Raw genomic sequence first — 144,179 nt, forward strand, 5'->3', positions numbered from 1 at the left:
AAATCTTGTTCTTTTATTTATAGAAAACCTCATCCAAAGTCATGTGAAATTTAGCAGAAGTGGGTCATATTTGTCTAGAGTCAAGTTAAGGCTGCAGGATGAGTGTCACTTCAGACACCCCTATCTTAAATTCTATAGTACATAGGAACATGCTTTTAGTGTCATATTAAAGCTAAAAATTTATTTTCTAAATTGCATTGTGGTTCTGTGACATACAGAGCCCGGAGATACAGGCATGAAAGTATTGGATTACCATCTATTATTTTAACTTCCTGTATCTCTGGTTCTGTATAGCACAGAACCACAAGCATTCTGCATCTCCATGGGGTGTCTGAAGTTACATTCCACTTAAAGCCTCTAAACGTAACTCATTTCAGGCAAATATGACAAAATTGCACATAAGAGGGTATTCTAGAAAGGATGTTTCATACCCTAAAGGAGGGCAGTGGGTAGCAGCTTAACACCTCATGTTCTGAAATGAAATCACATAAACACTCTTATAATCCCATATAAAAGGCTGCAAACACAGCCTAAAACTAAAGTTAGAAACCTGTTTAATAATAAATCTGCCCCATAGTGTCATTCTCAGGACAGAACATGTCTCATCTTGTATATCTAATTTAAAAAGAAAGCTTTACATAGTACTTTAAAGAATGATACAATATTTCAAAGAATCTTAACCTTTCCATGTATGTAACATTAAGGATTTACTAATTTTATTAAAAACAGCACTACAGAGTGGAAGATAATGGTCCATTTAACATCTGCATGTTGTCCTAATGCTTGTAGAATGGCTTTTAGGAATCATACAGTGAATGGTAGAAATGAGTAAACTATACAGGATGATTCCATGCTTCGCTGGGCACTGCTGAGCACAAGGTTGTTTCTTTGATTGCTGGGACCTGACCACCATACTGAATATGTTTTGTTGCCTGTGTGCATTAAACTCTGCCTTGCTGACCTTCATGCATCGCCTTTGAGTCATTATCCCTTTCTAATAGCAGGACACCGCAATGCACATTGTTATAAATAGGATTGTGTATAGCAAAATAAGGCATTTATGGTAATGGATGTGGACAAACCAGAAATATCGAATGTGCATGTTTATATATAGACAATAAAAAAAATAAAATAAAGACATTCTTATCATAACTATCATATGCTTATACTGTTGATTCCAGACTTTACATTACAGATCATGACAATTATTTTCAAATGCGGACAAATGTTTTATTTATTAAAGTTAGCCTACAGCCCCCTGACCCCTGAGGTGACAAAGGACTCCAAGCTTGTTATCATCTGTGAAGTGTTCAATAATCTGTCACCAGGTTAAATCATGTCATATTGACTGTATTAAAAGAAACCTACCATTAAGAATCTATCTATTAAGGTGGATGTGAGTGCACTTAATCCCTAAACAATCTTTCCCTGACCCTAGAACACTTCCTCGCCTGATCTAAACTTTATATAACTAATATGCTCATTTTCAGAAGGTTTTTGTACATGTTATGCACTGAACGGGCTATTGCGCATGCACAGAGCTTGGAGAAGCCGGCAATAAGAAGCTTGTAGTAAAAGGTGAGGACAATGTAGGTTACTGGCTCATGGAGTATTTTTTGTTCTCAAATGCTGAAGAGGCTAGCCATGACCCAATAGCCTCTGATGGAAATTTGCATATTAGTAAAATAAGGTTAGGAGGTGTTATAGGATTAGGGTTTTAGTAAGGACTTTTAATGGGATCTACCTTAATAAGTAGATTGATGGTAGGTTTCCTTTAAGGGGAGATACTGCAGAATATGTTTTTTAGGTTTATATGGAAGCCTCAATAAGAAGATAATGTACATGGTAATAGGGAAGAGTGGCATTAGCGTACCTGATCTCTGACTTTATCACAGAGCAATACTTTCAGAAATGGTTAAAGGCTTTTGGGATGAGGGTCCTCGTAATATATGGGCGTCAATAGAAAATTCACTCCTTCGACCTACATCAATGGAAGGCGTTCTAACCAGTAGCCTTTTCTCTCCGTTTCAAGAGATTAATGCTAAATATTTAAATACTCAAAAGGACCACTTTTAATCAGATATTCAGATATGAAAAGTTTTACTTTCCTGGTCCCCGGTGCCCAGAGTTTATTTTAGGGCTTTAACAGGTAACTATGGATTTATTATTGCTGTTGTATTAATTGTTACCAAACTATTGGATGTGATATTTGTACTTTAAATACATTCTAATTATATATGTATTACATTTCACCTGGTTGCCGTCATTCAGGCTTATATTGGGTACTGAGTCCACTGTTGTATGTACCTGTGTGTGCTTTTTAACTTTTTTAACATAAATATTTCGATTATTAAACAAAATTTTGTATGAATTTTGATGAATTATGTACTTCCCTCTATATTTTTACTGTATGAATTACCAATTTGGGTGTCATTGAGCTTTTTATTCAGACCCTAATCTTTATTTATGCAGATTTGAAAATTAGAGATATACAAGGTTTGGTACAAAATAAAGCTGGAGTAAAATTTGCGACTCATTTGATGTGCTTTTTGGTATATTCCCGCAGTTTAGAAATCAATTCTTACAATATGGAGATCTTTAAGCTTGGAAACTAAAAAATACAAAAATTTAAAAGGTAGAAAACATGTCAGGTGCATCTTCTAGAACAAATAACTTTTAAATACCCAGGAGGTATAACTGCATTTTACAGTCCCCGGCTCTCTCATTCTACCTCACAAACTGACCTCAGTAAGTGAGAGCCCAGACACTGTGATTTGTAGTACAGGTGCACCTCAGGGTATAGTCCTGGCTCCCTTCCTCTTCACATTAACACAGCAGACTTCAGGTACAATTCAACTAGCGGCTACCTTCAGAAGTTTTCTGATGACTCTACAGTGCCATGCTAAGTAGGCCTCAATTTCAGCGAGAACGACGGCGAGTACAGAAAATTAACCAACTTGGATTAATTGCTGAACTGGACTTTCATAAATGCAGTCCTCCTTCTCAACTAGTGGTCATCCAGGGGATGGAAATTTATATGAGGTAATCTTAGTACATGAGGTGATCTTAGTCTGGTGTCCTCATTAACAATAAAGTGTATTGGGCAGAGAACATAAAGGGCATTTGTGGGGGGGGGGGCACTTTTTAAGACCTTCTTCAACTCTGTAGTGGCATCAGCCATCTTCTTTGGTGTAGTCTGTTGGGGAAGCAGCATCTCAGCTAGGGAAAGGAGCAGACTGGACCAACTGATTAGGAAAGCCAGCTCTGTCCTGGGGAATCCTCCTGAAACAGTGCAGGTGATAGCTGAGAGGAGGACACTGTGTAAGCTGAAATCTCTTCTGGAGAATAGCTCCCACCCGTGCATGAGACTGTGGTGGCATTGGGCAGCAACTTCAGTGACCGACTGCTTCACCCCAAGTGTGAGAGGGAGCGTTATCGGAAGATACGGCGGTACAATCAGCAAGACCCAAACGGAGGTAAGCTATGCCCAACACCTAACCAGTCCCTCCAAGTCCCATCCACGGACTGAATATTAAATCGATGATCATTGCTTTCATTTTTCATTTTTTGTCTTTTTTTATAATGTATCTCTAACATTATTGTTCCGTCATTGTTTGCATTGCACTCTCTGCTGCTGTAACGCTGTGAATTCTCCACCATGAAACTAATAGAGGATTATCTTACATAACTTTTAAAAGAAGTAGGCCAATTGTGTTTGATTCATTGGTATAAATAAATAGACTCATTTATATGCTTTTCTATTCTTATTCCCCCTTTTTTTCTCTTTTCTTTCTTTTTATTTTCATTAAAGACTCCAAACTGAGACCTATAAGGCTTTTTATGTCAAAAATCGGTGAATGTTAAAGGGGGGGGGGGATACTAAACCTGGTCACACGGTTGTGCCACATTTCATGATTCCAAAACAACAAGCATTTATTAAACAAATATCACATAAAGAAGTTAACCAAGATTGGGGCAGATCTGCAACTACAGTTTCAGGTGTAAACTTAGATAAATTCTATAAAAACGAGGAAAATAGACTCCAACCTAATATTATGAATACAACATTTATTACATCTATATTATGAAATCCATTATCCATAATCAAAAAATGACAGATGCAATACTCCAGAAAAATATAGTGCTCTTTTCTAGCACATATGATGGAAAAAACATTTATGATATTATATATTGGTTACATTTCAACTCATACTCTCAACCAGAGGGGTTCATCACTCTCCAATGTGTGTTTCATCAGGGCTACCCACCAGTGCTGTCATTTTAATAATGGATTATATATTTTATAAAGGTTCTAATGATCATTCCAGAGTTGGGCCCACCACAGTTCTAGAGAAGCCAAAATAAAGGGTTCCAAAAGTCCAGAAGGAGATAGCCAAATATTGGGGCAGATTTTCTTTGCGGGTCCATTCACGATTTTTTTTTAAATGCGGTGTTTTTTCCGAATCTATCAGGTTTTTGTTCGGCCACGCCCCCGATTTCCGTCACATGCATGCCGGCGCCGATGTGCCACAATCTGATCACATGTGCCAAAATCCCGGGGCAATTCAGGGAAAATCGTTGCAAATCGAAAAAATTTGTGTAACCCGCCCTAAAAACACGATTCGGGCCATTAGTAAATGACCCCCAATGAGTCTACTATGATTTATTATGTAGATGAAAAGTGGGCACTAAGAATGCATGCTATCTAATGGACCTTTTTTAGGATGTTGGATGTCTAAATATCATAATTTTTGCGTTTTTATGGCATTCACTGTATGGGTTAAGTTACAATTTTATGTTTTTTAAAATTTTTATTAGACTAACAGGCACACTGTTAGATCGTGTTGAAAGCATTTACTGACAATAGTTCTCCTTTCACAGAACCCCAGGGCTGCCATGGAAGCCGTCGGCACCTCAGTGCCTGGCACGGGGGTGCAGATCGGCTAGGTAAGTACCCGGTAGTGTCCCAAAGATGCCACGGTCGCCATGACCACAGCGTATTTAGGGTTAAACAACTGGGATTGCAAGTACCGAGATCCAGGCTGTTATTGTGGGAGCCCAGCTGTCACACAAAGCCCAGCTCATGTAGTGATAAAACAAGCCCTGTACGTTGGGATGCGGCTTTTCCCAAAGTACATGTAAGTCTTAAGGAACTATGGGGTTAATAGGGAAAACTTTTAAATATATGACCTACTAATAGAACTTCTCTCCCTTATATTGAAATTCTGGAAATATTACCAGCTGCACATCTTGCACAGTACTTCAACCCCTACAATGCAGTTCGACAAATAGATGGGAAGTCCTTGCATCATATTTATGTATGAGTGAAGGATCCTGTGCTGTGCAACATGTGCAATCAATGGTATCAGACCAACATACAGCTCTTTAGTATGCACCAGCCTTAGGCTGATGTAGAACTCCAATGACTTTCAATCTTTGCAATGCAAGTAAAACCAACAGTAATTGCATATATGCTGTGTGTGGGGGGTTTGTAAAAAATGTGATCTGTAAAAAATCTCCCCTTATATCTTGCTACAACTGTAACTTACTGCAAGTTAGCCACAGGAAATAATACTATGTAATGCAGTGATCCCCATCCATCTGTACCCATGTTTAACAGTGAATAATTGAAAACAGAAATAAAAGTCTCAACTCATGTCAGTCATCTCAGTTTTAGGCTACATTCACACGAGCGTATGGGTGACATATATAGAGAAGACGTATATATGCGGCGTATATACGTCCCCCATACACTTCTATGGGCTCATGGCCCTGTACGGGAGTGGTGCGGTGCAGCACATGTGCGGTACGGTACCGCTCTGTAGCCCGTAGACAGATAGGACATGAACATGTATATGCACTGTATATTCCTATGGAGAGGGGCGGGGGTGAACAGCACTCATTCCCTGCTCCTTACGGTACGGCGGGCAAACATTGTGTGAATGAAGCCTTATTGTACCTTCTTCACCAGTTTTCTGGCAGAGAGGGCAAATAAGACGCTCCATCTCTGCCACCTTATAAGCTTTTCCGCCATGGTCTGTCATATTTAATAAAGTCTCTGCTGCAAAACTGGCAGAGACTATAGCTACACCCACTTAGTAGATCCAGGCTGTTTTGCACCAATGGGAATGGGGGGTAGCTTAAGGCCGCTGTGATGCAAAACTCCACGTTCAATTTATTAATCTCAAGCCATTTTAAAATACAGAGGTCCATTTACTTAGAGCTTTTATTTGGGCCAAAACTCTTTTTTGCATATCACTATGATCAAATGTCAGCTAGGTCTGCTTTTATATGTCTACTAATGCGCCACTTCATCAGATGCATTCCAGCTAAAGAAATAATTGACAGTGCTGTCATTAATAAGAGCTCTTCACTATATAATTGGAATATTTCATGTAAGAAGGAAACTATTCATCCTAGCTGTACTTAGTTCTGATTAGTACAGCCAGTCACTGGGTTTTAGCTCTATGACTTCTGCCATCTTACTATTTACTGACGACCACAATTCAAGTAAAATAGTACTCAGGTAATCATGACTGCTGTTCCATTAATTCATCACCTTGGTTACATTTTCTAAATATCTCTTGTATGTTTATATCATGTTGAAATATGTTGTGCACTGTTTGACTATTACATTATTATTTGAATATGTGTTAAAGTTCTTGGGAGGGCATTTAAATAAACAATGTTGTTAATTTCCCTCAAAAACCATTACAAATCTACAGGATCTGCAGTATTGCTAGGGTGGTACTGCCAGAGCTCTTCAACAACCATGCAAACTCAATTCCATTATATTGGGCTAAAAAAAAGCAGTGGGCTAACTTTATCAGTTACATAAACAGCTTGCATGACATTACTCTGTACAACCGGGAATATAGAGGCCCAGTTCTTATGATGTCTGGAGTTCCTGTGTTCCCTGTGTCAGTTATAAGTTGCAACTTTCTAGTTCTGTTGTAAATTAATGGCCATCAATGTAAAATGATTAGAGAATATCAGAACATATTATCCATTTGTTCACAAATCCCTATAATTTCATATACAGATGAGGTTTTCCTTACCACTTTTCTTTGTTGACATGTCACAAGTCATGTAATCATACCTTTGTGTGTAGTGTTAGTAGCAGCATCAATTGTGGAGCAGGGTCCATTTTTTTGGCGCACAAATTGTGTGGTAATTTAGATTGGGATTTAGATTTTGATTGGGACTGTGGCGCAAAGGTTTAATGAATTGGTGCGTGGCTGAAAAGGTTCTGAACTTTCTCCACATTCATGAAGGCGAAATAGAACCAGATTTTAGCTCATTGATTTGTGCCCCTCAAATTGTGTAAAAAAATTGTCGAGGAAACAAGAAGCACAAGAAAAGTATTAAAATTCCCAACCTGCACCCAAATTGAGTGACCAAAAAAAAAAAATTGCATAAATTTCGCAAAAGGACAAAACTTGTAGCACTGCAAAAAATCCAACAGAACGTTTGTGGAAAGCCAATAATGAATGCCCCCCTCGTGTCACAAAGTGGTATATGGTATGTGTCTTACTTCTTTTGTTGTGAATTTCAGCCTTTACATGGTTGTGATATTGTATTGAATTGGTTTTATGAGTAACTGGAGTTATTTTCGTGTTGTTTTAAACCACAATCTTACATTGTGTCAGTCTACCATAATTACCACTATGAACAGATGCATTTTAACAGTAGTCTCAAGAAGTCCAAAACAAATCTTCAAACTTCAGACAGTTGAGGGCAGTATTCAAAACCCTAAAGATTTGCTCAGATCAGCTTCAAGGCCAGAATCTCAAGATACCACTGTGTCCTACCTTAGACGCCAGAGAGGCACCTGCTCCACAGACATTCTCCATCTGCCAAAAAGAGTGTTATCCCTGATGGCAATTCATCTCCAGGGCACCGAGAGCAAGGTAGAGGACTTCCTGATCCGACAGAGGATAGACCCACATGAATGGTGTCTAAATTAAGAGGTATTCTCACAGTTGACTCAAACATGGGGAGTCCCACTGATAGATCTGTTTGCCACCAGGTAAAATAAGAAGGCGGATTACTTCTTTTCTATATAGAAGGACAGTCCCGATAATCTCCTAGATGCTTTCAATCACAGTTGGAATATCAGACAGGAGAACCTGAGGATCATTTTGCTTGTTCCTCCCTGGCCAAACAAAAGCTGGTTTCCAGCACAATGAAGTATGGCCTTAGAAGATACAATTCTCCGCCCTCAGAGGAGATATCTATTTTATCAGGGTCACGTAAAGCCCCCAAATCCAGAAATGTTCCATTCATGCATCCTGAGACAAAGTCATTGCTACCCAACAGGCAAGTAGGAAACCTGTGACTTCTGCTATTTAATTAAAAATCTGGAAAATATTTACCTCATTTTGCCATCATTTCTGCAGGTAGGCCTATCTAAAAGAATGAAGACTAACACACTGAAAGTCCAGTTTTAGCCCTCAGCATCTTTTTTGATACTTTGCTCGCTGAACATAAGTGGGTAAGAAGATTCCTGAAAGCATCTAATGGCTTAGACCTAATATTCCAATTAAAACCCACCTTGGAAATTATGTGTAGTTTTTTGTTATCCCTTTGAACCTTATGAAACTTTAAGTCTGAAAAATGTTACATTAAAAACCACCTTTCTTATAGCCATAACTAGAGATGAGTGAACATACTCGTCCGAGCTTGATGCTCGATCGAGCATTAGTGTACTCGTAACTGCTCGTTGCTCGGACGAGTATTTTGCCCGCTCGAGAAAATGGCAGCTCCCGCCGTTTTGCTTTTTGGCGGCCAGAAACAGAGCCAATCACAAGCCAGGAGACTCTGCACTCCACCCAGCATGACGTGGTACCCTTACACGTAGATAGCAGTGGTTGGCTGGCCAGATCAGGTGACCCTGGGATAGACTAGCCGCTGCCCGCGCTGCTCGGATCATTCTCTGTCTGGATGCCGCTAGGGAGAGAGCTGCTGCTGGTCAGGGAAAGCGTTAGGGTGTTCTATTAGCTTACTGTTAGGCAGGAGTGATTCTAAAAGAACCCAACAGCCCTTCTTAGGGCTACAATAACGTTATAATTTTTTTTTTTTTTTATTTGCAGCTAGTACCATATTGTGAGGAATTAGCAGGGGGACTTGCTACCGTTGTGTTTAGCTCTTAGTGACACACATATCCACCTCAAACACCAAAGTGGGAAAATTTATTAGGGGTTTGAGTAGAATTAGGCACAGTCTGCCAGTTTCTTTTTATTTTACGTTTATTGTTTTAATAACTCAGTGTCATCTCATCTTGCATAGTAGTGTGCTGTAATACTTGGCTAGAAAATAGCCATAGGAGAATACAAAAGGCTTAATTACGCCTACAGTAGCGTTATATATATATGTTTTCTGGTTGATCTGCTGGTGGCTGTAGTTGTTGCAGTGCATCTACTAGTAAATTGTGAGCAATTTGGAGTCAGACTTGCGACCACTGTGTTTTAGTGATGCACATATCCATCGCAAAGACCGAAGTGGGAAAATTTATTAGGGCCCGGGGTTGTATTTCAATTAGGCACAGTCTGCCATTTCCTTTTTTATTTTACGTTTATTTTTTTCATAACTCAGCGTCATCTCATCTGGCATAGTAGTGTGCTTTAATACTTGGCTAGAAAATAGCCATAGGAGAATACAAACGGCTTAATTACGCCTACAGTAGCGTTATATATATTTGATTTCTGGTTGATCTGCTGGTGGCTGTAGTTGTTGCAGTGCATCTACTAGTAAATTGTGAGCAATTTGGAGTCAGACTTGCGACCACTGTGTTTTAGTGACGCACATATCCATCACAAAGACCGAAGTGGGAAAATTTATTAGGGCCCGGGGTTGTATTTCAATTAGGCACAGTCTGCCATTTCCTTTTTTATTTTATGTTTATTTTTTTCATAACTCAGCGTCATCTCATCTGGCATAGTAGTGTGCTGTAATACTTGGCTAGAAAATAGCCATAGGAGAATACAAACGGCTTAATTACGCCTACAGTAGCGTTATATATATTTGATTTCTGGTTGATCTGCTGGTGGCTGTAGTTGTTGCAGTGCATCTACTAGTAAATTGTGAGCAATTTGGAGTCAGACTTGCGACCACTGTGGTTTAGTGACGCACATATCCATCGCAAAGACCGAAGTGGGAAAATTTATTAGGGCCCGGGGTTGTATTTCAATTAGGCACAGTCTGCCATTTCCTTTTTTATTTTACGTTTATTTTTTTCATAACTCAGCGTCATCTCATCTGGCATAGTAGTGTGCTGTAATACTTGGCTAGAAAATAGCCATAGGAGAATCCAAACATCTTACTTACGCCTACAGTAGCGTTATATATATTTGATTTCTGGTTGATCTGCTGGTGGCTGTAGTTGTTGCAGTGCATCTACTAGCAAATTGTGAGCAATTTGGAGTCAGACTTGCGACCACTGTGTTTTGCGCTTAGTGACGCACATATCCATCGCAAAGACCGAAGTGGGAAAATTTATTAGGGCCCGGGGTTGTATTTCAATTAGGCACAGTCTGCCATTTCCTTTTTTATTTTACGTTTATTTTTTTCATAACTCAGCGTCATCTCATCTGGCATAGCAGTGTGCTTTCATACTTGGCTAAAAAATAGCCATAGCAATAGGATAGCATCGTTTGGTTTTAAAAACTAAAAAACACAAAAAAAAAACAAAACAAAAAAAAAAAGTTAAAAAAAAAATTCAAGTTATAACTCTCATTTTCAAAATGTTTAACCCGAGGGCTAGGGGTAGAGGACGAGGGCGGGGACGTGGGCGTCCAACTACTGCAGGGGTCAGAGGCCGTGGTCCTGGGCGGGGTGAGACACCACCTGCTTATGAGGGAGCAGGGGAACGCCGCAGAGCTACACTCCCTAGGTTCATGTCTGAAGTTACTGGGAATCGTGGTAGAGCACTGTTGAGGCCAGAACAGTGCGAACAGGTGATGTCGTGGATTGCCGACAATGCTTCGAGCAATTTGTCCACCAGTCAGTCTTCCACGCAGTCCACCCATGTCACCGAAATCGGCACTCCTCCAGCTCCTGCACCTCAGCCTCCTCGCCCCCAGTCTGCCCCCTCCCAGCAAAATTTGCCATTTGAACCGGCATACTCTGAGGAACTGTTTTCTGGACCATTCCCACAGTCACAAACCACTTGTCCGGTTGCTGATGAGCAATTTTCCGATGCCCAGGTTTTCCACCAGTCGCAGTCTGTGGGTGATGATGACCTTGTTGACGTACTGGAAGAAGTGTGTAAAGAGGTGTCCGACGATGAGGAGACACGGTTGTCAGACAGTGGGGAAGTTGTTGTCAGGGCAGGAAGTCCGAGGGGGTAGCAGACTGAGGGATCGGAGGATGATGAGGTGACAGACCCAAGCTGGGTTGAGAGGCCGGGTGAACACAGTGCTTCTGAGACGGAGGAGAGTCCTCGACCAGAACAGGTTGGAAGAGGCAGTGGTGGGGCCAGACGGAGAGGCAGGGCCAGAGCTGGTGCATCAGCGCCAAATGTGTCAACTAGTGAAGCTCCCGTGGCAAGGGCTCCTGCGGCGAGGGCTAGATTTTCAGAAGTCTGGAGGTTCTTTAAGGAAACACCGGATGACCGTCGGACTGTGGTGTGCCACATTTGCCAAACCAGGATCAGCAGGGGTTCCACCACTACTAGCTTAACTACCACCAGTATGCGCAGGCATATGAATGCTAAACACCCCACTCAGTGGCAACAAGCGCGTTCACCTCCGGCCGTGCACACCACTGCTCCTTCCTCTGTGTCAGCTGATAGTCAGCCCCCTGCCCAGGACCCTGCCACAAAAACCCCATCGTCGCCTCCACGATCCTCCACAGCATCCACCAGCGTTCAGCTCTCCATACCCCAGACGCTGGAGCGGAAACGCAAATATAGTGCAACCCACCCGCACGCCCAAGCCCTTAATGTGCACATCTCCAGATTGCTAAGCCTGGAGATGCTGCCCTATAGGCTAGTAGAGACCGAGGCCTTTCGCAGCCTCATGGCGGCGGCCGCCCCTCGGTATTCGGTCCCCAGCCGCCACTACTTTTCCCGATGTGCCGTCCCAGCCCTGAACCAGCACGTGTCAGACAACATAATCCATGCCCTGACCAACGCCGTTTCTGACAAGGTCCACCTGACCACGGACACGTGGACGAGTGCTGCCGGGCAGGGCCACTATATATCTCTGACGGCACATTGGGTTAACTTGGTGGAGGCTGGGACCGAGTGTGACCCTGCGGCTGGTCATATACTGCCGACGCCGAGGATTGCGGGGCCTACCTCGGTCCAGGTGTTTGAGGCCTACTATGCCTCCTCCTCCTCCCACCCCTCCTCCACCTCCTCCTCCGAACGACCATCCGTGGGCATGGCGCCATCAGTCGGTAGCTCTAGGCACAGCAGCAGTGCCGTCGCTAAGCGACAGCAGGCGGTGCTCAAACTGCTGAGCCTAGGCGATAAAAGGCTCACCGCCCAAGAACTATTACAGGGCATCACGGCGCAGACTGATCTGTGGCTGGCACCGCTGAACCTGAAGCCAGGCATGGTTGTGTGTGACAACGGCCGTAACCTGGTGGCGGCTCTGCAACTCGGCAGACTGACACATGTGCCATGCCTGGCCCATGTGTTAAATCTGATAGTTCAGCGTTTCCTCAAGACATACCCCAATCTGTCTGATTTGCTCACGAAGGTGCGCCGCATCTGTGCGCATTTCAGGAAGTCCAGCACAGATGCTGCCACTCTCAGGGCAGCGCAGCGCCGCCTCCAACTGCCCGCTCACCGACTGTTGTGCGACGTGCCCACGAGGTGGAATTCAACACTGACCATGTTATCCAGAGTTTACCAGCAGCGCCGAGCGATTGTAGACTGCCAGATGTCAACTTCCACCAGAACTGGTAGTCAGGTCAGTCAGCTTCCTCAAGTCTACAATGAGGAGTGGACGTGGATGTCTGATATCTGTCAGGTGCTGAGTAACTTTGAGGAGTCAACACAGATGGTCAGTGGCGATGCCGCCATCATCAGCCTCACCATCCCGCTGCTTGGCCTGTTGAAAAACTCTCTGGTCAGCATGAAGTCGGAAGCTTTGCGCTCCTCACAAGAGACGGGGGAAGAAGATTCCCTTGTTGATAGCCAAAGCACCCTTAGGTCTGTTTCTCAGCGCATATCGGAGGAGGTGGAGGTGGAGGAGGATGAGGAGGAAGAGGAGGAGAATGTTGGCGAGACACAAGAGGGGACCATTGTTGAGTCCTTCACTGTTGAGCGTGTATGGGCAGAAGAAGAGGAATTGGAGGAGTTGGAGGAGGAGGAAATGGACAGTCAGGCCAGTGAGGGGAGCGAATTCTTACGCGTGGGTACTCTGGCGCATATGGCAGATTTCATGCTAGGCTGCCTATCCCGTGACCCTCGCGTTCAAAGAATTTATTCCAGCACCGATTACTGGGTGTTCACTCTCCTGGACCCACGGTACAAACAAAATCTTTCCACTCTCATCCCTGGAGAGGAAAAAAGGGTGAGAATGCATGAATACCAGCAGGCCCTGGTGCACAAGCTGAAACAGTATTTCCCTTCTGACAGCGCTAGCGGCAGAGTGCGTAGTTCTGCGGGACAAGTAGCGAGGGAGAGTAGGCGAGCAGGCACCTACCTGCTCCTCTGGTTTAAAAACTTTTTTGGACTGCCACATACAGGCACTCAATCTATTCAATTTTTCTGGAGGGCCACCTACCTGCTCCTCTGGTTTAAAAACTTTTTTGGACTGCCACATACAGGCACTCAATCTATTCCATTTTTCTGGAGGGCCACCTACCTGCTCCTCTGGTTTAAAAACTTTTTTGGACTGCCACATACAGGCACTCAATCTATTCAATTTTTCTGGAGGGCCACCTACCTGCTCCTCTGGTTTGAAAACTTTTTTGGACTGCCACATACAGGCACTCAATCTATTCCATTTTTCTGGAGGGCCACCTACCTGCTCCTCTGGTTTGAAAACTTTTTTGGACTGCCACATACAGGCACTCAATCTATTCCATTTTTCTGGAGGGCCACCTACCTGCTCCTCTGGTTTAAAAACTTTTTTGGACTGCCACATACAGGCACTCAATCTATTCCATTTTTCTGGAGGGCGACCTACCTGCTCCTCTGGTTTGAAAAATTTTTTGGACTGCCACATACAGGCACTATCCAAATTGAATTGTCTCCATAGCAGCCTCCACACGTTGTCTCCATTGCTACCTCCAAAAGTCGTCCATATAGCTGCCTCCATACATCGTCCCTTTATCAAACGAGGTTTGTCAGGCCGAAATTTGGGTTGTTTTCATGGATTCCACATCAAAGTTGTTAACTTTGTCGCCACCCTGCTGCTTTATCCACAAAATACACTGGCAAACTTTTACCATTTACGGATATTATTTCAGTGCTTCTTGCGCATCTGTTTACATTCCCCTCACCCGCCATATCCCAAACTTATAAGAACGCTACTACACTTGATCTTATACAAAAGGTTCTTAGAAGTGCTGTTTGGGGAGTAGCCTAGAGACAGGGGCTTGGATTGGCGAAAGCTCGCCTGGCAGCGGAGCGGCAGCTCCATGCCAAGAACCAACTAACATAGTTTTAACTGCAGCACCTTTAATCTACTACTAGTTCACTGCCTCCATACATGCCCGCCTTATCAAACGTGCTGTGTCAGGCAGAATTTTGGGTTGTTTTCATGGCTTCCACAACAAACTTGTTAACTTTGTCGCCACCCTGCTGTGTAATCCACAAAATATACTGGCAAACTTTTACCATTTACGGATATTATTTCAGCGCTTCTTGCGCATCTGTTTACATTCCCCTCACCCGCCATATCCTAAACTTATAAGAACGCTACTACACTTGATCTTATACAAAAGGTTCTTAGAAGTGCTGTTTGGGGAGTAGCCTAGAGACAGGGGCTTGGATTGGCGAAAGCTCGCCTGGCAGCGGAGCGGCAGCTCCATGCCAAGAACCAACTAACATAGTTTTAACTGCAGCACCTTTAATCTACTACTAGTTCACTGCCTCCATACATGCCCGCCTTATCAAACGTGCTGTGTCAGGCAGAATTTTGGGTTGTTTTCATGGCTTCCACAACAAACTTGTTAACTTTGTCGCCACCCTGCTGTGTAATCCACAAAATATACTGGCAAACTTTTACCATTTACGGATATTATTTCAGCGCTTCTTGCGCATCTGTTTACATTCCCCTCACCCGCCATATCCTAAACTTATAAGAACGCTACTACACTTGATCTTATACAAAAGGTTCTTAGAAGTGCTGTTTGGGGAGTAGCCTAGAGACAGGGGCTTGGATTGGCGAAAGCTCGCCTGGCAGCGGAGCGGCAGCTCCATGCCAAGAACCAACTAACATAGCTTTAACTGCAGCACCTTTAATCTACTACTAGTTCACTGCCTCCATACATGCCCGCCTTATCAAACGTGCTGTGTCAGGCAGAATTTTGGGTTGTTTTCATGGCTTCCACAACAAACTTGTTAACTTTGTCGCCACCCTGCTGTGTAATCCACAAAATATACTGGCAAACTTTTACCATTTACGGATATTATTTCAGCGCTTCTTGCGCATCTGTTTACATTCCCCTCACCCGCCATATCCTAAACTTATAAGAACGCTACTACACTTGATCTTATACAAAAGGTTCTTAGAAGTGCTGTTTGGGGAGTAGCCTAGAGACAGGGGCTTGGATTGGCGAAAGCTCGCCTGGCAGCGGAGCGGCAGCTCCATGCCAAGAACCAACTAACATAGTTTTAACTGCAGCACCTTTAATCTACTACTAGTTCACTGCCTCCATACATGCCCGCCTTATCAAACGTGCTGTGTCAGGCAGAATTTTGGGTTGTTTTCATGGCTTCCACAACAAACTTGTTAACTTTGTCGCCACCCTGCTGTGTAATCCACAAAATATACTGGCAAACTTTTACCATTTACGGATATTATTTCAGCGCTTCTTGCACATCTGTTTACATCCCCCTCACCCGCCATATCCCAAACTTATAAGAACGCTACTACACTTGATCTTATCCGAAAGGTTCTTAGAAGTGCTGTTTGGGGAGTAGCCTAGAGACAGGGGCTTGGATTGGCGAAAGCTCGCCTGGCAGCGGAGCGCCAGCTCCATGCCAAGAAACAACTAACATAGTTTTAACTGCAGCACCTTTAATCTACTACTAGTTCACTGCCTCCATACATCGTCCCCTTATCAAACGAGCTGTGTCAGGCAGAATTTTGGATTGTTTTCATGGCTTCCATGGTAACTTTGTCGCCACCCTGCTGTGTAATCCACAAAATATACTGGCAAACTTTTATCATGTACCGATATTATTTGAGCGCTTCTTGCTCACCTCCTTTGGTTCCTCTCTGCCACCCATTGGTTTGAAGCCTGAGTCCATTTAGGGTATGTCGCCATGCCACTCTCTAGCCTTCCGCTGCTGCCGCTGCCTCTGCATGCCGTCCCCTATAGTGTCAGGGTCAATTATTGGATGTTTTAGATGCTATCTAGCTTCATTCTGTCACTCTGTCATGGCCATGCTGTTGCCCATAATTTTGGCATAATGGTGCATTTAAGCAGCCTCAGAGGCATCCATGCATGCTGCCCCTGCTGTTTCCTGTCCATTTCCGTGGTGTTTCCATCCTTTTCTGAGGTTCCCAGGTGTTTGGCCAAGCTTCCCTGTGCAGAGCCTTGGTCCCCTTGAAAAATGCTCGAGTCTCCCATTGACTTCAATGGGGCTCGTTACTCGAAACGAGCACTCGAGCATCGGGAAAAGTTCGTCTCGAATAACGAGTACCCGAGCATTTTAGTGCTCGCTCATCTCTAGCCATAACATCAGCCAGAAGATTAGGAGAAATACAAGCTATTTTATAAATGAACCTTATCTAAAAATCTTAGATAACTGTGTCTCACTAATGCTTGATACCAATTTCCTTCCCAAAGTGACAATGGACTTTCACCAAAGCCAGGAGATCATATTACCCCCAGTTTGCCAAAATCTGAAGTCAGTGGGCTAAATGGCACCCTCTGGATGTGAGGAGCATGGTTCTCCATTATCTAGAAATTCATACAATCTAGTAATATATGACAAAAAGCAAAAACGTAAGGACAAATTTATTTCTTCATTTCCAGAGCAAGAACAAAGGTACGAAAGCTTCAAAAATCACCATTGCCCGATGGATCAAACAGAACATTCAGGACTGCTAAATCCTCCAGAGCTTCATACCTTAAAGTACATTCCACCAAAACAATGGCGACTTCACTGCATTTCGATACCAGCTCAGACACAGGCACTTCCTGCCAACAAGGAGCATTGTGCAGAGACTTACTCTACAAACTACAGACAAGATAGGGTCTTTATTCAGGGGAGATGTAGCAGAGCTGTGACTGTGTTACAGGTGAGATAGCAGAGCTGAGAATGTTATATTAATCTCATGACTTTGATCTCTCATCTCCTATTTTCTGTGTCAGATACTAGAAGACTGTTTAGAAGCTAAAAAAAATAAGAAACCCTGTACCCTGATAATCTAAGCACATTAACAGCACACAGCATCTAAAAGCTCAGAGGAATTATGAAGTGTCTTAGAGAGTCCTCGCCCAAAGTCTGGAATCTTACAATGACCATCACTAAGTAATAGGAGCTAAAACAGCAATAAAACTGAGTAAAATTGTATGTGGCTTAAAAGTTATCTTTATTGTATAAACATCACTAGAGGATCAAAAGTTGAGAACTTTCTTACATGTAACGCCAAAACTGGTGGTAGATGTAAGGGGTTAAACAGCATAGCACTAGAAATGTTTTTTTTTTTGTGTGTAAGCCACTATTTTTAATTGCAATGCAAAAGTGCAATTTTGTTAGCACTAAAAAGTGGCAAAAAACCTCAATGTGAGGTTTTTGGCCATTTTCCCAAACTTATTACACTTGCTTCTTAAGGGACTGCACATTTGACAAACTTAAAGGGGTATTTCCATTTCAGCAAATAAATGTTATTGTTTGAATAATGAAAAGTTATACAATTTTCAAATATACTTTCTGTAACAATTCCTCACAGTTTTTTTTAGATCTCTGCTACTGTAATTCTCTTGGAACCTTCTATGTTAACTTCCAGTGGGAAATAATCTGACCATTGTCACACAGGTGCACGGCTCATTATTACACATCGAGTTGTGCTCCTGTGTGACCATGGTGGAAGTAAACATGGAAGCTTCCTATAAAATGACAGCAAGAAGAGATCTATAAAACTGTGAGGAATTGATACGTATATTGGAAAAATGTAAATTTTTCCATCATGTGAACAATAATATTAATTTGCCAAAACGAGAATTCCCCTTTAATACCCTTGACAGCTGTTCCACTATTACTTAGAGCATGTCATTTAGTGAAACTCTAAAAATTTGTTTCACAACTATGAAAAGTTCTTCTTTACAATTCCTAATCTTTGAACGTTTAACGAACAGAAGTAAAAAGGAATGTGTTTCTATTTTTTTATATTGAAACAATGAAATAGCCGGGACCTAGAGCACTTCTCATTCTAATGGATGCTGCTTAATAATGCAATTCCTCCAGCACTTTCAAAATGTGTTTTATGGTGTATTAAAAGTTGACTCTGTTAATTTTAAGAAATGATGTTCTTTATCAGGATTAGTCTTTTACTCTTTTAATCAAAGTCATTTTAATAAATTAACAACCCAATATATATGCAGTGTCTAAGTTTAATATGAATGAATGTCTGTGCATGTGTATTATGATAGACGTTATCTCTTTATGTTGTATTGTATCATAAAAGCATTTTTTTGACATTCTAGGCACTTTGCCCTTCAGCTGTCATTTGGCCGGCTTCCACAGCAGCACAGTATGACACTGACAGCAACAATGTCCTGCATTTCATCCGATTCCATCCTTGACAACTTTAAGAAATAACCTTTCGTAAGCATGCCATCTGCTGCTTTGCTTTTAGGCTTTGCTTATAGGCTACTAATTCTCCAGAGCTGGCAACCAACAAATGCGGAACTGACATAGAAGCAAGCAACTTGCAAGCACTGTAATTTTAACTGGTTTTCTGGGCAAAATGTGATTTTTCAGCCTTTTCTGCTTAATAATGATAAAGTACAGAAAGTGCTAAATGGAGTTACAGAAGTAATTACCATTTAGGATTGCCTTTTATCATTTAATTATACAGATAATATAACTGAGATTTATGTGAGTGGGCATAACTTGGCCTCAAGAATTACCCATAATTCAAGTCTTAGCCACAGACCCAAAATCTTGGTTGGATTCAGTCAGGAAGCTTGGTCACTGGTGTGAAGAACATGAGTTGGCATCTATCACAAAACTTTAACAGGGTAAGAAAAAGTATGGCAAACCCCTTTGACCTATCAAAGATGCACGCCAAACAAGTATTGTGCATTGCTTTTGACCCTTTATGGAAAGGGTTCATGGACTCTCAATACAGGGTTGGTACACTAATTTTTTTTACAGAAGTCCCTCCTACTTGTGTTATATCACACAGCAAGAACCAGTATGAATTGTTGGTGATAACCTTTGAAACAGTGCAGTTGGACAGTGTCCAAAATGGCTACTCCATGCTCCAGTAGCCTCTGTAGTTACATCTTACTATAAATAAAGTTTTTAACAAGTAAGGTTAGGTTCCTGGATTATTAACTGGTTCACGACCGCTCACTGTGTATTCACGGCGGCGGTCGGGTCCCGGTGCATGGAGAGGGCTCACAGGCTGAGCCCTCTCTATAGCCGGTAAGTCTTTGCTGCATATTGCAGCATAGACTTACCGGCAACACCCGCGATCAGTGCCAGTACCGATTGCGGCTGTTATCACCAACATCACTGCAGGCAAAGCTGCTGTCAGCTTCAAAAAGATCCGTCCCCATGACAGCCTTGGGTCTTCCGAAGACCCAAGGCTACTTCGTTTTAACCCCTTCATTACAATGTGCTGATAGCACATTGTAATGAATGAGGAGGAAAATCCCCATATACTGCCATACTGTAGTACGGCAGTATATGATAGGATCGATCAGACAACCTAGGGTTAAAGTACCCTAAGGAGTCTGAAAAATAGTAAAACTGAAAAAAAGTTTAAAAAAAAATTATAATAAAAATACCTAAAAATTCAAATCACCTCCCTTTCCCTAGAACTGATATAAATATAAATAAACATTAAAAATCATAAACACATTAGGTATCGACGCGTCCGAAAATGCCCGATTTATCAAAATATACTAAAGGTTTTTAACTGCGTTTAACCCCGTAACGGAAAATAGCGCCCAAAGTCGAAAAATCTATAAAAAGTGATCAAAAGGTCGCACAGTCCTAAAAATGATATAATTGAAAATATTATCAAATGTCGCAAAAAATTACACCACCCACACAACAAAGTCTAAAAGTTATTAGCGCCAGTAGATGGCAAAAAAAAAAAAATTGTACAGGAGGTTTTAATTTTTGTAAATGTATGAAAACATTATAAAACCTATACAAATTTGGTATCCCCGTGACCATACCGACCCAAAGAATAAAGTAGACATGTCATTTGGGGTGCACAGTGAAACCGTAATATCCAAGCCCACAAGAAAACGGCGCAAATGCGTTTTTTCACCATTTTCACTGAATTTGGAATTTTTTTTCCCGCTTTCCAGTACATGGCATGGAATATTCAATACCATCACTATGAAGAGCAATTCGTTACGCAGAAAACAAGCTGTCACACAGCTCTTTACGTGTAAAAATAAAAAAGTTATACATTTTTGAAGGTGGGGAGTGAAAAATGGAAATGAAAAAAACAGGAAAGGGACCACTCCTTAACAGGTTAAATTACAGATTAGGGCAGATGCAGGCAAGAGGAATCTACCCTCGGATCAACTTCTGCTGGTAGATTCCTCATGGTAGGTTTCCTTTAATGGAAATCTACCATCAGTTATGCACTGACTGAGGTATTTTTATTGGTAGATCCCTTTCTCTTTTCTAAGCTCTACACCAGTGGTTCTCAACCTCTCTAATGCTGTGACCCCGCAATACAGTTCCTCATGCTGTGGTGACCCCAAACCATGCAACTCGCAGTAAAAACACAGTAAAATTTCGGTTCCGATGGCTTTAGGCGACCCCCGGTTTTGGTCGTTCGACCCCCGCTGGGGTCCCGACCCACAGGTTGAGAACCACTGCTCTACACTGTCTTTATCTAATATTTTCACCCTATATAACTAAACAAAACCTTTTTCTTTTATGTGAATTAAATTCCTATGTGAGAGGAGATGAGAGTGGGCACCAGCTGGAAAGCCGGAAAGAGCGCTGCAGTGAGGTGAGACTTCAGTTACAGGAAAGTGGAGTAACTTTAGCTCCTTGGCCTAACTACTCTACGTCCCAGTAGCCACTGAAGGTAATAGTGTGGATAAGGTTGTATTATCATTGAAGCCCCTGCTTCAGACTCCATGACTACAAAGGCCACATACCAGGGAAATCAATATACTAACCACTTGCCATCATGCAGAATCATCCGAATGTCACACAGCCCAGCACCCCAACTCACATTTCACACCCAGCTTCGTCAGGGGGTCCTGAGCAGTTAAAGATTGAGAACATATATTGTAGTCTAAGCTGGCCTTTGTAGTCGAGAGTTGGACGTTACTGATATAATTGATTTTTCTTTTGTACTTGCACTTTATATAAATGTCTATTCACACTAACCGTTGCATTTGACCACTGACTGTTCTCGATATTGAGGCAATTCTATGAGGCTACATGGTGTATACATATTGATTTTACTCTTTTTTTATGCAGAATCATGTCACACTGCCTACATTTTTTGTATGTTTTTAGATTGTATTTTTAATGTGTATGTTTTATGCCGTTTGGAGTCGACGCTAAATAAAATTCTTGATTTATTATAGTAAAGCTGTTTATTGATTTTTTGTTTTTGACACTTTTTAAGGCTTAAATTTTTTGAAAAGCATTCTTTCTTTTGAGTATTTTTTTACACACCTGCTTAAACCATTACCTGTTTATCTATATATTTAAAAGCGTATAAACTCACCTTCGTTTTTTGATTTTTTTTTACTTTTGTCATAATTACATTTTGGAAAATAATAGAGGTGCCAGAATGTTAGTATGGATGAATGAGGGAGTTGGCAGAAAACTCTATTAATTTACATTATGGCTCATTTGTGCAGCTCGCTCCATTAGGAAAATTAAGAAAAAATCTCTTCATAATTTTATAAAGGTGATAAAGACTGCAAACCCCATGTTTGAATTATGCCTGGTTTTGTCTATTTTATCATGTACTTTTTCATGCAGACTCTTTACAATATGTACTCCTTTTGCATTTAATTGAATTTGTAGATTGCTTATTAACTTAATAATAACTTATTAACTAATTAAATGACAGATTTAGACATAAACATTATTTTTTATAAATTTACAAACTCTTTGTATAATTGACATATAGGGAAATATGCAAATAAGTTTTCTAGAATGGATTAAAGAAAACAATGCCTCTTAGCTATCTTGTAATGCAGCCCCCTTAAGATCAAGCATGACTTTTGGGAAGCAGAATGGCATGATGCAGTATATCTATTCCAGAAGTTTGGCTTTTATCTGAAAAAAAAAAGCAGAAGATATCTAGCTCACAATACGACCATAAAAACATGGCGATTTTCTTTATTTCAATCATTTAAAAATCCATAATATGCAACCACAGGTCACAGCAGTGGCGTCGCTAGGTCAAAAGACCTAGGCTTGTGCCCCGGATCTTTTGACTTGAGCCCCAGATCTGAAAAATCTGAATTGTTCAGTATCCAGTACCTGTACTTTCTGACAGTAGACGCCTCTTTCTCTCCTTTGTCCGAGTTAAGACGAGTGGGTTGGGGGGCAGTTCAGGAACACACAACACTACCGCAGTCCTCCTAGTTACCTGATGGCAGAAGTAAAGAGTGATATGTGCAGACCGGCTGTGATATGCTCCACAGCGCGTGTACTCCCACTACCACCACACATCTCTCTGTGCCCGGCACTTGCCCAGTTATGCACCGGCTATGGTCTACACTGCTTATAAACTCCCTTTATAGATCGAGTTCATTAAACCCATTTGACAATGTCATCAAGGTTTTTATTTTCTCTTCAGTCCTTTTTCATTCCATCCTGCTAGGATACCATTTTTTAACAGGAAGACATGAAACAACAACAAAAACATTAGGAATGGAAATCGGGAATACAACACCCCATCATAAAAATGGGAGAAAAAAAATATGTTGTGAGCGCACCCTAATATAGCTCAAAACGAAATATTTACATTATCATGGAAAATCTTGGGTAAGGTATCTTTGTATTAAACTTCGGAGTGGTACCACAGACATTTCACTCAATGTTACATTGTAACTTTGGTGAATACATTACAATGTAATAACTGATTATCAGATCAACATTGTGTTGCAGGGTATTACAAAAATGCTGAGTCTGTGTACTTTTTCTGAGTGCACTTGACTTTGCATTCATTATAATGACTTTCCATTGTTTGAGCACATTGAACTTTGCCTCTGTGCTTTACTTTAGAGATTCAAAACAATTGACTTAATTGTAAGCAATAGTAAACACATAAAATCAAAGCAAAAGAAAGTTGCAGTTGCAAGATGAAATGCAGTCTTATTGATATATTGTTTCCTTATAGCTGACAGAGAAATGTAAAAATCACTTATTCAATTCTACATTTATTTGACATTTGAAGAGTAAAGATAAAATATGGCGCAGTAAGTAACAAATCTAATAGCTGAAAATGACTGGAAAGTACATACGATGAGTGTCTCTGAGTCGTCCATGATACCTTACAAGTATGCTCTGTGATTTGATGTAGGAAGCTTCTTTTAGGATTGCATCTACTACAGTAATAACATTATACAACTCTCTGTGAAGCGATGCAGACATTTCTTTAAGGAGCAGGTGGTACACAGCAGGTGGGTGCCATAAAATGTGTACATATTTCAATGTAAGAATCTTGTTGAGCTCTTAGAACCACACACATACAGACGCTGTAAAGATATTGAAAGACAAACTTTAGTATGAATTAGGTTCCACTTCTTTCTTCTAATTCTCTTGTCATTTTTCTTTCCAATCACAATTTTTTAGGACAAAAATCTGCACTTTCAGCACCATGGACAGTTATGCTGCATACAATACGTATGTAAGTGAACTGGGCTGAATAAAGAATGTTTTTCTTGTATTTTATAGTAAAATATGGTTTTATAACCATGCATCCCTCTCATATTAACCCTTTAAAGTTTGGCCATATTAATGCATAAATGAAAGACGCTCCCTAGAGCTGCGGCTTTATTAGCTATCTGGCTGACAGCTTGTAAGTTGTGGAATGAGTTGTATTTTTCATTGAAATTGTGGAGTACCCACAAGCTATTGATTAACTTTTTTTATTTTAATTCTTTATTGAAAAGATTGTGTTTTGCGTTACAAATGTTGAGGACCATGAAGCTAACATACAGTTCTAAATTTATATTGTAGGTCAGTACTATTCTAACATTAGCATTTTCATTGTTTTATTTATTTTTCCCCGAAAATGTTTTTATGCAAATAAAATCTGTATTGTACGTGTGTTTTTTTTTTTAAATGAATGAATAATTTTGTAAGAATGACTTTAAGGTATTCATGACTTTTTTAATTATAGTTTTTAGATAATAGTATGAGCAGGAAATCTCTTTTATTTTTTTTTTGTTTAATGCACAGAGTTAGATGTGTCGTCAACTGATGACATGACAGTGTGTGCATGGGCAGAGCCCAAGGACCTGCGCTGTTACACAGTATACCAAGAGGGAAGAGGAGCTGTGGGACAAGAGGTAAGTACTAAGTTTGAATTCAAAGTAGATACAGAAATTTGTGTTCAGGTGAATGAGTATAGTAGCTGCCTGAAAGAGAACACTTAAAAAATTACACTTTATTATATATTATTAAAATATGGCCACTCTTCAGCCATTAAGTAGTCAACTCAGGCTTCCAGTGTATATGGGGGAAATGAGACCCAAAGGATCCCACTCTATCACGGTATTGCCCCCTCACTGGACTAAAGTGCTGATGTGAAAGATATTCTGTTCAGAGCAAGTGCAACAATCGGCGAGACTTGGATATAGACAGTTTAACAGGTTCTCTCCCTCATAAATTGATAGGCACTGCACTCGAACACTAGAAAAGGAACATGGCCAGGTTATGGTTTAAGTCCTGTTGTGGACCATACTGGCCTGCCTATTCTGCCTAATATACCCTATGCCTGACGCGTTTCTACAGCCCCTCTATTAGGGAGCTGTGTCATCAGAGGCATATGGATGCATAGAAGGTGTATTATTGAGCGCGGATGCACATCACATATTTTTGTGTGCACCCGAGTGCACGCGCGAGGTATAAGAGAGACGCCCCGCCCACCCAGAGGCAAGGCAGCCAATCACCGCCTGCCATAGTCCTCCAATAGGGAGCAAGTGGGCGTTCCAAGGAAAGAGGGCTCGTGCCTGGTCAGCCAATAGCGCTGTCCCCAGGCTCACCACATGCGACATATGGTGAGTGAATTATCATCACCAGTATGTCAGAGAGAGGACCAATGTCGTCAGAGACAGTATCGCTTAGGTTGCAGCCTTGTTAGCTATGTTAGATATACATCAATCTATAAAAAAACTGTCCTGAATTCCTCATTTGGATTAATATTAGTAATAACCAAGGGATCGTATAGCGGCTAAAACTGACCTATAGAACCCGATTAGGTTTAGCACAAGGCCAAGTTAAGAGCAGTATTCAGCCGTGAATAATGACAGAATAACAATATAACAGGATTGAAAATTAAAATGTAGTAGTAATAATGATGGTCTTAAGTAGAGATGAGCGAACATGCTCGTCCGAGCTTGATGCTCGGTCGAGCATTAGGGTACTCGAAACTGCTCGTTGCTCGGACGAATACTTCGCCCGCTCGAGAAAATGGCAGCTCCCGCCGTTTTGCTTTTTGGCGGCCAGAAACAGAGCCAATCACAAGCCAGGAGACTCTGCACTCCACCCAGCATGACGTGGTACCCTTACACGTCGATAGCAGTGGTTGGCTGGCCAGATCAGGTGACCCTGGGATAGACTAGCCGCTGCCCGCGCTGCTCGGATCATTCTGTGTCTGGATGCCGCTAGGGAGAGAGCTGCTGCTGGTCAGGGAAAGCGTTAGGGTGTTCTATTAGCTTACTGTTAGGCAGGAGTGATTCTCAAAGAACCCAACAGCCCTTCTTAGGGCTACAATAACGTTCTACTTTTTTTATTTTAATTTGCATCTAGTACCATTTTGTGAGGAATTAGCAGGGGGACTTGCTACCGTTGTGTTTAGCTCTTAGTGGCACACATATCCATAGCAAAGACCGAAGTGGGAAAATTTAGTAGGGGTTGGATTTCAATTAGGCACTAACTCAGTGTCATCTCATCTGGCATAGTAGTGTGCTTTGATACTTGGCTAGAAAATAGCCATAGGAGAATACAAAGAGCTTACTTACGCCTACAGTAGCGTTCTATATATTTGATTTCTGGTTGATCTGCTGGTGGCTGTACTTTCTGCAGTGCATGTACTAGCCAATTCTGAGCAATTTGTAGTGAGACTTGCGACCGCTGTGTTCTGCGCTTAGTGACGCACATATCCATAGCAAAGACCGAAGTGGGAAAATTTAGTAGGGGTTGGATTTCAATTAGGCACTAACTCAGTGTCATCTCATCTGGCATAGTAGTGTGCTTTGATACTTGGCTAGAAAATAGCCATAGGAGAATACAAAGAGCTTACTTACGCCTACAGTAGCGTTCTATATATTTGATTTCTGGTTGATCTGCTGGTGGCTGTACTTTCTGCAGTGCATGTACTAGCCAATTCTGAGCAATTTGTAGTGAGACTTGCGACCGCTGTGTTCTGCGCTTAGTGACGCACATATCCATAGCAAAGACCGAAGTGGGAAAATTTAGTAGGGGTTGGATTTCAATTAGGCACTAACTCAGTGTCATCTCATCTGGCATAGTAGTGTGCTTTGATACTTGGCTAGAAAATAGCCATAGGAGAATACAAAGAGCTTACTTACGCCTACAGTAGCGTTCTATATATTTGATTTCTGGTTGATCTGCTGGTGGCTGTACTTTCTGCAGTGCATGTACTAGCCAATTCTGAGCAATTTGTAGTGAGACTTGCGACCGCTGTGTTCTGCGCTTAGTGACGCACATATCCATAGCAAAGACCGAAGTGGGAAAATTTAGTAGGGGTTGGATTTCAATTAGGCACTAACTCAGTGTCATCTCATCTGGCATAGTAGTGTGCTTTGATACTTGGCTAGAAAATAGCCATAGGAGAATACAAAGAGCTTACTTACGCCTACAGTAGCGTTCTATATATTTGATTTCTGGTTGATCTGCTGGTGGCTGTACTTTCTGCAGTGCATGTACTAGCCAATTCTGAGCAATTTGTAGTGAGACTTGCGACCGCTGTGTTCTGCGCTTAGTGACGCACATATCCATAGCAAAGACCGAAGTGGGAAAATTTAGTAGGGGTTGGATTTCAATTAGGCACTAACTCAGTGTCATCTCATCTGGCATAGTAGTGTGCTTTGATACTTGGCTAGAAAATAGCCATAGGAGAATACAAAGAGCTTACTTACGCCTACAGTAGCGTTCTATATATTTGATTTCTGGTTGATCTGCTGGTGGCTGTACTTTCTGCAGTGCATGTACTAGCCAATTCTGAGCAATTTGTAGTGAGACTTGCGACCGCTGTGTTCTGCGCTTAGTGACGCACATATCCATAGCAAAGACCGAAGTGGGAAAATTTAGTAGGGGTTGGATTTCAATTAGGCACTAACTCAGTGTCATCTCATCTGGCATAGTAGTGTGCTTTGATACTTGGCTAGAAAATAGCCATAGGAGAATACAAAGAGCTTACTTACGCCTACAGTAGCGTTCTATATATTTGATTTCTGGTTGATCTGCTGGTGGCTGTACTTTCTGCAGTGCATGTACTAGCCAATTCTGAGCAATTTGTAGTGAGACTTGCGACCGCTGTGTTCTGCGCTTAGTGACGCACATATCCATAGCAAAGACCGAAGTGGGAAAATTTAGTAGGGGTTGGATTTCAATTAGGCACTAACTCAGTGTCATCTCATCTGGCATAGTAGTGTGCTTTGATACTTGGCTAGAAAATAGCCATAGGAGAATACAAAGAGCTTACTTACGCCTACAGTAGCGTTCTATATATTTGATTTCTGGTTGATCTGCTGGTGGCTGTACTTTCTGCAGTGCATGTACTAGCCAATTCTGAGCAATTTGTAGTGAGACTTGCGACCGCTGTGTTCTGCGCTTAGTGACGCACATATCCATAGCAAAGACCGAAGTGGGAAAATTTAGTAGGGGTTGGATTTCAATTAGGCACTAACTCAGTGTCATCTCATCTGGCATAGTAGTGTGCTTTGATACTTGGCTAGAAAATAGCCATAGGAGAATACAAAGAGCTTACTTACGCCTACAGTAGCGTTCTATATATTTGATTTCTGGTTGATCTGCTGGTGGCTGTACTTTCTGCAGTGCATGTACTAGCCAATTCTGAGCAATTTGTAGTGAGACTTGCGACCGCTGTGTTCTGCGCTTAGTGACGCACATATCCATAGCAAAGACCGAAGTGGGAAAATTTAGTAGGGGTTGGATTTCAATTAGGCACTAACTCAGTGTCATCTCATCTGGCATAGTAGTGTGCTTTGATACTTGGCTAGAAAATAGCCATAGGAGAATACAAAGAGCTTACTTACGCCTACAGTAGCGTTCTATATATTTGATTTCTGGTTGATCTGCTGGTGGCTGTACTTTCTGCAGTGCATGTACTAGCCAATTCTGAGCAATTTGTAGTGAGACTTGCGACCGCTGTGTTCTGCGCTTAGTGACGCACATATCCATAGCAAAGACCGAAGTGGGAAAATTTAGTAGGGGTTGGATTTCAATTAGGCACTAACTCAGTGTCATCTCATCTGGCATAGTAGTGTGCTTTGATACTTGGCTAGAAAATAGCCATAGGAGAATACAAAGAGCTTACTTACGCCTACAGTAGCGTTCTATATATTTGATTTCTGGTTGATCTGCTGGTGGCTGTACTTTCTGCAGTGCATGTACTAGCCAATTCTGAGCAATTTGTAGTGAGACTTGCGACCGCTGTGTTCTGCGCTTAGTGACGCACATATCCATAGCAAAGACCGAAGTGGGAAAATTTAGTAGGGGTTGGATTTCAATTAGGCACTAACTCAGTGTCATCTCATCTGGCATAGTAGTGTGCTTTGATACTTGGCTAGAAAATAGCCATAGGAGAATACAAAGAGCTTACTTACGCCTACAGTAGCGTTCTATATATTTGATTTCTGGTTGATCTGCTGGTGGCTGTACTTTCTGCAGTGCATGTACTAGCCAATTCTGAGCAATTTGTAGTGAGACTTGCGACCGCTGTGTTCTGCGCTTAGTGACGCACATATCCATAGCAAAGACCGAAGTGGGAAAATTTAGTAGGGGTTGGATTTCAATTAGGCACTAACTCAGTGTCATCTCATCTGGCATAGTAGTGTGCTTTGATACTTGGCTAGAAAATAGCCATAGGAGAATACAAAGAGCTTACTTACGCCTACAGTAGCGTTCTATATATTTGATTTCTGGTTGATCTGCTGGTGGCTGTACTTTCTGCAGTGCATGTACTAGCCAATTCTGAGCAATTTGTAGTGAGACTTGCGACCGCTGTGTTCTGCGCTTAGTGACGCACATATCCATAGCAAAGACCGAAGTGGGAAAATTTAGTAGGGGTTGGATTTCAATTAGGCACTAACTCAGTGTCATCTCATCTGGCATAGTAGTGTGCTTTGATACTTGGCTAGAAAATAGCCATAGGAGAATACAAAGAGCTTACTTACGCCTACAGTAGCGTTCTATATATTTGATTTCTGGTTGATCTGCTGGTGGCTGTACTTTCTGCAGTGCATGTACTAGCCAATTCTGAGCAATTTGTAGTGAGACTTGCGACCGCTGTGTTCTGCGCTTAGTGACGCACATATCCATAGCAAAGACCGAAGTGGGAAAATTTAGTAGGGGTTGGATTTCAATTAGGCACTAACTCAGTGTCATCTCATCTGGCATAGTAGTGTGCTTTGATACTTGGCTAGAAAATAGCCATAGCAATAGGATAGCATTGTTTGGTTTTAAAAACTCAAAAAAAAACAAAAAACACAAAAAAAAACAAAAAACACAAAAAAAAACAAAAAAAAGTTAAAAAAAAAATAAAGTTATAACTCTCATTTTAAAAATGTTTAACCCGAGGGCTAGGGGTAGAGGACGAGGGCGGGGACGTGGGCGTCCAACTACTGCAGGGGTCAGAGGCCGTGGTCCTGGGCGGGGTGAGACACCACCTGCTGATGAGGGAGCAGGGGAACGCCGCAGAGCTACACTCCCTAGGTTCATGTCTGAAGTTACTGGAACTCGTGGTAGAGCACTGTTGAGGCCAGAACAGTGCGAACAGGTGATGTCGTGGATTGCTGACAATGCTTCGAGCAATTTGTCCACCACCAGTCAGTCTTCCACGCAGTCCACCCATGTCACCGAAATCGCCACTCCTCCAGCTCCTGCACCTCAGCCTCCTCCCCCCCAGTCTGCCCCCTCCCAGGAAAATTTGGCATTTGAACCGGCATACTCTGAGGAACTGTTTTCTGGACCCTTCCCACAGTCACAAACCACTTGTCCGGTTGCTGCTGAGCAATTTTCCGATGCCCAGGTTTTCCACCAGTCACAGTCTGTGGGTGATGATGACCTTCTTGACGTAGTGGAAGTGTGTAAAGAGGTGTCCGACGATGAGGAGACACGGTTGTCAGACAGTGGGGAAGTTGTTGTCAGGGCAGGAAGTCCGAGGGGGGAGCAGACTGAGGGATCGGAGGATGATGAGGTGACAGACCCAAGCTGGGTTGAGAGGCCGGGTGAACACAGTGCTTCTGAGACGGAGGAGAGTCCTCGACCAGAACAGGTTGGAAGAGGCAGTGGTGGGGCCAGACGGAGAGGCAGGGCCAGAGCTGGTGCATCAGCGCCAAATGTGTCAACTAGTGAAGCTCCCGTGGCGAGGGCTCTTGCGGCGAGGGCTAGATCTTCAGAAGTCTGGAGGTTCTTTAAGGAAACACCGGATGACCGACGGACTGTGGTGTGCAACATTTGCCAAACCAGGCTCAGCAGGGGTTCCACCACTACTAGCTTAACTACCACCAGTATGCGCAGGCATATGAATGCTAAACACCCCACTCAGTGGCAACAAGCCCGTTCACCTCCGGCCGTGCACACCACTGCTCCTTCCCCTGTGTCAGCTGCTAGTCAGCCCCCTGCCCAGGACCCTGCCACAAAAACTCCATCGTCGCCTCCACGATCCTCCACAGCATCCACCAGCGTTCAGCTCTCCATACCCCAGACGCTGGAGCGGAAACGCAAATATAGTGCAACCCACCCGCACGCCCAAGCCCTTAATGTGCACATCTCCAGATTGCTTAGCCTGGAGATGCTGCCCTATAGGCTAGTAGAGACCGAGGCCTTTCGCAACCTCATGGCGGCGGCCGCCCCTCGGTATTCGGTCCCCAGCCGCCACTACTTTTCCCGATGTGCCGTCCCAGCCCTGCACCAGCACGTGTCAGACAACATCATCCGTGCCCTGACCAACGCCGTTTCTGACAAGGTCCACCTGACCACGGACACGTGGACGAGTGCTGCCGGGCAGGGCCACTATATATCGCTGACGGCACATTGGGTTAACTTGGTGGAGGCTGGGACCGAGTCTGACCCTGGGGCTGCTCATATACTGCCGACGCCGAGGATTGCGGGGCCTACCTCGGTCCAGGTGTTTCAGGCCTACTATGCCTCCTCCTCCTCCCACCCCTCCTCCACCTCCTCCTCCGAACTACCATCCGTGGGCACGGCGCCATCAGTCGGTAGCTCTAGGCACAGCAGCAGTGCCGTCGCTAAGCGACAGCAGGCGGTGCTCAAACTGCTGAGCCTAGGCGACAAAAGGCACACCGCCCAAGAGCTATTACAGGGCATCACGGCGCAGACTGATCTGTGGCTGGCACCGCTGAACCTCAAGCCGGGAATGGTTGTGTGTGACAACGGCCGTAACCTGGTGGCGGCTCTGCAACTCGGCAGACTGACACATGTGCCATGCCTGGCCCATGTGTTAAATCTGATAGTTCAGCGTTTCCTCAAGACATACCCCAATCTGTCTGATTTGCTCACGAAGGTGCGCCGCATCTGTGCGCATTTCAGGAAGTCCAGCCCAGATGCTGCCACTCTCAGGGCAGCGCAGCGCCGCCTCCAACTGCCCGCTCACCGACTGTTGTGCGACGTGCCCACGAGGTGGAATTCAACACTGACCATGTTATCCAGAGTTTACCAGCAGCGCAGAGCGATTGTAGACTGCCAGATGTCAACTTCCACCAGAACTGGTAGTCAGGTCAGTCAGCTTCCTCAAGTCTACAATGAGGAGTGGACGTGGATGTCTGATATCTGTCAGGTGCTGAGTAACTTTGAGGAGTCAACACAGATGGTCAGTGGCGATGCCGCCATCATCAGCCTCACCATCCCGCTGCTTGGCCTGTTGAAAAACTCTCTGGTCAGCATGAAGTCGGAAGCTTTGCGCTCGTCACAAGAGACAGGGGAAGAATATTCCCTTGTTGATAGCCAAAGCACCCTCAGGTCTGTTTCTCAGCGCATATCGGAGGAGGTGGAGGTGGAGGAGGATGAGGAGGAAGAGGAGGAGAATGTTGGCGAGACACAAGAGGGGACCATTGTTGAGTCCTTTACTGTTCAGCGTGTATGGGCAGAAGAAGAGGAGTTGGAGGAGTTGGAGGAGGAGGAAATGGACAGTCAGGCCAGTGAGGGGAGTGAATTCTTACGCGTTGGTACTCTGGCGCATATGGCAGATTTCATGCTAGGCTGCCTATCCCGTGACCCTCGCGTTCAAAGAATTTATTCCAGCACCGATTACTGGGTGTTCACTCTCCTGGACCCACGGTACAAGCAAAATCTTTCCACTCTCATCCCTGCAGAGGAAAGGAGTGTGAGAATGCATGAATACCAGCAGGCCCTGGTGCACAAGCTGAAACAGTATTTCCCTTCTGACAGCGCTAGCGGCAGAGTGCGTAGTTCTGCGGGACAAGTAGCGAGGGAGAGTAGGCGAGCAGGCAGCTTGTCCAGCACTGGCAAGGGTACGCTTTACAAGGCTTTTGCCAGCTTTATGTCACCCCAGCAAGACACTGTCACCTGTCCCCAGTCTCGGCAGAGTAGGGCTGATCTTTACAGAAAGATGGTGAGGGAGTACGTAGCTGACCATACCATCGTCCTAAATGATCACACAGCTCCCTACAACTACTGGGTTTCAAAGCTGGACATGTGGCACGAACTGGCGCTGTACGCCTTGGAGGTTCTTGCCTGCCCTGCCGCTAGCGTCTTGTCCGAGCGGGTTTTCAGTGCAGCTGGTGGCATCATCACCGATAAGCGTACACGCCTGTCGACTGACAGCGCTGACAGGCTGACGCTTATTAAAATGAATAAAGGCTGGATTTCTCAGAATTTCCAATCTCCACCAGGTGAAGGAAGCTCAACCTGAATAATTGATCCACTCCTCCTCCTCCTCATTTTCCTCCTTCTCCTCCTCTTTGTACAGTAAAGCAGAGGAAAATGGCTATTTTTTGACAGGGCCCACTGGCTCTTGCTATAGTACTTCATGCATTTAATTTTTCTGGAGGGCCACCTACCCGGTCCTCTGTTTGAAACAATTTTTGTGAGTGCCACATACAGGCACTCAATCTATTCCATTTTACTGGAGGGCCACCTACCTGCTCCTCTGGTTTGAAAAATTTTTGGGACTGCCACATACAGGCACTCAATCTATTCCATTTTACTGCAGGGCCACCTACCTGCTCCTCTGGTTTGAAACATTTTTGGGACTGCCACATACAGGCACTCAATCTATTCCATTTTACTGGAGGGCCACCTACCTGCTCCTCTGGTTTGAAAAATTTTTGGGACTGCCACATACAGGCACTCAATCTATTCCATTTTACTGCAGGGCCACCTACCTGCTCCTCTGGTTTGAAACATTTTTGGGACTGCCACATACAGGCACTCAATCTATTCCATTTTACTGCAGGGCCACCTACCTGCTCCTCTGGTTTGAAAAATGTTTGGGACTGCCACATACAGGCACTATCCAAATTAAATTGTCTCCATAGCAGCCTCCACACGTTGTCTCCATTGCTACCTCCAAAAGTCGTCCATATAGCTGCCTCCATACATCGTCCCTTTATCAAACGAGGTGTGTCAGGCAGAAATTTGGGTTGTTTTCATGGATTCCACATCAAAGTTGTTAACTTTGTCGCCACCCTGCTGTGTTATCCACAAAATATACTGGCAAACTTTTACCATTTAGGGATATTATTTCAGCGCTTCTTGCGCATCTGTTTACATTCCCCTCACCCGCCATATCCTAAACTTATAAGAACGCTACTACACTTGATCTTATACAAAAGGTTCTTAGAAGTGCTGTTTGGGGAGTAGCCTAGAGACAGGGGCTTGGATTGGCAAAAGCTCGCCTGGCTGCAGAGCGCCAGCTCCATCCCAAGATCCAACTAACATAGTTGCAGCACCTTTAATCTACTACTAGTTCACTGCCTCCATAATAATAATAATAATAATCTTTATTTATATAGCGTCATCATATTCTGTAGCGCTTTACAAATCATAGGAAACAAATACAAATGTAATGTAACAGAGCACAACATTTGTATGGAACAACAGGAGTGAGGTCCCTGCTCGCCAGAGCTTACGGTTTATGAAGATGATGGGGTAACACGAGGTAAAAGAATATTTAATGGTCAAGCCATTCTTCTTAGGGAATAGAAAAAAATATAATAAATGGAATTGCTGTCGCTTGAACCACTCAGCCGTCATCTTATATACCAGGTCCAGGGTGAATGGGACTGCAGAGAAGTCTGGTGCCTGTTGGTTGCTGGATAACAGATGGGAGGACGACACAGGACGGGTTAGTAGAACAGTTAAAACTTCATGCAGTTAATGAGTGTTATAGGCTTGCCTAAAGAAATGGGTTTTAAGAGCACGTTTGAAACTTTGGAGGTTAGGTATTAGTCTGATAGTCCGGGGCAGAGCATTCCATAGAATTGGTGCAGCTCTAGAGAAGTCTTGGAGACGCGAGTGGCAGCCAGTGCAGCGACTGGCATGAACTGTAAGCATACATGGTCCCCTTATCAAACGAGCTGTGTCAGGCAGAATTTTGGGTTGTTTTCATGGCTTCCATGTTAACTTTGTCGCCACCCTGCTGTGTAATCCACAAAATATACTGGCAAACTTTTATCATGTACCGATATTATTTGAGCGCTTCTTGCTCACCTCCTTTGGTTCCTCTCTGACACCCATTGGTTTGAAGCCTGAGTCCAATTAGGGTATGTCGCCATGCCACTCTCTAGCCTGCTGCCGCTGCCTCTGCCTCTGCATGCCGTCCCCTATAGTGTCAGGGTCAATTATTGGATGTTTTACATGCTATCTAGCTTCATTCTGTCACTCTGTCATGGCCATGCTGTTGCCCATAATTTTGGCATAATGGTGCGATTAAGCAGCCTCAGAGGCATCCATGCATGCTGCCCCTGCTGTTTCCTGTCCATTTCCGTGGTGTTTCCATCCTTTTCTGAGGTTCCCAGGTGTTTGGCCAAGCTTCCCTGTGCAGAGCCTTGGTCCCCTTGAAAAATGCTCGAGTCTCCCATTGACTTCAATGGGGTTCGTTATTCGAGACGAGCACTCGAGCATCGGGAAAAGTTCGTCTCGAATAACGAGTACCCGAGCATTTTAGTGTTCGCTCATCTCTAGTCTTAAGCAACGGAGTGTGCTGGCTAGAATGGAATGATGCAAAATATAGTATAATTAATTTGAAGGAAGCATGCATAGCTAATGGCGTCGTTCAGACCCTGTGGTTTTTCCATAGACAGAGTGCAAATCCATCTCGCCTCACGTTGAAGCAGCAGGCGATCAAAATCCCCTCCACGTATGGGGGGTGTCACCCGTTCCACTCCTTTAAATTTAATACTCAGGGAGTTTCCGTCATGATGTTCACAGACATGCCGGGCGATAGTAGTGTCATTTCCTTTCAGAACATCCCTGACATGTTCTCGGATGCGCACACGGAACTCCCTATATGTCTTACCCACATATTGGGTTCCACACATCCATGTCATAAGGTACACAACTCCGGTACTTCTGCAATTAATAAATTGGCGATTTGGAAAGGTCCGCTGAGTTACCGAGCTGGTCACAGAATTACCCGGTGAAATGAAATTGCATGCCTTACAAGAGCCGCATCTGTATGTACCTAGAGGGGGCTGCGGGAGCCACATTTGTTCTATAACTGGTGTGAGGTGACTATGAACCAGTTTATCCCGTATGTTTTTGCCCCTCCTGTATGTGATCTGTGGAAAATCACCAATTTCGTCACCAACATCCGGATCCAGTTTTAGAATTTTAGAATTTTAGCTGCCAGCACCTCCCTCACTTGCTTGTGATGGGAATCATAGGTCCCTATGATTCGTGTTGGAGCATCAGACTCCCTTCTAGTTTTTGGTGTTAGGAGGGTATCCCTGTTGCTTTTAATTGCACAGTGATGAGCTTCTTTCAAAACCTCATCCGGATAACCCCTCTCCTGAAATCTGCATCTCAAGTCTGCTGCTGCTGACAAATATTCTGCGATCTCAGAGCAGTTTGCGCCTAACACGTAAATACTGCCCTTTGGGTATTCCTTTTTTTAAAGGCTTTGGGTGCCAGCTGTTCCAGACGAGAAGGGATTTGGTGGCTGTGGTTTTTCTGAAGACCTTTGTAGATAATTTTCCTGATGTAGTTTTACTGATGGATAGGTCCAGGAAGGAAATAGTTTCCTGCCGGATCTCAGATGTAAGAAAAAGACCAATCTGATTGGAATTGAGAATGGTTACAAATTCCTCAAACCGGTCCTTCGGTCCTTTCCATGGAAGCAGGACATCATCTATGAATCTTATCCATAGTAGAATGTGTGACGTGTAAGATTCAAGGTCCTCATTAAAAACATGCTCCTTCTCCCACCAGCCCAGGAAGAGATTAGCATATGTGGGAGCACAAGGGCTCCCCATAGCCACTCCCCTGAGCTGGTGGTAGAACTTGCCATCAAATGTAAAGAAATTATGCTCAAGCACAAATTTCAGGAGTCGCAGAGTGAATTCATTATGATCATTATATTGGGTGCCCCTGGATCTTAAGAAAGTACCGAACGCATGATAACCAATCTCATGCGGTATGGAGTTATACAGGGCCTCGACGTCTAGGCTTGCCAAGTATGTATCTTCATCTACGTACAGACCCTCTATACGCTTCAGCACGTCCATAGTATCCCTAACATAAGATGGTAATGTTAGTACATATGGTCTCAAGATTTGATCTACATATAGGCTTACATTCTGTGTCACACTGTCTATCCCTGAAACAATGGGACGACCCTTCAAGGGATTGCATCCCTTGTGGATCTTAGGGAGTCCATAGAATGTAGCTATTTTGGGGTAGGAAGGTTTTAAAAATTCCATTTCTCCCGCACTTATCAAATTATGTGATCTACCCTCTTCCAAGATCCTTGATTGGGCATCCCTAAACATATTCGTAGGGTTGCTATCGAGTGTTCTGTAGCACTCCCTATTCCTGAGAATGTCTTTGCACATGTTAATGTATTGTGCCCGATCAAGAACCAGGCACGAGCCCTCTTTCCTTGGAACGCCCACTTTCTCCCTATTGGAGGACTATGGCTGGCGGTCCCAGGTGGTGATTGGCTGCCTTGCCTCTGGATGGGCGGGGCGTCTCTCTTATACCTCGTGCGTGCACTCACGCGCGCATGGCATCTATCAGTGCCGAGACTCTGCCGGCGGGTGCACACAAAAATATGTGATGTGCATCCGCGCTCAATAATACACCTTCTATGCATCCATATGCCTCTGATGACACAGCTCCCTAATAGAGGGGCTGTAGAAATGCGTCAGGCATAGGGTATATTAGGCAGAATAGGCAGGCCAGTATGGTCCACAACAGGACTTGGCCATAACCTGGCCATGTTCCTTTTCTAGTGTTCGAGTGCAGTGCCTATCAATTTACGAGGGAGAGAACCTGTTAAACTGTCTATATCCAAGTCTTGCCGATTGTTGCACTTGCTCTGAACAGAATATCTTTCACATCAGCACTTTAGTCCAGTGAGGGGGCAATACCGTGATAGAGTGGGATCCTTTGGCTCTCATTTCCCCCATATACACTGGAAGCCTGAGTTGACTATTTAATGGCTGAAGAGGGGCCGTATTTTAATAATATATCATAAAGTGTAATTTTTTAAGTGTTCTCTTTCAGGCGGCTACTGTAAGTACTAAGTTTATTTGTTTTTTTTTTAGTAATAGGGGAGGCTGCTGTGCATTTAATTGCTAGGGGAAACTGCGGGGCATTTCCATATTGTGGAGGCTGCTGTGCATTTCATTGCTAGGGAAGGCTGCTGGGCATTTCATTACTGGGGGAGACTGCTGTGCATTTCATTGCTAGGGAAGGCTGCTTAAGGCTCCTCATAAGTGAGGAAGGCTGCTGGCATTTCATTAGCAGGGAAGCTATTAGGCATGAGTGGGGGGAGTCTGTTGAGCGTTTCATTAATCAGGGGAGACCAATAAATAAATAATAAAAAATCTTAACAACTCACTACGGTTTCTAAAGTTTGATTTAAATTTTTTTAATTAATTTATCTTTTTTTTTTTTTTCAGATCCGTTAGGATACTGTAACCCTAGGTTGCCTGATTGATCCTACCATATACTGCCATACTGCAGTATGGTAGTGTATGGGGATTTTCTACATAATATATCACAATGTGCAAATCGCAGATTGTAATATATGGGATAAAATTAGACACTGAGGAGACCCTGGGCTCTCATACAAACAAATCAGCACCCCCCCGATGACTTCACAGGTAGCGGCAATCAAATCTTATATGATGGCGACCACATGCCACCAGGATTTAAATGTCTACCGTAGCTTTGCTGGAGGCATTTACATGATTAATACCCATGATCAGTGCCACCACCGACTGCAGATGTTACCAGTGGGTGTTTGCTGCAATATTCAGCAAGCACCCGCCTTGTATGGAGAGCACACAGCCAGTGAGCACTCTCCATACAGTGGCAGCCAATGTGTGACATACTAAGGGGTTAAAACCTTCTGTACAAAAAAATCTTCATTTTGCCATCTTCTGGTGCTAATAACTTTTTCATACTTTGGTGTACGGAACTGTTTGAGGTGTAATTTTTCTTGTTTTTATTGCTACCACTTTAAGGACTCTATGGCCTTTTGATCGCTTTACTAATATTTTCAGCACTTTGGGAAGAAAATCACCACAGTCACAGTGCTTGGATATATGAGTGAATGTCTCTCGTTTATCATGCTGGATTTTGATGGTAGATTTTTTGCCTCACTGACTTTTTCTCACAAGGCCATGCCCCTCTTCCATAGCAGTATGAAAAGTGTCAAAAATTGCTTAAAAAGAATCATCTAAAATAAATGCCAACATCACTGCTTTTATATGTAGGATTGTATTTTGCTAACTTTTCTAGAAAGTTTTTAGTTCAGTATGGTTTAGTATAAGCCAACCCGAGTATAAGCTTAGACCCTTAATTTTACCACCAAAAACTGGGAAAACCTATTGACGAGTATAAGCCGAGGGTGGGAAATACATTGGTTACAGTCTCCCAGTACATAGCCAGCCAGCACCCTGTAGTATATAGTCAGCCCCCAGTAGTATATAGCCAGCCATCCCCCAGTAGTATATGACCAGCCATCCCCCAGTAGTATATAGCCAGCCCCCAGTTGTATATAGCCAGCCCCCAGGAGTATATAGCCAACCCCCAGTAGTATATAGCCAGCCAGACCTCAGTAGTATATAGCCTGCCAGCCCCATGTAGTATGCAGCCAGCCTGCAGTTTGCCATGCACATAAATAATAACAAACTTCAAGTGGTCCCAATGCCATTGCAGCTCGCGACACTGCGGTCCTCACAGCTCCTCTTCTTTCTTCTCTTTGCTGTAACAGCTGGCATCCACGCGATATGTTGGCCGGCATACACTATGACGCTATCTGCAGCCACACCGCTGCATCATACTGTGTGCATGGACGTATATCTGCCAGCTAATACAGCATAGAGAAGACCGAAGAGGAGCCGCCAGGAGCCGGGCTGAGGATCAGGAGCCGCGCCGAGCATCGGGGCGCCGGAGGGTATGTAAGTTTTTTTTTTTTTTGACTTGTGTATAAGATAAGGTGAGGTTTTTCAGCACATTTTTTGTGCTGAAAAACTTGGATTATATACGAGTATATGCTGTACCTCAATTTATATTTTTTTAATTTGAGATTGAGTGCTACACCTACATTTCAAATTTGACGCTTTCCTTTGCAATTTATGAATAAATATGTGTTTTTCCAGTTTATAATTTTTCAAAACTCAAGGTCCATGAAAACATAATAATTTGGAATCCTAATTAATTATGATAATGATTGTTAACTTTCAAAGCACATTTTTATATTATGTTTTCAATATTAAGAATGCAAGAAGGCATAGAAAATTAGACTTTAGAGGACATTTATTGAGCTATTATATTGTGTGATCATCAGTGCAGACTTTTAATATCCTAAGATTTCCTAAAAGGCACCTTTGAAGGATCTCTGATGTCCAGTGCTTTTTATTAGATTCACACTTAGATGTTCTCTAGAGTGTTATTGCCTGGTGGGAAATCCCCCCAAATATCCTTCCGCATCCTACCTTTTTATGTGACCTTTGTACAATCTTCATCCTTTGCTCACATTGAAAGAAATCAGTTCCTCTGCTTTGATGACAATGGAGTGACAAGAGGTGAAGAGTGCTTAGAAAAAGATGAAAACAACATAAACAAATCTGGAAGGTTTTCTCATACTCATATTATTGTTTTGCAGCCTTATATTTATTTAACCTTTGAATTAGCATTTTATTAAACGGAAGGTTATATTTCCGCACTCTCATTTATATATTTATCATATTACAGCAGAGGTTTCATAATCTCTGTTTATTTATATCAATAAAAGCATCATATAGCAACTAGTATCATATAATTAACAGGAGACATAATGCCCTATTTAAAGATATGGAGATTGTCGTTCTAAGAGATGAACACTTCCTAAAACTTGGTTTTATGGCCTAAACCGAAAATAACAGAACAAACAGATCATCAAACTCCTAGATTATTCAGTTGATTTGAAGGTTCAGCTCTTTGAATCAAGATCAAGCAGAGAATTAATAAAGCAACACTTAACAGCTGACCACAATAATGGTATTGGCCGTAGGGTTTACCTAGAGAAGTGTGGGCAGTGGGCAGGTAAGGAGATGTAATGTCCCTGTCTGTGCTTACTTTTCAAGTTGTGAGTTGTACTTTGAGACTTATAGCATTGGGCAGTACATATCTGATTTTGTCTACAACCTGTTGGTGCAGGGGGAAATAACCTGCCAAGCAGTGGTGGCTGGGAAATTCATACTGCAGGATGCCATCAGATTTTTATAGCTGTCTGTCTCCACTAGTCTGCATTTCAAAGGCCAGCTATTTGGAAATTCTCCTATTCAGAACCAGACTTTTATGTGTATGAAACTTTGGCTTTCTCTCCATGATTTGGGGGATGGAAATCTGAATGGATGGTGCAGACAGGCTGGTGACAGTGGTGCTGCTAGAGGTGGTAGTGACAGTGGTAGAGTCAAATCCTCCCTTGGCGGGGAAAAAAAGGTGGTCTTGTGACACAGGAGGCAGTGGAACAGCTGGACAAACTGAAGCAGCTGGAGGAAAGGTGTTTCCAGGTTTAAGCTGTCCCAGCTACTGCAGCTCCTGCAGATGCAGGTGCCTGGTCATACATGAGGAGCTCAGATTGTTAAGACTTTGGCAATGCTTTACGCACTAGTGGCACAGCGTGCAAATGACAAGAGTTTTTCTTCTGCATTCTGTGAAAAAAAAAATACCATGCTGCAGATTCCCTGTGGTATGGTCTTTACTAGCAGGCGAGTAAAGTGGCTAAGGGCAGACCGCTGCGTCTTGGCCCCCTTTCCCTTGTTTGGCCAGCTACATGTAGCTTCCTAACCAACACCTCTTTGTCCAAAGCATCTCTATCTTCTACCTATTTTGAGTCAGGAACCTCATCATCACCCTTCACTTCCTTTTGATAATGACCGGTAACTTTCAAAACTTAATGCACTGTATGCCATGTAAATGACCAATGCCTCAACTTTGTGTAGCCTATTGGGTCCTACCTGTACACGCTCAGTACACACTTCACTGATGGGAGCAGTTTTACAGTCAAGGTATAACTAGGTGCTTGTTTTCATCTGTATAGAGCAACATCCTTAACTGATCAGATTTCAAAAGGATATTAAAATAAACAACTCATGAAGTTTTATGAATAGATGTTCAATTGTTTTTTATGTTAATTATATTTTACCTAATATTTTATGCTATAAACAAGAAAATATGCATTATAATAAAGCAAGAGAAACATTACTGTTATCAGTATCAATGCTTTATTATCCTAAATGCATGTTAGGATATACAGGAATACACAATGTGACAGTAAATAAGAACATTGCGACTGACTACCCTGTATCTACCATTTTCTGCCAGTTTAAAAACCAGACCTAAGACCCAGCGTGATCCTTGACTTTCATCTTTTCCAACAGATCTTTTTTATTCTTCTACTGTATTAACCTTTTACAGGTGAGAAACAACACATTGCATGTTTTGCTGAGTAAAATCTTTCTACCGCTGCAGCCCAAGCTTCAGATCAGGGCTTTCATTCTCACTTTGATCTAGGCTGATCAAATTTAAAGCATCCATTATAGCACAGCTATTACAGAACTAAACAAAAAGAAAAATAAAACTTGAAGTATTTATCCTAGTTTTAAAGAGTTTACACAGAATGAAATCTTAGAAACTGTCCTTAACCCCTTAGCACCAAAACTTTTCAACTTCATGACAGAGCCTTATTCTCTTTTAACTCAAAATGTGTCACTACAACATATCCAGGTGAGGTGGAAATCATTCTCTCGTGACACATTGTACTTCATGTTAGTTGACAAATTCTGGGGACATGTACTACTTTTATTTATGAAAATAAAATTTGTAAACAAATTTTGTAAAAATGTTTAAAAATATAACTTTTCTGTTTTCAGGCAGATAGTCATACCACCAAATAGCTTACTAACTAACATTTACAGAAAATCTGCTTAAGGTTGGCATGATTTTTTTAGAATATTTAGGTGCAATTTTTCACATTTTCAAGAAACAGCAAAACTTAGCTTTTGGGGGGGGGGGGGTGTCAATTAAGCTTTTAAATGCCTTTGACTTTTGTCTTATACTTGTACTTGAACAAGTAATAAACTAAGAGTTACAAATATCTTGCCCTGTGGATGCATTAAGCAACCCAGGGGTGAATTATTGGACCCAGGGCAGCCATGACAACTATCGGATACCACAACCCTGATGGTCTGATTGTGGTGGGAAGCATATAGAAGACCCTTTCATGGCATCTCTGCCATTGGTATGCCATACAACTGCCACCCACAGCTGGCACCAATACAATATTCGGTAATCTCCAGTTACACGTCTTGGCTCATAAACATATGGCAAAAACTGTACCTGTACAATGATATTCCAAGCAAGGGAGTTAAGATTTCAAAACGGGAGTCAGTTAACTTGTCTTAGTTCATGGAGAGAAGCATGTTTTGTTAAGAGCTATATTGCATGGAAAAGGGTCCCTCTGGCTCCAAATCAAATTGCAAGTAGTGGCTTTAGCACTCCAAATGTCATGCAAAATATCAGTTAAAAACTACATATTTATTTTAAATGAATTTTTAAAAATACATAAACCGATGTACATATGTATTGTCACGGGTACCCACGTGATCCATGTAATGTGGCTCTGCCCATGCTCCAAACTCACCTCTCTACGCTCCAGCTGTTGTCCGGCCTGGCCCGCGAGCACATCTCAGCTCCCTAGGGTCCCTCAAAGAGGGCCAGCGCACCATTGATTGGCACTGGATAATTCTGGGGTTGCTATATTATTTGGCGGTTCCCATCACTCCCCGTCAGATCTTCAGCCATATTGTGTGAAGTGGAAGCCCCCTGTGAGTCTCTACATTCCTGTTCCTGTGTTCCCGTCCCTGCGTTCCTGTTCCTGCATTCCTGTTCCTGCGTTCCTGCTCCAGTGTCTTTGTGTTCCTGCTCCAGTGTCTCCGTGTTCCTGCTCCAGTGTCTCCATGTTCCTGCTCCTTTGTCTCCGTGTTCCCGCTCTCGTGTTCCAATATTCCCGTGTTCCAGCATTCTGTTCCGTCTTTCTGTGTTTCAGTTCCCTTCTGCTCTTATCTCCATTTGCTGACCCCAATTTGGACTCTGACTTCTGAATCTCTGCCGCCTGCCCTGACATTTTGCTCAAGCCTGACCACCTGCTTAGTACCTTGACCTTGGCTGCCACTGCAGGCTAGTCGCACCTGTGGAAAGACCTGGTGGCACCCTGCCGCAGCAAGTCCATCCTGCTTTGTGGTGGACTCTGGTGAAGACCAGGTGCCACTTAGATTCTGGTCCCAGGTGTCGGCTAGTAACACCTCCAGAGGATTCACTCATCCCGAACCCTGACATGCATGTTATTTTGTTATCAGGTTTTCGGCACATAATTTCCTTTTATCCAGAGCCCTAAGCTGGATATAGTAGTACCCCATGATGAATGTCACCTCCATGTAGTATTGTCACATCAAGTCTTTTGTAGAGATGAGCGAGCACTAAAATGCTCGGGTACTCGTTATTCGAGACAAACTTTTCCCGATGCTCGAGTGCTCGTCTCGAATAACGAACCCCATTGAAGTCAATGGGAGACTCGAGCATTTTTCAAGGGGACCAAGGGTCTGCACAGGGAAGCTTGGCCAAACACCTGGGAACCTCAGAAAAGGATGGAAACACCATGGAAATGGACAGGAAACAGCAGGGGCAGCATGCATGGATGCCTCTGAGGCTGCTTAATCGCACCATTATGCCAAAATTATGGGCAACAGCATGGCCATGACAGAGTGACCGAATGAGGCTAGATAGCATATAAAACATCCAATAATTGACCCTGACACTATAGGGGACGGCATGCAGAGGCAGAGGCAGCGGCAGCAGGCTAGAGAGTGTCATGGCGACATACCCTAAATGGACTCAGGTTTCACCAAAGGAGGTGAAATGATTTCCTATGTGAACAAAAGGTTGACGGTATATTTAGTTGATAACACAGCATGGTGGCGACATAGTGACCAAGTTCCATAACGTATCTGGTGAAACACCCGAAAAATGAGCCTGACACAGCTCTTTTGATAAGGGGACGACATGTGGAGGCAGCCATGGAGACGACTTCCATGATTAAGAGCGACAGTATGGGGCATTCATATTGCGCTGCTATGATTGCAACTTCAGGTCTCCAGCATGGCGGCGACAGATGGGCCGAGTTCCACTATGTATCTGGTGAAACACCTGAAAATTCTGCCTGACACAGCTCGTTTGATAAGGGGACCATGTATGGAGGCAGTGAACTAGTAGTAGATTAAAGGTGCTGCAGTTAAAACTATGTTAGTTGGATCTTGGGATGGAGCTGGCGCTCTGCTGCCAGGCGAGCTTTCGCCAATCCAAGCCCCTGTCTCTAGGCTACTCCCCAAACAGCACTTCTAAGAACCTTTTGTATAAGATCAAGTGTAGTAGCGTTCTTATAAGTTTGGGATATGGCGGGTTAGGGGAATGTAAACAGATGCGCAAGAAGCGCTGAAATAATATCGGTAAATGATAAAAGTTTGCCAGTATATTTTGTGGATTACACAGCAGGGTGGCGACAAAGTTAACAAGTTTGATGTGTAATCCATGAAAACAACCCAAAATTCTGCCTGACACAGCTCGTTTGATAAGGGGACCATGTATGGAGGCAGCTATATGGACGACTTTTGGAGGCAGCTATGGAGACAATTTAATTTGGATAGTGCCTGTATGTGGCAGTCCAAAAAAGTTTTCAAACCAGAGGAGCAGGTAGGTGGTCCTCCAGAAAAATTAAATAAATTGAGTGCCTGTATCTGGCAGTCCAAAAAAGTTTTTAAACCAGAGGATCAGGTAGGTGGTCCGCCAGAAAAATTAAATAGATGGAGTGCCTGTATGTGGCAGTCGAAAAATTTTTTCAAACCAGAGGAGCAGGTAGGTGGTCCTCCAGAAAAATTAAATAAATTGAGTGCCTGTATGTGGCAGTCGAAAAAAGTTTTCAAACCAGAGGAGCAGGTAGGTGGTCCTCCAGAAAAATTAAATACATAGAGTACTATAGCTAGAGCCAGTTGGCCCTGGCAAAAAATAGCCAGTTTCCTATGCTTTAGTGTACAAAGAGGAGGAGAAGGAGGACAATGAGGAGGAGGAGTGCATACATTATTCAGGTTGAGCTTCTTTCACCTGGTGGAGAATGAAAATGCGGAGAAATCCAGGCTTTATTCATCTTGATAAGCGTCAGCCTGTCAGCGCTGTCAGTCGACAGGCGTGTACGCTTATCGGTGATGATGCCACCAGCTGCACTGAAAACTCGCTCGGACAACACGCTAGCGGCAGGGCAGGCAAGAACCTCCAAGGCGTACAGCGCCAGTTCGTGCCACATGTCCAGCTTTGAAACCCAGTAGTTGTAGGGAGCTGTGTGATCATTTAGGACGATGGTATGGTCAGCTACGTACTCCCTCACCATCTTTCTGTAAAGATCAGCCCTACTCTGCCGAGACTGGGGACAGGTGACAGTGTCTTGCTGGGGTGACATAAAACTGGCAAAGGCCTTGTTATGCGTACCCCTGCCAGTGCTGGACAAGCTGCCTGCTTGCCTACTCTCCCTCGCTACTTGTCCCGCAGAAGTACGCCCTCTGCCGCTAGCGCTGTCAGAAGGGAAATACTGTTTCAGCTTGTGCACCAGGGCCTGCTGGTATTCATGCATTCTCACACTCCTTTCCTCTCCAGGGATGAGAGTGGAAAGATTTTGCTTGTACCGTGGGTCCAGGAGAGTGAATACCCAGTAATCGGTGCTGGAATAAATTCTTTGAACCCGAGGGTCACGGGATAGGCAGCTTAGCATGAAATCTGCCATATGCGCCAGAGTCCCAACGCGCAAGAATTCACTCCCCTCACTGGCCTGACTGTCCATTTCCTCCTCCTCCAACTCCTCCAACTCCTCTTCTTCTACCCATACACGCTGAACAGTGAAGGACTGAACAATGGTCCCCTCTTCTGTCTCGCCAACATTCTCCTCCTCTTCCTCCTCATCCTCCTCCACCTCCTCCGATATGCGCTGAGAAACAGACCTAAGGGTGCTTTGGCTATCAACAAGGGAATCTTCTTCCCCCATCTCTTGTGACGAGCGCAAAGCTTCGGACTTCATGCTGACCAGAGAGTTTTTCAACAGGCCAAGCAGCGGGATGGTTAGGCTGATGATGGCGGCATCACCACTGACCATCTGTGTTGACTCCTCAAAGTTACTCAGCACCTGACAGATATCAGACATCCACGTCCACTCCTCATTGTAGACTTGAGGAAGCTGACTGACCTGACTACCAGTGCTGGTGGAAGTTGACATCTGGCAGTCTACAATCGCTCTGCGCTGCTGGTAAACTCTGGATAACATGGTTAGTGTTGAATTCCACCTCGTGGGCACGTCGCACAACAGTCGGTGAGCGGGCAGTTGGAGGCGGCGCTGCGCTGCCCTGAGAGTGGCAGCATCTGTGCTGGACTTCCTGAAATGCGCACAGATGCGGCGCACCTTCGTGAGCAAATCAGACAGATTGGGGTATGTCTTGAGGAAACGCTGAACTATGAGATTTAACACATGGGCCAGGCATGGCACATGTGTCAGTCTGCCAAGTTGCAGAGCTGCCACCAGGTTACGGCCGTTGTCACACACAACCATGCCTGGCTTCAGGTTCAGCGGTGCCAGCCACAGATCATTCTGCGCCGTAATGCCCTGTAATAACTCTTGGGCGGTGTGCCTTTTATCGCCTAGGCTCAGCAGTTTGAGCACCGCCTGCTGTCGCTTAGCGATGGCACTGCTGCTGTGCCTAGAGCTACCGACTGATGGCGCCATGCCCACGGATGGTAATTCAGAGGAGGAGGTGGAGGAGGGGTGGGAGGAGGAGGAGGCATAGTAGGCCTATGAGACCTGGACCGAGGTAGGCCCCGCAATCCTCGGCGTCGGCAGTATATGACCAGCCCCAGGGTCAGACTCGGTCCCAGCCTCCACGAAGTTAACCCAATGTGCCGTCAGCGATATATAGTGGCCCTGCCCGGCAGCACTCGTCCACGTGTCCGTGGTCAGGTGGACCTTGTCAGAAACGGCGTTGGTCAGGGCACGGAGGATGTTCTCTGACACGTGCTTGTGCAGGGCTGGGACGGCACATCGGGAAAAGTAGTGGCGGCTGGGGACCGAATACCGAGGGGCGGCCGCCGCCATGAGGTTTCGAAAGGCCTCGGTCTCTACCAGCCTATAGGGCAGCATCTCCAGGCTAAGCAACTTGGAGATGTGGACGTTGAGGGCTTGGGCGTGTGGGTGGGTTGCGCTATACCTCCTTTTGCGCTCCAGCGTCTGAGGTATGGAGAGCTGAACGCTGGTGGATGCTGTGGAGGATCGTGGAGGCGAAGATGGGTTTTTCGCACGGGAGGTGTTTGGGCCGGGGTCCTGGGCAGGGGGCTGACTAGCAGATGACACAGGGGAAGGAGCAGTGGTGTGCCCGGCCGGAGGTGAACGGGCTTGGTGCCATTGAGTGGGGTGTTTAGCATTCAGATGCCTGCGCATACTGGTGGTAGTTAAGCTAGTAGTGGTGGAACCCCTGCTGATCCTGGTTTGGCAAAGGTTGCACACCACAGTCCGTCGGTCATCCGATGTTTCTTTAAAGAACCTCCAGACTTCTGAAAATCTAGCCCTCGCCACGGGAGCTTGACTACGGGCAACATTTGGCGCTGATGCACCAGCTCTGGCCCTGCCTCTCCGTCTGGCCCCACCACTGCCTCTTCCAACCTGTTCTGCTATAGGACTCGCCTCCGTCTCAGAAGCACTGTGTTCACCCGGCCTATCAACCCAGCTTGGGTCTGTCACCTCATCATCCTCCGATCCCTCAGTCTGCTCCCCCCTCGGACTTCCTGCCCTGACAACAACTTCACCACTGTCTGACAACCGTGTCTCCTCATTGTCCGACACCTCTTTACACACTTCTTCCACTACGTGAATAATGTCATCATCACCCACAGACTGTGACTGTTGGAAAACCTGGGCATCGGAAAATAGCTCAGCAGTAGCAGGACAAGTGGTTTGTGACTGTGGGAAGGGTCCAGAAAACAGTTCCTCAGAGTATGCCGGTTCAAATGCCAAATTTTGGTGGGAGGGGGCAGACTGGGGGGAAGGAGGCTGAGGTGGAGGAGCTGGAGGAGTGCCAATTTCGGTGACATGGGTGGACTGCGTGGAAGACTGACTGGTGGACAAATGGCTAGAAGCATTGTCCGCAATCCACGACATCACCTCTTCGCACTGTTCTGGCCTCAACAGTGCTCTACCACGAGTCCCGGTAACTTGAGACATGATGAACCTAGGGAGTGTACCTCTGCGGCGTTTCCCTGCTCCCCCATCAGCAGGTGGTGTCTCACCCCGCCCAGGACCACGGCCTCTGACCCCTGCAGTAGTTGGACGCCCATGGCCACGCCCTCGTCCTCTACCCCTAGCCCTCGGGTTAAACATTTTCCAAATTAAAGTGTAAACTTGGCTAGTTTCTAACCTACACTGACAGCACACAACTGGATTTTGTGCTTTGCAAGATGAGTTTGAGCTATAAAATGAAATACAGCTAAAAAAAAAAATAAATCAGCAGACTCTGCCTAATTCTACTCAAACCCCTAATAAATTGCCCCACTTCGGTGGATATGCGTGTGACTAAGAGCTAAACACAACGGTCGCAGGTCTCCCAGCAAATTCCTCACAGTATGGTACTAGCTGCACTACTAGTGCCAGCAAGCCCAGCCACAAGCAAACAAAAAAAAGGAAAATATAACGCTATTGTAGGCCTAAGTAAGCCATTGGGGTTCTCCTATGGCTATTTTGTAGCCTACAATGAGAGCACACTGCTTTGCAAGATGAGTTTGAGCTATAAAATGAAATACAGCTAAAAAAAAAAAAATCAGCAGACTCTGCCTAATTCTACTCAAACCCCTAATAAATTGCCCCACTTCGGTGTTTGAGGTGGATATGCGTGTCACTAAGAGCTAAACACAACGGTCGCAGGTCTCCCAGCAAATTCCTCACAGTATGGTACTAGCTGCACTACTAGTGCCAGCAAGCCCAGCAACAAGCAAACAAAAAAAAGGAAAATATAACGCTATTGTAGGCCTAAGTAAGCCGTTGGGGTTCTCCTATGGCTATTTTGTAGCCTACAATGAGAGCACACTGCTTTGCAAGATGAGTTTGAGCTATAAAATGAAATACAGCTAAAAAAAAAATAAATCAGCAGACTCTGCCTAATTCTACTCAAACCCCTAATAAATTGTCCCACTTTGGTGTTTGAGGTGGATATGTGTGTCACTAAGAGCTAAACACAACGGTAGCAAGTCCCCCTGCAAATTCCTCACAATATGGTACTAGCTGCACTACTAGTGCCAGCAAGCCCAGCCACAAGCAAATAAAAAAAAAAAAAGTATAACGTTATTGTAGCCCTAAGAAGGGCTGTTGGGTTCTTGTAGAATCACTCCTGCCTAACACTTTTCTAATAGAACACCCTAACGCTTTCCCTGACCAGCAGCAGCTCTCTCCCTAGCGGCATCCAGACACAGAATGATCCGAGCAGCGCGGGCAACGGCTAGTCTATTCCAGGGTCACCTGATCTGGCCAGCCAACCACTGCTATCGACGTGTAAGGGTACCACGTCATGCTGGGTGGAGTGCAGAGTCTCCTGGCTTGTGATTGGCTCTGTTTCTGGCCGCCAAAAAGCAAAACGGCGGGAGCTGCCATTTTCTCGAGCGGGCAAAGTATTCGTCCGAGCAACGAGCAGTTTCGAGTACGCTAATGCTCGAACGAGCATCAAGCTCGGACGAGTATGTTCGCTCATCTCTAGTCTTTTGTAATTTATGGGAGTCAGGATATTGGGTAAATAAATTATATACATCAATTAAAATTTCTGCACTACATCTAAAGTCAATCCCCTAGTTGAGAAATAGCTTTTACTCAAGGTGGAGAACATTTATTAGATGTGTATTGATACATTGCCTAATATGATTCCCCCCACATGTCATAAAACTTGAAGTAAAGTGGCCAACCCATTTTAACCTGAGATACTGAACTTGTGTCTGTATTTCCCAATATAAAAACTAATGAATTATGACAGGCTATTATTCTAACACTTTAAATGAGGGGAAACCTATTTTCCTTTTGCCTGTCCATTTGTCTCTATATTCATGGAATGTCAACTGACTTTGACCGCTAAACAATATATTTGCGCTAAACAAAGGTAAAGCCATGCACAGTTCAGGGGAGCTTTGATAGAATATAAAATCTATTCCTAATAGAGATGAGTGAGCACTAAAGTGCTCAAGTGCTCGTTACTCGGGTCGAACTTTTCCCGATGCTCGAGTGCTCGTATCTAATAACGAACCCCATTGAAGTCAATGAGAGACTCGAGCATTTTTCAAGGGGAGCAAGGCTCTGCAATAAAATGTGTCATTTTATTGAGAAATAAGGAAATCAGTCCTGTTTGTTCGTTTTTTTATTCAATGGAATATTCGTGGAACTTCAAAAAGGAGAAAGATCCGTGTTAAACATCTGCAATGTGTTCTTCACACATATTATTCTTCACATACTATTGTGAAGAACACGGTTCAGCACTAATGTCTTCTGATACGTTACCAGATGTACGGAAACATCTGCAATGTGTTCTTCACTGTGTTCTTCACTTAAATGATCCTGTGTTCACCGTGTTTTCTGCGTTCACTGTTTTCACTATGTTCTTCACTGTTCTTCACTGTGTTTCCTTAAGTGAAAGCTTGAGCGGGCGAAATACTCGTCCAAGCAACGAGCCGTTTCGAGTACGCTTATACTCGAATGAGCATCAAGCTCGGACGAGTATACTCGCTCATCTCTAATTCCTAACTAACTGCTATCCTATATTAACCACTTCGCGCCCGCCGTGTATTCACGGCAGCGGTCGGGTCACGCTGCATGGAGAGGGCTCACGGGCTGAGCCCTCTCCATAACCGGTAAGTCTTTACTGCATATTGAAGCAAAGGCTTACCAGTAACACCCCCGCGATCGGTGCTAGCAAAGCAGCCGGCAGCCTCAAAAAGATAGCGGCGCATGGGCGCCGCCATCTTACCTGGGATCGCCGCTCCCCGTGACGTCATCGGTGGGCAGCGATCCATCTCCATGGTAGCCCCTTCATTACAATGTGCTGATATCCCCATATACTGCCATACTGTAGTATATGATAGCCTAAAGTACCCTAGGGAGTCTGAAAAATAGTAAAAATAAAAATAAAAAAACGTTTTAAAAAAAATAATTATAATAAAAAAATCTAAAATTTCAAATCACCCCCCTTTCCCTAGAACTGACATAAATATAAATAAACAGTAAAAATCATAAACACATTAGGTATCGACGCGTCCGAAAATGCCCCGATCTATCTAAATATGATAACGGTTTTTCAATACGTTTAACCCTGTAACGGAAAATAGCGCCCAAAGTTGAAAATGGCACTTTTATGCCATTTTGAAAAATATAAAAAAATCTATAAAAAGTGATCAAAAGGCCGTACAGTCCTAAAAATGATATCATTGAAAATATTATCAAATTTCACAAAAAATTACACCACCCACAGCTCCATACACCAAAGTATAAAAAAGTTATTAGCGCCAGAAGTTGGCAAAATCAAAAAAATAATTTTTGTACAGGAGGTTATAAGGTTATAAATAATTTTTGTAAATGTATGAAAACATTATAAAACCTATACAAATTTGGTATCCCCTTAATCGTACCGACCCAAAGAATAAAGTAGACATGTCATTTGGGCGCTCAGTGAAAGACGTAATATAAAAACCCACAAGAAAATGGTGCAAATGCGTTTTTTCACCATTTTCACTGCATTTGGAATTTTTTTCCCGTAACCAGTGACTTATTTATATAGAGTTTGTAGGGGGCATTTAACATGCTTTGTACATAAGTTTTCTGTACAAAGGGTGAAAGTTGAAATTCCTGGTGCACGTCTAGGCAATTGTGATTTTTTTTCCCTTTTTGCCTCACTCACCCCACTTTTTTGTGGCTTATAGGAGGACGTTTGGCTTGCTAAATTTAACCTAGCACGCTTCAGGATACTGTTGCAAGTTATGGCTGAAATCTACACTGGACAGGAATTGGAGTAGATTTTATTGGGAAAATCCCAAGTAAATCCCAAGTAAATATATTGTGGAGTTAATACGTTCCATTCAGTAAAGGGATAAACATAAGAGAGTGATGGTGAACCTTGTAGAGACCAGGTGCCCAAACTACAATAAAATCCCACTTCTTTATCACAGTGCTAACATGGCAATTTGAGCAGTAACTTATTACTCCCTGCCTTGTCACAGCTTTCAATCATATTGGTGTCCTGAGAACACCAATACAGTTGAAAGAAGGGGGAGAAGCTCTGATTATTATTGCAGCTTCCCCCAAGGTTCCCTGAACAGGAAGAATCATAGGGCAGGAGCTCCAATGATGACCCAGCCCTGTTACACGTCCTTACTCTGCTTGCAGTCCCAGGCAGCCATGGATGCGTAGCTTTAGAATAGTGCTGATCATGGCATGTACTGGGTGGGCTGGGACTGCGGGAGGAAGCCCTGAATATTGTATGGTGAATTCTGTGCTGGGGTGACAGGGTGGGTGCCCACAGAGAGGGCTCTGAGTGTCACCTCTGTCGCCGAATCCAACGATTCTACCTTGACTCTCCTTCCTCACATATTTGAGGGGGACAGAATAGGGAAAGTGGGAATTAAACTTAAAGCACAACTGTAAAGTATAAAAACTTTTGCCTAACTCTGCACTACGCAAAAATAAGCAATTCTCTAATTTACTCTGATTAGCTGTCTGTAGGTGTTTTGCTGATAGCAGTGGCTTTACTTTGTTCCTTCGAGGCTAATTTTGATTTTCCATGCTTCATGGTAACAATGAGAAACTGTATACAATAGCTACAGATAACAGGAAGCTTGTTGGGAGTGGCTGTAGTGCAGAGGAGTTCAAGAAAATAGGACCTTGCGTGATGTCAAATACATGTAATCGGTTTTCCACTTACAAACCTTCTGTGCTGATTTATTTGAAAGGCTTAGTGTTATGGCAAAGGACCTTCTGTGATGTCACAAGAATGTGACTTGTCACATGCTTCATATCAGTCAATTACAAACAAACTGTCCCATTCTGGGTTCATTGCCCTGAGCTGATGTCACAGCAGAAAGTGCCACCCACTCCAGGAATAGCTGAATATGATTTAATAAGAAATGATGACAGATATGCCAGCCTGTACCTACAGCTAGAAAGAAGCCAATAGCATGATACAGGTATCGTTGGAATTGTTGTCAAATGCTCTCTCCAGTTACGCTAAAACTAATTTTTCTCAGTAACTTTACAGTTACGCTTTAATTTATTAGTATAGTAAATTCTAATAGTAATTCTGCTAAGTCTATGAACTCTCAGATTTTGAAACCTACTTGCATATACTGAAACCTTCTCAAGGTTAAATTGCTTATAAAGGTACAGTTATTTAGTGAGGTACATAAGCTAGATAACTGCTGATTGAGCAAAAATGCACGGTAATTAACAACATTTCTCTTCTCAGGGGCACAGTTTTAACAGATTTATCTCTTGATCAGAAGAATGATCTATTTCTAATGAATTATGTCTCATCAAAGGAATTCAGATACTGTTATATTTTGCATTCCTGTTATCTGCTTGTGAATGTCTACAACAGTGAATACCAATTAGGAGCCTTTCTACTGTATTTGACATTATGATGAAACGCTGGAATATGTAGCAGATTGTATCGAGGTATGAACAATGACAAGTTCCTTTAGTTAATACTAAAATTGGTTATTATGCAAGTATTGCTTATTAAATACATATATTGTCTTTTATTTCCTCAATGCATGATGCATTATTAACAGACATCATTCTTATTATCCATTATTTTTTAGTTCATTCTAGTAAATACTGAAACTGAAGCTTTAAATGCCTGTGTAATGGATAAAATCATTAGGTTGGTTACATTACCAAGAACACTGATTGTAAAAACTGCCTCCTTTCAAGATACTATATATGAAGAATTTATTAAAAAGCAGCCATTTAGTATTGAGTACTATAAGTGGTACTTATTTTCTTTTCTTTATTTTTATGCTGTTTTCTAGCTCATCTTCATGTGCAGAGCTATAATCTCTGACTGCATATTTGTTAGACTGGCTGCAGGGACACTATTGTTGTCTCATGATTAGTAATGAGCGGACCAGTTCAGGTTCGGATACTTGCTGCTAACACTTGGTGCAGTGGGTATTAACCCTTTAAATCCCGCCGGCGGCTTTGCTTTTATCAATATTTAACAACTGTGAGTGGTGTTAGCACCAATCGCAGGTCTTAACCCTTTAAATGCTTCCTGTATCATCGCTCCACATCGGCATCGAAAGAGTTAACACCCAAGATCGGTAACAGCACCTATCGTAGGTGTTACCATAAACTGAACATTGCGATTCAGGTCCACTCATCCCTACTCTAACCATTCACCTAGTATGTTTTCCTACCCAGATTGACAGCTGTGTGTAAGTACAAGCCTTTCACTGGCTCCAAGGTAAGACATAGATGTGAGATTTTTTTTTTGAAAATTTTTTATTGATTTTCCAAATAAAATAACACATGTTAGGCATTTGGCCTACAGCAAATCTGAATGCAATCTATTACAAAGGTGGACTTATAATTATTCATAATAGCCGTAAACATTCAACATAAGCAGTAAATTTGTAGTGCACTGCACGCTAGACATATCCATCTTCTAGATTTTAGTCAGTGAAGAAGCATTTTTGCTTGTTATCTATTAAAATTTAAACAGTAATATAACATTTATCAATAAATCTAAGTTACTGTATCAACAGGAATTAAGACCTTAAGACATAACTCACACGTGTCTGCGTATATTAATGTAGTTCAGAGACACAGGAAAGATCGCAAACTACATTTCAAAATAAGGGGAGGAGAACCAAGGTGCCCATTTGTTCTGAAAAGAGAATTTACATTGGGAGTGTGAGGCTAAGGTGAGTTCATAGGCATATGTAGTATTCATAGTATATACAACCTCAGAGAAAAGTGGGCAGTGGGTCTGTTTCCAATGGCTAGTAATCACCAATTTTGTGATAATCAGTATGTGAACAATCACAACTCTTTGGGATGGCTTGAATGTTTTGAGGATCATCAAAAAGAGTACTGTTTTGGGCATAAGAACATAAGATCTGAGACATAAGGATGAAATGAATGAGTTGGTCTGCACCCACATGGGGGAGACATGGGTGCATTTCCAAAGAGTATGGATTAGTGATCCCAAATGCCCACATCCCCTCCAGCATCTAGGTGTTGTAGCTGGGTATAAATGTCACATTTTTATTACAAGAAAAAAGGCAAATGCTACACAAATTGTAAGGGAAATAAACCTATGCAAATTTGGCTTTTGAAAGTGGCTTTAAAATATAAAATATCCAGTATAGATTTAGTCATATATTCATACAAATATTACAACTACCGAATTAAGTCAAATCATAAGAAAATGTACCTTTGGGAGCATTTATAAATGTTTGATCCCAGAAACACTTCCTCTTCCCCGTTAGTGAGAAATGCTGGAGGGAACCTGATGCCAGAATGGATCCCATAGCTTACTATTCTATTGTGGGGTTCCAGTTCATCAGATGGTCAGTATTTGTATGAAGCCAAAGCAAGATTTTCTACAAAATTAGTATGTTTTTGTTATAAGCATATGCATTTCTAGTTCATCAGCAGCAAATCACCAACGTGTACATGGAACAGGAAAACTATATCAAATCATGTGACACATGATGCAGTGTATTCAGTGCAGATTCTTAACGTAGCTCAGCAAAGACATTAAAAGTGTTTGTTTTCTGCTAATAAGGAGAATTATATCTCATGTTGCTTTTTGCTTCCCCAAAAGTTTTTTTTTTAATCTGTCAAAGGTTTCTTCTTGTAAGAAAAATATCTGAACTGCAAGAAGAAAAGGACATTCAGCTTTTCCCTGAATGTCTAAATATAGATTGTTCTTTTGCAAATACTTTGCATTTTGTTTTCTGTTCTCCATTCTAAGGCATTATTTCTTGGCTGTGCTGGTAAAATATAGCATTTTAACTTCATTTCACATTGTGACATGTACATCACACCTTAGTTTTAACAGTGCAGGAGGATATACTAAAGTTGCAGTTGAGGAGCAGTTAAGCACCACATCTCACCACCGGGATTTTTTTGACGTGTTGACTTTATCAGTACAAGGTGAATTATACTCATTATTGTATTTACAAAGTTACTTATCTTTTCGTTCACATTTAAAATGAGGAATATTGAAACACTTTACTTCAAGGGTAAAGAGGCTTTAAATGATTCTGTCACTTTAAAAAAAATTTTTTTAGAAAGGACTCAGTACCAGGTTTTTGCCTAATACCTTCTTCGGACGAGGTAGAAAGTTACCTGTTGTGGTTCCATAGTATCACATGTCCAAACTGCTTAGAATTAATAATAATATTAATAATCTTTATTGAACAAAAGTAGTGAGGGCCCTGCTCGCAGGAGCTAACAATCTATGAGGATGAAGGGGGTGACACAAGAGGTTAAAAGCTTGTATGCTAGTCAAGCCAATCTTTATAAGGAATAGAACAATATAATATAAAAAATAAAAGTGCTGCTTCTTGAACTAGTTATCAGCTGCCATCTTATGTACAAAGTCCAAGGTCAATGGGACTGCAGAAAAAGTCTGGAGCTTGGTATCTGGTGTTTACTTAATAACAGATGGGAGGAGGACACAGGGTGTGTTAGTAAAGAGAGTTAAAGTTTCATGCAGTTAGAGAGTGTGATAGGCTTGCCTAAAGAGATGAGTTGTAAGAGCACCTGTGAAACTTAGGAGATTCGCTATCAATCTGATTCGGTGCAAGGCATTTCAGAGCATTGGTGCAACCTGGGAGAAGTCCTGGAGATGTGAGTGAGAGGTTTGAAATAAGGTAGAAATTAAACTAACATCACTGACAGATTGAAGAGCACTGGTTGGGCAATAGACTGAGATGAGAGAATAGAGCTAGGGGGTGCAGCATCATGCAGAGCTTTGTGGATGAGGGTGATTATTTAAATATTTGTAAGGACAACTAGCAACCAGTGCAGTGACTGGCACAAACTGTTTAGCCTTTCATCTGAAAGACAAGCCTGGCTGCTGCATTAAGAATAGATTTGAGAGGAGAGAGTTTAGTGAGTGGATGACCAATTAGTAGGGAGTTACTTTACAAGAGAATGAATCTAGCTGTGTCATCAAATAATGCATTCTCCCTAAAATGATTAAATTTACCAGATCAAAGTCAAGTCAAACTTAACTGAGGTGACCCATTACAATACAAGACAAAGTGCTTAAAGAAGACCAGTCATCAAAATTTTATCCCCCAAACCAACAATGCCTGTTGGTAAAGGATTACAAGTCCTCCACATATTTTCTTGTCTCTTATCTCCTGGGTCTGACTCTTCTCCTCTTCCAGGCTGCCAGTGAACCCACTCCTTATTGTGACTGACAGCTCGGTGTCTCTTCAAATCACTGCTCTGCCTCCTTGTACTTAGGGACAATCTGTTAATATTCAACCGTAGACATATAAAGCTCTATTTACTTAATATACTTAATATTACTTAATATAAGATAAAGCTGATTTATGGGGATATAAAGGAAATTATTTTAAACTAAAAGAAGAGTGTTAGTCAGTTACTAGGGCTCTATTGGAACCTCATATCTAATTTATACCACACAGAGCTCTACACCGCAATTCTTACCAAATGTATTTATTTTATTCTATAAAAAATTTTATGGCTCACACATAACATTTCTCTATTTCACAATACAAAAATACGGGGGTATACAGCTGGGAGACCAAATATATGTTAACCACTAAGAATCGCTTTATAGTATACTAGTTATTGCAATCAATTTATCTAACAAATCCATCAAAAAATCATATGTATATAATGTGCTAGACAGGATTATTTTACTTTAGGATAAGTTGCTAAACAGGATAATATTATCTAAAGCCTTTGAAAAAACCTCTGCGTTTTGCCTAAGCTTCATTAGGAGGCTTGTAATGTTTGTGTGTAAACCCCAGTTGGCTTCTATAGGAACCTGTCACTAGCTGTATTTTTAAAAATCTGGTGACAGGTTCCCTTTAAAAGTACTGTACACTATCTAATGAAAGAAAAACCACCATGGTCAATAAAATCCAGAGGAGAGCAGTATTTCTGCAACTTTGTCCCAGTGTGGCACTCACAACAATCAACAATTCTAATATGTCCTTATGACATGTAAAACATGTCATGTTTCAAACAAAAGTTAGACTTTACAGTTTAAAATGACGCTGGTGGTCATAATGTTGCATATCTGTACCTTAGAGCAATGTCAGTAACTACCTCTTAACATGATGAAAGTGGTTGTGCACCATGAATTATTGAATACATTTAATGTGCTTCTATTTAGACATGAGAAAGATGGATGACTTAATATTTTATAATGAGTAACTCTGACAAATGAAGAAGTCTTGTCTCACCAATCTTGTCTTCAAACTATGAGTCACATAATAAGAACAAATAAAGAGTCTTGTAATATGAAAAAGATACAGCACAATTTACAGCTATTAAAAATGATGTGCTGATTAGAGATACATAAATATAATAAATAATAACCAGGCATACAGTATCATCTTCAGGCATATGAAAGAAATATCAAGAAAAGCCATTCATCACACAAGGTCATTAGTTGCTGGTAATTTTATATTTTCTTTCCTCAGTTGCATTGAAGTCGTAATGTACTCTATCTATCTATCTGTCTATCTTTATCATTCAAAATAACATTTTTTTGCATGCAGAACCAAGTCACTAGAAAAACTAATTATGTCAATTTACAGTTTCTTGGTTGTTGTTGTATTTGTTGTTTTTGTACTTTACGGTTTCTGTTACCTTTCCTGATACTTGTGAGAGTTAAGTCATCCCATAACATGATATGAGATGTATGTCCCTTTTCTGTTTCAATGAGTGTTTTATTGGGGTAGCAAAATTAAAAACTGTAATACAGTAAGAAATAGCAAGAAATATAAGCATTAAAGATCACAATAGAGAAGCAAAGTGTCAGGAGTCAATCCCAATTATTTAGTCAGCAAACTGAACAATACAGGTGGTCCCCTAAGAACAACTACCTTATAGACAACCCCTAGTTACAAACAGCCCTCTGAATGTTGGTTATTTACTGCACTTTAGCCTTAGGTTGCAATGATCAGCTGTAACAGTTATCAAAAATATGCAATTAAGCTTTATTGTTAACCCTGGTTCTTATGACAATCCAACATTTTTAAAATACAATTCTCACACAGACCAAAAACATTTGGCTGGGGTTACAATTATAAAGTATACAGTTCTGATTTACATACAATTTCAACTTAAGAACAAACCTACAGAACATATCTTGTATGTATCCCAGGGACTGCCTGTAATAAAAAAGAATCAGAAAAAAAATGCAGGGGGAAACAATAGGGAAGATGGAAACGTGATGGGGGTTGAATGAACTATGGAGGCAACATATAAATATAGAAGAGAATAGGCATTACTATGTGTATCTCCAACTATTATTGTTCCTGAGGTGACCGCAACTATCCATTTCAGGAGAGAGTCAGAATTGGTTCCATGAGGTCCAAGTCCAGTAGGATTTTTCTAATGTGTTATTGTTTGCCAAGGCTCTGAGATCCTTCATTCTCAAAGTCTCAATTGCCCATTGTCCTTGAAAAGGGGAGCAAATGTACACCACAGTATTGCAATGGAGATGCACTTGGCCAAGAGGATGTGTCTTAGTAGGCTGAACAAGGCACTTTCTCAGTAACATACAGCGTAGTTAATCTCCCTTTATATCCCTCTTCTCGTGCTTTGCAACACTGAGCACATCCAGACGGGAAGCCTTAACCTCCACAAACAATTATCATGCCGACATATGTGTTAACCCAAGAAGTTGAGCATACCTTGGACCCATTCTTTGATTTTATTTTCTTGAGATTGTTACCATCTGGACTATGTCAGGGCTCAGGACCACCACGGGAGATGGTACTAGCTGAAACCCGAGACTGGAATCTAAGTTGCACCCAGTCTTCACCAGAGCCTGCCGCAAAGCAGGATGGTCTTGCTGCGGCGTGGTGCCGCATGTCATTCCACAGGAGCGACTAGCCTGTGGTGACAGCCAAGGTTGAAGTACGGCAGGCAGTCTCGTGGTCAGAAGTAGGCAGATGTTCAGGGCAGGCGGCAGAGGTACAGTGTCAGGAACGGAGCAGGAAATCAAGGCTGGCAGAATTGAAGCAACGTCAGAGGCAGGTCTGGGGTCACAACAGGAGATCAACGCAGAGCAGGAAGGGAAACTGGAATAAGAATGGGAACAACGCTTGGAGGCTTTCTTTTATCATGATAGCTCAAAGATCTGGTAGGGGTTGAGGGAGCAGCTGGTCTTTATGAGAAACACGGAAGTGCCAGTGCCAATCAGTGGAATGCTGCCCCTTTAAATCTTCGAGTGCCAGCGCACACGCCCTAGGGAGCATGGACGCACCTGCGACCTAGCCAGGACAGAAGCAGGATTGTGGAGAGGTGAGTGTGGGCCAGGGAGGGGGGCAGCGCCGTGGAGAGGGGCACAGGTATGGGTCGCAGGGACACCCGTGACAGGATAAAGCTCTTTATATGTATTTGCGATTCATAGCTTGTGATTAATAATTAGGATTTGATCAATTTGTTGGAAGGTAGTTCCTAGATCTTCTCCCATTCCATAATGTATGGAAGATGGAATTCCTCCTACAGCAATTGGTAAGAAAGAAAGTCAAGATGATATGGGAGTTTTTTTTCCACACTCAAACCTAATCAACATGGTTCGGACTGTGGCTTTTGAATAAAAAGAGAGAAAAAGGATAGGAAGCTGACCATAGTCCAGAATCCCCCTGATCCTTGCAATTATTGAGTATTGTTCAATGCAAATTTACCTACTAGCTTACACAGAGAAACATAAAAACTCTAGGAAGATAAACAGACAGGATCTTGCATAAATATAATAATCCAGGTAGTCTTTCTAGATAGCACTCAATAAGGAAAGCTAAGGTCATAAATATCCCTGGGACCAGCAGGAATTTGCACACTGTATGAGGGGCAAAAGTTAAGGTCACAAATATCCCTGGGATGAGCAGGAGTTTGCACGCTCTATAAGGAACAAAAGTTAACGTCACAAATATCCCTGGGATCAGCAGGAATTTGCACACCCAAGCACACATATACATAAGCAATCTACATAACCATTTGGAAGAATAGTTCTACTTTACAAGAGAAAGCAGTTCAGGAGGAGCTGTAATGTTCAGGAAAGAAGATTGAGTGACATTAACCTTAAAATTCTTGCAAAATATTCAGAAGATCAGGAATCGGGATGCAGAGGTGATTTTTAGTACCATTTTCTAAATCAAAGTCAATTTGCGTGTAGTATTTATTGTGGAGTTTTCTGTAGGGTCCTTAGCAGCAGTGTTCTTTCCACTGCTGAAGAGTTTAATAATATCTGCAGTGTAACACTGTCAAAGTGACAGTTTTGTTTTTCTTTGACCTTCCTAACTTGAAACAATTGAACAAAAATTTTGAGTTACCATTTGTTGGGTTATTGAGTTATGACTGAAGGAGCCAATGAACATTCCACCAGCAATCTTCTCCTATTTCGACAGTAAGCTATGATAAATTAATTTTGGGTGACATAAGGCCATAATCACAGTAAACATATGGCAGTGCCTACAGTTATACTACATTACACAATAGTGGAAGTTAATAACCCCTTTCAACCGTAGGAATAGAAGGGATGAAGATTTTTGTTAATAGTTTAATAGTGGGTAATAGTTGTCTAAAGTAGTTGTGTGTAACTAAAATCTGTAAAACACTTGCCCAAAAATGATTCTTTATTAGAGATGAGCGAACGTACTCGTCCGAGCTTAATGCTCGATCGAGCATTAGCGTACTCGTAACTGCTCGTTACTCGGACGAATACTTCGCCCGCTCGAGAAAATGGCAGCTCCCGCCGTTTTGCTTTTTGGCGGCCAGAAACAGAGCCAATCACAAGCCAGGAGACTCTGCACTCCACCCAGCATGACGTGGTACCCTTACACGTCGATAGCAGTGGTTGGCTGGCCAGATCAGGTGACCCTGGGATAGACTAGCCGCTGCCCGCGCTGCTCGGATCATTCTGTGTCTGGATGCCGCTAGGGAGAGAGCTGCTGCTGGTTAGGGAAAGCGATAGGGTGTTCTATTAGAATAGTGTTAGGCAGGAGTGATTCAACAAGAACCCAACAGCCCTTCTTAGGGCTACAATAACGTTATACTTTTTTTTTTATTTGCTTGTGGCTGGGCTTGCTGGCACTAGTAGTGCAGCTAGTACCATATTGTGAGGAATTTGCAGGGGGACTTGCTACCGTTGTGTTTAGCTCTTAGTGACACACATATCCACCTCAAACACCAAAGTGGGAAAATTTATTAGGGGTTTGATTTCAATTAGGCACAGTCTGCCAGTTTCTTTTTATTTTACGTTTATTTTTTTCATAACTCAGCGTCATCTCATCTGGCATAGTAGTGTGCTTTCATACTTGGCTAGAAAATAGCCATAGGAGAATCCAAACGGCTTACTTACGCCTACAGTAGCGTTATATATATTTGATTTCTGGTTGATCTGCTGGTGGCTGTACTTGCTGCAGTGCATCTACTAGCAAATTGTGAGCAATTTGGAGTGAGACTTGCGACCGCTGTGTTTTGCGCTTAGTGACGCACATATCCATCGCAAAGACCGAAGTGGGAAAATTTATTAGGGCCCGGGGTTGTATTTCAATTAGGCACAGTCTGCCATTTCCTTTTTTATTTTACGTTTATTTTTTTCATAACTCAGCGTCATCTCATCTGGCATAGTAGTGTGCTTTCATACTTGGCTAGAAAATAGCCATAGGAGAATCCAAACGGCTTACTTACGCCTACAGTAGCGTTATATATATTTGATTTCTGGTTGATCTGCTGGTGGCTGTACTTGCTGCAGTGCATCTACTAGCAAATTGTGAGCAATTTGGAGTGAGACTTGCGACCGCTGTGTTTTGCGCTTAGTGACGCACATATCCATCGCAAAGACCGAAGTGGGAAAATTTATTAGGGCCCGGGGTTGTATTTCAATTAGGCACAGTCTGCCATTTCCTTTTTTATTTTACGTTTATTTTTTTCATAACTCAGCGTCATCTCATCTGGCATAGTAGTGTGCTTTCATACTTGGCTAGAAAATAGCCATAGGAGAATCCAAACGGCTTACTTACGCCTACAGTAGCGTTATATATATTTGATTTCTGGTTGATCTGCTGGTGGCTGTACTTGCTGCAGTGCATCTACTAGCAAATTGTGAGCAATTTGGAGTGAGACTTGCGACCGCTGTGTTTTGCGCTTAGTGACGCACATATCCATCGCAAAGACCGAAGTGGGAAAATTTATTAGGGCCCGGGGTTGTATTTCAATTAGGCACAGTCTGCCATTTCCTTTTTTATTTTACGTTTATTTTTTTCATAACTCAGCGTCATCTCATCTGGCATAGTAGTGTGCTTTCATACTTGGCTAGAAAATAGCCATAGGAGAATCCAAACGGCTTACTTACGCCTACAGTAGCGCTATATATATTTGATTTCTGGTTGATCTGCCGGTGGCTGTACTTGCTGCAGTGCATCTACTAGCAAATTGTGAGCAATTTGGAGTGAGACTTGCGACCGCTGTGTTTTGCGCTTAGTGACACATATATCCATCGCAAAGACCGAAGTGGGAAAATATATTAGGGCCCGGGGTTGTATTTCAATTAGGCACAGTCTGCCATTTCCTTTTTTATTTTACGTTTATTTTTTTCATAACTCAGCGTCATCTCATCTGGCATAGTAGTGTGCTTTCATACTTGGCTAGAAAATAGCCATAGGAGAATCCAAACGGCTTACTTACGCCTACAGTAGCGTTATATATATTTGATTTCTGGTTGATCTGCTGGTGGCTGTACTTGCTGCAGTGCATCTACTAGCAAATTGTGAGCAATTTGGAGTGAGACTTGCGACCGCTGTGTTTTGCGCTTAGTGACGCAGATATCCATCGCAAAGACCGAAGTGGGAAAATTTATTAGGGCCCGGGGTTGTATTTCAATTAGGCACAGTCTGCCATTTCCTTTTTTATTTTACTTTTATTTTTTTCATAACTCAGCGTCATCTCATCTGGCATAGTAGTGTGCTTTCATACTTGGCTAGAAAATAGCCATAGGAGAATCCAAACGGCTTACTTACGCCTACAGTAGCGTTATATATATTTGATTTCTGGTTGATCTGCTGGTGGCTGTACTTGCTGCAGTGCATCTACTAGCAAATTGTGAGCAATTTGGAGTGAGACTTGCGACCGCTGTGTTTTGCGCTTAGTGACGCACATATCCATCGCAAAGACCGAAGTGGGAAAATTTATTAGGGCCCGGGGTTGTATTTCAATTAGGCACAGTCTGCCATTTCCTTTTTTATTTTACGTTTATTTTTTTCATAACTCAGCGTCATCTCATCTGGCATAGTAGTGTGCTTTCGTACTTGGCTAGAAAATAGCCATAGGAGAATCCAAACGGCTTACTTACGCCTACAGTAGCGTTATATATATTTGATTTCTGGTTGATCTGCTGGTGGCTGTACTTGCTGCAGTGCATCTACTAGCAAATTGTGAGCAATTTGGAGTGAGACTTGCGACCGCTGTGTTTTGCGCTTAGTGACGCACATATCCATCGCAAAGACCGAAGTGGGAAAATTTATTAGGGCCCGGGGTTGTATTTCAATTAGGCACAGTCTGCCATTTCCTTTTTTATTTTACGTTTATTTTTTTCATAACTCAGCGTCATCTCATCTGGCATAGCAGTGTGCTTTCATACTTGGCTAGAAAATAGCCATAGCAATAGGATAGCATCGTTTGCTTTTAAAAACTAAAAAACACAAAAAAAAAACAAAAAAAAAGTAAAAAAAAAAATTCAAGTTATAACTCTCATTTTCAAAATGTTTAACCCGAGGGTTAGGGGTAGAGGACGAGGGCGGGGACGTGGGCGTCCAACTACTGCAGGGGTCAGAGGCCGTGGTCCTGGGCGGGGTGAGACACCACCTGCTGATGAGGGAGCAGGGGAACGCCGCAGAGCTACACTCCCTAGGTTCATGTCTGAAGTTACTGGGACTCGTGGTAGAGCACTGTTGAGGCCAGAACAGTGCGAACAGGTGATGTCGTGGATTGCCGACAATGCTTCGAGCAATTTGTCCACCAGTCAGTCTTCCACGCAGTCCACCCATGTCACCGAAATCGGCACTCCTCCAGCTCCTGCACCTCAGCCTCCTCCCCCCCAGTCTTCCCCCTCCCAGGAAAATTTGGCATTTGAACCGGCATACTCTGAGGAACTGTTTTCTGGACCCTTCCCACAGTCACAAACCACTTGTCCGGTTGCTGCTGAGCAATTTTCCGATGCCCAGGTTTTCCACCAGTCGCAGTCTGTGGGTGATGATGACCTTCTTGACGTAGTGGAAGAAGTGTGTAAAGAGGTGTCCGACGATGAGGAGACACGGTTGTCAGACAGTGGGGAAGTTGTTGTCAGGGCAGGAAGTCCGAGGGGGGAGCAGACTGAGGGATCGGAGGATGATGAGGTGACAGACCCAAGCTGGGTTGATAGGCCGGGTGAACACAGTGCTTCTGAGACGGAGGAGAGTCCTCGACCAGAACAGGTTGGAAGAGGCAGTGGTGGGGCCAGACGGAGAGGCAGGGCCAGAGCAGGGGCATCAGCGCCAAATGTGTCACGTAGTGAAGCTCCCGTGGCGAGGGCTCCCGCGGCGAGGGCTAGATTTTCAGAAGTCTGGAGGTTCTTTAAGGAAACACCGGATGACCGACGGACTGTGGTGTGCAACCTTTGCCAAACCAGGATCAGCAGGGGTTCCACCACTACTAGCTTAACTACCACCAGTATGCGCAGGCATATGAATGCTAAACACCCCACTCAGTGGCACCAAGCCCGTTCACCTCCGGCCGTGAACACCACTGCTCCTTCCCCTGTTTCAGCTGATAGTCAGCCCCCTGCCCAGGACCCTGGCACAAAAACCCCATCGTCGCCTCCACGATCCTCCACAGCATCCACCAGCGTTCAGCTTTCCATACCCCAGACGCTGGAGCGGAAACGCAAATATAGTGCAACCCACCCGCACGCCCAAGCCCTTAATGTCCACATCTCCAGATTGCTCAGCCTGGAGATGCTGCCCTATAGGCTAGTAGAGACCGAGGCCTTTCGCAACCTCATGGCGGCGGCCGCCCCTCGGTATTCGGTCCCCAGCCGCCACTACTTTTCCCGATGTGCCGTCCCAGCCCTGCACCAGCACGTGTCAGACAACATCATCCGTGCCCTGACCAACGCCGTTTCTGACAAGGTCCACCTGACCACGGACACGTGGACGAGTGCTGCCGGGCAGGGCCACTATATATCGCTGACGGCACATTGGGTTAACTTGGTGGAGGCTGGGACCGAGTCTGACCCTGCGGCTGGTCATATACTGCCGACGCCAAGGATTGCGGGGCCTACCTCGGTCCAGGTGTTTCAGGCCTACTATGCCTCCTCCTCCTCCCACCCCTCCTCCACCTCCTCCTCCGAACTACCATCCGTGGGCATGGCGCCATCAGTCGGTAGCTCTAGGCACAGCAGCAGTGCCGTCGCTAAGCGACAGCAGGCGGTGCTCAAACTGCTGAGCCTAGGCGATAAAAGGCACACCGCCCAAGAGCTATTACAGGGCATTCCACATCAAACTTGTTAACTTTGTCGCCACCCTGCTGTGTAATCCACAAAATATACTGGCAAACTTTTATCATTTACCGATATTATTTCAGCGCTTCTTGCGCATCTGTTTACATTCCCCTCACCCGCCATATCCCAAACTTATAAGAACGCTACTACACTTGATCTTATACAAAAGGTTCTTAGAAGTGCTGTTTGGGGAGTAGCCTAGAGACAGGGGCTTGGATTGGCGAAAGCTCACCTGGCAGCGGAGCGCCAGCTCCATGCGCATCATGCGCTTCTTGCGCATCTGTTTACATTCCCCTCACCCGCCATATCCCAAACTTATAAGAACGCTACTACACTTGATCTTATACAAAAGGTTCTTAGAAGTGCTGTTTGGGGAGTAGCCTAGAGACAGGGGCTTGGATTGGCGAAAGCTCGCCTGGCAGCGGAGCGCCAGCTCCATGCCAAGATCCAACTAACATAGTTTTAACTGCAGCACCTTTAATCTACTACTAGTTCACTGCCTCCATACATGGTCCCCTTATCAAACGAGCTGTGTCAGGCAGAATTTTGGGTTGTTTTCATGGCTTCCATGTTAACTTTGTCGCCACCCTGCTGTGTAATCCACAAAATATACTGGCAAACTTTTATCATGTACCGATATTATTTGAGCGCTTCTTGCTCACCTCCTTTGGTTCCTCTCTGCCACCCATTGGTTTGAAGCCTGAGTCCATTTAGGGTATGTCGCCATGCCACTCTCTAGCCTGCCGCTGCTGCCGCTGCCTCTGCATGCCGTCCCCTATAGTGTCAGGGTCAATTATTGGATGTTTTACATGCTATCTAGCTTCATTCTGTCACTCTGTCATGGCCATGCTGTTGCCCATAATTTTGGCATAATGGTGCGATTAAGCAGCCTCAGAGGCATCCATGCATGCTGCCCCTGCTGTTTCCTGTCCATTTCCGTGGTGTTTCCATCCTTTTCTGTGGTTCCCAGGTGTTTGGTCAAGCTTCCCTGTGCAGAGCCTTGGTCCCCTTGAAAAATGCTCGAGTCTCCCATTGACTTCAATGGGGCTCGTTATTCGAGACGAGCACTCGAGCATCGGGAAAAGTTCGTCTCGAATAACGAGTACCCAAGCATTTTAGTGCTCGCTCATCTCTATTCTTTATCTTATTTTCAGTTTCCGTTACACTGAAGAAACACATAAAGATTTTATGATTCCATTCTCATTATGAAAAATTGAAAAATGTTATTTGTATTGGTTTAGGAATATTAACTACAGTAGATAGCTGATTCATACATCACTGGTAGTCTTGTTTTGATTTTGTTCAGTAACTGGCTTACAGATATCTTCACTACCCCATATTCAGGTTATAAGTTGAGAAACTATTCATTTACCACAAATTTAACATAATGTAGATGTAGAATTGTTTTGAAAATCGTAATTTTTTCAAACTAATATGTGGTGCTCCCTTGGGTATGTTTCCAGCCGAATATGTGATATCATCTCTTTCTGTTTGGATAACATCTTGAATATTCAAGGTATATCATATTTGTACTGACTTATTTGAACTGTTTCAACAAAATATAATTCTGTTATCGTACAATACATATTATAGAAGTGAAGAATTCAACCTTGAGTAATGTAATCAACTAGAAACCTCAATGTTAAAATACTAAAAACACTTTTGTAGGGATGTTTCTAAGAAGTGGGCATCTAATTACTTTATAGCTGGAATATTTCTTTAATAAGTTCTTATATCTTGGAAATACTTGTGTATAAATCATCTTGGTTATGTTTCAATTGTGTTAAATATTTTAAGCATAGGGTAAGATGGATGGAATATGATTCAGATGGTGGTTCAGTTTTACATCACTTCGAGGGCTTATGGAATCATGGTCTACTCAATACATATCAATATCAGGCCACATTCACTTTGCCTATTGTTCACATGATTAGCGTGTGTACCATAAAAGCTTCAGTATACTCTAAATCTGTCTGTAGACATATACTGGCAGGAGAATGCCTCCATCTACTCAGTATAGGAAACACTGGATGATAAAGTGCAGACGGCTGCCTTCTTTAATCCTGCTTTCTACTGGAGATTGCAGTGTATGCTCATTGAGGTCCATTAGAAGCATGGGGGATAGATACAACTATACGGCATCCATTCCAAGCCTTAGCTGAGCATATACTGTGGGTTTTTATTTGGTGATGCAACTGCTAGGAGACAACCAGAATATCGTCAGCAGCAAATCACTGCTTGAGATTTTTCCTCCTCCTCACACTTTCAAAGGGGAGAGGCAGAACCAAAAAAAGTATCCCACAGTATGTGGCGGTGTTTTAATTTATATCAATTTGGGGTATTTATGACTGTTTGATTGTTTTCAATTCAAATATGGGGAGAATGGAAAAATGGGGATAAAGTGGGGAACAATTGGGTGGACAATTGGGCGCCATTTTCCGTTACAGTGTTCACAGCCGAGAATAGTCTTTTTTTAATATATTGATAGAACAGACATTTTGGGACGTGGCAATACATATCATGGTTATAATTTTTATTGTTTATTTATTTTTTATATGTGATCTAGGGAAAGAGGATAATTTAAACTTTTCCTTTTTTTTTTTACAAAAATAATGTTTTTACCATTATTTTAGGCCCTCCAGGGTCCTTTAACCCTGCAGGGTCTGATTGCTAATACTATACTGCAATACTACTGTATTGCAGTATATAGCAATTTTACTGCTGATATCTAATAGCCAGCCATCATCGAGTCTCAATTAGACTGTAAGCTGCCATGGCAAATGATCACCGTCCTCGGGGCACGGGGGCAGTGATCGGCCATCAAAGATGGCGGTGCCCATGAAATGGTAAGTTAGGTGCCGCGTTTGGGTTTGACCGCTGCACTTAACAGGTTAACTGCTGCAATTGGTGCAAGCACCGACCATGGCAGTAACAGGCAGGTGTCAGGAGTATTATACAGTCGACACCCGCTGTGTATGGAGAGATCTCAGCATGTGAGCTCTCTCCATACACCCCCCGCAGCACCATGATGTTATAGTACGCCCTGGTGAGTGTAAGGGAGGTAGAACTGATTTGGAAAGCTCTGTGCAGCAAACTATTGTCCCGAGGGCCGCAGTTTGCCTGCGGGCAGTGAGTTTGAGACCCCTGTTCTAAACTAAGCCTGGTGTTTTCATTTATTCTTTACATACAATATTAGTGTATTCATAGTAAATCCTAGTTGTCAATATTACACTTGTATACTGGAGACCAAAGTGCATTCTTTGTCCAAGGTGAAACATAGTATAGAAACCATTGAGTTTAATGGCTTACCTGTTCAAATTCAGGTTTGGGCGAGTTTGGCCTACCCCAATTTTTAAAAATCTGTTTGGGTCCTTTTTCAAATATGGAACCCAGACCTGTGGCTTTTAAATTAATGGAGTGCAAATGCATCAGCGCTAACATGCCAGCACATGCAGCCATTTGCTGCCAATTACGGCATTAGCTCCCAATTACGCCATGAGGGAGAGAGAGCCCTCCTCAAAAAGGCTGCATCCAGCTCTGTCGGCACGTTAATGCTGGTGCACTTGCGCTCCATTGATTTAAATGCCATTGGCAAGGGCCAAGTCTTTAAATGCTGTTTGCAATAAAAGCCAGCACTTTACGGTGAACTTCTAATAAAGTTCATGGTTGGGAGTGGGGAACTGGAACCAGCAAAGTTCGGTATGGCCCCATACTTTGCTGTTCACTCAACACTAATTGCAACATTTTATCCTATTGATACCCATTACACATTTGAAGGGATTCTGTCATTTATGTAAATGTTGATAATAAACTGAGTAATATAATTTTGAGTTATTTAGTAAAATATTGCTATAATGCGAAAAGTCTTTCAAAAATTCTCTGCTTGTAGTAGTTCCTCTTGGTGTGCAAATTATTCCAGTGAGGATTTCTTAGATGTTTAGTAATAGCCAGAGCCAATTCTTGCATTTTTGCTGTCCCCACCGCAACCCGATGAATAAACCTTACACACTAGTAGTCAGTCATTAGAAATAGACATTAGTGACATCTAGTATCTAGTACCTTACAAGTGACATCAGGAAGAGGACTTCTTTACTGCTGAATTCACAGTCAAATATCCTCAGTTCCATGCAGAACAACTCCACACAGCGCCCCTAAAAACCACAGTCACTTACATTGGAATGGAGTGTTTTCCTAAATACACAACATAACTGAACACACTATTCCCCATATAAAACATCCTTTATATAGTATGAATAATTGATAGTATCTATAGCACCCACAATTTATTATATATACCAGGTCCCCTGAACTATAGCACCCAACTCATTTACATACACACAGTTCCTCTAATATATTTAAAACAGCCCCATGTACATACTCCCAAATTAAATGATGTACAGTACTCCATTTAAGGCCACCCTGTTTAATTAAAATCCAGCCCCTCAGATCCCTCAGACAGCATATAGAACTACACCTCCCCCAATTGCACTGAACCTACCCCAGCAGCACACAGCCTCCCCCAGTATTCCAAAATCCCACCAGCATGCCAAAGCCACTCCGGTATTAGATAGCCCACGTAATATACACAGCCCCAGAGTATACACAGCCGTCTCCCCAGAAGCACACAGTCTCCTCAATAGCACACAGTATTACTTAGCCTCCTCAATATACACAGCCTCCTCCTGTATTACACAGCCTCCCCCAGAATACAAAGCGCCTCCCCAATATTACACAGCCTCTCCTCATTTTGTTATCTTACTTAGGTTTTGTTTTTAGCTTCCCAACGTAATTTACCAGAAGAACAATCTTTAATGGTACAAAATGAAGCAAACATTGAGTATGTGGAATTTCTGCATACCTGGTCATTTGTTTTGAGGGAGATTTATCATCAATTTTTTCTACATTAATTCTGAAATATAAAATGCATCCCAAGTAACACAAGTGATTGACATAGTGGAGATGATGGGCGATAAAGTCTGGATAAATCTTTATGTAACGTAATATGTCTAACTCATTACACATTCAGAATTCATACACAAAAATCACAGTTATGGGAATCACAGATGAGCACAAAAGGGATTTAGGTGTTTATTTACCCCATATAATATTGTCTTCCTACAACTGTCTACATCTTGTCAGGTCATAATGAAAGCAGAATTCTCCTTTAAAGTAATCTTAAAGTGACAATTCTCATATGGTTATGTTTGTGATATAGCTAAAGGAAATACAGGTTAATATAAAAACATGAGAGCATATCCCAAGGCAGTAACCAACAGACAAGCAACTGCCTGAACCTGTTTTGTTCATATTCTAAATGGAAAGTTTTGGGATTCCTCGCCAGCATGAGAATGTTTGATGTTGTTTTGCTACAGTTTATGCCATCTTCTGATATAGAAAACATGAGTTTTGACTGAGTTTTGTTCCACATTTTTCCCGGCATTAACATTAACTGCATTGTCTCTTCATATGCTCATCCTATCGCTTTCAAACGCAATACAAAATTGAATCTGCACTAAAACATTTCTTAAAAGACTTTATTCAGCAGATCTTTCTTCAATGGTATTTATTGCCCTAGGCTAGCGTATCCATTTCTCTTGGGTTTCTGATTTAGTATAAGCTTGTGTTTCTGATCTTGGAAGTCCATCTTCGTGTATCTTTGAGACCACAAACTACAAATTTCCTCGCTAATACATAATTAATGTAGACTGATGTCCCTCAAGGGTACACGCTTTGAAATGTGAGCAATCAACAAATATACTGTTCATATTACTTCACTGTAAAATAGTTTAGAAACTTTAAGGCTCTGGACTTTTTTTATGCTCAGTGCTAAACTTAAATGTGAATTGTTCAAGTATTTTAGTTGGCATACGAAAGCAGTGTTCATCAGAATGTTCTCTCTATGTAATAGTGTATGAACAAGGAGTGATTTTCTGGCTATTTCTGCAGGATGTGGTATTTTGTAGATCATGAGAGGATGTTTGCTTTCTTTCTATAGAACAAACTTGACCTGAGGATTAATTCTACATCATATAGTATATATAAGTTTCTTATGCAGTTGCAGGACCATGTGATATTTGCGTTACGTTAGCTATATGTGCTATTATTTTATGTTAAATACTTCCCTGCAAACTTATATTTTGCTCCACGGGTTTAATAGTTTTCACTGATAAAAAATATATAGTTTTGTTAGAAAAGTTCTACTATATATTTTTATTTATATGTATTTATTTACTTACAGTAAACTCTCTCAATAAGTTCAAGGCTTGGGTGTCCTTGGAATGGTCCTGCTCAGTGAATGTTATTATGGGATTTATATAGAAAAATCTATATTAAAAACTGCTCAGCTCATTATGATCAATAACATTATGTCTGTGGCCAGGACATTATTAAAGGGGTTATCCGGGTATACAAATTTAGTTATGGCCGGGCTGGGACGGGCTATTTAAAATGAACAAACGTGCACTTACCTCCTCCGGCGATGCCGATGTCCCGCGCCGCAGTCCGTTTGATCCGTGCCCCTGTTTGTTTACAGGGGCACAGAAGCCGCGCAAGGGAGCTTCTGGTCCGCGATGTCCCATCCGTCCCTATCTCTCAGCGTTGTAAGCGCTGAGAGATGGTGTCGGATGGGAGCTTCTGGCCGGCAGGAAGCTCCCTGTGCGCCCCTGTATACAAACCGGTGCTAGACGAGGTAAGTACATATTTATTATTTTTAAATAGCCTGCCCCAGCCCAGCCATAAGTAAATTTGTATACCCGAATAACCCCTTTAACAAGCTGCTCAGCACCGCCTGCTTTATAACATACCCTCTACAGATACTGAACATACAATGGGGGAGATTTATACGTATGGGGGACGTATATATGGCCGACGTATGTACAGCGTTTATACGCCCCCAATACACCTCAATGGCCTCACTGCGCGGTATGGAAGTGGTATGGTGCAGCACACGTGTGGCACCGTACTCTTCCGTAGCCCATAGCAAGATAGGACATGTACTATCTTTCGACAGAATACAGCACCAGGCCCTATATTACTCTATGGAGATGGGCAGGAGTGAACGGCGCGCTCCCCCTCCTCCTCTCCCCAGCACCAAGGTATGCCCAACCATACTACGGTATGGCGGGCATGCATTGTGTGAATGTAGGCAAAGAGTAAGAATGTGCTTAGTTGCCCATAGCAACCAAATACAGAAATATTCAGGAGCACTGGTAAAATGAAAGCTGAGCTGTAATTGGTTGCCATGGGCAACTAACAAAATTCTTACTCTTAGGCAGCTTGATAAATCTCCCCCAATATCCCTATTGTGTCTTGCTGTATAACAAGACATATTTTAGTGACATATCCTCATGTAATAGAGGATTTCATTTAGTGATCTCAGTGTTCAGTGTTGTATTTCAGAATCTATTATTTTAAGATATTAATATCATTTAAAAGCAGCTAACAGAATATATCTTCACAATCGAAACAACATTATGAAATATTACCCCCAAACATGTCCAAAACTTATTTTGTTGCCTCCAATATTTGTGGCGACTGAGATCATATAAACTTGGAGAACTCTGATCAGGGACTTTGTGGTAAAGTTCAATGTAGCCATTTCCATGACACATGAGGACAAAGCAAAAAAAAATTAAGGGCTTTTTCAGGGCTATTGGCAATGCTTTGTATATCTTGATTAATATTTCCTATTCATCTTTGCTGTGGAGAATGGAATTACAGGGAGACATTGGGTCCAGTGAACACATGTGAATTAACCTAAAATCTTTTTTTTTTAAATTTATTTAACAGAAATATATACTCCTTTGTACCCTATAGGTCTGATCACTCATACAATATACAGAAATATATCAGTTTGGGCATTCTGGCATGGTCTGCAGCAGATAGTTTTAGAACATCTTTGGCAGCCTTGGAAACTGTCCTACTAACAGGTCACCATGGGGGCTACTCTCCCAACCAGGATGGTGGCATCGCCATTTCAATTGGTAATTGATGCCAGCAATGCACAAGGTTGATAGCAGTATATGTATGTTGTATAACACAGCTGGCAACCATCCTGTATGGAGAGGGTTCATCCTGTGACCCCCACTTCATACTTACTTAAGGACATTGTGCTGTACTATTATGTTTCTCGTCATTGAGCTGTTAAAAGTCCTCTATTGTCCTTCATTATACCTCTTAATTTTGTCCCTCTATAAAATAAACATTGATAGATAATGGCCATTCAAAATATAGCTTTTCTCATTGCTGCAATAATGAAGAGTATTTAAGAAGAACACATTACTGAACATTTTTATAGGATATCCAATATCAAGTCAATACATGCTCATAAAACCACTATACTATTGTCTCAGATAATTAGGCCAAGATTCAAGTAAAAGATCTTTGCTAATAAAGACATTCTATAACCCTTTTGTAACTCTAGGCTTCATTCCAGAATTTCTAAAAGCAAACAACATATAATGGACCATGACTTATAGGGTAACCATCGTTCTGAACAAAAAGAATTCTGCTCCTGGCATCCCTGGGGATCGTTCCTCAAAGTATGTTGCCCATCAGACCCCATTTAGTACCTTTTTTTTTGCCCATGGCTACTATGGATTCCAGCTCTAAAATGAACTGCAATCTGCAAGATGGTGGGTCTAAACCTGCCTCCTGTAACATGCTGCTGACCAATGAGACCATAGCTTGTGCATCTTAGACACACCCACACAGGCGAGTGTGGAGATTGTAGCTAAGAGCCAAAATAATATTCAAATGTGAGAATGTGAATGTTTATTCAATGACAAGAAAAGTTTCAGAATTATAACTTTTTCACCTAGAGAAGAGTCAAAACTGGTACAAGTAATAGGGTGCACAGACACAATATACACACACTAGATTAATTAGATTGCTCCTGAAATTAAATTACACCAGAAAAAAGAAAACAAACACCAAAATCTAGAAAGCACAACATAACACTTTACTAGATCAATTAACAACTTCCCGACTAGTACGGAGCGCGCCGGGTCCCGGTGCATGGAGAGGGCTCGCGGGCTCGCATATTGCAGCAAAGGCTTACCGGTAACACCTGCGATCAGTGCTAGCACTGATCGCGGGTGTTTTCAACTCGATCACCACCGGCAATGCTGCAGGCTGCTTCAAAGAGATGGCGCCGCATGGGCGCCGCCATCTTGTCGCGGATCATCGCTCCCCAATGACGTTACGGGGAGCGGCGATCCATCGCCATGGTAGCCTCGGGTGTTCCGAATACCCGAGCCTACTTCATTTTAACCCATGCATTACAATGTGTTAATTGCACATTGTAATAAATGGGGAGTAAAATCCACATATACTGCCATACAGTAGTATGGCAGTATATGATAGGATGAATCAGACTACCTTGGGTTAGAGTACCCTAAGGAGTCTGAAAAATAGTAAAAGTAAAAATAAAAAAAGTTAAAAAAAAAAATTTATAATAAAAAAACCTAGAAATTCAAATCACCCCCTTTCCCTAGAACTGATATAAATATAAAAAAACTGTAAAAATCATAGACACATTAGGTATTGCCGCGTCTGAAAATGCCAGATCTATCAAAATATAATAACGGATTTTCACTGCGTTTAACACCGTAACGGAAAATAGCGTCCAAAGTCGAAAATGGCCTTTTTTTGCCATTTTGAAAAATATAAAAAAATTCATAAAAAGTGATCAAAAGGTCGCACAGTCCCAAAAAATATAGCAATGAAAACCCCATCAAAATTCGCAAAAAATTACACTACCCACAGCTCCATACACCAAAGTATGAAAAAGTTATTGGCGACAGAAGATGGCAAAATGAAAAAAAAAATTTTGTACAGGAGGTTTTAATTTTTTTAAATGTATGAAAACATTATAAAACCTGTACAAATTTGATATCCACTTGATTGTACCGACTCAAAGAATAAAGTAGACATGTCATTTGGGATGCAGAGTGAAAGCTGTAAAATCCAAGCCCACAAGAAAACGTCGCAAATGTGGTTTTTCACCATTTTCACTGCATTTGGAATTTTTTTCCCGCTTCCCAGTACACGCCATGGAATATTAAATACCATCACTATGAAGTGCAATTTGATACGCAGAAAATAAGCCATAACACAGCTCTTTATGTGGAAAAATAAAAAAGTTATAGATTTTTGAAGTTGGTGAGGGAAAAATGGAAGTGAAAAAACTAAAAAAGGCCAAGTCGTTAAGGGGTTAAAAAAATCAATTTAAAAAGACAATATACACAGAAAAAGGCCACCAATGGTCAAATAACTAAATATACTGCAGATGAAGTGTACTGCTATACCGATAGAATATACAGTAGACACCAGATTAGTTCAGTCGCTACAAATGGAAAATACTATTCATAGCTGATAAAGGATTAGTTTAGTCTATGCAGGTGGAATATACAGTATTTGGTAGAGAATTAGATCACTTGATGCACATGTTGCTACATAGTTGCTATACAGCTGGAATATACAATAGCGGATACCAGAGTAGGTCAGTATATGAAGAATACCATTTGTAGCTGAATTAGTTCAGTCTGTGCAGGTGACATAAGCAGTAGCAGATGGAGGACTAGTTGATGCAAGTGAAGTATATAGTAATTACTAGTATCCTCAGCCTATCTATACAAAGCTGAACAAAAATCAATAGGTGAGCAAAGAATTGATCAATTTTGTAGCAGTGCAACAAAATTTGTAAGTATTAATAGAGAATATGAACGGAATTCTCACCACCTCATCCACAAGATGTATAAAAATCCAGCTATATACTGGTGAGTGACTGGCGCGTTAACTTTGTTACACGCTGGCGAGCGATTGGACACTTTTTTTTATACATCTTGTGGATGAGGTGGTGAGAATCCCGTTCGTATTCTCTATGTATACTTACAAATTTTGTTGCACTGATCATTATTAGGCACACCATAGCACTTTATTGTCACTAGCACTTTTTTATGTTTAAATTATGTCTCATCGATTGTACTGTACATGCATATGCACTTTATAATATGAAATATCGTTTTGTATTTGTAACACAATCTCTTTATACTAAAAGTATGTTAATGAAGGGGAGGGACTAATTGTATCATGTGATCACTTATGTTTGCTATATATATGTATCGTCCACCATTGTTACTTGGCTTGAAAAAGGCTCCAAGCGAGCCGAAACGTTGCTGGACCTTATTGTACTTGCTAAACATGGAATAAAAGAACCCACCGTTTACACCCTTTAACGGTTGCCTTGGAGTGCTGCATTTTTTCTCCTGATTCTACCTCTAAGGGATCTGAGGCCTGGTCCCATTTTTGCCTGCATCCACCTTTACTCATTTTTGAATTGTGTGCTGTTTACAATTTCCTGAAGTATCAATCTATCTATGTATGCATCTATCCATCTCATATCTATCTATATATGTAAAAATGCAGCACAGCATATGGGATAGATTGAAGACTTGCATAGGCACAGTGCATCACTGCTCTCTCCTTTTTGCCATTTTCTGCTGCCGTAAGGTGAAGGGGGGAGGGGAGGCTGTTTTTTTTGTTTATATACACATGTGGGGAAAGCTAAGGGTGTACAGGAAGGATGTAGGTGTGTTATTATTACATTAGTTAGGACTCCTGACTGCCATGATGAAATCAGCTCAGAGCAGAGAGAGAAGAGAGAGAGGGGTCTGTCTCACATTTACATTTTCAATCCGCATTCAGCCCAGTGTGGACAGGAAGTGTCTAGCAACGGCCATCTGAGGAATCACTGATAGCAGGGGGAAATCTGATGAATAGCAGTGAAAGAAGCCAGATTGGGGTAGCTATTCCAATTGCAGAAGGGCTTAAAATTTTCTGCCCTACAACATGCCAAAAGTTCATGGCATTGAAAGCCAGGACTACAAACACAGCTCTGCATACAGACAGGTTATCTTTTTTTTGTGAAAAAAGCTATTTTTACTATAAAAACTGTTTGGTAATGTGTACAGGTGGGCTTCTGATGACTGGTTCCCTTTATGTCATTTTCACAGCATGAAATTTTAACATTGAATTTCATGTGGTATTTGAATAGATCGTAGCTTCCTCAGATCACCACATGACAATTCAGTATTTGCCACCCGCACATTGTTTTTCAGTAATTTGCCATACAAAATATCAAATATTAAATTAAACTTAAACATATGTCCTGTGGGCAAACAAAATAATAAGATCACATGTTTTCTATTACACAGAGCTGCCATTTCCAGCCAGTATTATTATCTGATATATCTAGAAATAGGCTTTTTTTTCAGAAAACGTAATTTTGCTAGTGACCCTGGAATAAACATGAAATGAGATTGTGATAGCTTGCTGAATATCATGCACGCAAGAAATGACCCAGGAGGAATGGATATAAATATTATTTTCCCTTCCTTGTGCCTATTCCAGGTTTTGAGGTGTCTCATCTTATTAAACTAGTCTAGGTGTCATTACGCTCTAAGCACAGGTACTACAATGGTCTATGAGTCATCAGTAAACTAAGGAAGATCATTTATTAAAATCTTAGTTCATGTCAGTTTTTATTATGGGTTAAATTCCCTCAATATAACTGAACAGCTTTTCTTCCCAGCAGTATTTTTTTTTTCTTAAATAGAAAAGTTGTAGGAGTTGGAACCTATATTTTTTTTAGAAGTTTTTATGGTGTTTATTCTATTGCTCTCTATATTTTCAGCCTTGCTTGAAGGCTTTATCATAATAAAAGATGATATAATAAGGTTAACTTTCATGTCACCCTAATAACAATTTTATTAAGTGGTTGCACAATTTTTATAAATGGGGTTTTCTGGGACAAGAACAACTGCTAATAGGGCAAATAAAACTATGGAAAATATCAAGAGAGGAATATGTCAGGACACATATGGAATATTGTGCACAGTTTTGGGCACCAGTGTATAAAAAAGACATTTTAGAGCTGGAACAGGTGCAGAGGAGAGCAACCAGGATTATTAGGGGAATGGGGGGACTAGAATAAAATGTACCTGAACGGACAGTACATGGATCTCTCCAAAGATCTTTTTATATCCAGGCCTGTGAGCAGGACAAGGGGGCATCCTCTACGCCTAGAGGAATGTTGGTTCTACTATCAACATAGATAGGGTCTTTACTGCAAGAGCAGTGAGACTAAGGAACGCTCTGCCGCAGGAGGTTGTTATGGCAGATACTTGATACATGTTGGAGAGGCCTGGATGTGTTTCTGAAGCACACAAATATCACGTGTTATAGAAAGAAAATATGTATTTTTAATGGACCTGTCTCTCTTTCCAACCTTATCTACTATGATCAAGGTCAACAAGGCCTTCAGAAGGTGTAGCCCCTCTTTAAGTGTACTGAGAAGCACATAGGCATTAAAATAAATGCTAAATGTTTTCTCAAAATAACAGATAAGTAGGAATCAGGAACAAATATGGTGGGAAAGCTTATGAAATGCACTGTTGAATTCTGAATTTATGTGTAGGCTAAAGACATGATAGATCCACATTGCAAGCTGCAGTACTACCTTAAAAAGAAGTAACCTGTTATTGTTATTAAGCCATGTGTTACAGCCCCTTGTAATTTTCTCAGTGTATACATAAGTTGCTCTGCTCCCAGTCTGATCAATGTAGGATGAATAATTTCAAACATAATGTGCAAGGTCAACAAGAAGTGGAGCTAAGGGACAGAGTAACTACTAAGTTTGTGTGTCTACAGGATTTACAGGCCTCAACCGCAAACTGCTGAACTCAACTTTGTTAAACGGTTTTACTCTGAACTGAATGCTGCAGATAGAAGTCTCGCATTTCTGGAGTTGATAATAATGCTGGTGCTTTGCAGTATGCCAGACATGAGTACCTAACTAGCGGAGGGTTAACACATTTTCTTATATGCATTGCCACTAGCATTTACTTCCTTGGGAGTGTGGGAAATGTTCCTGTGCTTCCTTGGTCTATTAGATATCTCTGTATCAGTCTTCATTAAAGGAAACCTACCATTTCAAATGGTAGGTTTAAGCTGTAAATACCGAGCACCAGCTCAGGGTGAGCTGGTGCCGGTGCTTAGTTTCGTTAGTGTTAAAACCGCGGTATTGCGGTTTTAACACTTTTTAAACTTTATAGCAGAAGCCGCTTCGGCGCTGCGTGCGACCGTGCGCGCGCAACGCCTGCGGCATTTCCTATGTAGGCGCGCGCACGATCGTGCGCACGCAGCGCCGAAGCAGTTTATGCTATAAAGTTTAAAAAGTGTTAAAACCGCGATACCGCGGTTTTAACACTAACGAAACTAAGCACCGGCACCAGCTCACCCTGAGCTGGTGCTCGGTGTTTACAGCTTAAACCTACCATTTGAAATGGTAGGTTTCCTTTAAAGGGAACCTGTCACCACATTTTTCACAAATACAGCTAGTGACAGGTTCCCATAGGGCCCTATTAACTAACTGACACCATTCTTTTAGTTAAATTTTTTTCCCTTCAGATCCCCATTTAATCATCTTTATAATTTTACCTGGTTTCCAAGAATATCTATAGCGAGTTGAGGGTGACGTGGCCTCCAAAGGTTTAATCCAGGAACTTGTCCCCATGCTTTCTCAGGATGCATCAAAAATGTCATGTGACCAGTGTGACATCATCTTGTGTCCTCTAGCCTCTAACATTAGCAAACTGTACACCATGCATATATCTGATAAAATGAAGTCACAGCATGCCTGCATGGAGACATGAAAGGCAGTAGAAGTCCATGGAGACATGCTGTGAATTAATGTAATCAGATATACTGTATGCATGGTGTACAGTTTGCTAATGTTATGAAGCATAACCTGTCACCCTGGTCACATGACATTACTGCTGCATGCTGAGAAAGCATGGGGATGAGATGCTGGATTCAGCCAGAAGAGACCACACACCGCTCAATATCCCTGGATATCAGGTAAAAGTATACAGTTTTTAGCTAAAAGGAGGGTGTAAGTTAATGCTCTATGAGAACCTGCCACTAGCTGTAATTGTGAAAAATGGGGTGACAGGTTACCTTTAAATAGACATAAGCCATATCTACTGGATCAATGTAGCAGACACTACAACTAAAGTGTTAAAACTGAATAAAATTTGTCTGCTGATTTTTGTTTGTAATATTTTTCAATTAAGCTCAGTTTTAACTTTTAATCATTACCATATTAAGAAATAAATAGCAGACAATTGTAACCTAATACGGATATTGCAAGTACTCAAATAGGATGTGATGTTACTGGAAGGGATGTACAACCAAGGGAAAAAGTAAGGGGCAAGGAGGATGGTTACCCGACAACTGAGTGGCATTCCCTTCCTGAACCAAAGAAAAAAAAAAAAAAAAAAAATCTTACAAAATAAGAAGGCAATACAAGTATGGGAGAAAACAAAAAGGACTACACAGAAAAGAAAAAGAGACTAATGAAAGGTAAGGAGGTGAATAAAATAATCAAATAAAGCAATAAAGAATATTCCAGCACTACAATACTCTAGAATTAGTTCTAGCACTATAGATTTATAGCAATGTAGGAAGATGGCTTTTAATGATGTCATAGTCCCAGATCAAACATTAGAGGTCCAGCCTGTGAATGGAAAAAGCATCTGACCATCACAACTAGCTTTACCACCTGCAGCCCAAAACAAAATCAACAATGGGTGTAGTGAAATTCAACTAAGACAGCCAGGAGTGAAATAGTGCAGTATTCAAACTAGTACAAGACAGAACGCAAAAACACAGTCAACAGCGCACCCTCTGTCATACTTTATGGACATATGGGGGCAGATTTATCAAGTGTCTGAAAGTCAGAATATTTCCAATTGCCCATGGCAACCAATCACAGCTCCCCTTTAAAATATTCATGAGCACTGGTCAAATGAAAGCTGAGCTGTGATTGGTTGCCATGGGCAACTGGAAATATTCTGACATTCAGACTGCTTGATAAATCTGCCCCATGGTGTCACTGAAGCCTGATTGGGCACAGATGTTACATAGGACATCAGTAACAATTTGATGGATTACCTGACATCGAAGTACCCAGATGAGAATGTCTATGGTTTCCATAGTCACCCTTGTATTTGACCACTGAAATAAAACAGGAAAACCAAAATAATATGGTGTTATAAGTAGATATATTTAAAAAAAATTAACCTTGGTACTTGATTTTTTTAATCTATGGGAATAATATTTTTTTCAACAGTCAAATAATGTTTTTATTTTATTATTTTGAGGAGCATTTATGATTTATAATTGTCTATTAGAAGATTCCTACAATATTGAATACTGTAATTTCCATACATGATTTATGCATTTGTACCCTAAAATCTATCATTCTGACAATTTATCTAACATAATTTACCCTGTACATTAGGTTTTCCCTGTTCCCTGTTGAAATTTGTACCTTCTTAACAGAACATTCTAGATTGTATACCTCCTACTAAGACACTGTGGATCTATATGGTTGAGTAAATTAATTAATGACAAGAGGATCATAAAGCTATCCTTTCCCCTTTGTAGGATCATTAGGGAATGGATCTAGCTGTAGTGCGTTGTCTCAACACACTTCATGAAGATTAAGCTCAGTTGTGTGATCTTGACCAATTTATTGGCTTAAATTAGTATTCCAATGGAAGCACAAATTAAAAACGATTCATTGGTTTCCCAATGTATTATAGCGGTGTGTCATGCTAGAGTAGTCATTTATTTACTCTATCGGGTCACTAACTGGACTATAAAATGAGGAAGATACAGGAAGAAATCCATGGGTGTGTTCATTTTATTATATTGCCATGTGGGCCAAAAGAGTATCAGGTAGAGAAATCAATCAGAGATATATAAGTTTTCTTGTATACACCCTTTAGATAATAACATCTTTACAGCATACCGTGATGTTACAGAGTATTTATATTGTCCTGACTCTGTTCATTGTGTAACCTTGTATGTAGCTCATTAGCTGTACAAAAATATAGTAATGTTTTAAGCTTTCTTTCTTGTAGATTTAATACCACCTGATACTGCCCCACTGTTTCACACTAATGGATTTGACATTTTCTAGAACATGCCCAGCAGAGTAACCCCTTTAAAAAATAAACATATTACTTACCCTCTGGCACTGTCCCCGGCATCCTTTTCTCTGCAGCAAATCTTTGGGTTCCCGGCCAGGCCAGCAGTTGCAGGTAGCGGGACTGCCGAGTCATAATTCTGTGCTGGCAGATTGCATAGACGTGCATCTGCCAGGAACCAGGAACCCAAAGACCTGCTGCAGGGAGAAGATGATGCCATCAGAAAGTGCCGGAGCATGATTAATAACTTTATTTTTTATATACTCGAGTTTAAGCTAAATGGGGCTTTTTGAGCACAAAAATTTTGCTGAAAAACTCTCCTCATACACAACTATATAGGGTAAGCCTAGGGTGGGAAATGCATTGGTCACAGCCTTCCCATGTAATGTAATATCCAGTTGCCTCCCCCAGCAATTAAATGCCCAGCAGCCTCCCCCAGTAATGTAATGCCCAGCAGCTTTTCCCAGTAATGAAATGCCCAGAAGCCTCCCCCAGTAATGTAATGTCCATGCAGCCTCCCCCAGTAATGTAATGCCCAGCAGCTTTTCCCAGTAATGAAATGCCCAGAAGCCCCCCCCCCCAGTAAAGTAATGTCCATGCAGCCTCCCCCAGTAATGTAATGCCTAGCAGCCTCCCCCAGTAATGAAATGCCCGGCAGCAGAACCCCAGTAATGAAATGCCCCATGCAGCCCTCCTGATGATGAAATGCCCTACAGCCCCCTAATAATGTAATGCCCTGAAGTCCCCATGATGATGAAAAGCCCTGCTACCCCTAATGATGAAATGCCCTGCAGCCCACCCTAATGATGAAATGCCCTGCAGCCCCACACAATGATTATATACCCTACAGTCCCAGGCAATGATTAAATATCCTGCAATCAGCCTCTTACAGTTAAAATGCCCTGCAGCCATCCCCCTATTGATGAAATGCCCTGTAGCTAGCCCCCGTATTGATAAAATAATACTTATTTTCTGGCAGGCTCCCGGTGCTCTGCATAGCTCATCTTCTTTCCTCTCTTCATTTGTAATAAAGCGGGCACATTATTACACATGAAGAGAAGAAGGAAGAGTAACCATGCGGAGCATCGGGGAGCACCGGAAGTTGAGTATGTTTGTTTTTGTTTATACACCCGTTTATAAGTCAAGTTGCGTGTTTTCAGCACATATTTTGTGCTGAAAAACTCAGCTTATACACCAGAATATAAATATATACAGCTCAGTGTCTCTTCAAATCACTGCCCTGCCTCCTTTTACTTATGGACCATCTGCCAAAATTCAACTACAGAAATATATAGATCTATTTATTTTAGGAAATATTGTGTACATTTTTTACACACTGTCTTGTGCTACATTCATGTCATGTGACCAGGGTAATGTCATCTAAGGTTTCCTACCCATTACATTTGCAAAATGTAGTAGAAGTCCATAGAGGCTTGCTGTGATTTCACATGATCAGATAAAAATATGGGCTACATTTTTAGAATGTAAAGGGTATATGACCTTAGATGACATCACCCTGGCCACATAACCAGAACCGCTGTATATTACAGAGGCATAAGGCATGGGAAGGAGTAGATGGGAGGGGTCAGTTAGTTACTAGGCCCCTATGGGAACCTGTCACTATCTGTATTTGTGAAAATGTCATTAAAGGTTCCCTTTAAGGGGTAAAGTAGATCCTGGAAATTGTTGCAAAGTTCTGAAAGATTATAGCATGTGTCCAACAGCTTTATGTAGTTTGACAAAATGTTCCTTAGCCAATCAGCATGACGCTTTTCTTGAGTTTCTGAGTCACGTTTTCTGAATTATAGAAATGTTCAATGTTCTCAGTACTATGTGTCCTAGGAAATTAGAGACTCCTTTCAGAGTACAGTAGCAATTGCCCAAGGGAAGTAATCCAGAGACTAATCAACATCTTATATTTTATACATTATAGGGGAATATTTAGACTTTATTTTTATTTTTTTTATTTAACTCCAAAAGGAATTATATAAAGCACCAAGTCATTTTAGTTTTTTGAATCTCCGTTTTTTACTCTATCCGTTTCTAAAAATCCACAACTTTTTTACTTTTTGATTTACAAAGTTGTACTTCCTAGTGGCTGCATTTCATATCCCATGCCAGTTACTGAGAAGCTGGCAAAATGCTATTAAATTATAGAAAAAACTCAATTGCATCATTTTTTCGTGGACTTAGTTTTTACGGCTTTCACAAAATGACTACACAGGGGCATTTCAGACATTTAGAGTATTTAATTGAATTTAAATTGAATTTTTATTCAATATAAATGGTGCGGCCTACGTATTGGAGCTTACATGTACAGTCCATCAAGTAAATTGAACCACAGTTCATAAACATTTTGGTGTTATACGATTCCTGAGTCACATTGGAAATAAAACTGGTTCTTCTAAGCATGATTGATTTGAAACACAGCGAGTATGGCCGCACCTAAAACTACTGTTTTGAGAAAAAAGGAAATAAATGCATTTTTATTATAAGTTTTGAGGCGACCAGGTGGCAAGATATTTTTTCAGGTTTTTGGATCTTCTGAATGGTTCTCTAAAATATTTCAGATCTTTCCACTGGAAAGGAATAAGTGGTAATAAAATTCAGAGTGTGTGTTGTGTCTAGATTAGATTGTTCCACATCTTGGGTGGGTATAAGCATAGGTCTTGGTTCAGGGACCCTGCTTTACTACAGGCAGATGATATCAGGGATTTGGGATTACCCTTTGCTTGAAATCTCTTTGTTAAAACTCTATTTTGTTTATACAGTATACAGTTGTGAAATAAATTGTGTTTGTATATGATCTGTTATTCAAAAAGGCCCCCATAGATGTTAGCAAACCTGGGAGCAAACTTGCTCTCCAGGTCTGTTCCTCTTTTCTGTAGGTATATTTGGTAAAGAAAGGAAAAATAGTTACATTTTAATATGAATAGGATAAATTGAACTAAGAATTCTCTCTGTATTGATGGTATATTAAGGTCTTTACAAAGAAACTTAAAAAGCCCTAAATCACAAGGTAATAGACTAGAAGTATCTTTTTGATTAGGTCAGCGGTGTCAAGAATAAAGGATTCCAGGTTCCTAATACGAGGTTGGAGGAAAAGGTCCACATGGTGTGATAAATAAGTAAATGTATACCAGATATTATTGGTCTACCTTGAGGGTAGTTTTTGTGTACCTTCAATAGGTAATATAAAAAAGTCTAAGGAATTCTTTAATTTAATTTGATCTATTGAGGACTTCTACCCCACCCCCTTATCCACTTAATTTTTAGGGCAGCTCTTTTTTGTAAGAAAGATTTTTTTTTATTTATAAGAGTGCCATAATTGTGATTGGATTTGGTGATATAATGTAATATATATTTGTAATATAATAATATATTAAACAAACAGGGGCACGGAGATGGCAGCGCAGGACACCAGGAGGGACCTTGGATGTAAGTACAGGTTTATTTTTTAAGCAGCCCCCTCCCTGCCCTATAGAAGCTTTTGAAAAGTCTTGGAAACCATTTTAATATCAGTGAATCTAAGTTCTAATTACTTGTTATTTATTCCAAAACTACTATTCAGGTGTAAGTATGGAGATTGCTGTCTGTCACATGCTTTCTTGGAAGATTCCACAATACAGTAGTGAAATTCCATGACATAAGATTTCAGTACTGACGGAATAAAGCTTTCATCTGAAGGACATCTTGAATAAGTCAATATATAGTGAAGGACATTTGTAGGATGTTTCCTGGAATTAAGCAATCAATCAATATACTGTACATTTTTTTGATACAATATGTCTTTAAAAATAATAATAAAAACATTTGTCTTAAATTTGTAATGGAATTATACATGAAGCAGATTTTTACACACTCCCTCCATATAATTGAATGAACTAACGCCTGAGAATTTTGACACTTCACTATAAATCAGATAAAACAATAAATCATTAATGATTTGCAGCCCTTGTATATTAAATTTATATATTTTTTATTTTACATTTTGTACTTGCAAAAGATGATTTAATGAAAAGCCTAGAGACAAATATGTACTACTGACATTACATCTCCTTTTCAGATGACTTTTTTTAAGCCACTTTTATTACAATTCTTTTGATTTATATTTTATCAACTACATTAAAATATGATAAGGTTACTAAATAAAAAGGAGAAAATACATTACTGTGCATTATTAACTAAGACTAAAAGTAATAGTTAGGACAAATAGACAAATAATCTAGGCATCTCCTATATATATAGCGTTATGCTGACAATATACAGCAGGTGGTGGACAAGGCATCAACATCTAGGAAATCTCCTTCCCACTTCCCAAACAAACACTCCTCGAAAAAAATGACCCTCATTCAGCTCTGTCAACAGGAATCTACAAAAGTTAAGTTTCTTTAAAGGCAGCAACTGTAAAATAAAGATTGTTTTTATTCGGTAAAATTGGACAAATATAAAAAATCTAAATGATACATGGCCGCAATCTTACTGACCCATAAAATAAATAGTATTAATTATTATTTTTACGGTATAGTAAACAGCCCAAAAAAATCCAAAACAAGAATTGATGATTTTACTTTTCTCTTCCTAGAAATAAAATCTCATCAAAAAGATATATACAACACATAATAAAATATCTGTAAAGTTAATATCATCCCTCAAAAAATAATCCTTCATATGTCCACATTAACAAAAAATAAAAATGATATAGTCATTATGATGTACAACAAATCTACTCCTTAATGGTGCTCCTTCCAATCAGCGCCATGTCTTGTGCCCATACAACAATCTACTAGAAAATATGGGCTGTTGCATACTCCATATTATGGTTATCAAATTTTACCATTTGATCCATTGTGAATTGATATTTTTTGGCTAAATTAATTTATTTCCACCAAAAATTGCAATTTATAAATTGTACCTCTATTTTATTTAAACCAATGTAAAACTCCTGCAGGGTTAACAAACTTCCTTAACGTTGTTTTCCATGCATTGAGAGGTGTAGTTTCTATAATGGTGTAACATAATTTATTTAAAAAAAAATTATGTTTTTTTCGCTTAATTTATATATTTTTTCATAAATAAATGCAAAACATTTCACCCAAATTTTTCAACTGACATGAAGTATAATTTGTCATTAGAAAACAAACTCAAAATAACCTGGATCTGTTTTAAAGCTATAGCCACTAGTGTTTAGAAGACCTGATCCCGGAATGTTCTGGTCTGTGACAAACATTGAGGTATTGGGTCCCTGAACCAGGACTTCAGCCAGTTGCTACAGGCAGCATTTAAAGGATAACACACATGATCAGTTCCATCACCAATTGCGGGTGTTACCAGAGGAGGGAGTTGCGCGGGGGGGGGGGCATGTCTGTAAAGAACATTCAGGTTTGGATTTGGCCGAACTTAGCTGAACCTGAACCATAAAGGGTCCACCCATCCCTAATAACCACTGTATAGAGACACTATCAGATTCAAAAACTCAGGAAGGTGAAACTTGGCTTTAGTGGTAAGGGTTAAACAAATCAAAATAGCTATATCAGTGTGGATCAGTGAGGTAACCTATTCACATTTGGGTTTACATGATAGGTCAGATATGACTTTTAAACATGAAATAATGAAATTTATGGCATCCATACTTGAGATGGTTAATACTTTTCTAGGACAAGACATGAATAACCAGATGATAGATGTAGATGGTAAAAAGTATAGTTAAAGGCCAAATAAATGTGTATTAAATAATATGTAGCAGTGTGGATTTTTATGTATTTTTACCATCAAAACTAGGGGTCGTTTAACTTTAATTTTTCTTTAATTTTTCATTTGTTTTTCTCTTATGTTTGCAACTTTTTCAAAAATGTGTGTAAACATTTTCCCCAAAAAATTCAAATGAGTTAAACCTACAGTATGGCTGGTTTTAAACATATGAGATTATTCAGTCCAACTTGCCGCATGTGTATGGCAGAATTTCCCTTTATAATTATGAGCAGCCGGAAATGAACTGACATGCTAAGTTCTGTTCCGGGCATTCTGTCAACCACACACAGTGTGGGGGGTGGTGTCTTGCAAACCAGTCTTAATATTCCTGTTACCCCCTGGCAGGAAGGGCCATATTTACTTCAGCCTCTAAGTAAATACAGAAGCCTTCTCCACCTGGTTGGACCTATTTAGATCAAGTCTGACTTGGCAGAGATTACAGCTATAGTCTATAGTTTTCTAGGGAAAACTATAGTAAATACTACTCTCGCCACGTTCCCTTCCAGCTCAACCCCAAAATAGCATGTGGGGTAGAAAAGCACAAATAGCAGTGAAGATGGAACTAATGCTTTCTCCACCAAATAACTAGAAGGCATAGCAAAAGCCTACAAGTGAGTTTGATTGATCACTCTCGTGTGAAACCAGCCTCAGGTTCAACACTTAAAGTGTAACTGTCATTTCAACTTTTGTAGGGCAGGTAATTTTAAGCCCTTTTGCAATTGGATTAGTTACCTGAATCTTGCTCCTTCCTCTTGTATTCTGCTGACTTCCCCTAGATGGCAGTGACTGCTCATATGTCTGTTAATATGGACATTGCGTCTTCATAAAGAAGACTATGGAAGGTGAGACACGCCCCCATCCCCCTCTCTGCTCACATCTGATTACCTCATGTCTCACTGCTCACAGCTGATTATCTCATAGCTCAGTGCTGCAGCAGTCATGTGCAGGGAGAAGCCATCACTAATGTAATAACCAAACACCTAAACCTAAACTCTCTCCCTCAGCTTCCCCTTCACTTGTTTATAAGCTAATAATCCACATAGACAGAAACTGCGGACCCCCATCACCTCACACAAGGAAGTGGCAAGAGACAATCTTCAAGTCTTCATGCTGTGTTCTTATGTGCTGTGCTGGAGCATTAGACAGGTAGATTGATAGATGATATATATTAGATAGATACACAGATATGAGATCGATAGATATGAGAGATAGATAGATATGACTAGATAGATATTACATAGATAGCTCTGGTGTCATTGGTCAGCAGCAGGGGCTTACGATGAGGTGACAGGAGGCAGGCTCTGCCCCTCCATCTTGCTGATTTTTTTTTTTGAGAGCTGGAAACCATGGTTACTATGGGCCAAAAGAGGTACTAAATGAGAACCGAGAGGCAAAATATTTGGAGGAATGATTCCCAGGGACACCTAGAGTAGAATTATGTATTTTAGTTTTTTTTTGTTCAAAATGACGGTTACACTTTAAGGATTTGCCCTAACACAGATATTACCGTCAAACATTTTTATGTTAAAAGATCATCTTTACTTTCATCCATATATTAATTAAATTTTAAAAGAATATGAGATTGCTTAACATGAAATTAGATATATGAAACCAGTGACATCCCTGTTTGACATATCCAGTGTCTTGAAAGTGTTTTCTAGTCATTAGGATTCCCACACATAACTTTTCAATGATATTATATGTCTGTTTAACTGGGGATCCATATTATTCACAACATCTGTCACAAAAGCTTAATGTTGCCTTCCCAAAACAAAATAATCAAAGTTTTGAACTGTCATTGAAAGATAATGTGCAATACCCTTGGTACTGAATTCAGTAATCTCTACTCTCTTGAATTAAGATGAAACACAAGGCAATTCAGTTCTGAGAGGAAACTAGGTCACACTGGTTTTCAAAGCAGACATAATTTTCAATGAATTTATCCCTTACCAAAAACACTGTTACATGTATACATGCAAATTTTCTGTGAATTTACACATGTACACTCACCGGCCACTTTATTAGGTACACCATGCTAGTAATGGGTTGGACCCCCTTTTGCCTTCAGAACTGCCTCAATTCTTCGTGGCATAGATTCAACAAGGTGCTGGAAGCATTCCTCAGAGATTTTGGTCCATATTGACATGATGTCATCACAAAGTTACCGCAGATTTGTCGGCTGCACATCCATGTTACGAATCTCCCGTTCAACCACATCCCAAAGATGCTCTATCGGATGGAGATCTGGTGACTGTGGAGGCCATTTGAGTACAGTGAACTCATTGTCATGTTCTAGAAACCAGTCTGAGATGATTCCAGCTTTATGACATGGCGCATTATCCTGCTGAAAGTAGCCATCAGATGTTGGGTACATTGTGGTCATAAAGGGATGGACATGGTCAGCAACAATACTCAGGTAGGCTGTGGCATTGCAACTATGCTAAATTTGTACCAAGGGGCCCAAAGAGTGCCAAGAAAATATTCCCCACACCATGACACCACCACCACCAGCCTGAACCATTGATACAAGGCAGAATGGATCCATGCTTCCATGTTGTTGACGCCAAATTCTGACCATACCATCCGAATGTCGCGGCAGAAATCGAGACTCATCAGACCAGGCAACGTTTTTCCAATCTTCTACTGTCCAATTTCGATGAGCTTGTGCAAATTGTAGCCTCAGTTTCCTGTTCTTAGCTGAAAGGAGTGGCACCCAGTGTGGTCTTCTGCAGCTGTAGCCCATCTGCCTCAAAGTTCGACGTACTGTGCATTCAGTGATGCTCTTCTGCCTACCTTGGTTGTAACAGGTGGCGATTTGAGTCACTGTTGCCTTTCTATCAGCTCGAACCAGTCTGCCCATTCTCCTCTGACCTCTGGCATCAACAAGGCATTTCCGCCCACAGAACTGCCGCTCACTGGATGTTTTTTCTTTTTCGGACCATTCTCTGTATACCCTAGAGATCGTTGTGCGTGAAAATCCCAGTAGATCAGCAGTTTCTGAAATACGCAGACCAGCCCTTCTGGCACCAACAACCATGCCACGTTCAAAGGCACTCAAATCACCTTTCTTCCCCATACTGATGCTCGGTTTGAACTGCAGGAGATTGTCTTGACCATGTCTACATGCCTAAATGCACTGAGTTGCCGCCATGTGATTGGCTGATTAAAAATTAAGTGTTAATGAGCAGTTGGACAGGTGTACCTAATAAAGTGGCCGGTGAGTGTATATTCATCACTTAAATGAAAGCAGAGTCAAATTTGACAGCAGAGACGGCTATTATATTGGATTTTTCAAACTCAATGTCTATTAAAATTTTCATAAACAATTAAAACATTCAGAAATATGAACTATAAAATTTTTCAATATTTCTACTATACATCATCTTTCGTTCTACCTTTATTTTTTTGCCACCAATCCATTTTTGCCAGAAGATTAATAACGATTCTTGTAATAGTTTCTGCCCTTATCACTATTGTTTGGTAAGGTATCAATGGTAAGCCCACATGAAATTTTATTGTACTGATAGGATCCTTAGTCACAGAAAATACTGCAAACCTTCTTATTATGAATATCTGAACATATTGCGACCTAAGAACAATATATCAATATTAAGGGCCAGATGTATCACTGTTCTGCACTTAGGTGTAGTTGTTGCGCCAGAATTATCACAAGCTACAACCATCTGTGATGAGTTGAGTTCCTGCCCTTTATTAATCACTTTACTTTAGGCACAGTTCAGGGGCAATATAGGTGCAATGTTAGATTTGGACAGTTACATGTACCCTCCTACAAGCTCCTCTCTACTTCTCTCCTACACCCCAGCATGAGAATAACACTCACAGCAGAACCCAGGTGTGTGACAAGCTGCACCCAGTGACCTCCTTAGCAGTGCCTTCTCCTGTTATTCTGGGCCGTATTCTCCTCAAAGTCATACTGCTACACTGGAGATTTCCCTGTACTTTCTGCAGCTCCCAACCACTTCTCTTTCATCCTGCTCTGAGCTGCTTCTTTTGCAGAGGGATCATAATGGGGCACATTTGCTAAGGGCTCCGCAGCCGCACATTTGTCGGGTTTCCCGAATATTTCCGTTTTGCGCCGAATTTCCCCGGGATTTTGGCGCTCGCAATCGGATTGTGGCGCATTGGCCCCGGCTCGCACGTGACAGAAATTGGGGGCGTCTCCGTTGGACAACCCGATTGATTCAGAAAAAATGTGGAATTTAAAAAACGAAAAGTGTCAGAAGATCAAGCTCTCACATGCACCAAGAAGAAGAAGGTGAACTCCAGCTGACCTCGGCACAGCAGCGACGCCTGCAGGAAATTGGATGCATGGACCTTAGTGAATCGAGCAGTACCCGAATCCATGTCGGACAACGCACCACAGGATCGCGTCAGGACCGGGTAAGTAAATGGGCCCCATTGTGTCTGCTAAGAGGGGCCCCGCCCACACTTTTGCACTGAACAGCCTAGGGAGTGATAGAAGCTAAAGCAGCAATAAATCTGAGAAAAACTGTAATGTTAGGGAGTTAAAAATGATTATTTTGTGTAAACATCACTAGGGGATCTAAATTTGAGAATTTCATTTAATTGGTAAACCCCTTTAATAGGTAGATTTCTGCTGATATGTTTCCTTAACAGGTTAACTTTATAATTGTACCAAAAAGAAACATACATAAATATCTTTCACGTTATGAAAGGAAGAGAGAAAGAGGAAATGCTACCTCTCACAGCAGGATAAAAAGAAAGTCAAATAACCAAACAAATCCAAATCCTGCAAATTTACTTTATTTAGAGTGAAAAAAAGGACAAATGGAGAAAAAACTCTGTAATTTAGATATTAACATGAATGTATATATGTATTAATGAATATTTGTTCAAATATATGCATATTTCTAATAAGGTTTAAACAATCTTAATAAGCTTTACACATATCTTTCAGTGAATATATCTACTAAGTGAGTTCACTAATGACTACTAACAATTACCCTGCTGTAGTTTACTTCTAAATGTTAATAACCTTTAGGTAGTTGAGTTCCTGTACCATGTGATGATTAAATAGGTGTCTTTAACCTTGCTTCCCTATATTTATGGACACCATTGGGAATATTTACATACTAGAATAGTTTTGGTTTACACTACCATCTAAACCTCCGTTCCTTACCTCTTTAAAAAAGCGAAAAACAGAAGTTTAACGCATTAGTTAAGAGTCCCATTGGCATTATGTAAACTGTATTTAATTCAATATGCATACACTTTTTTGATGGAAAAAATGACAATAACTTTTTTCCTGTTACAAAAAAGCATGAATATTAATGTATAATATGAAATGTATAATAATAATATTTTTTTTACATTAAAGTCAATGGGAGACCGAAAAAGTTTCACCTAGTTAAACAGTTTTTACATCAGTTTTTTAAGAAAGATAGATAATTAGATTTACATAGACATAGTAAATCTATATATATATATATATATATATATATATATATATATATATATATATATATTTAGAAATGCACAGTAACTGACATGTCTTCCGTTATGTTCAGAATATTTCAGTCTATGTAAAACAGAAATGCTGATGGTAGTGTGAACTGAGTCTTAGAGTATGATACTCACCTAACATCAAGGTACCAAAGATGACTGATTGCTTTAATTCTTTTTTGTCATGATGGCAATTGGTGGTCAGCTGCAGGATCCGGGATTAGTGTTGAGCAGACCTGAACAGCAAAGTTATGGTTCCTACTGAACATTGCTTGTTTGGGATCCACCAGTCCCAATCCCAAAATTCATTATGTCCATGTCTGGGTTCAACTTAACCCCCTCGCTGTGCAGGTTGTATTAGTGGTAGGGGATTGAGCTGAACCCAATCCCAGCCTTCTAATTAGGTTTGGGGCTGGTCCAGTGGACCTAAACCCACAAAATTTGGTACAAACCCGAACTTTGCCATTCAGGTTGACTTAAAACTGTTGGGGATTCATTACCTGAACCAGAACGGGTCCGCTCATCACTCTCCAGGATTATTATTTGTCATGAAGGTATGTGAACTTAAGTGTATAAATCAAAAAGCTCTGAACTTGTCATTACAAGTGTATCCCTTTCCATAAAGAATTTCCATTACCACCCCTTGACAAAGTCCTCTCCGGACGAAACACGTGTCGGGGAGGTGCTGGGCAGCTTCTCACCGCCTGTGCCGTACTACAACCCGCTATCAGGTATAATCTGTCACTTTACTTCGTACGTGCATTGTGTTTGTTTACCTTATTGATATATTTATTCAACAATGTTTGTCTCACTATGCATTGCACTTTTTGGCTATGCACTTTATAAATGTCATTTACTTTACAGCCTCATTTCTGTGCTTGCTGCCCGGCACCTATATGTTTATGCCCTACTTACATGTTCTACTTTTAAGTGTATTCAATAAATTTTGACTTTTTAGTATTATATGCTCCTTTCTTTTCTTTTTGGTAGTGCATATATCATAACTGTCTACTCCATTATTTCAAGTAACAGATAACTTAAGAAACACTGTGATTGGCTGCTATAGAAGGCATCTCAAGCAATTTATATTTTTTACTTCTGAAAACTGAAATCATGTTTCTCTTGGTGAGTTTATTTTTGGAAACGGGTTTCACAAAATTTGAATTTATTTATGTAGCAACCCAGCTGCTGTAGTGAAACTACCCACTATTCGAGGTGGTGGTTTATTTTTATGTGACGGATCTATGAACCACAAGAAATTTAAAAAAAAAAGGCTAGATCAAACTGTGATTTGAATTATCTTATAGAAGATGTGGTGTAGTAAGGTGGGGACTGATCTCATGGGACCAGCATGAAACTAATAAGATTTACTAATGGCTTGAGCCTTTGTAATTTGATGAGAAGTCTAACCGAAGAATAAAAATAGCCACACTTTTAATTGGATATTGATCTCAACAGATATTCTCTTCCTAAGTACCTGTGAGAATTAGTTATCTTAGAATCATTGGATACATTATATCTATCATGATTTCCTAATAATTGTTTGTGGCGCATAGTAGTATACAAATACATTAACACTGTAATTATTTCATAGATCAATTCAGTTATGTCCTTTTGATTTCCAAAGCACTTGTACGCTATGTTAGAGCAATAGCAAGGCTACTTAAGATAGTTAAATGACCCTTGATGTTTCTACTTAAATTCTAACTGCTATATTTCTACTTCTTGCTGAGGAGCGAGGGCCATGTTAAACAATTGCATGATCAAATATAACAGAATAGGATTATGTACAATCAGAACTTGGCATGAGATTCTACATACAGGCGGTACCCTACTTAAAGGAAATCTACCACCAGGATAAAGAATTGTAAACCAAGCACACTGACATACTGGTGAGTATCCCCTCTGGTAGGTTCTGCTTTTCATTTAGCTTCTTACGACCTTATTTTTACAAGAAAAAAGATTCACAAATTATGCAAATGAGCCTCCAGGGCTCCAGACTCTATAGAGCTTGGAGCCCCGAAGGTTGACTTGCATAATATTTAAAACCTCTTTCTCTTAAAAATTAAGGCATACAAATCTACAAGAAGAGCAACTTCTGCCACAGAGGGCGCACACCAGTGTGTCAGTGTGCTTAGTTTACAATTAGAGATGAGCGAACATGCTCGTCCGAGCTTGATGCTCGGTCGAGCATTAGGGTACTCGAAACTGCTCGTTGCTCGGACGAATACTTCGCCCGCTCGAGAAAATGGCAGCTCCCGCCGTTTTGCTTTTTGGCGGCCAGAAACAGAGCCAATCACAAGCCAGGAGACTCTGCACTCCACCCAGCATGACGTGGTACCCTTACACGTCGATAGCAGTGGTTGGCTGGCCAGATCAGGTGACCCTGGGATAGACTAGCCGCTGCCCGCGCTGCTCGGATCATTCTGTGTCTGGATGCCGCTAGGGAGAGAGCTGCTGCTGGTCAGGGAAAGCGTTAGGGTGTTCTATTAGCTTACTGTTAGGCAGGAGTGATTCTCAAAGAACCCAACAGCCCTTCTTAGGGCTACAATAACGTTCTACTTTTTTTATTTTAATTTGCATCTAGTACCATTTTGTGAGGAATTAGCAGGGGGACTTGCTACCGTTGTGTTTAGCTCTTAGTGGCACACATATCCATAGCAAAGACCGAAGTGGGAAAATTTAGTAGGGGTTGGATTTCAATTAGGCACTAACTCAGTGTCATCTCATCTGGCATAGTAGTGTGCTTTGATACTTGGCTAGAAAATAGCCATAGGAGAATACAAAGAGCTTACTTACGCATACAGTAGCGTTCTATATATTTGATTTCTGGTTGATCTGCTGGTGGCTGTACTTTCTGCAGTGCATGTACTAGCCAATTCTGAGCAATTTGTAGTGAGACTTGCGACCGCTGTGTTCTGCGCTTAGTGACGCACATATCCATAGCAAAGACCGAAGTGGGAAAATTTAGTAGGGGTTGGATTTCAATTAGGCACTAACTCAGTGTCATCTCATCTGGCATAGTAGTGTGCTTTGATACTTGGCTAGAAAATAGCCATAGGAGAATACAAAGAGCTTACTTACGCATACAGTAGCGTTCTATATATTTGATTTCTGGTTGATCTGCTGGTGGCTGTACTTTCTGCAGTGCATGTACTAGCCAATTCTGAGCAATTTGTAGTGAGACTTGCGACCGCTGTGTTCTGCGCTTAGTGACGCACATATCCATAGCAAAGACCGAAGTGGGAAAATTTAGTAGGGGTTGGATTTCAATTAGGCACTAACTCAGTGTCATCTCATCTGGCATAGTAGTGTGCTTTGATACTTGGCTAGAAAATAGCCATAGGAGAATACAAAGAGCTTACTTACGCATACAGTAGCGTTCTATATATTTGATTTCTGGTTGATCTGCTGGTGGCTGTACTTTCTGCAGTGCATGTACTAGCCAATTCTGAGCAATTTGTAGTGAGACTTGCGACCGCTGTGTTCTGCGCTTAGTGACGCACATATCCATAGCAAAGACCGAAGTGGGAAAATTTAGTAGGGGTTGGATTTCAATTAGGCACTAACTCAGTGTCATCTCATCTGGCATAGTAGTGTGCTTTGATACTTGGCTAGAAAATAGCCATAGGAGAATACAAAGAGCTTACTTACGCATACAGTAGCGTTCTATATATTTGATTTCTGGTTGATCTGCTGGTGGCTGTACTTTCTGCAGTGCATGTACTAGCCAATTCTGAGCAATTTGTAGTGAGACTTGCGACCGCTGTGTTCTGCGCTTAGTGACGCACATATCCATAGCAAAGACCGAAGTGGGAAAATTTAGTAGGGGTTGGATTTCAATTAGGCACTAACTCAGTGTCATCTCATCTGGCATAGTAGTGTGCTTTGATACTTGGCTAGAAAATAGCCATAGGAGAATACAAAGAGCTTACTTACGCATACAGTAGCGTTCTATATATTTGATTTCTGGTTGATCTGCTGGTGGCTGTACTTTCTGCAGTGCATGTACTAGCCAATTCTGAGCAATTTGTAGTGAGACTTGCGACCGCTGTGTTCTGCGCTTAGTGACGCACATATCCATAGCAAAGACCGAAGTGGGAAAATTTAGTAGGGGTTGGATTTCAATTAGGCACTAACTCAGTGTCATCTCATCTGGCATAGTAGTGTGCTTTGATACTTGGCTAGAAAATAGCCATAGGAGAATACAAAGAGCTTACTTACGCATACAGTAGCGTTCTATATATTTGATTTCTGGTTGATCTGCTGGTGGCTGTACTTTCTGCAGTGCATGTACTAGCCAATTCTGAGCAATTTGTAGTGAGACTTGCGACCGCTGTGTTCTGCGCTTAGTGACGCACATATCCATAGCAAAGACCGAAGTGGGAAAATTTAGTAGGGGTTGGATTTCAATTAGGCACTAACTCAGTGTCATCTCATCTGGCATAGTAGTGTGCTTTGATACTTGGCTAGAAAATAGCCATAGCAATAGGATAGCATTGTTTGGTTTTAAAAACTCAAAAAAAAACAAAAAACACAAAAAAAAAAAAACACAAAAAAAAACAAAAAAAAGTAAAAAAAAAAATAAAGTTATAACTCTCATTTTAAAAATGTTTAACCCGAGGGCTAGGGGTAGAGGACGAGGGCGGGGACGTGGGCGTCCAACTACTGCAGGGGTCAGAGGCCGTGGTCCTGGGCGGGGTGAGACACCACCTGCTGATGAGGGAGCAGGGGAACGCCGCAGAGCTACACTCCCTAGGTTCATGTCTGAAGTTACTGGGACTCGTGGTAGAGCACTGTTGAGGCCAGAACAGTGCGAACAGGTGATGTCGTGGATTGCTGACAATGCTTCGAGCAATTTGTCCACCAGTCAGTCTTCCACGCAGTCCACCCATGTCACCGAAATCGCCACTCCTCCAGCTCCTGCACCTCAGCCTCCTCCCCCCCAGTCTGCCCCCTCCCAGGAAAATTTGGCATTTGAACCGGCATACTCTGAGGAACTGTTTTCTGGACCCTTCCCACAGTCACAAACCACTTGTCCGGTTGCTGCTGAGCAATTTTCCGATGCCCAGGTTTTCCAACAGTCACAGTCTGTGGGTGATGATGACCTTCTTGACGTAGTGGAAGTGTGTAAAGAGGTGTCCGACGATGAGGAGACACGGTTGTCAGACAGTGGGGAAGTTGTTGTCAGGGCAGGAAGTCCGAGGGGGGAGCAGACTGAGGGATCGGAGGATGATGAGGTGACAGACCCAAGCTGGGTTGAGAGGCCGGGTGAACACAGTGCTTCTGAGACGGAGGAGAGTCCTCGACCAGAACAGGTTGGAAGAGGCAGTGGTGGGGCCAGACGGAGAGGCAGGGCCAGAGCTGGTGCATCAGCGCCAAATGTGTCAACTAGTGAAGCTCCCGTGGCGAGGGCTCCTGCGGCGAGGGCTAGATCTTCAGAAGTCTGGAGGTTCTTTAAGGAAACACCGGATGACCGACGGACTGTGGTGTGCAACATTTGCCAAACCAGGCTCAGCAGGGGTTCCACCACTACTAGCTTAACTACCACCAGTATGCGCAGGCATATGAATGCTAAACACCCCACTCAGTGGCAACAAGCCCGTTCACCTCCGGCCGTGCACACCACTGCTCCTTCCCCTGTGTCAGCTGCTAGTCAGCCCCCTGCCCAGGACCCTGCCACAAAAACCCCATCGTCGCCTCCACGATCCTCCACAGCATCCACCAGCGTTCAGCTCTCCATACCCCAGACGCTGGAGCGGAAACGCAAATATAGTGCAACCCACCCGCACGCCCAAGCCCTTAATGTGCACATCTCCAGATTGCTTAGCCTGGAGATGCTGCCCTATAGGCTAGTAGAGACCGAGGCCTTTCGCAACCTCATGGCGGCGGCCGCCCCTCGGTATTCGGTCCCCAGCCGCCACTACTTTTCCCGATGTGCCGTCCCAGCCCTGCACCAGCACGTGTCAGACAACATCATCCGTGCCCTGACCAACGCCGTTTCTGACAAGGTCCACCTGACCACGGACACGTGGACGAGTGCTGCCGGGCAGGGCCACTATATATCGCTGACGGCACATTGGGTTAACTTGGTGGAGGCTGGGACCGAGTCTGACACTGGGGCTGCTCATATACTGCCGACGCCGAGGATTGCGGGGCCTACCTCGGTCCAGGTGTTTCAGGCCTACTATGCCTCCTCCTCCTCCCACCCCTCCTCCACCTCCTCCTCCGAACTACCATCCGTGGGCACGGCGCCATCAGTCGGTAGCTCTAGGCACAGCAGCAGTGCCGTCGCTAAGCGACAGCAGGCGGTGCTCAAACTGCTGAGCCTAGGCGACAAAAGGCACACCGCCCAAGAGCTATTACAGGGCATCACGGCGCAGACTGATCTGTGGCTGGCACCGCTGAACCTCAAGCCGGGAATGGTTGTGTGTGACAACGGCCGTAACCTGGTGGCGGCTCTGCAACTCGGCAGACTGACACATGTGCCATGCCTGGCCCATGTGTTAAATCTGATAGTTCAGCGTTTCCTCAAGACATACCCCAATCTGTCTGATTTGCTCACGAAGGTGCGCCGCATCTGTGCGCATTTCAGGAAGTCCAGCCCAGATGCTGCCACTCTCAGGGCAGCGCAGCGCCGCCTCCAACTGCCCGCTCACCGACTGTTGTGCGACGTGCCCACGAGTTGGAATTCAACACTGACCATGTTATCCAGAGTTTACCAGCAGCGCAGAGCGATTGTAGACTGCCAGATGTCAACTTCCACCAGAACTGGTAGTCAGGTCAGTCAGCTTCCTCAAGTCTACAATGAGGAGTGGACGTGGATGTCTGATATCTGTCAGGTGCTGAGTAACTTTGAGGAGTCAACACAGATGGTCAGTGGCGATGCCGCCATCATCAGCCTCACCATCCCGCTGCTTGGCCTGTTGAAAAACTCTCTGGTCAGCATGAAGTCGGAAGCTTTGCGCTCGTCACAAGAGACAGGGGAAGAATATTCCCTTGTTGATAGCCAAAGCACCCTCAGGTCTGTTTCTCAGCGCATATCGGAGGAGGTGGAGGTGGAGGAGGATGAGGAGGAAGAGGAGGAGAATGTTGGTGAGACACAAGAGGGGACCATTGTTGAGTCCTTTACTGTTCAGCGTGAATGGGCAGAAGAAGAGGAGTTGGAGGAGTTGGAGGAGGAGGAAATGGACAGTCAGGCCAGTGAGGGGAGTGAATTCTTACGCGTTGGTACTCTGGCGCATATGGCAGATTTCATGCTAGGCTGCCTATCCCGTGACCCTCGCGTTCAAAGAATTTATTCCAGCACCGATTACTGGGTGTTCACTCTCCTGGACCCACGGTACAAGCAAAATCTTTCCACTCTCATCCCTGCAGAGGAAAGGAGTGTGAGAATGCATGAATACCAGCAGGCCCTGGTGCACAAGCTGAAACAGTATTTCCCTTCTGACAGCGCTAGCGGCAGAGTGTGTAGTTCTGCGGGACAAGTAGCGAGGGAGAGTAGGCGAGCAGGCAGCTTGTCCAGCACTGGCAAGGGTACGCTTTACAAGGCTTTTGCCAGCTTTATGTCACCCCAGCAAGACACTGTCACCTGTCCCCAGTCTCGGCAGAGTAGGGCTGATCTTTACAGAAAGATGGTGAGGGAGTACGTAGCTGACCATACCATCATCCTAAATGATCACACAGCTCCCTACAACTACTGGGTTTCAAAGCTGGACATGTGGCACGAACTGGCGCTGTACGCCTTGGAGGTTCTTGCCTGCCCTGCCACTAGCGTCTTGTCCGAGCGGGTTTTCAGTGCAGCTGGTGGCATCATCACCGATAAGCGTACACGCCTGTCGACTGACAGCGCTGACAGGCTGACGCTTATTAAAATGAATAAAGGCTGGATTTCTCAGAATTTCCAATCTCCACCAGGTGAAGGAAGCTCAACCTTGAATAATTGATCCACTCCTCCTCCTCCTCATTTTCCTCCTTCTCCTCCTCTTTGTACAGTAAAGCAGAGGAAAATGGCTATTTTTTGACAGGGCCCACTGGCTCTTGCTATAGTACTTCATGCATTTAATTTTTCTGGAGGGCCACCTACCCGGTCCTCTGTTTGAAACAATTTTTGTGAGTGCCACATACAGGCACTCAATCTATTCCATTTTACTGCAGGGCCACCTACCTGCTCCTCTGGTTTGAAACATTTTTGGGACTGCCACATACAGGCACTCAATCTATTCCATTTTACTGGAGGGCCACCTACCTGCTCCTCTGGTTTGAAAAATTTTTGGGACTGCCACATACAGGCACTCAATCTATTCCATTTTACTGCAGGGCCACCTACCTGCTCCTCTGGTTTGAAACATTTTTGGGACTGCCACATACAGGCACTCAATCTATTCCATTTTACTGGAGGGCCACCTACCTGCTCCTCTGGTTTGAAAAATGTTTGGGACTGCCACATACAGGCACTATCCAAATTAAATTGTCTCCATAGCAGCCTCCACACGTTGTCTCCATTGCTACCTCCAAAAGTCGTCCATATAGCTGCCTCCATACATCGTCCCTTTATCAAACGAGGTGTGTCAGGCAGAAATTTGGGTTGTTTTCATGGATTCCACATCAAAGTTGTTAACTTTGTCGCCACCCTGCTGTGTTATCCACAAAATATACTGGCAAACTTTTACCATTTAGGGATATTATTTCAGCGCTTCTTGCGCATCTGTTTACATTCCCCTCACCCGGCATATCCTAAACTTATAAGAACGCTACTACACTTGATCTTATACAAAAGGTTCTTAGAAGTGCTGTTTGGGGAGTAGCCTAGAGACAGGGGCTTGAATTGGCGAAAGCTCGCCTGGCAGCGGAGCGCCAGCTCCATGCGCATCATGCGCTTCTTGCGCATCTGTTTACATTCCCCTCACCCGCCATATCCCAAACTTATAAGAACGCTACTACACTTAACTTGGTGCAGGCTGGGACCGAGTCTGACCCTGGGGCTGGTCATATACTGCCGACGCAGAGAATTGCGGGGCCTACCTCGGTCCAGGTCTCAAAGGCCTACTATACCTCCTCCCACCCCTCCTCCACCTCCTCCTCCTCCGAATTACCATCCGTGGGCATGGCGCCATCAGTCGGTAGCTCTAGGCACAGCAGCAGTGCCGTCGCTAAGCGACAGCAGGCGGTGCTGAAACTGCTGAGCCTAGGCGATAAAAGGCACACCGCCCAAGAGCTATTACAGGGCATTCCACATCAAAGATGTTAACTTTGTCGCCACCCTGCTGTGTAATCCACAAAATATACTTGCAAACTTTTACCATTTAGGGATATTATTTCAGCGCTTCTTGCGCATCTGTTTACATTCCCCTCACCCGCCATATCCTAAACTTATAAGAAAGCTACTACACTTGATCTTATACAAAAGGTTCTTAGAAGTGCTGTTTGGGGAGTAGCCTAGAGACAGGGGCTTGGATTGGCAAAAGCTCGCCTGGCTGCAGAGCGCCAGCTCCATCCCAAGATCCAACTAACATAGTTGCAGCACCTTTAATCTACTACTAGTTCACTGCCTCCATAATAATAATAATAATAATCTTTATTTATATAGCGTCATCATATTCTGTAGCGCTTTACAAATCATAGGAAACAAATACAAATGTAATGTAACAGAGCACAACATTTGTATGGAACAACAGGAGTGAGGTCCCTGCTCGCCAGAGCTTACGGTTTATGAAGATGATGGGGTAACACGAGGTAAAAGAATATTTAATGGTCAAGCCATTCTTCTTAGGGAATAGAAAAAAATATAATAAATGGAATTGCTGTCGCTTGAACCACTCAGCCGTCATCTTATATACCAGGTCCAGGGTGAATGGGACTGCAGAGAAGTCTGGTGCCTGTTGGTTGCTGGATAACAGATGGGAGGACGACACAGGACGGGTTAGTAGAAGAGTTAAAACTTCATGCAGTTAATGAGTGTTATAGGCTTGCCTAAAGAAATGGGTTTTAAGAGCACGTTTGAAACTTTGGAGGTTAGGTATTAGTCTGATAGTCCAGGGCAGAGCATTCCATAGAATTGGTGCAGCTCTAGAGAAGTCTTGGAGACGCGAGTGGGAGGTCCGCACTAGGGTAGAGGTTAATCTAAGATCACTGGCGGATCTAAGAGCACGGGTTGGGCGATAGACTGAGATAAGAGAGGAGAGGTAGGGGGGTGCAGCATTATACAGAGCTTTATGGATGAGGGTTATTATTATTTTAAACTGTATTTGAAAGGAGACTGGCAGCCAGTGCAGCGACTGGCATGAACTGTAAGCATACATGGTCCCCTTATCAAACGAGCTGTGTCAGGCAGAATTTTGGGTTGTTTTCATGGCTTCCATGTTAACTTTGTCGCCACCCTGCTGTGTAATCCACAAAATATACTGGCAAACTTTTATCATGTACCGATATTATTTGAGCGCTTCTTGCTCACCTCCTTTGGTTCCTCTCTGACACCCATTGGTTTGAAGCCTGAGTCCAATTAGGGTATGTCGCCATGCCACTCTCTAGCCTGCTGCCGCTGCCTCTGCCTCTGCATGCCGTCCCCTATAGTGTCAGGGTCAATTATTGGATGTTCTACATGCTATCTAGCTTCATTCTGTCACTCTGTCATGGCCATGCTGTTGCCCATAATTTCGGCATAATGGTGCGATTAAGCAGCCTCAGAGGCATCCATGCATGCTGCCCCTGCTGTTTCCTGTCCATTTCTGTGGTGTTTCCATCCTTTTCTGAGGTTCCCAGGTGTTTGGCCAAGCTTCCCTGTGCAGAGCCTTGGTCCCCTTGAAAAATGCTCGAGTCTCCCATTGACTTCAATGGGGTTCGTTATTCGAGACGAGCACTCGAGCATCGGGAAAAGTTCGTCTCGAATAACGAGTACCCGAGCATTTTAGTGTTCGCTCATCTCTATTTACAATCCTTCATCCTGGTGGTAGATTTCCTTTAAGAACATGCAACTTAAATAGTTACAAACTTACTGTACTTTACCCCTAGACTTCAATAAGCAGCTCTAACAGTTATCAAAGATGTCCACAACAAAGATTAATTGTTAATCCTGGTTCATTTGACAACCCAACATAGAGACCAAAAAAAATTTGACTGGGGTTACAATTATAAAGTATACAGTTGCGACTTACATACAAATTCAACTTAAGAACAAATCTGCACTAATCTGAACTAATCATGGTTTTGGTCACTCAGTGACTAGAATACTTTACATTCAGACAGAAATTCATTTACCCAGACTTTAGTTTGGGTTATCAATATTATTATTTTGTTCTCCGATTTTAATACACTGAACACTGTTCACTTAAAGAGTGAAGTGTTACCTCACTTGCCTAGGATCAGACGGATTGTCCTTGTTAAGAATAATTTTACTAATAAACATTTTGTATGTTTTTGCCCTCAGGGGTGAACCTTGCCTTTCTGCTGCCTGAGGCGAGCTATAGAAAGACGCACCCACCCCCACCCATATAAGTTATATATTAAGGAGTGTCAGGACCAGACCCATCATATTGGTTTAATGTGAAAATAAAGCAATGAAAAATACATAGAGCGTCCCTTGTACTATATAGTAAACACAGCAAGCTACCACAAAGAACAAAATGCATACAGCAATCAGCCATATACCATAAAATACATACAATGTGATGCCATATACCGTAAAATACATACAACCTGGTGCCATATACCATATAATATATATAGCGTGCCGCCATATACCATATGAGACATAAAGCATGCTGCCATATATCATATAATACATACAGCATGCTGCCATATACCATATAATACATAAAGAGTGCTGCCATATACCATATAATACATACAGCGTGCTGCCATATACCATATAATAAATAAAGCGTGCCCCATATACCATATAATACATACAAGGTGCTGCCATATACCATATAATATATACAGTGTGCCCCCATATACCATATAATACATACACCATGACTCCATATACCATATAACACATACAGGGTGCCGCCATATACCATATAATACATACAGTGTGCCGACATATACCATATAATACATACAGCTTGCCACCATATACCATATAATACATAAAGCGTGCCTCCATATGCTATATAATACATACAGCGTGCCGCCATATACAATCTAATATATACAGCGTGCTGCCATATACCATATAATACATACAGCGTGCCTCCATATGGTATATAATACATACAGCATGCCTCCATATAGTATATAATACATAGAGCGTGCCACCATATACCATATAATACATAGGGCGTGCCACCATATACCATATAATACATACAGTGTGCCGCCATATACCATATAATACATACACCGTTCCACCATATAGTATATAATACATAAAGCGTGCTTCCATATAGTATATAATACACTGGAGGCAGCAGTGGCCCAGACTACCGGAGTGGCTGGGTAGTGTTGCCTAGGGCAAGCTGTTGTCACGGTCCTTGGTATGGGGACCGGAGGGCTGTCCTATAGTCTGGCAAGTCTCCAGCATAGCTATTTTGTAATAGCAAAGAGAAATGTCTATTTCCTGTAAAAGAAAAGGCATGAAATGCAATAAATAGACTTTTCCCTTGAAATAACTGACTATAAGCCTCTCAGTGTGCTCTTGTAGACAGAGTCCATCCTCTTGGCACAGTCCTTGATAAACAAAAAAGAAGGAAAAATTGTACAGTACAAAGGGTCTCCTCTTGAGCTGAGGGACACAGTCCTTTCAAGAGTAGGCAGCTCTGCGTCACCAGAGAGGGGTGCTTTCATAGCACAACTGTAGAAAAGTTCAGGCATAGTCTCTTGACTTATAAACAAATAAAGAGTCCGAGGGTAGTCTCTGGCTCTGTAGGGATAATGGGCGCAGCCCAACTATGAGGGAAAATCATAAAGAGTCATATGTACATCCTGATAAGGGCTTCAGTCCATCAGGGAGTTACTCACTGCCTGAGTCAGCCACAGGGGTTAGGACCTCAGGGTCCGAGAAATGTACCTGCTTAGGGTTACGACCCTAGCACCGGGACAGCTGGTTCTCCTGCAGGCATGCAGGAGCCTTCCCTCTTTTCTTCCATTGAGACCTCTGGAGTATCTGTTGAGATCACTGTCTCGTCAACATCATCCTCACTTCCAAGTCAGGCACTGGGGCTGAAGATGCAGGTGCCTCTGGTGCAATGGAGGCAACAGGTTTAGGAACCAGGTCATCCTCCAGGGGCAGCAGTATTGGGGACTGCTGCAGGAATGGTGACCTCTCCATGCTGGACTTTACTGGCGTAAAGACAAGCACACAGAGTTGGGGTACAGTCAAAGGTCATAAAACAGGTTGACAAACACAGAGGGTCTCTTGGACTGGGTGTTGGGCTAAGAGATGTTGACACAGGGGTGAAGAAATGAAGGCATCTCTTCAGACAGTTTCTGTGTACCTGGAGTACTGGAAGGTCTCCTTTTGAAATCATGTAGACTACAAGGGAAAGATTGTCTCGAACTAGGTATGGCTCACGCTCCTATCACCCATCTAACTTACTGGTGGGATGGTTGTTCCGCAGCCATACTCGTTCTCTGGAGCAAGAGGCTCTGCACAGGCTTGGCGGTCAAAGTCTCTCTTTTGTTTGTCCTGGGCCTCCTCTATCCGTAGATCCACAATTTCTCTGGCATCCACCAAGCACCTCTAGTGTTCTTGGACCCAATCTGTCTGAGGGAGCAGAGATTAGGAGTTAGGGGCTTCCATGTCCAAGGCCATATCTGCGGGGAGATGCCCCTGTCTCCCGAACATAAGGTAGTAGGGCATGTATCCGGTGGAGCAATGAGTGGTATTATTGTACAGATACACCAGCTTAGGCAGGAGCTTTGGCCAGTCAGCTCTTTTTATATGGGTAAAAGCACGTTGATGGGGGTCTGATTCATTTTCTCACAAAGTCCATTATCCTGCAGATGGTAGGCTGTGGTCCTCAATTTCTTACAACCATAGAGGCTACACAGCTCTTGGAACACTTGGGATTCAAATGCTGAGCCCCTGGTCTGCTCTTCCACAGGGCCACCGCAGTGGATAAATCTCTGACTGGCACTGTGACTACAAATGTGGTTTAAAGGTCTATTATAGTCATTGCATAGGTGTGACCGGACCTGCTGCGCTCCAACTTCATGTGGTCTAAGGCCACAATCTCCAGAGGGTTTTGGCTCACAATGGGGTTTAGAGGGGCCCTTTGATTATGTCGCTCGCCCTGAGCGATGGCACAGGTTGGACACTCTCGACACCAGGCCTCAATGTCGGGTTTCATGTTCACCCAGTAGAACCGCTTCCGGAGAGTAGCTTCAGTCTTCTGAGTGCCAAAGTGTCCAGGCTGGTGGTGGTACATATCAAGCACTATCTTGGAATCCCTCCCTGGGATCCCGATCTGGTACAGTCGGTCATAGGTGATGGGATCCAGACTTCTCCTCTTTAGGAGGCCCTGATGCATACTTAGAGTCTGTATGAAGTGTGGAAGAAAAGAAAGGTAGGCACTCACCACGTTTTCTTAAAATTCTTCGTTTATTCGTACATCTTTAAAAATTGGCATACACAGGGAGGGGAGAACATCATGCTAGGGAGCGTTCCAGGGACGAGTCGTTTCGCGTTGCCTGGCAAGATGAAGCATTGACAGTAACGCGAAACGACTCGTCCCTGGAAAGCTCCCTAGCATGATGTTCTCCCCTCCCTGTGTATGCCAATTTTTAAAGATGTACGAATAAACGAAGAATTTTAAGAAAACGTGGTGAGTGCCTACCTTTCTTTTCTTCCACACTTCATACGGACAATCAACTGTATATCTATTGTTGTTATGGGTATGAGCACCACCACATAAAGAATACGTTGTCAGCTCTCCAATAGAAAAGGCTTAGAAAAAAAGAAGGAGGTGAACCTTTCCAATTAGACTGTTGTCGAGAGTGCCCCTTATCCCTACCTGTATCGCATACTTAGAGTCTTCCTCCGGTGCCACAGTTGGGACAATTCCCCGTCAGCCCTGTGCCGGCGGATTCTTTCAGGCACTCGCCCACTAGATAGTCCATCAATTCTCCTATGGCACGGCTATCAGCCTGAAGACTCAACCAGTGGTCCTTCTCTGCGGGTGGCGCAGACTCTTCTTGTTGCGGAACAGGTGTCACCTCAGAGGGCAAGGAGTAAACTCTCTGGGTGTCTTGACGCATGAAGCGGGCATAGAACACAGGCATCTCAACGTCTTCCCACTGAGCATCCGTAGAGGTCCAGTCCACTGTCAGGGAGATGGGACAGAGCAAACAAACCCAGGACCCTATCTTGTAAGAAATCCCAAGACTGCCTGCACTAGACATCCTCTATAACAAAGGTTTTATTTCTTTTCAGTATGGAATACTTTCAATTAATATAGTTTTTTAATGTTTTTAATAGACATTTCAAGCTGAAAAAAAACAAACTATTTATTTTCTTCCTAGTAGAAAGGTCTTGAGAATATAGAGGAAGGTGCGTCATTAAAAAATGCGAAATTGTTGCAACCTTTCTTTATACAGACTTCACAGTGAAGCATAAGCTGATGCTTTTAAAGCTGGGTAACATTTTCAACCACAGCACACATAGGTTGTGGTTTTTAGTAGCTATATTTTCATCAGGCCAAAAACATTGGGGGTCATTTATCTTTATTTTTTTTCCACTTTGGATTTTTCTCCTTTTTGGGGACATTTTGAAATGTCCGCTGGAATATTGTTATTCTTCAGTAAGACACATTTTTCTTCTATTCCCGATGTGCTAAATGTCACAAATGACATTTATAATTTCAATTTATCTAAAATATGCAACATTTTTTGGCAAAAAAAAACTCCAGACCAAACCATACTGAAGGAAAACTTAGAAAGTGGAAAGAAATGACTTGAGACATGTGTGCGTCACTTTTGCGACATTTGTAAAAAATGTCTCAAAAAGAGATCTGAAAAAAAAATCATTAACACAAAGAAAAAATGAGATTAATAAATTACCAAAGAAGCAGACGAAAAGTGACAGGCAAAAACAAGCCAAAACAAACAGAGATAAGATAAATGACCCCCGTTGTGTTTTTCTTTATCATACCTATTAGTAATCTTATAAAAGAAATACTGAAAATGCAGCCTGGCTTCCATATACTAAGATGTTTACTTTCAGAAAGGCAACAATAACATATATTTCTTCTGAGCCTTCCAAAGCTTTATCCACCTCTGCTACGTTATGATACACATAGGAACAGAACATGTATTACAGACCCATAGGGAGATTTGGCTTCAATACCCGCAGATAAATAGCATGACTATGTTTTTTTCCAGGTCAGAGATGCGAATTTTATGTAATCACATCTCAAGAACGTTTTATTGTTTATATAAAAATCAGAAGACAGGAAACAATTTCCATTTTATAGGATTCAAGAAATACACAAAGAGTAGTATTTAAATGACTCAGAATATTACAGTGGGAGGTTTAGTTTCCCAGCGAAAGTCTCCAGTTGTGAATATTGTTACTGAGTCTCATTTAAATTATAAGAATCTTAGCCGAACACATTGCTGCCTTTAAACTGCTCCATTTTATATGTAATTGTGAGCGTCTTATCTCACTCTGAACTGCCGACAGGATTTTAATAATATTTATTTTCTTTGTTTTGACCTCTACGTTCTGCTAAAAATGAACATATATTATTCTTTGTTTTAGCTACTGGATGCAAGCATTCTTGGTGCCTCATCTATTTTCTTATGTAAAATTACTTATCCAACAGCAAATTCTCTAAGGCCCGAAGCTCAAGGACTGTAGAGTCATTTATATAATGAATCCCAGAGTGAAAGTAATTCATCTGGGGACAGAATGTACTGAAATTGAAACTAACAAGGGAGGTTTAGACAGAAAATACATTTCTAATATTTGTCAATCTACTTTCTGCAGTATTAGCTTTTTATAGCATCTAAATGCATAAAATGCAGAGCTGTAAAAGTCGGAACAGGAACCATAAATGAAGCACTTGGATTATATTTCTCCTTTTTCCTTTGCCTTCTTTTGGATACTGCAAACCGCATATAACTATTTATAGAATCTATAAATAAGATTGAATATTTTATCGTTCCTTTGTTTCTGTTATTGAGGTTCTTATTTTTAACTTTGCTAGGATGTGTATACATCTATCCGAAATAGCCACCAAAAGAATAAAATATGCGGAGTCAGTTATCATGCAGTATTACTCTGATAGGTTACCTACTTTGTAGCATTATACTTTATAATACCCTAGCGCTATTTTTGGGGAAGATTAGCTGTAGTTGTCTTTCAATGGACATTTGAAAAGATGCAGAAATATTTAAAAATACACTGAAAGGAAACCCAACATATGGGTTTATCTATTGCTGAAGAAGCAGATATTGTCAAAACACGCATTTTGCAGTAGCGAGAAGTACAGCCTAAAGGGAACCCGTTTCCATGTTTTTAACAAATACAGGCAGTGACAGGTTCCTATAGAGCTCTGACACCCTGCTTTCAGCTAAAAGTAGTTTCCCTCAGATCCCCATATCCCCAATCACGTTTTTTCCGTCGGGTTATCCGAATATTACTGTTTTGCGCAGATTTTCCCTGAATTGCCCCGGGATTTTGGCGCACGCGATCGGATTGTGCCGCATCGGCGCTGGCATGCATGCAATGGAAATCGGGGGGTGTGGCCGTAAGAAAACCCTGACGGATTCGTAAATTCCACCGTATTTAAACAATAAAAAAAGTGTCGCTTGACACGCGCTTACCTGCACCCAGGGTAGGACGGTGAACTTCAGTGAACTCCGACGGACTTCAGCGCAGCAGCGACACCTGGTGGACATCAGGCGCACTACTTTAGTGAATCGCCGGAAGATCCGAATCCTCCACAGAGAAAGCGCCGCTGGATCGCGACAGGACCAGGTAAGTAACTCTGCCCCATAATCTTGCCTGGTATCTATGCATCTTTGCATAGCGAGCGAGTCAAGGGGGTGTGGCCATAGTTACCAGGGTGACATCATCAAAGGTCCTTAAGCTACTTAATATTATCAAACTATACCCCATGTACATATCTGACCACATTATACAATCACAACAGCCTCCATGGACTTCTACTCCTTTCCATGCAGGCTGCTGTGATTTCATGTGATAAAATATGCTGTGATTTCATGATATATATGCTTAGTGTACAGTTTCTAATGCTGCAAAAGCTATAGGACCTGCGATGATGTCATGAAATTACAGCTGCATACAGAGATAGGATGGGGAAGAGCTGCTGGATTCAGCCTGAGGAGGCCACGCCCACCTCGACTCGCTGTAGCCATGCTTAGATACCAGATAAAATGATAAAGTTGAATATATGGGAATCTCAGGGGAATAATTTTTAGCTAATAGAAAGGTGTGAGATAGTTACTAGGACTCTATGGGAACCTGTCACTAACTGGATTTGTGAAAATTTGACTCCAAAGAAATGGTTGATTTTGTGGGATTTAAACTTTTATTAAAGGGATTTGCCATTTATACAAAAGGGCAAGGTTACAAACAGAATATGGAATACAGGAACAACTTCTTTATTATCGAGTTCAAAATGACATATCCATGCATTACTTAATGCAACGTAGTGTTTCACTCTTATTAATAGCAACAAGGGATTCCCTATTTTTCCTGGATACCCCTGGAGCTTCAACAGGCTTCCCCTTGTACCTTTGGGACACCGCTCACAGGACTGATGGATCTATACTTCCAAACCTCAGAATGTTGAATGGGGTGAGCTATATCATATCTAAGTTTTCATTTTTGTGTGGTAAGTTTAAGACCCTAATAGTGTCACTCATATTGTAACTACCCTCTTTTAATGTTTTTCATTTTTTGGTTCACTTGACCCCAAGGAAGGGGTCGTCCAGTATCCTGCTGGCTTCAGGTGGATGGAGAGGGTGGTCTAGTAATGATTGTATGCACACCCCTTCTGTGATAACCAGTACTGTATCAGAGGTTGGAGGGGATTACAAAGGACATTTGCCGACATTTATCAAAAACAGTGCAAACTGCACTATGTGCAGTTTACCTGTGCAGTGTGTGCAGAGGGTGCCAGATTCATGATCAAGAATCGGGCACTTCATGCACTGCCCCTGAATTGTACATTTTTAAAATGGGGAGTGCAAAACACTTCTCTTGGACTTTGTATGTTAAATGTACAGCACAGACCAAATGTGGACCGGAATGCCCATTTCACGAAATTTGTGTTGCGTGAAGAATAGTGCAGACATAAAAGGGTCGTGTGCGCCACATATGTGCCATGGACACTTCTTAAATGCCTGTGCAAGCAGTTTGCTCATGGAAGAATGTGCAAAGCCCTACAGAAAACTGGGGCACGAACCTTAGTAAATGTGCCTCATTGTGTTTGTGAATCCCAACATCCCACTATGCAGAAAAATATAGTGTGGGCAGCAAGTTTTATTATGGCACGGGTTATGACACATGAATAGAAGTAATACACACCTTGCATATCACTTCCCCAGCTATGATGGAATCTTATCCCAGCAAGACGTTCTAATCCTGAAATATTTCCCAAAAAAATGCTTTTACCAAGCAAAATATACACTGCCACGCTCACTATAATACCGCATGCAATAACTTTTTACTGTAAAAATAACAGATTTTGCAGTGCATACAGCGTACAATGATATTTTATAGCCCGTGTTATGAACTTTTAAACCCTGGCACATTACCTTAGGGCCTCTTCAGCAGCCTCTTATTCAGCATGTTTTAGGCTTTACTGCAATTTTGCTTCATATTGCAAGAACCAGCTTTATTTTTCATCTAGGAGTATTCAAATCAAGGGAACTACTGTGATTAGACACGGGTGGGCATTATGGAACTTATTATGTGTCTTGTTAAAGCAATTTGCTGTACCTTAGTTAACTCACTCATTCATGGTGCTGAATTGTTGAAAATGCGCAAGGAGGAAAGGCCCGCTATGAAGATTACTATTCATACGTTGTAATTTTACCAAAATAACTAACTCATTAAACTTATAATTTATGCAATATTAAAAGAATGCTTATTCAAATATGAAATAATATACTCCCACTGTGGGGGATATATATCAGGGCTGCGATGTATCGGGCTGCGCCATAGCAGTACGAGCGCCGGCGTATGATAAAAGACCCCCAATATTTTTGGCACAGGTGGGGAATGTCACCTGCATCACATCATGAATGAGTTATGATTAAGCTGTGGGGCTTAGCTAAAAACTTACAATAGTAACTGTAGCACCTGACTTTCTAACAATTTTACAGAAAGTCTTTCTATAACATCTTAGAGAAGATGAACCAATCTGTTTTTGACAGAATTCAGTCATAATTTGCATCAGAAAAACTGTCTACAGCGCAAGTTTTAAACATTTTTCAGCTACTTTGACTAAGAAAATGGATGTGGATTCAGTCAGTGGGGCAGATTTACTTACCCGGTCCGTTCGCGATCCAGTGGAGCGTTCTCTGCACTGCATTCGGGTCCGGCTGGGATTCATCAAAGCAGTTCCTCCGCCGTCCACCAGGTGGCGCTGCTGCGCTGAAGTCCGCTGGAATGCCTCGAAATACACCGGCCTATCCAAGATGAAGGTGAGTGAAATTTTCGCGACACAAATTTTTTTTTAAATGCGGTGGTTTTTCCGAATACGTCGGGTTTTCGTTCGGCCACGCCCCCCGATTTCTGTTGCGCGCATGCCGGCGCCGATGCGCCACAATTCGATCGCGTGCGCCAAAAACCTGGGGCGATTCAGGTACAATCGGCGCAAATCGGAAATATTCGGGTAACACGTCGGGAAAACGCGAATCGGGCCCTTAGTAAATGACCCCCAGTGTGTCAAAAATGTGTCACCTATCGGTGCTAAAACCAATACATAGAGCAGAGCTGGAAATAGAAGACTTTCCACACTGTGACTGTCAGTAAGGCCAAAAAAGAAGACCCTTTAGAATTGTGTAGAAGAAAAAGAAAAGAATATAAATAATTTAATACAGAAACTTGCTTTTGAAAAAAGGTCTTTTTTCTGATCACATATCGTAATTATGGTTAAAAAGAACTATAAATGAAATACACTTATATAAATACTTTTACTTGCGGGCAAAATGTATAAAAGACATTGGGGGTCATTTACTAAGGGCCCGATTTGCGTTTTCCCGACAGGTTACCCAAATATTTCCATTTTGCGCCGATTTCCCCTTAACTGCCCCGGGATTTTGGCGCACATGATCAGATTGTGGCGCATCGGCGCTGGCATGCACGCAACGGAAATTGGGGGTCGTGGCTGAACAAAAACGCCGCATTTTTTTAAAAAAAATGTGTTGCGGAGCTTGCACGTACCTTCACTCAGCCCAGCTCGGTGTATTCCAGTGCGTTCCAGGGAACTTCCGCGCAGCAGCGCCACCTGGTGGTCGTCGGAGGAACTGCCTTAATGAATACCGGCAGGACCCGAATCCACTGCAGAGAACGCGCCACTGGATCGCGAATAGACCAGGTAAGTAAATCTGCCCCATTGACCAGAACTTTAACTCCTTAACAACCCATTACAGAATAATACATCATGGAATTGTAATAAGGAGGTATGGATGGTGTTCGACCTGAGGTCCACCCTGATGTAGAATCTCACCATAGCCTGCACCTGAAGGGGTAGTACAGGGCACTACAACTTGTGTGCAGGTGTCGGGCAGGAATGCCCCACGTCGGCCCACCCTGCTGCTGTCCATGCCTGCCTAAAGGCCCCTTCACGCCAAATGGGCGTGGTGTAAGTGGAGAAATAAATTAAAAAAATTGGAATTTTGTCTATTTCATGGCTCTTTCGCCAGTTTTAAGGCACACAGGTCTTCTCAAATTGCCCTCAATGAGTTGAGTTTGCTGCATTGTGAGCTAGCAATCAATCTCTCTTGTCAACTTGACTGACTTTGAAAATTGACAAACATGACCACTGCACTTACTTAAACGTTGCATGTTAGCACTACCATCTTGAATTCGAGCAGCACCCAATGTGACAGCCTTAGGCCCCTTCCACACTTGCGTTGCAGTTCACGTCAGAGTTTAATCAGGGTGCGATTAGGGTTTGGTCAGTGAAAAACTGACATTTTTCATCAGAGTTCAATCAGTTTTCAGTCAGAGTTTGTTCAGTGTCTCAGTTTTTCACGTGCATTTTCAATGCAATTTCAATTCAATTTCAATGCGTTTTTCACGCGCAGATAATGCGCGTGAAAAGGACTCAGGGCTGAGGTCTATCTTTTCTGTGGCAATTGATGTGTGAAAAACACATTGCACTTGCATGTGTCTCAGAGTGCAATGCGTTTTTGATGCATCTCCATAGACTTGTATGGGGCGTTGCAAAAGTAGAGCATGCCGAGATTTAAACGTGGGTTCAGAAAAACGTGCGCCTGTCCGTGAAAAAAAATGCAAGTCTGAAAAAGCCCTTGATTATAATGGGTCAGAGTACAATGCAAGATTTGCACACCAAAAGCATGCGCAGAACACGCGCGTGAAAAGCGCAAGTGTGGAAGGGGCCTTACTGATCAGTTACCATGATAGCCTTATGAGGGTTCCTGGCTGTCATAGCAGTGTCTGCAGTTTTGCAGCATTTTTACATGTGTGCCGATGTCTTGCTCTATCCTTAAGGTATGGCCAAGGATGCAATGATTTATCAGTCTGATCATGCTCTTTTTGTTTGTGTGAACACTCGTGTATTTCTTTCCCTGACAGCCTTGACTGAATTGCCTCCAGCAGCTCTGCACTGGTTCATCAGTAGTTAACCTTGCTGTTCTGTCTTATGTAGATTTACAAAGTTCTGGTCCAATCACCTACTGGACCGGGACTCTGACATTACATAAGAGGTTTGCTTGCCCTAGGTTATTTGCCTGCTATTGCCTTAGGACTTAGTAAGCTAGCTGTGTTATCCAATTATCTTGTATTTTCATTCATTGTTTACAAGATATGGCGCTATTCATGTAGGTGTGACAGTGGCTGGTACTGCAGCTCCTCAGTCATGTGAACGGTGCCATGGGTGGCTAAACTGCACCAGGTGGACCATCTGCATTTACAGAACCTGGAAAAACAGATTGTTGAAAGAGTTATGCTCTTTCCAATAAGTTAGAAATCACCCAAGTCACAGGAAATACAGGTAACCCATTTTCAGAGAAGTTCAGAGTGCTAAGACATTATGGAACCCTCAAAAGGTGTCGGATGGAAATACTGAAAAGTGGACAGGGCATTTTAAAGGATTAATAAACATACTAATTTTAGCCCTGTTGCTGAGATATTTCCTCTTCTTTAACCCCTTCCCGCCGATGCCCTTTTTCGTTTTTGCGTTTTCATCTTTCACTCCCTACCTTCACAAATCTATAACTTTTTAATTTTTCAATGTACAGAGCTGTGTTATGGGTTATTTTCTGCATAACAAATTAGACTTCAAAATTGTCATATTTAATATTGCAATGTACTGGGAAGCAGGAAAAAAATTCCAAATGCAGTGAAATTGGTGAAAAAATGCATTTGCACCATATTCTTGTGGGCTTGAATTTTACGGATTTCATTGCACACCCCAAATTACATGTCTACTTTATTCTTTGGGTCGGTACTATTACTGGGATACAAAATTTATATAGCTTTTATAATGTTTTCATACATTTACAAAAATTAAAACCTCCTGCCATCTTCTGGTGCTAATAACTTTTTTTAAAGTCACCGGCGATCAGCAGGTTGGCACCCACGATCAGTGCTAGCACCGCCCGCAGGTGTTACCTTAAAGCCTTTGCTGCAATATGCAGCAAAGTCTTACCGGGTATGGAGAGGGCTCAATCCGTGAACCCTCTTCATGCACCGGCACCCGGCATGTGACGTACTATAGCTGTGTAAAACAAAGAAAAATAGAGGAAACCTATGCTATTTTGTGTCCTGTTCCCTTCCAAATATATTTGAGAAGAATATGTCCCTTTATAGAATAATTGTGAAATGAGAAGCTAGTAGAGTTATCATAGAGCATTTGTGAATTAAAAGTGACTGGAAAAGGCAAATCATTTAAAATTTCTGGCTGCGTCTCACAATCATTCTCCTATGAACACTGCTGATTGGTCTACTCACCACTACCCATACCATCTTGCTAGTGCATTAATATTAATAGCATTTTTTTCATGAATCATTTCTTCTGGTAATTAAGATTATTAATTATTATTACCGGGGGCGTGGCCTGACCACCGATGTGAGAGGAAGCACTGCTCTGAGCTTCTGCCACCCATCCTGAATATTCCTGTGTCCAGCTGGACAACCTTTGTTTAATGTTAACGGAGATAAGACCCAGAAGTGCAGAAGCCACCGGACAACAGAAACTACTGTGCAGCAAGAGCCGATGGCCGTAAGAGGCTTGGAAAGAAGCAGGCGTGAAACCGGGAGCCAGTATATAACATTGGTGAACACTGGGAGGAGAGCGCTCCTTATAATTCCTGCACACCCTGCCCGCTGCTGGAATGGAATGGACCTCAGTAGGGAAGCGCCATCTCAGGCTCCAAGCCATGCATCTTACGCTCAGCACCATGTGGCGGCCGTTACTTTGTCTAACAGCCTGTAGCAGTGTAGAGACTCCATGCAGTAGGGAAGGACGGAGCTAAGGCACTGCGGCGCATGTGACTTGAGAGGAGGGAAAAGGTTGGAAAAAAATTTTTTAAGTCAAGCAAGATATTGTGAGTAATACTGTGAACACAGTGATGTCTAGAAATCTCTTGAAAGAAAAGTGAAGACGATAAGGCAACCTGCTGAGATATGTTATAGAAGCCTTGTGGCATAAGTGTGCTGAGTACTGATAAGGGAATACTGTGTTCTGAGAACAGAGACAATTGCGATTCAAAACTAACCATGCATACAAAAGGCAGGTGCTGCTACCCTAGTCGACACACTGTGTTTCACATTCGCAGCCATTGACACCCTCTGGCCAGGGTAACAAAGAGTTAACTGCAGCAAGACACCAAACCTAGGCTTAGTGAAAAACTTGTTCATTTAGTCTACATGTCTACACGGTGCTGGCCTTTGCTTACTGAGTTTAGTAATCTGACTGCTTGTGCTAAGGTGACTGCAAGCCACTGACTTTGGGCTATCATCATGACCCACTCAGGGGCCCATAAGAAAGACGGGAAAGACAGCAATCTAAATACCCCTTCTAAACAGAGTAGTGAAATTTGCCTGGGAGGGAACACATACATCTACTTATAGATTGTCATGGAAGGCAATGGCAGTGCAATCCTCAGCAGAGGAATCTGAGGAAGAGATGCAAGAACAACTATTGGAATCATTGCCACAACGTCAAAAGAAAACCCCTAAAACTCCCCTGCAGCATAATACAGTGGCAGAAATAGCAGCATCTGTACAAATACCTGGTGAACCTAGGGTGTTAGGGTGCTAGGGGTGTAAGTATATTGGTACCTAGGATGATACCATTCAAATGCCCTCCTCCCTCATTGATGCAGGGTAATTTGTCTACACTGTTCATTATATAGAACCCCCCAGATTACGGTGGCTATATATATCCTGCCCCTGTTTAACTGTGAAGTGATAAAAAGATTAATTAGCTACCTATAGCTACCTGTATTGCACAAAGGCGATTTTAATATGGTCTTGCTTCCCAGTGCAGATAGATTCAGTACAGGACTGAATATTAGCCAGACTACTGGAAGAAGTGGGCTGGTATGATTTTTGGAGGTGTCGCTATCCAGAAGCTAGGCAATACTCGTGTTATTGCAGTTGCCATTGAACACTATCGCGAATTGATATGGCATATATGCATACATACATTTGCAACACCCTCGCCGATGCAATGGCGAGGTAGTGCTTGCGAATACGTCCCACCTGTAGGTAACACCACATTACACTACATGGTCCTAGGGGTATTGCAGTGGTTAATCCTGCCTGGCAAGGCAGATGTTAATGTATGATGTAATTATGTCAACCAATGTCTGTGTTACATCCTGTGCTCTGTAGCTGAGATGTGATTGGAGGAGCAGCCACCACCTGACCAAAGGGAGGTAATAAAACCTCTGGCCCAGAATGTTCTGGAGCGCTCTTAGAGAGTTAGACTGAGAGAAGTCTCTCAGTCTATGTAGTGAGTGAGTGAGTAATCTCTGTCTAGCCCATACCAGAGCAGGAAGAGCCTAGCCCCTGCCTCTGAAGAGTGGAGCTATTAGACTAGAGTAGTGTAGTGAGGAAAGGGGTATCATTCCTACCTTCAAGGGTGATACCTGAAGCTCTACAGGACAAGCTGAAGCTTCCTATAAGGACACAGCTGCCATCCAGCCTGCCCTCTACCATCCAGGCTGGTGAACCATCTCCTGAGGCTCCCTCCAACTCACATCTCGGCACTCCATCTACCTGTTAAAGGCACGTTTTCTGCAGTTCCTGCCGGTTACAATAAACTGTAAGTTGTTTGCTTCAACTTCTGCCTCCATCTGGTCCCTGCTAATACGGCTGCCTTCATCACCGGCACCCTGTCCATCACCCAGAGACTCACACTCGGGACATTAAGGGGTTGCCCCAGGGAGATCCGCTATAGCAGCCGCTCCCAAATCATTTTCTTGTCAACACCACCCTGCTGGAGACCTGCCAGGCTGTAGGACAGCCCTCCGGTTCCCCCGTACCAAGCACCGTGACAATAGCGTGCTTAGGCCGCAACCGCCAGCCACTCCGGTACAGCGGGCCCCGGCTGTCTCCAGGCTTCACCTCAAGGGCTGGGCCCCGGTGGGGGATGTTGCAAGTGGCGTCACGAATCACAGGATATTTACTTCTGTGCCTTATCCTGGCACTAAAGACTGTACTTTATTAAGAAAAAGACTGTGCTGCCTAACCCTGCTGCCATCCGGGTTTAGGCCCAAGTATTTGTGTGTTTCTACATTGAACTTTATACTGCTGCCACGTGCTGTCGAGCTCCGCTCCAGCACTCCAGAGGTTAATTCCTGCAAGAACTGTTTCAGCTCTGCTACATCCGGCGCTGCTGCGCCTGAAGCATTTACCTCAGAGGCGTGTGGCGCAGCAAGTATTTCAAGCCCGCCAAATCTTCACTGGCGGGAACTCCAGAGGCGTCATTAGGCCCCGCCCCCTGCGCGAGTGGCGCGAAGCACCGTGGAGGAGGAGCTGGAGCGAGTGCAGCCGGCAACGAAGAGGGTTAATCGGCCATCTTGGATTTCGGCGCAGGCCGCGCCTGAAGCCTGCCAGCAGTGTGCGCCTCATCCGGAGTTCCGGCGCACGTGTCCTGCGACTGGAGGAGAACACCGCTGAGCATCACCGAGCCCCTGCTGCCTGCCGGACATCGGGAACGGAGACCTTCGTGCACCGGAGCTGTCCTGTCACCGCGGCTGATCCTGAGTGAGTACCGCTGGGGAAGTTAAAGGGGGGTAGAGATTGTTTCCGACGCTAGGTTATTGGCTCACCTCCCAGGGAATAGTGACTGTGTCTTAAAGTGCCCACGTCCCATTCTAGCCATCGCCCATAGCAACGGACATTGTGTAACCCTTCAGACTTCCCTCAGTTAGGCCAGTCATGTCCGCCCAGGACGAAGATACGGGACTGGCGCAAGTCCCGTCCCCTGGTCCCTCCTCAGGGTACCGGAGCATGTTAAGCCCTCCAGAGAGTCCCTTCAGCCCTGCTACAGCTAGTGTCCCTGGGACTCCCACCATGATGCCTCTGACTATGCCCTACTATCCGGGGGCCCCCTGGTTACCCCACTACGAGGGAGAATCACACACTCTCTCTGAATTCAGAGACAAATTGTTAGCCACCTTCGCCCTGTGTCCGTTTACAGAGGAACAGAAAGTGGGCATCCTCATCGGGCAGTTGAAAGGACCCGCTCTCCGGGAAGTCAAGTCTTGGCCCCGAGAACAGTGTCAGAATGTGGTCCAGATTCTTGATAGGCTACGCAACACCTTTGACAAGTGTACTGTCTCCGAGTTGAAGCAGAAATTCTTCGGGAAAAGACAGAAGCCCCAAGAGTCCCTCCGAGACTTTGCCCTCTCCCTACAGGAGATATGGAAGGCCATCACCTGCCTTGAGCCCAAAGACGCTGAAACCTCTGATCAAACCTTAAGGGAACAATTTATTAATGGACTTGTTGATAGAAATCAAAGGTGTCAACTAAAGATCATCTCTTCTCAACATGCCCAGGCCTCCTTCCTTGAGTTTAAGGAAATTGCCATTGACATATTAGGGGACCGACCGCCTACTGGACCGCAGAAAGAGCCTGAATCCGTGGAAATGGAGGAATCTGCTCTAGCTTGCTATCCAATGCAGTCGACATCACCTACTCCTGCGGCTACGGAAGTTGCTGACTTAGCAGGACAGGTCCCTAATCTGGCGGACACCCTGCACCAAATCCTCGATCGGTTGACCCAGTTGGAAGTAACTGTCTCCGCTATGAGGAGGAAACCTCCAGAGAACCCGGTACGGTCAGCTACTCCTCGTGAATCTCCGACTAAACAGCGCCCAAAAGAAGTGAAGTCGTTAAGCACCTGGAGTCAGAAGAAACCCCGTCAGCGGTGCAGCTACTGCCATAAATATGGGCATGAAGAGAATGACTGTCGTCAGTTAAACGACAAACCCTTGGAGCTAAGGGACGACCTCCAAGGGAAGAACTTGTAAGTCCCCGAGATGCTAACTGGATGCCCAGGTTCGTGGGGACTCGCCCCACGGTTCATGTAACCATCAATGGAGTTACCCTACCGGCCTTAATTGACACCGGCTCTCAAGTGACCACCCTCCGGAGTGCTGCCTTTGAGAAATGCCGAGGAAGAGCATCCTTAGTCCAGCCTCCCAAGGCTTACTTGAACATTATTGCTACGAACGGAAAACCCGTACCCATCCGCGGCTACTGGGAGCCCACTCTAACCATTGGAGACACTGAGTTAACCAGACAGGGCGTAGTGGTGACACGTGTGCCCGAAAACGGTAACTTCTCCCTGGTACTGGGTACCAATGTCCTCCGCAACTGCTACCCTGAAGTGCTGAAGGCTCTCCACGACTCCCTGCCAACAGTGCCCAACGGTTCCCGGAAGGTAATTCAGGAGACTATGCAGGTTCTAGCGGCGCAACAGAAGTTTGCTGGCCCTAATGGAGAAATCTGCAGAGCCCGGATCAAGGATCCCCAACCTGTCCGCCTTCAACCTGGGACTGAGACGTTAGTATGGTGTCGAGCCTGCATGGGCGTCCAAGGTCAAGACTACCAGGCGATAGTAGAACCTCTACCAGCTGATGAAGACCTGCCCATTCTAGCCGCCAGGAGCCTAGTCACTGTATCCCGAGGACAAGTACCCATTCGACTACTAAATGTGGGAGACTCCCCAGTGGATCTGAGAAAGTACCAAGCCGTAGCCACTCTCTTCAGCGTGCATCCTGAAGACTTGGTGGAAACCGCTCTGTCTGCCTCCCAACAGTTGGAAGTGAAGCAAAGTGCTGAAGGTGAGCCTGCCGAGCAATCCTGGTGGCTTGAGCTCAATATTGGAGACGACGATTTTACTCCTGCAGACCAAGTACAAGGTGTCCTGGATGTCGTTATGAAGCACCACCAGGCCTTCAGCAAACACCCACTGGATTTTGGGCAGACTACTCTGATCCAACACACCATCCCTACTGGCTCTCATCCTCCTATCAAGGAACGGTACCGGCCCATCCCTCCAGCCCGCTACCAAGAGGTGAAGAAGCTGGTACAAGAGATGAAGACAGCCAACGTTATCCGGGAGAGTCACAGCCCATGGGCTGCCCCGCTGCTCCTTGTGAAGAAGAAGGATGGAACCCTTCGATTCTGTGTTGACTATAGGAAGATCAACAATATCACCCACAAGGACGCCTATCCTCTGCCTCGAATCGAGGAATCCCTCGCAGCCCTAGGGTCAGCTGCCTACTTCTCTACCCTGGACCTGACCAGTGGCTACTGGCAAGTAGCCATGGCGCCGGAAGACAGAGAGAAGACGGCTTTCACCACCCCAATGGGCCTGTTCGAGTTCAACAACATGCCGTTCGGGCTATGCAACGCCCCAGGCACATTTCAACGGCTGATGGAGAGATGTTTGGGTCATCGCAACTTCGAGACCGTCCTGCTATATTTGGACGACATTATCATCTACTCCAAGACTTATGAAGACCACCTCCACCATCTGGCTGAAGTCTTCCAAATCCTGACCCAACATGGGTTGAAGGTCAAGCCATCCAAGTGCCACCTGCTACAACCTAGCGTCAAGTACCTGGGACATGTGGTGAGCGCTCATGGAATTGAGCCAGATCCAGAGAAGATTGCAGCTGTCTACGACTGGCCTACCCCATCCACCGTACGGGACATCAAAAGCTTCCTGGGATTTGCAAGTTATTACAGGCGTTTCATCCCGAAGTTTGCCCAGCTGGCGGCTCCCCTGCAAGAGCTTCTAAGGGGCCTGCCAAAAGAGAGCCAACGTTCCCGAGTATCCATTGAGTGGACGGCCGAACGAGAAGCTGCCTTCCAGATGCTCAAGCAACGGCTGACTGAACCTCCGGTGTTGGGATATCCAGACTATAGTCTGCCTTTCACCCTATACACTGATGCCAGCAAGCAAGGTCTAGGGGCGGTATTATCCCAGCTCCAAAACGGAACTGAAAGGGTCATAGCCTACGCCAGCCGTTCCCTCCGAGAACCGGAGCAAAACGACCAGAACTATAGTTCCTTCAAGTTGGAGTTTCTGGCGTTAGTCTGGGCTGTGACCGAAAAGTTCAAGGACTACCTAGCTGCATCATCTTTCACTGTCTTCACAGACAATAATCCGTTGGCGCATCTGAACACCGCACGTCTTGGAGCACTGGAACAACGGTGGGCCTCCAGACTTGCCAATTTCAGCTTTACCATCAAGTACCGGGCTGGTAAGACCAATGACAACGCCGACGCTCTGTCCCGTCTCCCTGACCAGTGGGAGGGACCCTCCACGGATGCTCAGTGGGAAGATGTGGAGATGCCAGCGTTCTATGCCCGGTTTGTGCGTCAAGATGCCCAGAGAGTTTACTCCCTACCGACAGAGGCAGAGCCAGCTACTCCTCAAGAAGAGTCAGAGCCCCTTGCGGAGAAGGACCTCTGGATGAGTCTTCAGGCTGATAGCCGTGCCATAGGAGAAGTAATGGACTATCTCTCTAGTGGGCGAGTGCCTGAAAGAATCCGGCGCAGAAGAGCTGATGGAGAACTGTCTCAATTGTGGCGCCAGAGAAAGACTCTGAGCATGCACCAAGGTCTGCTCAAGAGAAGAACTCTGGACCCTATCACTTATGATCGGATATACCAGGTTCTGATTCCCAGGAGGGACGCCAAGATAGTACTGGAAATGTACCATGACCAGTCTGGACACTTTGGCGCTCAGAAGACTGAAGCCACCCTCCGAAGGCGATTCTTCTGGGTCAACATGAAGTCCGACATTGAAGCCTGGTGTCGAGAATGCCCGGCCTGCGCCATCGCTCGAGGAGAGCGACACAACCAAAGGGCCCCTCTCCGTCCCATTGTGAGCCAACGGCCCTTGGAGATCCTGGCATTGGACCACGTGAAGTTGGAGCCCAGCAGATCCGGTCACAGTTATGCCCTTACGATCATCGACCACTATACCAAATTTGTGGTTGCAGTACCTGTCAGAGATCTGTCTGCAAGGACCACCGCAGCGGCCCTGTGGAAGAGCTTCATCCTCCCTTATGGCTGTCCGGACCAGATCCTTACAGACCAAGGAACAGCATTTGAGTCCCAAGTCTTCCAGGAGCTGTGCACTCTTTATGGCTGCAAGAAGCTGAGGACCACAGCTTATCATCCCCAAGGCAACGGGCTGTGTGAAAAGATGAATCAGACTCTAATCAATATGCTGAGGACTCTGACCCCTGCAAAAAGGGCTGACTGGCCAAAACTGTTGCCCGAATTAGTGTACCTGTACAACAATACCACTCATTGCTCCACAGGATACACCCCGTATTATCTGATGTTCGGGAGACACGGCCATCTCCCTGCTGATATGACCTGGGACATGGAGTCCCCTGATTCCCAGTCTTTACTCCCCCAGACTGACTGGGTTCACGAACACCAGAGGCGCCTGGCGGATGCCAGAGAAGTTGTGGATCTGCGGTTGGAAGAGGCCCGGGAGAAACAAAAAAGGGACTTCGATCGTAATGCCTGTGCTGAGCCTTTTGCCCCAGGAGATCGAGTGTGGCTGCGCAACAACCATCCTACCAGTAAGCTAGATGGGCGTTGGGAGCGTGAGCCATACCTAGTTAGGGACAGTCTCTCCCCTGAAGTCTACGAGATTTCAAGAGGAGACCGTCCACCACTCCGGGTACATAGGAACCGGCTGAAGAGATGTCTTCGTCCTTTTGCCCCTATGTCTACACCTCTCACCTCGACCCCCAACTTACAGACCTCCTTGTGTTCACCTACCCCCAGTTTCTTGGAACTTGTGACTGTGCCTCAATTCTGTTTTGTTTCCACTCCAGTAAGAGGTACCTCGGAGAGACCATCATCCCCACCGCAGTCTCCAATACTGCTGCCTGTGGAGGATGATCCGGCTCTAGTGTCTGCAACCCCTGAAGCATCAGAGGCAGCTGAGACTCCGACTCCAGCGCTTGACTCAGAGGAGGACGATGAGGAGGTTGTTATCTTCTCCAGGCCGGAACTTCGAAGGTCTCAAAGGGAGACAAAAGGTAAAGCTCCTGCGTACCTGCAGGAGTACCAGCTGGTGACACGCAGAAGCAGGAGGCAGGTACGTTTTTCTGACACCGAAGTACTTACCACCGAAGAAGATGCAGCGTAACCCCTGAAGGGCTGTAGCCCACTTCAGGTACTGTGTACATATTGTATATTCCCTTCTCTCCTTACCCCAAAAGAGCCAGAGACTTTCCTGAGACTCTTATCCCTATTTATCTCAGTCAAGAGACATACCTTGAACTGATTATTGTCATGTGCTATGATAGCACCCTTCCTCTGCCACAGCAGAGATTTCTTCAAAGGACTCTGTCCCTCTACACATAGAGGAGACCCTTTGCTTCTACTGCACTTTTCCCCCCACATCAAGGGCTGTACCCAGAAGATGGACTTTGTCAGAATAGACCTTCTGAGAGACTTTTGCCAGATACTCCAGGGAAAAGTTGCTATTGACTATTATTTTGCACTTAATGCCTTCCTTTTTAGGTATGGACATTCTGTTTGCACTTTTTATGCCTTTTCTTTGCAGGAAAGAGACATTTACTATCATGCTACCCTGAGTAGCCTATCCACCTCTGTAACGTTTGTAACGTTCAAGATGTGTACCCATTGGGCTCCTAAGCCAATGTGAATTTACCTGTTGCACACTGTCAGAAGATATGCCAGTAGTCTGCATTAACCCTTTCATAGGCTTTTCAGGTTGTAGTGTGGCTGTGTCGGACCGTCTCTATGTAGTACAATGTTTTATTGTGTCACATATGCCAATGTATGCATATATACACCGTATATAATTGCCGCCAGGGAAGAAGTGTTGATAAAACAAATATACAGGCCTTGGTGCAAGGAGTGGATTACAGGACATGACACCACACCTTTCCTACTGTACAGTTCGGTTTAATGGCGTCAGCGACCAACTGTCATACAGCTACATGTTTGTCTTAGTCCGACACCAACCCAGGTGCCTGTCTCCAGGACCATGGGCGGTTTGTCCCTACACCTCACATAGCCTGCACTTCCTAGAAGTGCCCTTAGCCCCCTCTGTGCCCAAACCATCGGTAGTCGAGCCGAGGGCGGCTCTTTCAATTGCCCCCGGGGTATGCAACACCCTCGCCGATGCAATGGCGAGGTAGTGCTTGCGAATACGTCCCACCTGTAGGTAACACCACATTACACTACATGGTCCTAGGGGTATTGCAGTGGTTAATCCTGCCTGGCAAGGCAGATGTTAATGTATGATGTAATTATGTCAACCAATGTCTGTGTTACATCCTGTGCTCTGTAGCTGAGATGTGATTGGAGGAGCAGCCACCACCTGACCAAAGGGAGGTAATAAAACCTCTGGCCCAGAATGTTCTGGAGCGCTCTTAGAGAGTTAGACTGAGAGAAGTCTCTCAGTCTATGTAGTGAGTGAGTGAGTAATCTCTGTCTAGCCCATACCAGAGCAGGAAGAGCCTAGCCCCTGCCTCTGAAGAGTGGAGCTATTAGACTAGAGTAGTGTAGTGAGGAAAGGGGTATCATTCCTACCTTCAAGGGTGATACCTGAAGCTCTACAGGACAAGCTGAAGCTTCCTATAAGGACACAGCTGCCATCCAGCCTGCCCTCTACCATCCAGGCTGGTGAACCATCTCCTGAGGCTCCCTCCAACTCACATCTCGGCACTCCATCTACCTGTTAAAGGCACGTTTTCTGCAGTTCCTGCCGGTTACAATAAACTGTAAGTTGTTTGCTTCAACTTCTGCCTCCGTCTGGTCCCTGCTAATACGGCTGCCTTCATCACCGGCACCCTGTCCATCACCCAGAGACTCACACTCGGGACATTAAGGGGTTGCCCCAGGGAGATCCGCTATAGCAGCCGCTCCCAAATCATTTTCTTGTCAACACCACCCTGCTGGAGACCTGCCAGGCTGTAGGACAGCCCTCCGGTTCCCCCGTACCAAGCACCGTGACAATAGCGTGCTTAGGCCGCAACCGCCAGCCACTCCGGTACAGCGGGCCCCGGCTGTCTCCAGGCTTCACCTCAAGGGCTGGGCCCCGGTGGGGGATGTTGCACATTCAGCAGGTGAAGTATCTATCCTGTAGCATATCAGACCACTCTCTAGTTGTAGTTGAACTGGCCATTCCATCACTGATTATTAGACCAGTGGTATCTTGGAGGTTGAACCCTTTTTGGCTACAGTTAGTGGAAAAGGAAATTGAGTTTAGATCTGAAATTGAGGAAATTCTCTGGACAAATAAAGCTGCGGTTACAGCAGGCACTCCCTTAAGATGGGATGGGATTCCCTTAAGATGTACATAAGAGGAATATACAAAGCACATATTAACACACATAAATCTAAATTCCAGGTGTTAATTACGCAATTGCAACAAAGGGTATTGGAGACAGAGCAGGACTTTACTAACTCCCCGTCACCTGCCAAGGAAGCTAGTTGGAAAGAAGCCCAGCAATTATTAAAAGAACACACAGTACAAGTAGCAGAAAGCAAAAGATTATTCTTGCAGCAGACATATTTTGTACAGGCAGAGGCAGTGGGACACCTACTGGCTAATATAATTACAAAAATATGAGGGTTCACATCATGTAAAGGAAATATATGCCTCGAGCGATGCCATTGACATCTGATCATAATATCTCTGTCCCAGCAGGGGTGCCACTACAAGTAGTTAATAAGTTCAAATACCTAGGGGTAGAGGTAACTCCAGACCCAAGGGATTATATAAAAACAACCTGGAACCTTTGCTATCCAAAATTGCAGCTAAAATAAAAATCTGGTGCAAACTTACGCTGTCCCCAATCGGGAGGGGTTATCTTATTAAAATGGTATTGATGCCCCAGCTACTTTACATCACACACAACAGAAACACTTTCACAGAATCCGTGGGCTGTTTAGAAGACTTGTTTGGAAGGAACAACAAGCTGGGATCAATTTAGACACTCTACAAAGGGGGAAGCTGGAAGTAGGACTAGCCATACCAGACCAATGGCTCTATTTCTTAGCGGCACAGCTACAACATCAGAGGATGGGGTAAAAGACACAAATAGGACAAGCATTCTCTGCAAGCCGCTTGATAAGCCTATGGATAAAATACAAGTGCATGCCTAAGAGGGGGGATTCGGAGGAGGTGAAGTGGGCAGTAAACCAACAATTTCCCTTATGTCTAAGGTATGGTGAAAAGCCGAAGAAATCATAGGAATCCCCAAATATACCTTAAAACTGCAATTTGACGTAATCCAACCTTGCCAGAAACATTTCGCTTGGAAGGTTTTACTCTGTGGGAAATGAAAGGATTAAAGACTCTGAAGCACATATGTTAGCATGTTAAACATTTGATCAAATACAATTGCCACATGGGTGGTTCTATCAATATTTACAGCTCCGCCATGCATTTGACGCGCAGACTACAGTGGAACCAGTAGAGGTGGGCTCTGTTGGGGCATTGAACAGGATATTGAGAGAAAATTCTTCTAAAGGTCTGATATGTTATTCCTATACCATATTGCTTAACGATTCCTTAAAAAATATTCCATTGAAGTGTTGTGCAAAATGTGGGTCCCCAGGAGGAGGAACAGTGGACTGAAGCTTTAGAGCTGGTGCCAATTCTCTCTCCTAGCGAGGTTCGTAGGATGTCTCACCTCTTTTTTTTACACAGGGCTAATAATTCTCCTCAACTACTTTTTCGTATAGGAGTTAGTCCTATGTCAGAATGCCCTAGATGTGGAGTTCAAGAAGCGGGCATATTTCACATGATGTGGGAATGGAGGGAATTGTAATTTTTCTGGAAATCCGTCTTAGAGTTAAAACGCAAATTCTTTTCTATTGTTATTGAAGAGAGCTCACTAGAGTGTCTATTAGGAGTGTTGAAGGTGGACAATTTGACAGAACCTAATAACATTGCAATTCAGTGATCTCTACAGTTATACAGTTAGAATATAATACATATGTGAAAAGGAATTGTATTCCAAAATTTGAAAAAATATGGGGAAAGTGGTTTGATACGCCTAGATTGTACTTGGCAGCCCTTGTACAAATAATACCAGTTATCATTGGTAAAATAGAAAATGGAAGATACATCCACAATAGTAAGTTAGGGTCCAAAGGGTCCTGGAGAGGACCTGGTTTAAAGGGGAGGGGGGCTTCAGGAGGGGGAGAAGTGCAATTATATTTGTGCTTAATACTGATTAAAAAGTAATTAATGTTAGTGCATGGTGCATTTATTGTAACCTGTTATATTGCTCCTGTTGATGTAATGTATACTTGTAGCACTGTATAACATCACTGTTATAATATTATTACTAATATTATTATTTCAAGTACTTTCCCTAGCCCTTTGTAGATGGGGCAACTACCCTGTTATTCTCCATTCACCATTTCCAGCCATCTAGTCCATACTAGCCCCATTTTACAGCTTTTTTGGGGGCATTAAATTTCAAGTCCCCATTACTTGGGTTTGTGTTTGTGTCAAAGTTCAACCTGAAAATTTTGTTGCAAAATTCAGACATACCTGTCGAACTTGAAATTCGACCAACCCTCTCATCTATAGTTATAGTTACTTTTCCTTCTAAAAAATGTGAGTGTGTGTGTGTGTAGATGTATAAAGCATGATAGTTGATTTGTATTAAAAAAGTATGTTTATGGATTTTTCAGGAAATACAAATAAGCACAAATGTACAGTACAGCCTTTAACAGTAGTCATTGTGGTATAGCTGAGCAATCATGGAAAAGTCCTTTGTATACAGTGTCTGGTAGGCTTCCTGTTAGTGCTTAACTGACAAGATGAAATACCCAGCAAACCTGACGTATTGTAGTGTACTATATCACACATCAGTAATCTAACTGTGGATGGATTTTACCTGATGATGAACTTCATCATAAAACAGTTTTACTCATCATATAATATGTTATGCAGGAAAGCTGTGTGAGTAAAATGAAAAACAGAAATCTATGGAGGGCTACAACACATCTTTTGCATAGTTACCTTGGGAGCCATTTTCATAGATGTCTTCCATTAAGTATACATAAAAAAGTCTATTAACACCACTGCTATTATGGTGCCAGCACAAGTTTATATGATTGCTTGCAGACCTTTGTCCTGTTCCATTTAATTGACTACAAGTTGCTAACAACTGCAAACGGTTTGTAGATTATTAAAATCTCTTCTATGCCATGTTAAGAGAGAATAAGCAGGTTTTATAGCTTTGTTCAAAGCAACAGTTATTTCACCTCTTTCAACTTTTCACAAAATGTACTATAAGTTTAAATGTGTCACTTAAGCAGTACACGAATGTCATGTCAAATGAATCACTCAAAAACATTAATGCTATTGGAACCCTATGAAACATGACCTTTAATTCTGCAAGGTCCCTTCAATTTTAAATGGATTGGTCACTTATCGATTCGTTCTTCATGCTAATGCAGTATTCTGTTTCTCTTACAATTTAGATGCCTATTAATTCTGGTAGAATGTGACGGATTTAGTCTCACATGGATCTGCAATCAAAATATGCCCAATCATATTAAATGTACATACTATACAAAAGGTACATAAAGAGACACTAATCATTTTAATCATGTTTAATATGTGTACAACATTCATTAGAAAGTTTGTAACCTTTTGGGACTTATTTGAAGGGATTGTCAGCACACTTGACTATAGCTTATATCAGGTAGTGCAGCTCTGTCTCTCTTTCTGAGGATCAAAGGCCAAGCTACAAAATAGAAAAAATCCTGTGAACATATCTGGCGCTATTTATAAAGGGAAAGAGCCATATTTTCCTAAACCGGCATCATAGCTTTTATATTAGGTATACAGCAATTGTGAGGCAAATTTATTAGAGTTTGTACAACAGTTTTCTGGCAATCAATCTCTGAAATAGTCGCAGTTCCTGTTGCATGGCCTAGAATTACAACTATGTTCTCCTTATGCAAACTTCACACTAAATGGACATGGAGAGGCATGAAGGAGGCTGTTTCCGGCAATAGAGTAGGATGTTGCAGGGCATTAATGCATAATTCTACACTGGGCAGGACCTGTTGCTTCGGCCGCCAGACACATCAGTAGACGGAGCCTCTAAATATATTGGGCACAGTGGGAGGGGCAAGATTTACACCATGTACAACCAGGTGATAAATTCTTGAGTTTATGTATTATTACTTAACTGCCATAAAAGAAAAGCTATAGATTTACAATGTAAATTGGTCTTCTCTAGTTTCTTCAGCAGTAGCATAAACAAGAATTTTCCACCCTGTTCACTTACAGGACAGGGGACAACTGTATAACATGCCCCATATCCGACTCCTTTTTTGCCTTTAAATTTTTTTGTTAGGGGACTGACCAAGAACATTCATAAGAACATTTAGAATATAACCCCCAAAGCAAAACATAGCTGCAACCTTGAAGAATCCTGATTTCAATAGGAATCTAGTAAATGAAAAGCTTACTTCTATGCTGAACACACATTTTAGGATATTTATTAGGGCTTGGACATATTTTCTTTGGCACATAAACCCTGAAATAATAACATACTAGGAATTGCAATGATTTTCCCATTTAGGCCACTTCCACAGCAAGTGGGCATGGAAAGGTGTAAAGGGGGAGAGTGGGCCGGTGTGGGGTGTTCATAGCTTTAGCCTGTACCTATACAATGAGCACAGGATAATGTGCAACCTACCATGACTAAGTCCCTTGGGACGAATCGCATTGGTGTTGCTATGTCTTAAATGTAATCATTAAAATGCTTAAAGTGATTTTACTTATCCCGTGGACATGCTAGAGTATCCTTCCTGGTGTAGAATTGTCAACAGGCACAGCTACCTGCTGGATGCAGTAACAGGATGAAGCCTCCTGATACATCCAGCACACAGGAGGGGAAAGGAAAACATCATATTCTGCATACACCTGATGGGTTTTAGATGACTTGGTTTCCCTGGAGGAAGAATGCTCACTCTTCCCTCAACGCAGCTTCTCTACTTTCTCTGTAGAACCAATAAACGTACCATGCCACCTCACGTGTGCAGCACTCTCCCCCTTCCCTTCCTCTTCTTTCCTCTTTCTAGGTGATTGATACATAAGTGAGTATGTATGTATCACTTATGTATTAATCTGGTCTAGTAATAATTAATATACATAAAATGGTGAAATATTGGGGCTACCACAGATATTTGTTATTGCCTGGGGAAGCCTTAAATCTCTTGGCTCTCCCACTCCAGTAAGGTCAGGTAGATGCTTTATTGTATATGGCTAGATATAGAAAATTATGTTTTTTAAAAAAAATAAATTAATAATTGGGGAACAAATTACATAGTACCCCATCTATTTTCTAAATTCATCCACATACAATAAAGCAGCAGTCTTACAATACTGGGGTGTGAGAGCACATATTTTTGGGGCTTTTCCAGCCTATTAATACCAACCTGAGGCTACATTTGTTGATATACAAATAATCACACACTACTAGATATGTGTGGTAATCAGCTAAATACTGGATGTAAAAGAATAGTTAAACCCTTTAAAACAAAGGTTGCAATAAAGAAAAAAGAAGGGATTTTGGGTGAATTTTTGAGGCATGTTAGTTAGCATCAGCATCAAGCCTTCAAGGCTTGAAAAAGGATCCTGAACAGGGTCTGAAACCTTGCACTTGGGCTAATAAGGCTCCCATTAATTTTTTTCACATTTTACCTTGGAGTGCAGTCTCATTTTTTTCTTGGATATATTTGTCTGGTGTGTCAAGACCAGGATATTGGGGTTTGCACCCCCAAAATTACTTGGCAATCTTGGTGCTGCTGGACTTTTCAAATGTTGTCTATCTATCTATAGACGACAGAGGGCGTGTTTGACGACAGAGTGCGTTCCTGAGGGAAGTTGGTGTTATCATTGTGTGCTGCCATCTATCAAATGATCAAATCGCAGAATGATTGGTTAGTTTGGATTTGGCAGCCACTAGAATAAGACAAGTTTTGTGATTTTCACTAAGATGGAAAAAGAGCAGTATCGCTCGTTAATCCGCTATTTGTTTTTGGGTGGGAAAAAATGCAAGGAGATAAAAGCAAAGTTGGATGCTGTTTACGGGGACAATTCACCATCTATAACCACAGTTAGATATTGGTTCAACAAATTTAGACATGGGTGAACCTCCCTTTTTGATGAGGAGCGACCAGGACGCCTGGCAGATGTCTTTACCGAGGAAATCATTCAAAAACTCCATGACATGATACTCTCTGATCGATGAACGAAAGTGCACGAAGTAGCAGAGGCTGTAGGTGTGTCAACCGGAACGGTCGCCATTGCCATGATAAGTTGGTGATGAAAAACTTGTAAGCCCAATGGATGCCGCAATTGTTCACTGTGGACCACAAGTGAATAAAGCAGTGTTTGGAGGAATTTAAGCGAGATCCGAAGGAGTTTTTGCGTCAAACTATCACTTGACGTTGATGAAACCTGGATTCATCATTACACACCAGAAACTAAGCAACAATCAAAACAATTGATGTCTCCTGGTGAATCTGCTCCAAAGAAGACAAAGTCCCATTGGCCTGAAAGGTCATGGTGACGATCTTTAGGGATTTGAACGGCGTCATCCTCATGGATTTTTTAGAAAAAGGAAGAAGGATCATTGGATAATACTACAGTGAGTTATTGGACCTATTTGACAAAAAATTGAAGGAGATGCGGCTGCATTTAGCGAAAAAGAAGGTGCTGTTTCACCACGATAACGCATCGCCACCAAACTGCATGAATTGTGTTATGAACTGCTGCGACATCCCCCGGATTCACCCGATCTGGCTCAGGCGAATATTAAGAAATCCCACGCAGGAAAAAATTTTAGCTCAAATCAGGAAGTCATCGCCAAGGCAAAGGGGTATTTTGGAGAGTTCGACAAATCCTATTTTTTGGAGAGGCTAAAAAAATTGCAGGAACGTTGGGAGAAGTGTATCTTTCTAAAAGGGGACTATGTTGAAAAAAAACATGGGTACTTATTAAACCACCTTCATATATATTTACTTGTACATTATGTTAGGAGGTGCTAAATATACAGTGACATCACTGGAGAAAGATGCATTGCTGTGTATTATACAACTCTGATGCAATTAAACAACTTCAAAACAACATTATTTGTCATCATAAATGTCTGAGGTGTTCCTTATTTTATTAAATACAATTTAGTATTTTTTCTTATAATTAGACATTCAGAAATGCTGAAGGCATAGGAAGAAGATACAACAAGCAGGTTGCAAGTATCTGGAAACACAAACAAGCATAAACGCCTCTAATGCCTTCAGATTTGTTACTGTGTAATTGTTTTCCTTTCTAGTTTGAATAATAATGAACATACATAAGTATAACAATCATATCCCATAACATTTATTTACTTTCAAATTGTATGCTATGACAATTGAAACCCAAAATATATAAGCATATGAAATTGTATAATCTATATGTCTTTAACATAACATAATAAAAGCAAGTCTATAAATCCGTAATATTGGAAAGTCCTCAAAGCATTAAAAAAACAAAGAAAAACTATAAAAGCTTTGCTTAGTATGCACTGCAGTTTGTGGTGCTTTAAATAAATTGCCTTATGGTTTATTTGCAAAAAGTTCTTGAAAGTTGTTGGAATAAAATCTAAACATCTGGTTTATTGAGCTCCTGGGGAAGGAATCCAGAATCTAATTTACTATGTCATTAAGCAGAAAGAAGTATGAATGTTCTATACCTGCTTTATTGGTGACAGTAGTGAAGTTGCATTGTATCTATTAGCCTTCAATGAAGATATACAATGTTTACAAAGATTAATTGTGAAAAGTAATTACCAACTAGATTTCTCAAAACAATATCATTGTAATGGTTATTTTATGTTTATTTAAAAATATTTGTTTATCTACCTTTTGATTTGCAGGGTCATGGGGATTTATAAGAAGTGTCTAAGGAAATACTGTTCTAGTTGCCCATGGAAACCAATCAGAGCTTAGGTTTATAAACACAGAAAAAGAGAAAGCAAGTTAAGCTCAGCACTTCCTATCCTATGCTGATGGTGTTGATCGCCGATGCACGGACATACTGGAGCACATTTACTTACCCAGTCCCACGGAGTGCATTGTAAGACGATAACACACTGTGCCGTGATTTACTCAGTGCGAATGAGTCAGATCGTCTTACAACGCCCCCCCCCATTTCTGTTGCAGTAAAGCTAGCGTAGCTGCACCACAATCCGATTGCGCGCGAAACAATCCCAGCGCAAAACCTGTCAAATACCAGTCAAAGCTGCACAAATCCCAAAAACCATGAACAGTCCAACGAAAGTGCGATCCACGACACTTAGTAAATAAGCCCCACTGCAAGAATCAGTGGAAAACAAAGCAAAAAGTCCTGTATCCAGCAAAAATATGAAATATAAAATCCACTTTATTAAAAAAAAAAGTTAAAATAGTACAGAAACATCATTAAAGCATGCTCCTGACATGTTTCAGACCACAGGGGTCCTTACTCGTAGTCTAGACTGGATGGAATTTCAGTCACTGATGTAACCTAATAGGGTAGGCTTATCTGTTATTAGATATAAAATGGTGCTTATAATTAAGGATGTCAAGGGAGGATTGTTATATAGATAAGGGGTTGATAAAAAAGATAGAGGAGTGGTGGAGAAGATTGATGATTTAAGGGAAAAAGGGGAGGCCACTACAGTTAAGGATTGACTTAAAAAATATCTGTCCCCAGAATTGTACCCCTCATACCAGCAATACCTTCTGGTAAAGGGTTAAAAGTCCTCCCCACATCACCTAAATAATCTGCCACTGTACCTTATTGCAGCCTTTTTCTGATATGCAAGTGAGTAGACAAAGGGCACATGTATAACACTTTTGGCTTGCCTTTTTCTTTCATTTTTGAGACTTTTAATGGTTCTGGTGCTCATTTGTTTCCTTTCAGAGTTCGCCATTCTCTAGTTTCCTGCAGTGTTTCCAGAGTTCTCATCTTATTCCAGATGTGAAAGTAGTTTTTTAAAATTTCGCAAAAAAGTCACAAATTTTTCCGCAAATCTACGGCTGCCCCTGAAGGCGGAGAAATTAGCTGGGGAACTTTTTGCGAGTTTTGTACAACCAAACGCCACATGTACCAATAAGGACAAACCTTTAAGATACATCTGACCAGCAGAAAAGCCAGGAAAAGTCTCAAAAAAACAGACAGAAAAAGACGGACTTATGATACATGTGCCCCAAAGAGTCAATTCAGAAGAGAAGAGTCATGCTGCCAGTGAACCACGCCACCTTCTCTTGATTGACAACTCTGTGTCTCTTTAGATCTCAGCCTGAGCTGACAGGAAGTCCTCTACCTGTCTACTTCCTGTACTTACCAGAATGCTGTTCCTCTCACTGCATGGTAATTTACCAGTTAAAACTGTGTGGAAAACTGCAGGATTTGTCATCTAATTTCACAAACCCCACAATGGGCAGAGCCAAGTGTTAGTGGGCGGAGCCAACATAGACAAACCATGATTGTACTGTCCAGAGAAGGCAGATTACAGCTGAGATGCTTGCATTGCACTTTTAAACGGAGCAAAAAATTTAACTAGCCAAAACAAGCATAGATAAGATAGATGACCCTAAGGAGTAGCTGAACTATGTTAGACGGTTTTGTGGTAACCTTATCTCCCCAAGTAGGGAGTTTCTTTCAAGCTATGTTTATTGCATCAGATGCTTGGTGGGTAATATGTATTTATATTTTTATTGTTACTTTCTGCTCATAATAGAACTCAAAATATTGACCCTATATACAGAGTAAAATGATGACTGGGATAATTGAATAGAGGGTATCTGTTTTATATACTTATTGCAGATGTGGATATGAATGCCGCGATCAGTCCGAATTAGTCGGATTGTCCGACGGCACACCTCCTAAATTGTGTCGCATGGAAGCAGCGCAAACACTTGTTAAATACATGTTTCAGCCGTGTAATCCCCTAAAAAGGCACACAGTCCGACGAAAGTTAGCAGCGTGACCCTTAGTAAATGAGCCCGACAGTTTTCTTTCAGAGCAAATTGATTCAGAGCCGAATTGAAGATTCAGCAAAATTATATCTAATTGGAATATAAAATAACTTTAGAGCACAGGGGTAAGGCTACGATTTTAAGCACATATTCTTTATCTACGATCACCAGCTACTAGTACTTGACAGTCAAAGTCCTCCACCCAATATTATCTTCATAGTGTATAAGAAGTACAGATGTGTCTAAGTCAATTAAATATTGATAAAGCCCCAGGCCTAGACAACACTTATCGACAGGTTGAGGGAATTTACCTTGGTAATTGATAGGTATCTTATCTTCTTAGACTCTCTTAGTGTTGGGGCTGAATGTTTTTAATTTCAGCACAAATGACCTTATGGATAAAGTATCAGTCTTTGCAGTTTATATACTGTATATCTGACCATTGTAGAATATTTAAAAATGTAACCATGATTGTTAAAGGGGTGTTCCCACAAAGACAAGATTATTAAATATACTCAGGATAACAGAATAACACATTCTCTAATTCCCTGTTTTTAACAAAAAAAGCAGCATTTCACAGATATAATTCCAACCTGTCTCTATCAGTCCTGTCCTGGTGTTTACAATTTTGGTTGTTCCTTGATCAGACACTAAATCTTCTCACTATGATAAATTTTTTCTCTTGAATAGCTTCTCTTATCTGCATGATGCAGCTCTCTGCGTCCTGCCCCTCCCCTCTGCATTACAAGACCAGCTCAGACACAGGCACTTTCCGCCAGCAAGCACCATACAGAGACTTACTCTACCAGCTACAGGCAAAATAAGATCTTTATCCAGGAGTAGGGCTGGTAGGCATATAGCAGAGATCTGACTCTGTGCGCATTATAGGTGAGATAGAGCTGGAGTGTGTTATTGTGTGTTATATTCATCTCATGAATCTCATATCTGATCTGTCTCATCTTTCTTTCTCAAATACCAGTAGACTGATCAGAAGCTAAATGAAAGTGTAGCCAGACCCTGTACCCTGATAATTTAAGCACATTGTCAGCACACAGCATCTCATAGCATCTCTGCGCCCTGCAGGATGTTACAGAAGAAAGAAGATAGGCGTGGAAGCCAGAAGACGAGCCGCGCTGACATTAGTGGTGCAGCACTGCGCATCGGGGCCACCGATGGGTGAGTATATAAGTTTATTATTTTTTAAGTGGATTGACATTTGTATTGAGTCGTGTATAAGCCGAGGGGACGTTTTTCAGCACATTTTTTATGCTGAAAAGCTTGGCTTATACACAAGTATATACGGTAAGTTTGCATCTGTACTTTTAGAATATTTTTTGGCTAACACTATATTTAATCTAAATTCTGTATTCATAGCTCTGTATGCAGGACCCCAGTGGGCTTAGTAAAGTCATTTCTTGTATATAACTTTTCTATTTACATTTCAAGTTAGGAAGTTCTAGTAGCTGGAGTTATATGGATAAATGTTAGTGAATAAGACAATGAAAACTTGTCACAGCTCTTCTGTTAATTAATTATGTGTTTTTTAAAATTTTTTAAGTGCATTGACATTTGTAGTGACTCGTATATAAGCTGAGGGGACGTTTTTCAGCATTTTTTTTTAATGCTGGGCCCGCTGTATACTACTGGGGGCAGGCTGAGGTGACTGTATACTACTGGGAGCAGGCTGGGGTGGCTCTATACTACTGGGCGCAGGCTGTATACTACTGGGAGCAAGCTGGGGTGGCTTTATACTACTGGGCGCAGGCTGTATACTACTGGGAGCAAGCTGGGGTGGCTTTATACTGCTGGGGGCAGGCTGGGGTGGCTGTATACTACTGGGGGCAAGCTGGGGTGGCTGTATACTACTGGGGGCAGGCTGGGGTGGCTGTATACTACTGGGAGCAGGCTGGGGTGGCTGTATACTACTGGGAGCAGGCTGGGGTGGCTCTATACTACTGGGCGCAGGCTGTATACTACTGGGAGCAAGCTGGGGTGGCTTTATACTGCTGGGGGCAGGCTGGGGTGGCTGTATACTACTGGGGGCAAGCTGGGGTGGCTGTATACTACTGGGGGCAGGCTGAGGTGGCTGTATATTACTGGGGGCAGGCTGTATACTTCTGGGGGCAGGCTGGGCTGGCTGTATACTACTAGAGGCCAGCTGGGCTGGCTGTATACTACTGGGGGCAGGCTGGGCAGGCTGTTTACTACAGGGGGCAGGCTGTATACTATAGGGGGATGGCTGGCTATATACTGGGGGGGTCTGTGACCAATGCATTTCCCACCCTCGACTTATACTCGAGTCAATAGTTTTTCCCAGTTTTCGGTGGTAAAATTAGGGGTCTCGGCTTATACTCCGGTTGGCTTATACTCGAGTTTATACGGTACATGATTATTGTACATAATCCTATGCAACTTTTACTACATTTAGGTTTCTTAAAGTTAAATAGGATAAATACCGTTTTTAATTTAATATTTGTTCTTTACTTGAATTTTATAATTTCTAAACCTCATTTCAATATACTATTCTTTTAGACAGTTCTTATTTAAAGGAATCCTACCATCAAAACCAAGTATGGAAAAACCAGAGACACTTAATCATAGTTACAGGCACAGTGACTGTGGTAATCATCTTATATTTTTTATCCATGTCCTCCTGTTTTTCTAAAATCAACTTTTAAAAATATGCTAATGAGCCAGAAAGCCTTCTGGGTCAGTTCCCGGAGCTTCTTGGTACTGTATATTAGGAGGTGCTGTCTCCCACTCCCCACGGCTCCCCCAGCACTTCCTTCTCCCTTTGCTTGCTTTAACCCCTAAATGCCAAGGCCCTTTTTCGCTTTTGCAATTATATTTTTCACTCCCCACT

The sequence above is a fragment of the Engystomops pustulosus genome, chromosome 3, assembly GCF_040894005.1.
Source record: "Engystomops pustulosus chromosome 3, aEngPut4.maternal, whole genome shotgun sequence".
In the NCBI taxonomy this organism is placed as follows: domain Eukaryota; kingdom Metazoa; phylum Chordata; class Amphibia; order Anura; family Leptodactylidae; genus Engystomops; species Engystomops pustulosus.